This window comes from Polypterus senegalus, chromosome 17 (assembly GCF_016835505.1).
Source record: "Polypterus senegalus isolate Bchr_013 chromosome 17, ASM1683550v1, whole genome shotgun sequence".
Classification (NCBI taxonomy): Eukaryota; Metazoa; Chordata; class Cladistia; order Polypteriformes; family Polypteridae; genus Polypterus; species Polypterus senegalus.
In genome coordinates, this window is record NC_053170.1 from 58,000,303 (window position 1) to 58,144,481 (window position 144,179).

The 144,179-nt window shown below is 38.1% G+C and overlaps 1 protein-coding gene across 1 annotated transcript; it reads right to left on the bottom strand.

The window, feature by feature from the left end:
- Positions 1-13,734: 13,734 nt before the first annotated feature.
- On the bottom strand, positions 13,735-108,909 carry angpt2b (angiopoietin 2b). Its single transcript, XM_039739929.1, has 9 exons — positions 108,157-108,909; positions 68,085-68,240; positions 58,866-58,987; positions 52,218-52,450; positions 51,699-51,817; positions 35,181-35,282; positions 21,129-21,295; positions 17,964-18,094; positions 13,735-14,872 (listed from the first exon to the last, which is right to left on the bottom strand). Exons 1-9 carry the CDS (start codon positions 108,442-108,444, stop codon positions 14,712-14,714), a joined length of 1,479 nt encoding a protein of 492 aa, XP_039595863.1. The 5' UTR covers positions 108,445-108,909; the 3' UTR covers positions 13,735-14,711.
- Positions 108,910-144,179: the final 35,270 nt, after the last annotated feature.

Below are 144,179 nucleotides of genomic sequence, written 5' to 3' on the forward strand. Positions count from 1 at the left end.
CTTTGTTGAATAGTCTATGCTGCTTAATTATGAGAACAGCATGAAACATAGTGGGAATGGTGATTAATTCAGATGTCTGTCATGTAGCGTATTAATATTTTGCTACTCTAAGAGTAGTTAGCTGACTAACATGGAGATCACGCTATTAACATTAACAGCTATTGATGGAGGAAAGAAAGGCTTTGTGAAGATTGATAGCATTCTCAGATTAAAAGCATCACAGACACTATGCCTCAATTCAAAAAGCCAAGTCTTAAATTCTTGGAAAGAAGAATTTACTTTCACATTTGCTGAGTCAATGGAGGAGGTAAAAGTGAAAGTCTCATGACTGTATCGACAACACAAGTAGCGAGCTATGTGAAACCCTTTTGCCTTCGGCAACAGCATAGTGAACAATAAGCTTGCTCATGAAAGCATTTAATGAGTGTTGTAGCTCTAAACTAAATAAAAAAGTAGAGAGTGTCAAACATGTGCGAGTAGGAGTCAACTAAATGGCCTGAATAATGGCAATTTAATGCCCGACCATGGGGCGACGGGGTGCACTAACTGTCCATCTCAATCCCTTGCAGACCATTCTTGAGAAATCCCACAGGGTTCTGGTGCCTCCCATGACATCACTTCCTTTTCTGCCGCCTTCGATGATGTCACTTCTTGTCCCTGGAGCTGATGATGTCACTTCCGGTCCCGCCTCTAATGATGTCACTTCCCCTTCCGGCCCCAATTTCCTACCCTGGACTTTAAAGCCGCCATCTTGACTTCATATAATCAGTTCTGTTTTGGACTCTGTCTTGTAAACATCTCTTGAAAAATTCCTTTTTGCAGCCAGGATATATTATACAGGTGGCTGTCTGAAACCTTTATAATGTCTTTTTGTCATTCTTGTGACAAGAGGTACTTTTGTTTGTTGCTGGAGCCCTGTGTAACCCAAATGGAAGGACACAATACTGCCATTGTCTGCTAGGGGTGCTAAACGTGGTCTTAACCTTCGCAGAGTCTGTTAAAGGAACCTGCCAGTACCCCTTTGTTATGTCCAGTGTGGTCAAATATTGAGCCTGTCCAAGCCTCTCGAGGAGATGCTCAATCAGAGAGGTCCTTCCAGGGTTTTCACTCACTACCTTCAGGACAGACAGGATTACTGTTTCCAGCTCGCGTCGTTGTCTGGGACTTAAATCCGCACCGAAGTTAAGGTTAGCCGTGTGAGCAAAGAGTGAGTGGGGCTGACTGGAGCGGGGATTGGGATCTCTGTCCTTCCATGGTTTCAGCAGATTTACATGATAAACCTGCTCTCTCAGCCGACGATTGGGTTGACTCACCAAAGTCCTTTCCTCTCCTTAACTTTGTAGGGACCTTTCCAATGGGCAAGCAACTTAGAGTGGGAGGTAGGTACTAGGACCATGACCCGATCTCCTGGGTGGAACTCCCGAAGAGACGTGCCACGGGCGTAATATCAGACCTGTGCTGCTTGTGCCTCTTACATGTGACTTTTAAGAAGCGGGCCAAATCTTACCAAATCTATCGCATTATTACGCGATATACTCCAGTATGTTTGTAGAGGAAAGAGCCTCTTTTTCCCATCCTTCTTTTAGGATATGTAATATGCCATATATACAATAGTTCAAAAGAAGAGAATCCCGTGGAGGCTTGTGGGGCTTCCCGGTAGGCAAAAAGGATGAGGGGGAGGAGCTGATCCCAGTTCCTTCCATCCTCGTTGACCACCTTACAAAACATTTGTTTGAAAGTCTGATTGAACCTCTCCACCAAACCGTTGGTTTGAGGATGATATACCGCAGTCTTTAGATGCTTTATTTTAAGTAACTTGGCAGTCTCCTTGAACGTCTCCAAGGTAAAGGGTGTCCCTTGGTATGTCAAAACTTCCTTAGGGATGCCAAAACACGCAAAGACCCCTACCAATTCCTGTGCGATGGCTTTAGAAGTAGCTGAGTGCAATGGAACATCTTCAGGGTATTTGGTAGCATAATCCACAAGGACTAAAATGTACTTGTGTCCTCAGGCTGAGGGCTCTAGACGTCCGACTAAATCGACCCCAATTCTGTGGAAGGGATCATCAATCAGGGGAATAGGAATGAGAGGAGCACAATCCTTCCTAGGAATTTGTCGCAATTAACACTCTGGGCAGAAAGTGCAAAAGCGACGCACCTCCTCATTGATTCCCGGCCAATAGAAGCGGAGCTTGATCCGCTTCAGGGTTTTCTCGGTGCCCAAATGGCCACCTAGGAGGTGGGCATGTGCTAACTCACAGACCTGCCGCCGGAAGGTCCGCGGGATTAGTAGTAGCCTTCTCTCTGCCCATCATGCTCTGCTATGTGATACAGAAGGTCGTTTTCTAACACAAAGTGAGGACCCTGTGGCATCGACTGGTTAGTGTGCTGGCCATTGACCAGGACCACTGCATTTTTGCCAAACATCAGGAAATCGTCATTCCACTGCTCCCTTTTAAAAGAAGCCAGCGTTTCTCTAAATTGAAACTGCAACTGGGAGAGAGGGTCCGTGCCAACCTCAAGGGGAGTGGCTTCCTCCCATTCCGTCTCGGCGCTGGTAGATGACGTTTTGGCCCACAACGGTCCAGGAATTGCCACGTCACTCAGGGAGGCCGCTTCGTCTCTCTCTGCCAGCTGGTTACACGGTGAGGAAGCAGCTTGAGACGGCTCATCTCTGTCTATAACTAGGTCTAAGTTCAACCCGGGAGTGGTATGTGTCTCACCGCTTTTAATTTTAGACTAGTCCTGCCCCAGTATCACTGGGTGTGGTGGATTCGGAAGGACAGCCATGGTTAGTTTCTGTACCGATCCTCTATAACTGATGATGCAAGTGGCAGACCTGTACCAGTGGATTTCCCTGTGGACACATGCTATACTGGTCTTAATCCTTAACCACTGTCATGGCAGCACAAACTGGTGGGCATCAATGGTAATTTTGCTAACGGAATTGAATAAGGCTGTGGTCTTGTACCCATTTACAATCACCATGCCTGTGTGTGGGACCGCCAACGAGTTAGTCAGAGCACATCAACCCCTCCTCCCCCTCCACCTGCATCCCTCCTCGCTTCCAAGCAGTTTGCACGGCCGCAACTCCGGGGACGTCGGCACAAGTTTTACAGGGGGGAGGGGCTAGGTTTTGGGACTTACTCTGGCTGAGTTTGACAAAGGGGCGGTTCTGCTCCCTCAGTTTGTGAGGCCATCCTTTGTGTCTCCAGAAGCTCATGTTCTTAAACTGCTTACCCCAGACTGGCTGGGTGAAGCCACGGGGAAGCACTTTCAGGTGTAGATAGCAGGCTACCTGCTCTATTATTTGGTAGGGCTTGTTCTCATGTGGCCGTAACTACTGCCCTACCATTGCCCAGAAGAACCAGGGTCTTATTTTATTCATCTGCCAGTCTGGGGCACCCCTAGGTGGTATTCGGGGCTCTGGTTTCACAGGGAGTTGGGTACTCTCCTCCGAGAGAGCATAATAAGCCCCTTTTGCCTCCCCCCTCCAGAGCAGCCCAACTCTGTGAGCCCCTCCCACACATTTCCTGGCCTCTCTAGGTTGCCTAGTTAAGCGTGCCGGGAATGAGCCCGTACCAGGTCTCTCCGAACCACGGGACACCCTCCCCTCCTGAAAACTCGGCCCTGGTGCGCTCCCACCTGGGTACATTGCAGGTCCTGTCCTCTTCTCTTCTGGGACTTTTCCATCCTGCCGACTACGCCACTGTCACAAAAGCCACAAAAAGCCATAGCAAGGTTTGGGGCAGCCACCCGTATATTTAGTTTCCTGGCTGCAAATTGAAGTTTTAAATGATAGCACTGCTATACACAAAACTGAATCCAAAGCAGAACTGAGGGAATAGGGAAAAGGTGGAGGCTTTTAAAGGGGAGGACAGGAAGTGAGATCAAAGGGGTCGGGCTCATAAAGATCTTCAGCCATAGGTTCAAGCCTGGACGTGACATTACAGGGGCTGGAGCCGGCAAGATCTCCTTCCATAGGCTCGATTCCGGAAGTGACGTCAAGAGGGCCAGGTGGAATCTCCCGTGAATGGTCTGCAGGAAAGGGAGAAAAAGAGTCAGTGCACTCTGCCACATCCTGGTATGACTCGGAACTGCCCTTACTCAAGCTCTTTAGCTGCCTCCCATGTGCACGTATGTGACAACAGGCATGTGTGTTTAATTTTCTTGAATAATGTTCTTATATTATTTAATAATATCCATGCTGCTTGATGAGGAGAACAGCATAGAACACTATCCATATCTGTTGCTACTCAACATTAATTAGGCAACATTCATCTGATGAGCGAGACAAGTGAAGTTTAAAAGGGAGCTAGACGGACATGCTTTGCTGTAGCATGACAGCATCTGTGATGCTATTCCTTGTCTTGTGTTTTGATTATTATGCTTTCTGACCTTCTACCTGCTTTCTGGATTTTGTTTTTAATTTCTGTTTCTGACACTTTTGCTTGTTCCTGTTCTGTTGTTCTGTTTTTGACTACCCTTCTGCCTAGTTTGATTGTTTGGATGACAAACCTCCTTTATAAATAAAAATTATGATTTATTGCTTCATCCCTCATTATTTTGGCTTACCCTGATCTGCACAACAGTTTCAATACAGTATGTGTGCTGCTTGCCACTCTTTGCTACACTGTTGTAGAACAGCTCAGGTTTTCCTGCAGGAAGAGTATATTCTGTGTGCTCAAGCTCCCATGAGCGTATTTGATTAGCAAGTGAATAGTATGCAACTGTAAGTTCACACCTGAGTGGGGCAAAGTAAATGGAGCCCCAAAACTGGTGGTGCTATGGAGGCCTGCAACCCTGGTGTTATTGCAACAGTGTGAGTTCCGCATACCTGTATCAAAATAAATCACCACTAAGTGTCCAAAAGTTCTTGATTTTAATTTCAAAGGTACTCCACTGGGAATAAAAATTGTGTGTAAACACAACCAAAAATACATGCTGCATACATTCCATTGTACTTGTCTTGTCATTTTCTATCCTGCTCAATCCATACCAGGGTCGTGGGAGGTGCTGGAGCCCATCCCATCTAGTCTAGGGCGGAAGGCAGGAACAAACCCTGCACAGGGTGTCAGTCCATCACAGGGCAAACACACATACAGCCAATTTAGCATTTCCAATTCACCGAACCTTTATGTATTTGGACCTTGGGAGGAAACAAGAGCAACTGGAGGAAACCCACACACTCCAAACTCCACATAGAGAGGACCTGGGATGTGAACCCTGGTCTCCTTACTGTGAGGTAGCAGCACAACCATTATGTCACCCTTTCACTGTACTTATTTTTTAAAATGTATTGCTGATAAGATTCTTACAATATTTATTTATTTACTTATTTGGTGACACCTTTATCTATGGTGACTAACAAGATTTGAGATGCAATTGGTTACATTTCATTTGATTTTTCCAATTGGAACACAGGCAGGTGAAGTGACCTGCTCATGGTCATTATGGTTGAAATGTAACATCTTATTAAAGAAAGAAACGTCATCTAACAGGACAATTTAGTTATCAGGCAGGAGAAAAGCTGTTCATTGTCTCTTTTAATTACTCCTCAGCAAAACGTCTTGAAGGAAGCATTCTTGAAAAGCAGTCCGTTACAACATGGTCAGAATGGTCAGAGAAACAAAGAATAGAGGTTCATTTTATAAACTGTTGAATTTACAAATGGTGTCAATCAATGCAAAAATTTACTCTGGTTGGTTCATTGGTTTACACCCAAATGACTTATGTAAAATAAAAGTCTGTTATATTATATTCTGGTTCTTCTTATACCTTTGAGTTACGCCACCTCCCTTGAAATTTCTGTACATATAACAATTGTCCATTCTTGTTTATAGGACATCTGCTGATTTCTTAGTCATCTCTTAGTCATCCTTTAGTACATTTTGTATACTACATCAGCCTTTCTTCTGGTACATTCTTTATTTACTTGACCATCTCAGTATTTTTCCTAAACCACTTCTCGTATTTTGTTGTTCCCTTAATCACAAGAGACAGAGAAACGCTGATCCAGGTCGTCACATACCTATCCAGAGCTTGCTGCTCTCAGTGCCAGACCTGTAACGATCTCGCCGTTGTCACAAAACCCCGGGGTTCAGTAGTATCAGGACATGCCGAGGACCTTTTGGTGAGAACGTTTCTTTTTTTTATTTTGGGAGAGGAGCGAACAATCAAGTGCCCACATATTGCAGTTACCGCTGGACAGTTTCTAAATGGTTCAAAGTCATTTCCATTAATCGTTAACTGGACAATTTCCTGGACTTTACGTGTGATATGTGTTTCTTGTGTGTCATATCTGTTTTATGTTCAGTGAAGGGTCAATGGAGGGTTTGTACTGTATTTTTGTATTGCTACACCATTCTTTATAATATTCCACCAATTCACTTGTGAGGTTGGAGGTGTTAGGGGAGGGGAGAGGTGAGATATTTACACCATTTGGCATTTTGTTTTACTTATTTTTCATTAATATATACAGTGAGACCACAAATCCGAACTTTATTTAAAAACCAAGCATAAGCAACCAAGAAATAGCCTTATGACCCAATCGCTGTAAACACATTTTTTAATGAGTTTTAAGCACAGGGGGGGAAAAAAAGGAACATTTGAACAAATCCGAAATTTATTTAAAAACCAACCACAAGCAATCAAGAAAGTAACATTGCAGGAGTTCACGCTAATAGCCTTACAACCTGATTGCCGTAAGCACTTTTTTTAAAAATAAGTTTTAAGCACAGGGAAAAAAAATGAACATTTGAAAAATCCGTAAGTTAATAAACAACCAAGAAAAGTAACATTACAACAATTCACGCTACGGCCCAAAAAATGAACATTTGAAAAATCCGTAATACAAAAACTAATCATAAACCACCAAGAAAACTAACCTTCCATGAGTCGAGTTCTGGCATGAAGTGAGGAGGAACTGGGTGGAGAGGAGGTTATAGTGCTTAGAAGCCATGGTTAATTGCAAAAATATACGAAATACTATAAAGCACAAAGAGATCACAGGTAAAGCACGCATGTCTGACTGAGAACAATGAACAGGGAGCGGCTCAACACGTGCTTAAATACATTAATAGGCGCGTATGAACCAGAAGGGAAATGGAATAGAGCACAAAGAGTTCACAGCGAAAGCACGCACGCACGTGCAGGCACGCACGTCTGACCGAGAACAATGCAACACGTGCGGAAATCATCGACGCACACAAACCGAAAGGGAAACTGGCTTGTTTGTATACCGAGTGTGTGGTCATGAACCGAGGCTAAAGTTTGGCAAACTTTTTGGTTGTAAACCGAGTTGTACGTGTACTGAGACGTTCGTGAACTGAGGTTCCACTGTATATTCACTTTATTATTTTACATACTGTTTGTCCTTTTGCTTATTTTTGATCGCCAATTGGGGAGGTTATTGGAAGAGGTACAGTTTGTCTAAGTCTGATGCTTCTCAGGTTGCCAGGCCAAAGGTCTTGGCAGTGTAGTTGCCGGTCCAGACAGATGTTTTATTATTAGGCAGATATGGAGGATTCCTACATAACCATATCCATTTGCACTTCCATTTTTAATCATACATTAGATCATTAATTATTATCTACAAAGCATAATAAATATGTTCCAACTAACTAAAGTCTTACCTCAAAGGCTAACTACATTGTTCATGCTCTTCTTAGGGAAACAGCTTCCACCCCACACATTCTGGAAGCCAAATAATCGGCAAGCTAGGTCTTAGTGCATCAATAAAAATGGACCACGAGCATCAAGAGGATAGTATGAAGAAGCAAAGAACAGAAGAGATAGGCTCTGGTCTTGAGAGGAAATAAAAGAGTTTAAGATTGGGAGCTGGAGAACGAGAGAGACTTTAATTTATTTGTGTAAGCATTATAAGTAAGATAACCCACAGTACTATGCCTTCGTCATTTCAAGGAATCATTTAATATACTGGCAAATGGATGATTCTTCTTTTCATTCTGTATTTATGGAAAATAAAGTCATGTATTAGCATAAATAGACATAAAACTAATTAAGAACTTCTGTAAGCATTAATACTTAGTATGAATTAGATATGTCAAGCAAATAGTTAAATAAATGCCATATTTCTTTTTTTTTTTTAAGCTCAGAGCAAAGCCACCAATATTGAGTAACTTGGAACGACAGAGCAGTAAGAAAATGACATACAGAAACTACCCAAGGATAGCGAAGGAGGAACAGGGGGAACACCTGTTTTTTGAAGGTCGACTAAGAAATAAGGGAAACAGAAAATAGTATTGAATGACGAGATGCAGAAATATTGATGGACAAGAAAGGCCCGTGAGAAGTCAGCTGGAGTAGTGAGTCAGAATAGACAGCAAAGGCATTGTTTGAAACGAGGTCAAGATGATAAGAAATGATTATAGAAACTGTGATTTTTGGCCTGTTCAGGCTCAGCTCAGTTTGGCTTAATTGGGCTGAGTCTGTGTTATTGTTTATTGCAATACATTTAATTACTCTGTTTGCCTATCCTTCGACTCCTTGAGTCTTCTTTTAAAGTGAGAATCTTCGGCGTATTTTTCACTTCGACACTTGTCATTGGAATATCCTAATACAAAGCCATACAACATCTTAAAAGTATAAAATGGGTATCAGTAATGAACACTGGATTCAAGCATTTGAATCATCATATGAGCAACAGTATAGTCTATGCTTGATATTTATCAACTAACTCCTTGTTCTGCACACCAATTTAAATAACAGATAAAACAAATAAATGTTTGCTGTTTGCAAATGTAGGCTAGCAGTTCACTTTCTTTTACCCGGCTTCTGTTTCACTTAGGGGTCGCTTCCGGCAAGGTGAACTGTACTGTAGCTCAGCATTTTTCTTCTTGTGGTCTGGATGGGCTTGGGTATTGCAAGCCTTGAATCCTGGTGGAGACTATTGGTAGACTGAATTGGTGATGAGCATTAAATGAGATAACACAATATATAAAGCTTTTTATCTGTAATTCTTTATTAACTGAATCTGAAGTTAAAACAGAGTAGAAAAATCATATATAATAAAAATTATTAGGTATTATTCTATTTACACATGATGAGTTTGAAAATGTAACAAGTTTTGTATTACATCATACTACCTGTACTTGCTATACACAGATAATGAATACATCCTTCTCTCTTCATTTTTATATGTGTTAATTAACAAATGCACTATAATAAAAGGTTCCACTTGCTCACACATTGCTTTTAATCCCAATACTGTATCATTTTATTCTTGTCACCAGGATACCAGTATTAATAATTGATTAGACGTATGAAATAAAAAAAATTAATGTATCTACATTCACAAAACAGCTGAAAAACCTACAGCTCAGCTTTATTTGGCTCAAGGAAAAAGACTTACCAAAAGGCACAGTAAATAATTATTCCATAGTTTCAGAACATTTGCAATATAAATATTATGACCATTGAGTTTTTCACAGAGGGAGGGCAGGGGTGGTACAGTTATGGCACATAACTCTGTCTCTAAAGGGCTATATTATTTCAAAACTAATTTTTGCAGAGATGATTTGAAAGTTTCCTTACCTGACAACTGCAATATTGGAAAGAAAATAAAATTCTCTGCACAGCAACATTTCACTTTTCTACATGTTCAAGTGATCTACTATTTAATAATCCATAAGCCCAGATGGAGCTTGTAGCTAAAGCTGTTTTATGCTTGCTTTCTGTTACAGTGTTATATAACTACTGTGCCATCTGACCCAGCTAAAACAATGGAAATTGTAATATTACTATCTTAGAATCTATGTTTATGTTTTCAATTAATATCATTTCCCATTGTGTGGAAAGTAGTTTACTTTTATAATGGAGTGCTCTAAAGTGCTGCCTGTAGCTATTCAAATGAAGATATACTGTATATATATATTTCACAAACTTTAGGTTTGTCTTTTCAGCATCATTCTATATCTGGGAGATCACCCTCAAGCATGGGAATTACTTTAGGTATTCTGAATTCCTAACGATACAAAGATAAATGTCTTTATTACGCTTTTATATGCCATCAATCTGTCAGGCAGACCACAGTTTGTGAGACTCAAGGACTGTGTTTCTGATACTGATGTGAGCAACACGGGAGTACCACAAGGAACAGTCCTGTCTCCTTTTCTCTTCACTCTGCACTTCTCAGACTACAAATATAACACCAGGTCATATCACCTGCAGAAATTCTCAGATGATTCTGCAGTTATGGGGTGTATTGATAGGGGGGATGAGACTGAGTATAGGAGTCAGGTGGAGAGCTTTGGTTTTTGGTGCAAAGAGAAGTGTCTGCACCTTAGCATCAGAAAAACCAAGGACCTGGTTATTGACTTTCTCCAAACCAAAGAGCCTCAATGCCTAGTCACTCTTCAGGGAGTGGATGTAGAGGTGGTCCAGTAGTACAAGAATATGGGGGTCCACATGAATGACAGGTTGGACAGGTCTCGGAACACAAAGACTCTGTAAGAAAGGACAGAGCAGGCTTTTCTTTATTAGGAGACTGTGTTCCTTTAATGTAGGAAGTGACATCCTTCACATCTTCTATAACTCTGTGATTGGCAGTGCAATTTTCTACAGTGTGGTATGCTGGGATGGTAACATCACTTCAAGAGAGGCCCACCAAATCAACAAGCTAATTAAAAGGGCAAGCTCAGTTACAGGATACACACTGGATGCCCTGGAGGTCGTAGCAAAGGAGAGAGTTAAAGCAAAACCAAGTGCCATTATGAACAATTCTGCACATCCTGTCTCTGACATACTAACACTGAGGACTTTCTACCAATGAATTATGCAGCAAAAGTGTGTGAAGAAACCCTACGGGTGCTCCTTCTTACTAACATCAATTTGTCTGCATAACACCTCACTGTGACTGTGACTACCAAGTCGGAAGGGTTTTTTTTTTCTTTCTGATACTAGCTTTGGCATTTCAGTACCAATACCAGAACAATCCTGAAGTATAGAAATGGATACTTTGGAATTTTTACAAAATAAAATGCAAAGATAGTGTTTTTCCACCAAAAAAGTACTTACAACACTGAATGTTGGCTGCAGTAACATAATAGTTGTGCAATTAAATTATTTTAAATATGTTTAGTGCTTGAACTATTCTAACATAAGTGTAATTCAAAGAAATAAACAACATGCAGTGAGAAAATCTTTCCTGGTGTCCTTTGAATGATTTAAACTTAAATCTGAGATAAAACACAATTCAAATGTCCTTTAAACATTTATTTCTGAGCTCACAGAGCCCTTGTAATTTCTGAGACTACTTTTCTGGGTATCAGTGTTGTCCTCTGACAGTCTAAATTGTTATGTATTCGCCAAATGTGCACTATGCAGAATGCATAGACTACATTAGACATTAATGCTATTTAGTATGGTACAGAATCATAATGATTAGGCATGAACTAGTTTGTGTTTGTGTCATCAAACAAGCTTTGGGAAAGCTTTCTTTGTGAACCTGTGCTGTGTGAAAATGCTGAACTTTCAAAACCATCAAAATACGCTAATCTTAACCTTTCTTGTTTTTATTGTTAATATCCTTTCAAGTTCTGAACTCCTGGAAGACACTACAATGATCAAGGGACAAATGCTTGGCAAGACAATCCTGACAGGCACTGTAACGTCTTCATAAGCAAATAAGCAAAGTGTCATCGTATCTCACTTCGACATGTCCTGTTTTTCATCAAATTATGGATGACTAGTATTATCAACCGTTCCCATCTGTATTTTTGTAGACTGAATTGATGAGTTTGTAACAAAGCTCAGCCAGCAAGTTGTGGTTCTCTGCAAGTTACACATATGCAGCGCCATACATGAACTATCTGTACTTCTACTTCATGCCGCTCATGCCTTTCCTAATAACACAGAGCTTACTTTTCAATAAAAGCACATTTTCATGTATTAACATTACAATATTTTTCCTAATAGTACAATTGTAAAAACGTTGTAGCTTCTTCTTTTTTATTATTGATATACTGCACAGCATTAGCCAGAAGATGTATCAGTTGTGAGAAGCAGGGTACCACAATTGACTAGTGTAAAGGTTCTGGGAGTGGACTCATGGATTACACTACACATTATGGGAAAAAAGTTAACGCAAATGAAGGACAACCATGCTTATCTGGTAAGTCATAATGCATACTAACAGAGGGTTATTAGGTTCTGAAACCCGTTTACCTTAGACTGTGTTTTTCTTCATTTTGAGAATTTCCAGGGATGGCTTGAAATGGTGTACTAGGTGTTGCATTTTGCCTCCTTACATATTTTCTATGACTCAAAAACCAGGATTGAGCCACACAGTATGGCAAGAAAAGACAAACAGAGACAGAAAAGAACATCTCTGAAATGTGTAAAAAAAAGATCATCAAGGTCATTGGCCCCCCATTAAAGCAGATGGATCCCAATATCCTTCTATATAAAAGCGGTCGGGATTGTCCTTCCGTCCCGTGAGTGCTACACAGGCGCGGAGTTTCACACATGCCCTGTCCATTTTGCAATGCACGATGGGATTTGTAGTTTTGTTTTCCAGGTAAAAGATGATTTTCTACTCCAGACTGTGCGATATCTTCTTCTTCTTTCTTACTATATAAAAGCAGTCGGGATTGTCCTTCCGTCCCGTGAGTGGAAAGCGTAGCGGTATTCCGCTTATCACAGACGTACTACTTGCAACTTGTGGTACGAAGCGACATGATGTGAGCAGAGTTCTGGTGCTCCCATCGTTCCCTTGCTTTTGTGCGCGATGCGCTGGAAAAATAGACAAAATTATGTCTCTGGAAATAATTAATGTTGATGGAGTAAAAATGCCTCACCGCGTAGTAAAAATCAGGGGGGTTCAAAAGGGCGACCTCAATAGAGAAAAAAAGTTTAAATTTCATCACAAAATAACAGAAACTATGAGTATTAAAGTAATACCGCTCAAATGCAATATAACCAAATTAACGAGTCTGTATAAAATATCAAATTGATCTACATATTGAATTGCCTTAAGAAGTGGTCAACTTAAAAGTCGGTCGCCTTCAAAGGCGGGTCAGCCTAGTAGGTAAATAAGATCGGCAATTTTTCTTAAGCTTTTTGTTTTGCCTATTTCATATCATAGCCCTCCCCTGTGAAAAAGGAAAAAAAAATATTGAATATTGTGGATGCACAACATTTTTATCACTACCTTGCCTTTCATTTGAAAAGCAGGTCATGAAAAAGTGAAGTAAAATGTCACTACAGAGCAGAGCATGTAACTGAAGTTTAATTATGTTTTTATGACCTGTTCCACTTGGGCAGTGACCAGCGATGATTTTGCTGACTCCTCACTTGCCAAGTTACTGTACTCACATACTTACTGTGTCCATCTGCCAAACCTTGTTGTCATGTTCACCTGTGCTAAGTGACATGAACAGTTTGCAGGAAGGATTTATGTGCCTGTCTGCCTAATGTAGATGACTGTGTGTCCTTTGCATAGGATTTGTTCAGCAAAATAAATCTCAGCCTGTAAGTTAACCTTGCTTAAGAGATTGAAAAGTAACTTGTTGCTAGGAAGCTGGACTACCCAAGTCCGTCAAAATGCCATAGGAAGATGAAACTTAAGTGCCATGTATCTGGCATTTTCAGGCTCTTTTGTATTCAGCAGATCACACATTTAAATCAGAAGGGCATTTACCTGACCCTGACATTTAATATTTTACATTAAAATTATTAATGTTTCTTGCTTAAGATGTATGAGAAAACAAATGTGTCAGAAAATAAGCTTTATTACACAGACAGTTTGAAACAGCAGAAATAACTACTTAGTGACACTGGTTAAAGAAACTGAAATCTGAAGCTGTAAGCTTAAAATTAATCAACATTTTGTATGAGGTCTCTAATTGGGCTTATAATTGGAGAAAGCAGACAGACCAACATTTATATGAGGGCCTAGAGGTATAATATGCAAAAAAAACCTCACACAGTTCCAGTGTCACCCGCTGCATTCGGGTACCAATCCAGGGGGTCTGTTATGTGGTGGGAGCAGCAATGCACTGTAATCAGCACATGCTCTCAACCTCTCTCTTATAGCTAGAATTCTACTGCATGATCACAGTGGACCGTTAGATTTGTATGAATCTGATCTGTGTTGACAAAACTTCATTACACAGATCTAATACTTTACTTATGAATATCAAAAGTCTCTGAATATTCATGTTGGGGAAAGAGATGAAGAAAGAAAACTATTTTGTGACATGCCTCTGCAACATGAAATGTTTGTGTTGCCTTATAATGTTTCTGTCCCCTGAGGAATTGTGGCTTGTATTATTTTTATTTTAGTGAAAAGGATGAGATTTTTTATTCCAGTAAGGCTTTGCAGCGGTTAGTGGTTATACTCAACAGTCCCATAAAGCACCAATAACAGATAACTAAAATCCCTTTGGGTTTGTTTTAACCATTTTAAATTGCACTAAGCACAAATGACATGGGAATGGAGTAAAGCCTGTAGCGTCCTACAGAACTCTATTTCCAGACACTGCTAAGCTTAATGGTGTCATACAGAGAGCTATCTGTTGCTGATATAATGTTTGTACAAATCTTCCTGTGTTCAATGCATACTTGAAAAGTCCCCACATGTGTGCAAAAGAGAAATTCAAGTCCATACACTCTCATAGCCCTTTTAAGAATCCAGTGAGAGCCATGCTTAACCACTTATTCTCCACAACATCAAGGGGATCCTCAAACACCTCAAAAGTCAACTGGTCGAATCATCATGATGGCCTCTTTAAGGCTCAGGCTTGGCCCTTTCCAGTAATACCATTTGATTCCATTATAACGGGCTCTGCTTGTTTTCTCGTTGTAGTAAATCCCATTCAGATTGGAGGGCCCACATGCATCGAACCACCAGCCTGCATTTAAACGAGAAAAGAAAACTTTTACAATTCAAAGAAAAAAATATTTCTCTGTCTTCAGAAGTGTGTTATTGCTTGAGAAGGGAGTCTAGACAATGCAAAAAAAGGAGTTACAGTATGTACTGTATGGCTCATTGAAACAGGCCCAAGCTCAAAGCGCATTTGTTCTTCCTAGAAGAAATTTCAACCATCTTTTTAGATGTTTTTGCTGCTGCACTGTTAGCAGAGAAGGCATGAATGAGTGTTGTCAGTTCTCATTATCTACTGTCATTGTTTGCCTCACCAGTCACTTACTGTGACTTTACTCTACAGTTCATTTTTGACCATTGAGCATCAATTCATTGCTTAAGGCTCTTGATGTTTCAACCTGTATATCCATATTACATGTATTAAGTTGACTCTAAAATCTTGTTATAATAATGACATTGCAGTATTTTGAACCTTATGAAATATAGCAATTCAATCATATAAACTAAAAAAGTGGAAAATTGTACAAGTACCGGACGGCTGGTTAGTGTATTAGCTGTCACTACTGCTCCTTCATGGCTCCAATATTCTGGTCTTGCATTTTGCCATATATTGTTGTCTGCAAGGAGATTTCATGCCTGTTATGTGTGCCGCTTTCCTTCTGGATTTTCCTCCCACACTCCATGTGACATGCATGTTGAGTTAATTGTTGATTTTAAATTAGCCCAGTGTGATGGATTGCTGATAATTGGGATATTGATAATAATATGTGATATCATCTACTGTTAAATTCTGCTCTGTACTTGTAATATTTTTATTTTACTGTTATACTGTATTGAGGATTACTTGTGTTTTGTTTTGTGTATTGTATTGACCTCCTTCTCTTTGAAACCTGTTCCACGCCCAGCCTACCTGGAAAGGGGTCTTCCTTTGAACTGCCTTTCCCAAGGTTTCTTCCATTTTTTTCCCTACTAAGATTTTTGTTTGGGGAGTGTTTTCCTTGTCTTTTTGGAGTGCCAAAGCTGGGGGGCTGTCAAGAGGCAGGGTTCTGTTAAAGCCCATTGTGGCACTTGTGTGAGATTTTTTTACTATGCAAAAATAAATTGTATTGTATTGTCATGTATTGGTATGTGTACAAGTGGACCATCGCATAGACTGGTTCTCTGTTAAGGTTACTTTTCTATGTTGAATCCCAGGTGCCAGGTTATCAACCCTGAACTGGACGAAATGGGTTTGAAACTTTAAGTATGCACTGTATGCCAAGGTACTGCACTGTAAGTTTTTAAAGTACAAGCAATATTTTGGCCTAATTCAACTATCCATGATTGAACTTTCATAATGCACTTGAGTGACACATGGCCAGAACTGATATTGGCATTATTCTGACAAATGAAGGAAAAGACATTATTAACTTTGAGCAACCAAAAGAATATGTATAAACCAAAAGACTGTCTAGATTCAGAGTTGGGATATTCAAACTGATGCTGAGCCAAACAACACAATTCAAACTCAAATATGTAGCACTAAGTTCAATAACACAGAAAGACCTAACCAGCTTCATTTGTTTTATCCACTATTTCGGATGGCAGGAAATGTGTGTTGTCAAACCTTTAAACAGTTTTCGCAATGGTGTCATTCGCCATGCACCTCTTGGCTTCCTCGTAGCAATGTGGTAGCAACCATTCCACAAAAGAGCAGCACCCATGGAAATTAAAAAGGCATTAGGAAAAGACACAATAAATAAGCAACTATTGTCACACACAAAAGCAGAAATAGTTTAGTGGGAGCCCTGGTCCGTTAAATGAAATGTGGACAGGTTATGTATGGGCACACACACTCTCCTTCTGTTGCAGTCCGAGAATGGAAGAGGAGACCTGTGAGGAGCCCTGAAATCAGTTCCAGTGTGACCAGGAGCACTGCCCCTTCTGGCCCCATTGGACACATAGCAGACACTCCCACTGGAAGAAAGCGAGCAATCAGAACCCATCAACTGAAGGAGCCTAACTAGCTCTTAGTGGTGTTACTGTAAAAAGCTCCCGAAATACAAGGTACTGCTTTTCTTTTAATATTCCTGTGTTGTGTAGTTGTTACACACACCCTACCCCAAACATTTACCGTTGTTTTGCACTTTTTTTTTTCTTACAGAGTCACACTATATTAAATAATTGTTTAATACAAAACAAAAAATTTGAAAATTGGAATCACCATACTCAAACACTTATGTTGAATGCAAGAAAGGGCCAAATAATGCACTGGAAAAAATGAAAGCAGAGATACAGTATATCACAGTTAGCTTTGATTACAAAGAACCAGTCCTGGATGGGTGCTCATCTACCGAAGGCACATTTACACAGGCACACACGCTCGTGCAATTGCCAGTTAATCTAACACACTTATTTTTAAGAGGCAAATGAAGAGAGAAACACAGATATAGGGATAATGTGTAATCTGAACACAGATAGCACCTAGGTGGGTAGTCTAAAGCAGGACTCAGTAACGCTTACTATTCTATCCTTTCTGACATTATATGAGTGTACAAACTATCCAGTAATGACTTGCACAGTATGCTATCAAAAGAATGAAAGACCTTACCTTACATTTATTATCCCCTGAACAGATGAGAATGCATTACAGAAAAGAAGAGGATGCATTATATGCAGTCAATTAAGCAAACAATCTAGTGTTATCTAAAGCAGAAATTGCATGATACTTAATTTCACATGCAAATCACCCATATTTATATTATGTAACAGAAGGACTACATAGCACATAGAAGCAAACAAGGAGGGCATTATCTTCGATTGACTTGTTCAGAATAAATGATCTTTTTTTCTTAGGCGTACGTTTCTCACATGTATCTACTAAATTGCTAAACCAACCCCAGCAAAACAGAACAGATTTAAATCACATACATTCAGAACTTTTTACTAAAGAATAATATTTAGTAAAATGTATAACGTCATTTGTTCAATTTAGGAGACTGAAGGTAAGTAATTTTAAAAGAAAAAGCTGAGTCACCTAATGCAGTATCTGCTTCAGTCACTCTGTAATTTAAAATTAAATTAGACAAAAACTTATTACAGTGCAGAGTGTATGCAGTGACTTATCAATGTATTCTTACCTCCTGTTGCCATCTGGGCACACGTGCAACTGCATTTATCGTTGTCTCTGTCTTTGGTGCTGAACTCTGTACCCGAATGGCTGAAGCTGCTTGTACGGCCAGCATTTCCAGTGTAGCCTTTAATGGTCAACCTGAAAGAAAATGTCAGATTTGATTATTTCTTTTTTCCTTTAGTTTAGCACCACATGTCTATGGTGAAACGCCTTAACCGGGAGCAGTACAGGTTGAAAACATGTTACAAGCATACATTTTTAGATGTGAAATACAGGGAGCTCAGGTATTTGGTCTAAGTCGCACAGTGAGCAGTAGGTTTTGATTGATTATTCTCAATTCCCTAGACCTATTCAGTCATTAGATGTGAGCTGAGTTAGGGGAAAGCCTCATCTTGTAAAAATGGGGGACAAGTCAATAACCATTTTTAAATTTAAATTAACCATTCAAAAAGAAGGGCCTCCCCTTATTTCTGACAGTGGTATTTTAGAAACAAAGATAAAAGCACAGTTTGATCATTGAGCTTAAGAAAAGTCCAGTGTATTTAGGATTCAACTTAATATGTAAGATTCTACGTGGTGGAAACAGGGCAACTGAAAGTCTATATTAGTGTGAGGCATCAGTATATTTTCTGTCCCCTTCAGTTAACACTGAATCAGAAATACAAGCTGAAAAAAGTATCCTTTTGGCATGATAATATTATTATAGTTAAACAAAAACAGCCATATTTTTTTAAATACAGCCCTTTGCCTGCTCCATGCCAGTCCTCATCTGGTAGGCAGGCAGGTTGTTACCATATAAAGTATGTAAAACACTAGGATATACAGTACATAAAGAGAGAGGGAATAGCTAGATCTGTCCTAGAAAAATGGAACTGTACTGTTTATCCATATGTTTCTCTCACATTGTTACTTCTCTAAATGCGTATTTTGAACAAAATGGAAACAAAATTGACAAACTGAGACAAATGTGCCATTTTGTAACTGTCTGTAAATACCTTATTCTTCCCAGTAGTATGTTTATGTTGGTGTGTGTTCATAATGGATTTTCACTTACCTCATTTTCAACCATTAGTTTCAGGTTGTTGTTAGAATAAAATGGCCATGTATTATCAGGAAAGCAGCAGAGAGAGAGCTGGCATTCAGCTGGGACGCTGTAGCTAGGCAACATTGCATTTGTACATTTATGAATTCATGCCAATGGCCCATCTCATGATGAGATTAGAGAATAGATTTGTGATGCTCACAGTCACTTTGATTTACATTGCATAACACTGCTTTTTAATTTACGAGTCAGCATATGCATTTTTTTGCTTTCTTTTTTATGACAAAACAGGCAAAAAAACTTCATTAATATAAACCATGACATCCGAAATGTTGATATGAGATTGGCATAGGAATAATAAAAAGAGAGGAATGAACAAAACTGATAACATAAGAGACATTACAAAGGTGATTTTCCACAACAATAAAAAAATATGGAACATAAAGTGCCGTGTGCCAGGAAAAACTGATATTTTGCCTGGCTGTCACCAGTGATAAGGCAGAACTAGCAGCTCCGAGAAGGAATAACAGACAACAGGACATTGTTCCATAAAAACACATCTGAATAAACTATGGAAGCTGAGAAATAATATGTTGATAGTAGTCAACCTTATAACTAACCACAGTGAACTGTCCCGAAGCACTTATTTAACTAAAGAGGCTTCTAGATTAAGAATGTGATCCCCACCATTGAAAATCCCTTCCTCAAATTATATACTGTTTCAGAATAAAGACATTCAAAAGTTTAAATTAGTGACAGCTACCCCAGGTATTCTACACCTACTTTATGTACTCGTCTTAAACTAAGAGCATAATAAAAGTTGTTTTTCATTTTTTCTTTTTTTTCATTAGCTGGTTCCAGCTCTTGATTTGTATAATAACTAAATGTACTTATGCATGCTGCTTTAGTTTACTCTTCAAGCATCTGCTCTTCTGAAAATGACCACTTGTTCTGTATCCATCCTTTTCACTATTGTAATGTAACAATTCCTTTTAGTGAGGGTTAGTTATCATTACATTGTAAAGCCCCATTAATCAATAGTATATCAGATTCTTCTTCTTCTTCCTCTTCATCTTTTCCCATCTTTTGATATACTTGGTCAACCTTCTCCAGTCAAGCCCTTTTCTTTCAGATCTTCATTTACTTTATCCATCCAATTTGGCCTCCGACTCTCTTTTTCTTCTCCTGTACTTCCATTCCCGTCACCTTTTTGCCCAGATATTCATCGTATCTCCTCATGACATGTCCATACTACTCCTCAAACTACTATCCTTTACTTCCTTTGACACAGTATCTTTCCTACTTTTGTTGTGTCTCTATTTGTTCCATTTCTTTTTTTGTCCTGTTTTGTAACTGCACACATCCTCATTTCTACCACATCTACTTCTTTGCTGCCCACATCTCAATTCCATACATAACTGCTGGTCTTACCACTATCTTAAAAAAAACTTACCTTTAACCTTCTCCTTAATTCTTCATTCAGTCAATACACTTTATACCTTCTTGCAATTTTTCCATCCACCTTGCACCCACCAGTCTACCAGACAAGGTTCTAAATTCAAAATCAGCTTGGAGATCTCAACTAACTTCAATAATAGATAATCTTAAATTGTGCAATAATCCTTCACTTTGTCTCTTTTCCTACATATCCATTATATTTGTTGTGCAGAGGTATTATGTTGCTGCTTGTCTTCCACAATATAATATTACAAAATGAATAACCTTAAGTCTTTTAGGTAAATTTTAGTGAGCAGTCAAGCAAAATGACACTTTTTATTGGCTACCTAAAAAGATTACAATATGCAAGCTTTCGAGTCAACTCAGGCCCCTTCTATCTTGCCTGAAGATGGGTCCTAAGTTGCAACGAAAGCTTGCATATTGTAATCTTTTTAGTTAGCCAATAAAAGGTGTCATTTTGCTTAACTTCTCACTACATTCATAATGGCTAATATGGTACAACACCCTAGTAATGCAGGTACATTTTATAAAGCTAGGAATCTTCAAAAAAAATAATTTTAATTATTATTTATTAATTTACAATATACAGTGTGCAATCATTAAGATAAGACTGAAGATGACAACAGTTATCATTATGAATGCTCATATTTCTTATAGTTTGCCCTACTGTACCTGTAATTTTGCTCCTCACTTCCAATGCTGAACTGCTCATAGAGTGAGAAAGCCTCATTCCCATCCCAGTCCTTGAGCTGGACTCGCAGGGTGTACGTATTACTGCTTGTCAGTTGATGGAGGAACTCATTGCCCAGCCAGTATTCTCCTGATGGATCACCAAAGCCCTGTGCAACAGAAAGACCGGAGATAGAGTCAGGGTTACCACTCTGTGCTGAAGGAAGGCAATGTTGCAGATCATTTTCTTCTTGTTGTCTTTCACTTTAAATGTGGGTGTGGGTGTGTAGGATTGGCAGTGCTGAAAGACACTGATCATCATCCTTAATTATTGCTTATATTATTACAGATATAATCATACAAAAGAACAGGAATAAAAACTGTGAAGACAGAGCTGCATAAACTACAACTTCAGTACAAATACTTCTCTGTAGCCCCCAGCTCAGTTCAGATTACCTACTCTTCACAAAATAGCATTACTTTACATTAGTGGGATAGCGTACTGCTGCCTTAAGAATCCTGTGTCCTAGGTTCAAATCTTATGCCCAGTTGTTGTCAGCATCGAGACTGTATGTTGTGTTTTGTGTTTCTGAGGTTTTTCCTTTTGGAGTAATCTGTTTTTTTCTTCCATGTCTCCAAAGACGAGCAGGTTTGACTAGTTGGTGATTCCACCTGTATCACTTCTAAAATGGCCTTGTCAAGGACTGCTTCCTGAGTTGTGCCTAGTGCTGCCACACTAGCCCCCTATGTCTCTGAATTTGAATAAAATAGTTTAAGAATGTTATATTATATTATTGTTCATTTGGCAGGCACCTTATAAGATAAGGGATGGCACGGTGGTGCAGTGGTAGCGCTGCTGCCTCACAGTAAGGAAACCTGGGTTCGCTTCCCGGGTCCTGCCTGCGTGGAGTTTGTATGTTCTCCTCGTGTCTGCGTGAGATTCCTCTGGGTGCTCTGGTTTCCTCCCAAAGACATGCATCTTAGGTGCTTTGGCAATCCTAAATTGTCCTAGGTGTGTGTGGGCTTGCGCCCTGCCCGGGGTTTGTTCCTGTATTGGCTGAGATTGGCTCCAGCAAACCCCCATGACCATGTCGTAGGATATAGCGGGTTGGAAAATGACTGACTTATAAGATAAAGATGAGTTATAAGTTATGTTGTCAAATACACTAGTTTCTTCACAACTGACGCATAATTGGCTTAAATAATTTGGTGAAGAGTTAAAAATGAGGACTGAACTGACATAGTCATGGATATGGATATAAATCTAATGTCTTAGCCTGTGGCTCCTCTAATTGTTTACTACACTAACTATATAATATTTTAACAATGTATTACAGGTAGTAATACCTGCTGTAAAGGGTTAATGACAATTTAAGCCGTGTACTTTGTGACGACCGGCCTCAACCACAAACAGACACCAAGACAGCTATGTCCAAAACACACTCTTTTATTGTGTTTTCTCCTTCCAGTACAGCACAAATCACTCACAGTTCTTATTATTTTTTTCTCCTGCCACCTCCACTCCTCTCTTGTCAAGCTCATTCACGCTACCTCCCAACTCCAGCTCCTGGAATGGAGTGAGGCGGCCCCTTTTATCTAGTACCCGGATGTGCTCCAGATGCTTCCTGACAAGATCCTGCAACACTCCCAGGTGTGGCGGAAGTGCTACAGTCCTTGTTACCTGGAACGTTTGGGCGCCCCCTGGTGGTGGCCACGTGCCCCAACAGGGTGGAGCCTCCCTGCTCCGATCTTGTGGCTCTCTTGCAGCCCAGGAGCAGTAGCCCTCTAGTGTGCCTGGGGAGGTGTTGGCACTCTCCCGGTCCTACCACATCCCAGGCATCCCAAATGTGCAGCCGTCTATCACAACTTATCATTATTTATACTAATAAAAGGCAAAGCCCTCACTGACTGACTCACTTACTCACTGACTCATCACTAATTCTCTAACTTCTCGTGTGGGTGGAAGGCTGAAATTTGGCAGACTCATTCCTTACAGCTTACTTACAAAAGTTGGGCAGGTTTCATTTCGAAATTCTACGCATAATGGTCATAAATGGAAGCTATTTTTCTCCATATAATGTAATGGAGTTGAGCTTGATGGCCGTGGGGGGGCGGAGTTTCGTGTGACTTCCCACGTAATCACGTGAACTGACTGTCAAAGCATTACGTAGAAAACCAGGAAGAGCTCCAAAAAGTACTGAAGAAAACATGCATTATACAATTGAGAAGGCAGTGAAACAATAAGAAGCGAGCGAGTGACACATACTGTACAAGCATATTCATGCCTGCAGCTACTTCGGAAACAAAGCACGGTGTAAACCTAAAGTTTAAATTAAGTTCATAGACAGGCAGCCGCTGGCGTTTGTCATGCCCACGGCTAATGCGGGATACAAGTTTAATGAGAGGACGCAGGGTATAAACGACAGTTTTGATCACTTTCTAACTAAGTTCAAATTGTTGGTCAAAGGCTGTGCTTAAGCAAATTCCGAGAGACTGTGTTTGTGGGGGGATTGACAGTTAAGGCGGGTGGAGGAGTGACGTCATCATCTGCCCTACCATTCACCTCATTTCGCTCTGAACTGAGCTCCGTGGCTAACGCCGTCTTCCGAAGCAACTTCGTCACACTGCCACTAAATACTCAAAGAAAAATCCACAAGTTAATACACATGCTGTCTCTAGAGTTTCTCCACACTGAATCCTCCAGGCACTACTTACAAAAGGTTACATTGACAATCGTGTTACGTTATTTTTAAAATGTTTCCTTTTCTTGGCACAAGCACAGCTGAGAAGCTTCGATGCATGTGCTCCATAACGCATTAAAAAATAATGCATTTAATGCACACACACACCTATCTACATTGTATATATATATATACACACACACACCTATCTACATTGTATATATATATATATACACACACACAAATACATACATACATACATACACACACACACACATATATATAATTTGTGTGTGTGTATATATGTATGTATGTGTGTGTATATATGATGTAGATAGGTATGTATATATATGTGTATATATAGATATGTAGATATATATATAGATATGTATGTGTATATATATATGTATATATGTATATATGTATGTATATATATATATATATATATATATATATATGTAGTCTCAAACACATTATGACAGCAGCAATCCAAGCTGTGAGAAAACAGTAAAAAGGAGGCGTGTCAGATGTCGTGGTACATTTTATGGTGCAGCTAGACGGAAACAACGTTGTGACGCTGCTGCCAAATACACAAAACAATTACTTTGACAATCATGTTACGTTTTTTTAAAAATGTTTCCTTTTCTTTTTCATACCTTCTTTAACACACTACTTCTCCGCTGCGAAGCGCAGGTATTTTGCTAGTAATACTTATAATTGAGCAAGAGAGTGTTAATTCATCCAACTATCCACCAATTTTATCAATCTACTTATTTGCATACATAGAATGTTCATATTTTCTGAAATATTTACCAACATTCAGATCAATTGGTCATGTTACATTAGCTAATTTTCTTTAATTTATTCAGTATTGATCAACATTTTTTCATGGGGGTTTTGAAATCTGTAGTATTAAGTTTCACTTTCATATTAATTTTCATTTTTATTTGACATTTCTTATTCATTTTACACTCAGATTTTGCATTTACTGTAATGCCAACTTGTCTTTGATATGGGTGCTGCCATTTTGAGCACACATTATATGACATGGGTGCCAACACTGTTTAAGACAGTGCCATGTTAGACTCCCTATCTAAGTTTCTAGATAACTCCTAAAACCTTTTACCATTTTGGTTCTTTCTAGTTTGAGAAATTCTTCATTAGGTTCCTAAGACTTTGATTTTGGTTGGCATAATGGGCTTTGTTGCATGATAGTCTGATTCTTGGTTTTGATCCCTGCTTGTCTTAAGGTAAAGATGTTATCTTTTGGTCTTTTATCTACTTCTGACTTTGTGGTCTGCCAGCTTATACCCGTGGTAGAACAGGCCTCTGATATGAAGTATAAAACGGTGGTCCAACTTTATTCAGTGATTCTTCAAACCGATCTGATCTGGTTATTTATATTGGGTAGAACTTTGTGTACACCTCAGTTAGGTTTAATGTCTTATTAATTTAACCTTGACTCACCCACTGAACAGAATTCATTTAAATGAGGATCATCAACACCAATAAGCATGAGAGTAATTCAGTGGTCACATTATTATGGTCTTGATTTTTTCATTGATAGATATTTTAACAAAACATTTGTACTTTTGTTACAAAATCTGTAGCACCCCCTGTCCTCAATCTTGTATAAAATGTACTCAGTAATTGTCTTAAGTGGTTTTGAGAATGTTACCTAATAAGAGCTATTTTTTTCTCTGCATCCTGAAATGAATATGAAAAGTGTGGTAAATCCACAAGGTGGAGCCATTTCCAGGCATTGCTTTTCATGGAAAAGTAGAAATACAGTACAAATATAGTAAGAAAACTAATCACAAGTGTCTCTGCTGCTTTGCTGAGCAACATTCCAACAAGACTTGTTTTCACACCAAACATCTATTAGTGGTGGGACTTTTGTCTAGACATTTTTCATTTTTGGACAATGCTTTAAATTACTTTAACTTGAATTCACTGTTTAAAGCCACTAAATACTATATTCTTCTCTCTTTTACTCCCATATTTAACCCAAACAGTATGGGTATGGTCAGTATGGGCCAAACAGACTCCTTTCTTTTAAATGTGTAACATTTTAGAACATTTTAATAAAAGTAAAATAAAGCACTGCATTAATATAGAAAATAAAACAATAAATACACACATTCGTAAGACGCACTATAAACAGAACAGGATTGAAAGAGCCAATAAAGAATAGTAGATGGATGGACATCACTGCCAAACCAATCATTTAAGTAATATGAGGTCAGGGTGCAAGGCAGGACTCTAATATGGCCTGGTACTGTATATTCACACACACCCTCTGACACTTACGTTAGGCCAGTTAAGAGATGACAAGCACCTAACACACTTATCTTTGAAACATTACAAAAACTCCTGGTGAAAAACACATGTAAGGCAGAAAGAACATTCACTTTCCAAATAGACAATGCCCAGCTGGGGATTCACAGCCACCATGCTGCTGCTAATGGCAATAGAAAAACAACAATAACTTGCTCCATGTGAGTGAGTGAGTGCGGATCTGTGCATTAGCATGTCCTGCGATGGATCGAAGAACTGAGCAGTGCTGGTTCTTGCTTTGCCACTGGGTGAGGTCTTGATCTGATGTTCGTATGAATGGAGGAGAAAGCCATCTCAAAACTTATTTTACACAATGAATGCCTTATCAGCATTTTAGAAGTCAACTTCTCACAGTCACAAAATGATTTCATGCTGGAATCTTCCTAAATAATACTAAACAGCTTAAGAAATCTATTTATTCAAGCAACATTTTAAAAGGTTGGCTGTAGAAAATAAACTATTTCTTCTTGCATGGATGCTGGAAACAATGGTTCTATGTTAATGTTAATGAATTTATTTTTTTATTTTCTAGTAATTGAAATTTACATTAGATAGATAGATAGATAGATAAAAGAGTAATTAAATATGTATTCAAATGTACATTGTGGCCTCCTTTCTTGTCTTGGCCCAGATCTAGAAGGATAAGTTTCCTGTCTTTCTTTACTGAATAATAAATGTATAGATGAGCACCCATTATTTTATTGCTAAACCTGCTTTTATTGATATTATGAAGATTAAACACATCTTATACATTTGGATGAGGATTACTTCAAATGTCAACGCCATCTATATAATACCATTAGCTTCTTGTACATTTCTCTAAAGACTAACAAATACAAATTGGCCTGTTATGAAAGAGTGAGGGTGGTATACAAGTGTTCCCTGAAATAGCCTGGTATTTGGTTCGGAAGTTGGTCCCTGCCCTTTTCCCAGTGCTGCAAGGATAGGCCGTGAGTCCCCATGACTCTGTACCGAACAAACACTTTCCATAAGCAAAGCTAATTTGGGGAAATTAAATGAAAATCAAAGGTTAATGAGTTAAAATGATATTCTAAACACTAAGCAAAAATAGCTTTGAGTTATTCAAAGAAGTTCAATTGTGCGGCTTGGCAATAATTTTATTTATTTAATGTAGTTTCTTTGCAATTCATAGTTTCAAAAACTTTTAATAATCCACATGGAAGTAATGATCCACAGATTAAATTGTGCTTTTGTGCTTTTTTTCTTCTGTTTTTTTTCCTCCTTCCTAGTTTCTTATAGTCAAGCATTGGAATGCCATTTTTTTGATATACACGTTTAAATACAATTATGTATTCTTCAACAAATGCACATGGATAACAATCAAATTTCATTTTCAGCCAACCTTAGTGAATTCAAAATGAACTGTTCAAAGGAAGATGATTTAGGAGTAAAAACACACAAAAATCTAGGAATCTTTGATAAATGAGACGCAAGAAATGCATGAACTAAGCAAGATAACAGGCTCCCTCTGGTGCAGTTATAAGCAATACTGTAGCTGTACATTTCATTGCAGGTGGTAACACTTTGATGAATTTTGAAAGGCTTAAAGAACAATATTTGAGATTTCTGGCTTGCTGCAAATTCCCTCATGTGATTTATCTTTCACACGGATATGAAAAAGTCTGCTATTAAAACATTACAAACACTTTCGAGGTTCATAGACCTTTGGCATTACTTGTTTTTATTGCAAATGATCTAAATGCATCCAGCCATGTAGCTTCTGAATCTGCTTAGCACATTTCAGGGTTGTGGAGACTGGAGCCTTCCAGACAGCATACAGCACAGGAAACAAACCTGAATGGGACGCCAATCTAACGCAGAGCACATTCACTCATGTCAGTCCAATTTAGGTTATTGACAAAACCTAACAGGCAAATAAACTGGAGTATCCAGAGAAAGCACCGCACAGGTACAAGTAGAGTATATTAACAACACACGAACTGTGATAAGGGCAAGATTTGAACCCATTCTGCAGGAGGTGTAAGGTCGTACCACTAACTTCTCTGATATTTACATGACATAAATGACTTCCTGAATTAAAATTCACATTCAGTTGAACTTTATCACGCACATATGTTTAATTACTCAATCTTTATTTAATACTGAGTCTCACACATAAAGCAGAATCACAAAGCAAGAAAAGCTGAGAAAGAAAGGTAGTACTATGAAGCAAACTTTTCAGAGGATATTAAATTCATTTTGAAAAGTGGATTCAATAAAAGTGTAACCTGCATTTTTTTTTTAATTGTGTGGTTTGACTATAAAATATATATTTATGTGTTACTATATTTGTGGCTAAATAACCTGTCCTATTATGGTACACTATTGAAATAACGTTAAGACTCTAATCTATTCATTACATTTCAAATTAGTGCAGTCTCCTGGAGGATTGTGGTGGACCAAAGCCTATAACAAGAGCACTCTCCCTTAATCCCCTCCCAATAAATTTACCAGTTAACCTATCATGAAAATGTTTAGGATGTGGGATTAAAAGAGTATCCAGAGAAAATGTGCATAAACATGGAGAATGTACAACTTCCCAGGGCAGATATTTGACAGACTCACATTCAAAGTCAGTCTTCAGGAACGGGCTATGCTAGCCACTACGACATTGTGCCTTCATGCTTAGCAGTGGTAAAACTGCAAAGGCAATTCATAAAAGTGATTAAAAGTTTATTGAGAGTTAAGTCAAACATTTTACAGAAAGAGGAATGCCACTTCATCATCACCTTGTCCAGATCCATCAAAATCAATAACTACACTCATTTCAAATGCTTGGATCTAGTAAGGACTTTCTCAGCAAGACATTTAAAAGATATCACAGTCACAAGAACGCTTAAACATTTATTTCAATATCTGAGTCTATGTTAATATAAGAAGCATATATGACTGGCACAGAGGCAAAACTGTTACTGCTGCTGTGTCATTGCTCCATGGATGTGAATACTAGACTTGGGCACTCTCTGTGTAGTCCTACATTATGCCTTTTTCCTCAGGGTATTTAAGTTTCTCAAAATACATGCATGTCTCCTTCATGTGTCTGCTGTTCCATCAAAATTTCTGACATGAACACACTGTTGCACAACGTCTGGGTTGTCTTTTGACTTTTGCAAGAGAGGACAGAGCCAACTATACTTCCATAGAAATCTGGTGTGTTTCAACAACTGCAATAAGATGCTGCAGATGTTCTATCAGACAGTTGTGGCGAGCACCCTATTCTACGGTGTGCTGGGGAGGCAGCATAAAGAAGAGGGACGCCTCACGCGTGGACAAACTGGTGAGGAAGGCAGGCTCTATTGTAGGCATGAAGCCAGACAGTTTGACATCTGTGGCAGAGCGACGGGTGCTGAGCAGGCTCTTCCAAATCATGGAGAATCCACTGCATCCACAAAAAAGTATCATCTCCAGGCAGAGGAGCAGCTTCAGCGACAGACTGCTGTCACTGTTCTGCTCCACTGACAGACTGAGGAGATCGTTCCTCCCCCACACTATGCGACTCTTCAATTTCACCTGAGGGGGTAAAAGTTAACATTATTCAAAGTTATAGTCTTTTATACCTGCATTTCTATCACTCTTTAATTTATTATTGTTTTTTATCAGTATGCTGCTGCTGGAATATGTGAATTTCCCCTTGGGATTAATAAAGTATCTATCTATCTATCTATCTATCTATCTATCTATCTATCTATCTATCTATCTATCTATCTATCTATCTATCTATCTATCTATCTATCTATCTATCTATCTTCCTGTTCCTGTCTTCAGACAATGCACAATAAGATTCATTGAAAGTACAACTCTTCTGAAGATAGGCACCTCACAATGCACTGTTCATTGCAGATCAATAAGCATTTCACAATTCACAGCATTGTAGCAACATACTTTTTGGTTCGTTTTTCATTGAAATGATGATTCTCTACATTAACTTTTCTCTTAAGACATGATGACAGGGACATTCTGATGTCTTATTTGCAGAGTGGATTTTGAGTACTGGGTAATCAGTAAAAGTTACTATAACCAACATGGATTTTCATGAGACAAAATATGGTTTCACATGATTTAGCTTGCTCATTTGGAATAATAAGAACACCAGAATTAATTTAGGGCAGCATATATTTGATGATTCCTTATTTTGCATAGATATAGATTTGATAGGTTTGAACTGACTTTAATGTTTCTTTGATATCAATGGATGGATAAATTAAGGATGTGAGGCCTGGTCCAATGAGCATTTGTGCTGCAAGAATTTGACTCCATTGCGTGTCAGTTTTGCACCTTTTAAGAGTAATTTGGTGTATAATTATACATTTGGAGGTTTGAAATTAGAAAGAATGCCTTATTAAAAGAAAGGTTCTGGTGGAAAATCCCTCTTCTTGAATTATCAGCTGACAGTTGAATAACAATTGACCTCTTTTGATCTCTGAGATTGGAATATCTCAAGAGTAAACAGCAAACACTAAACAGGTGTCATGGAGAGATATTTTGCATTAGTCTGGCCTATGTAATTAATCGATGAATTTCACAATGAATATCAATAGATGGTAAATCAAAATCTACTATTAGATCAAAGGGTGAAATTGTTACGTTTTTATCTGAAAAAGTTAACATTTGCCAGATGGGAAGGAGTACTTGTCCGCATGTACTGTTAACTGTTTATGCAATTGATTTAATTACAAAGGTCCTGTAATTGTTGATCATTTTCCTAAACCTCTCTAAAACTCTGTATTATTTTTTCCTTGACCAATCTAACGTAGACTTCCATGTGTGTTTACATCACTCTTACTCTCCAGAAGACCTCTTTATAAACAGAGCAGAGTCCCATATTTCTTCAGTGATGACAAGTCATTCAAAAATGCTTTCCTTTGTTTCTTTACTTTCTTTCTATACACCAATTTTTGTTGACTTTTCTCTGAACATTGGAGTGTCCTTTTCCCTTTTTTATACAGTAAACCCACATATTTTGTTTTGCTTCTTTCTTTCTATATTGGTTAAAAGCTTTATGTCCAGCCAATACCCATCCCTAAAAGCTGGAGGACTCCAAATCTTAAAATCTTTTTTTTTCTGGGTGTCTATAACCACCAGAAATAAAAATGCCCTTTGGTTGGTAGATTCCTATCAAAAGGAAAAGATGCTATATCTAAAATATCACCTGTTACATCATTATTTGCCATGTAAGCATTAATATATGTTTATGATGTACTTAATACATTTAATTTCAATGCCCTAAGTACCAATTCTTAAACATAGACGAGAAGTCAAACAAATACAAAAAGCAATATTAAAATGATATAATAGACTGAAAAAAGCTTAGAAAAGTATGCAAACAGCTACAGATTTTGTCATCATTTACAGTGCCATAAAAAGAATGGTAGTTTTCACATTTTTTTGTTGTACAGCATTGCATCAATGTGAATTTATTTTGGTATTTTGTGAAACTGTGTAGCACTGCCACATAAATAGAAATAATATATTTTTCTGCTGTTGATCAGGTTTCGTGGGGATTGTACTTACAGACTGAGATTGACAGTGGTGCTCCAGAGGTGGGACATCTGGTTTCCTTTTTTTCATTTTCGGGGAACAGTTTGCATAAAGTGTGCCATTTAAAGGGAGAGAGGACAGCCAAGAAGAAGCTGGTGAAAATCGAATGAAGCAGATCAGCATCTGGCTGGGCCATGAGACGATGTCCTCGAGCTTCTAAAGTCCTGACGGTTAGGTGGAAGTCGGTAATTCTTTTTTGACTGGTGAACTGGGCGTTCCGCTATTTTCCACGGACTTGGGTGAGCTTCTCAAAGACCTTAGTGTTCTTTATCATGACGCAGTCTGACTGTATAGCTTCTACTGTGAAGATTTTACGCTGCTAGGAGTCTATCCATCCATCAATCCATTATCCAGCCCGCTATATCCTTACTACAGGGTCTGCTGGAGCCAATCCCAGCTAACACAGAGCACAAGGCAGGAAACAAACCCCGGGCAGGGTGCCAGCCCACCGCAGCTGCTAGGAGTCAGCACCTATTACTACTCTTCATTTCCAGGGGCTGGAACTGTGGACTTACTTATAAGCTCTGGAAGGGGAACTGGGGAAGGGATATTCTTATTGTATATAGATATCAATCCCTTATGTGGTGATGCAAAAAATATGTTTTTATTTTCTTTGATGTAATATATTCCTCATGTGTTTATGGATATTGACCACTAGTCTTTTTTTGTCTCAGAATATAAATGCTCCGGCATCAGGTTTGACTAAACATTTTAAAATAATGTGTTTACAGAGGGTGTGATATTGGCCTAACCTTTTTATCATCTGCCGCAAATTAGGACAACTGATCAATAGAAACATGTCCGTTAATTAATATGATGCACTGAATCATCACTGGTGCAGCCAATTGGCTTTAGAAGTCACAAGATTAGTTCAATGCAGATCATCTGTCTTGGGTTTCAGTTGATTGCAGTATAAATGCTCCTTATCTAGAAATGTGTGGTGAATCAGTCTTGTGGTATAACTTACATAATGAAGACAAAAGAACGCTGCGAGCAACTCTGTGAAAGGATGATTAAAATGTTGAGGGATTGAGACTGGAAAACTTCAATGATGCTGAATATCCCTAGGAGTCGAGTTAAATCAATCATTAAGAAATGGAACGAGTATAGCACATGGAAAGAGTGTTGTCCATGCAAAATGAAGACTTGTGAGGAAGGCCACTAAAGGACCTATGATAGCTCACAGGCAGTTGCAAACTATGGTATATAAGACTGCCTACAACATCTGTTGCCAGGTGCTTCTACAGTCACAGCTTTATGGAAGAATGGTAAAAAAAAAAAGCCACTTGTTATAATAAAACACACACACACGACATATTGGCTTTTTTGTCAAAAGCCAAACACTACAAATTATTAAAAACACACCATCCCCATTGTGAAGCATGGTGGTGGCAGCATCATGCTGTGGGGATGCATCTCTGCTGCAGGACCTTGCAAGCTTGTAAGGATGGAGGATAAAATGAATGCAACAAAACAGAGGGAAATCCTGGAGGAAAACCTGATGCAGTGTGTAAGAAATCTGCACCATGGGAGAAGACTTGTTGTCCAGCAAGACAAAATCCTCAGAATAAAGCCAAAAGTACACGTGAATGGCTTAAAAACAATGTTAATGTCCAGGAGTGGCTGAGTCAGTTGGAGAAATTGTGGCTGGACTTGAAAAAATGCTTTTGACTCACAATCCCATACAACCTGATAGAGCTTGAGGAGGTTTTGCAAAAACGAATAGAGAAATGGCGGTGTCCAAGTATGCGGACCTGACAGAGACCTGTGCATACAGACTCAAGACTGTCATGGCTGCAAAAGCACATCTACTAAATACTGACTTCTAAGGGGGTGAATACCAAACTCAGTCAATTATTTAGCCTCTTTGCAGAGATCTGTTTTCACTTTGACATTAAAAAGTCTTTTACTGTTGATCATTTTAAAAAAATAGACAAAAAATCAACTGCGATTTAATGTTGTATAATAATTAAATATGAAAGCTTGTATGCGGTGGGCTGGCGCCCCAGCCGGGGTTTGTTTCCTGCCTTGTGCCCTGTGTTGGCTGGCATTGGCTCCAGCAGACCCCCGTGACCCTGTAGTTAGGATATAGCAGGTTGGATAATGGATAGATGGATGGAAAGCTTGCAAGGGGGTGAAAACTTTTTGACAAACTTGAGATAAGAATTCATGTTCTTATTTGGTAATCAGCTTAAAAAGATTTTTCTCATTTGTGCATGCTCCTCATCTGCTCATGAGATGATTTTCCAGAAGGTGTTTATTTAAGAATATTTTAACCAAAACAATGTACTTGCTTGAGATGTTAGGAGTGTATGACATATGGATTATCCATCCATCTTGTAACCCGCTGAATCCAAACACAGGGGTCTGCTGGAGCCAATCCCAGCCAACACAGGGCACAAGGCAGGAACCAATCCCGGGCAGGGTGCCAACCCACTGCAGGACACACACAAACACACCCACACACTAGGGCCAATTTAGAATCGCCAATCCACCTAACCTGCATGTCTTTGGATTGTGGAAGTAAACCGGAGCGCCCGGAGGAAACCCACGCAGACACGGGGAGAACTTGCAAACTTCATGCAGGAAGGACCCGGGAAGCGAACCTGGGTCTCCTAACTGCAAGGCAGCAGCACTACCACTGCGCCACCGTGCCACCCATATGGATTATGGATTTCATAAATGTTTTGATATTATTTGATGTTTGTTCAGCTTTGGTCCCCACAGAAGTCCATTGCTTTAGGACTTTGTTATCTCTGGTCTCCAAAAAAAAACAAGAGATCCAAAAGTTTTCTCAGCCATTACTAATAAAAACAAGAAGTAAGCACTAGATAGAAAAATGAAAACATGACCATTTTTGAGTAGCGTATTCTTATAATTAAGCCTGTATTTTATTTAAAGGCTAGAATTGGCACATGTTTAATGAGCTGGTTAGCTAAAAACACAAGCTGTCCCTGGGATGGCCAGAAATGAATATTGCAACCCCTGTGCTGCAGTTTTTTTTGATCTGCATGTGTGTAATCTGCTTCAGGGAAATCCCAGGTGCAGTCACTCTCCTGACTGAGAACACTTCTTCATAGCAAATAAAGAGCTTCTTAAGGAAGGGTCAAAAGCCAGACAGTAATTAAACTAAATAGAGCAAGGACTCCTGTGGGGATGACGAACATTCATACAGCTTTGGTAGTTTACATGAGACATTGTTGGCTGTGTTGAAATGTTCCAGGGTATGCTAAGGTCATACATCTGTATGTGAGTATTGTGTTCTTTCTCTATTTCCTAAATGGGAAAAACTGACCTTGTTTTGATAGTTTGGTTTCTAGCAGAAGGCTCCTTGGAGAAAGATTAAGAGATTCTGGTATCTTGGGGGTACATTACATTCCTTTGGCTGAGCAGACATTGCTGGTTCCAACAAAGAAGGCTTATGAGAGGGCTGAGTGCTAAAAGGCAGTGCTGTATAGTAGAGGCCTTGTTTCCTTACCACTTTGTAGTCCTTCCACGTCCGATGGAAATCCTGTGTCCCATCTCTTCTATGCTGCAAAACAGTCCAGCCTCCTTTGTTTGTTTCCATGTCACAGAATACCTACAGGAAAGAAGAAATGGTTCAGTTGCGAAGACAACAAAAAAAAAAAATTGAAAAGGATTAAAAGAAATAGACAACATTTGAATCTGGGATGAATGTTTAAGATAGGGTCTCATTCAGAAAGTGGCAAGACAGTGTCGCCTAGTGGTTATGGAGATGAGTTTAGAATGGTCTGGGGATCAAATTCTAATGTTAATTTCCAAGCTTAACTGCCCCTCAGATTCTGAGGGTGCATGATTCTCTTTTTTAACTATATGTACTGTTTTTGCAAGTTTCAATGAGAAAATAAGAGCTGATGTGTGTAGGATGTCTTTAACTGGAAGAAATGTGTTTTTATTCCAGGGAAAGGATGTATTACCTTCTTCAGAATTTGTTTATACACATTGTTTTACAGAGAAATGGTGGAGAGGGCACAGATAGTATTCTGATTGTGAAATTGTTGTCTTCTACAGAAATCACATTCTTGGCATTCTCTTGTAATCCACTCATCTAATATCTAATATTGAAGTCTTTCTCAAGAAAAGCTACTTACTAGAACTAGCATAAGCACATATAATCTCGCTACATTTACATTTTTATTTTGGTGATTTGGCTGTAATATAAATTGTTATTATACATAGGGTTAGCACTGAAGGAAGTTTCTAAGCTTTTATGTGAAATTCTTGGCGCTGTGCTGTTGCCACCTGGCTGATGTTTTAGTGAGGACAGTGAACGAGCCGACGAATGCTTTGGCACTTACTCTAAAAACTGTCAACAGGCTTAACGAATACACTTCCCTGCTGACGGACTACAAACTCACAGGTGTCTGGGAAAGAAAAAGCATTTTCCCAGCAACACATAAGCAGTGTAATTTCAGTACTTCCTAATAAACAGACCTGTTTGCTTAAAAGCCCCTTCAGGAAGTATAATGACATAGATGTTCATTGTTGTTTTGGCATCTCAGGGTAAGAAGGTAAAAGGGTGTATTTGCATTGTAAAAGTAAAAAAAATAAAATTGAAAAATCTTTTTGTTGATCTTTCCATCAAATCTCTATAGCAGTTTTCATGTGAACAGAAAGGATGGGCTTTTAAAATCTCTCTCTTTCATTAAAAATTACAATAGACGGACCTGTAAATGTAAGTAAGACTCTCTTTGGTGTGCCAACAAACGTTTCATTATTATGTGTTGTCTTAAAACAAAATTGTTTTGATAAAACAGGAAGAATTAGTATATATATATATATATATATATATATATATATATATATATATATATATATATATATATATATAGTACAGGCCAAAGTTTGGACACACCTCCTCATTCAATGTGTTTTCTTTATTTTCATGACCATTTACAGCACTCCATCACTCTCCTTCTTGGTCAAATAGCCCTTACACAGCCTGGAGGTGTGTTTGGGGTCATTGTCCTGTTGAAAAATAAATGATCATCCAACTAACCTGACTTCTGCACAACACAACTGCTGGTCCCAACCCCATTGATAAAGCAAGAAATTCCACTAAATAACCCTGATAAGCCACACCTGTGAAGTGAAAACCATTTCAGGTGACTACCTGTTGAAGCTCATCGAGAGAATGCCAAGAGTGTGCAAAGCAGTAATCAGAGCAAAGGGTGGCTATTTTGAAGAAACTAGAATATAAAACATGTTTTCAGTTATTTCACCTTTTTTTGTGAAGTACATAACTCCACATGTGTTCATTCATAGTTTTGATGCCTTCAGTGAGAATCTACCAATGTAAATGGTCATGAAAATAAAGAAAACACATTGAGGTGTATCCAAACTTTTGGCCTGTACTGTATATATATATACTGCTCAAAAGAATTAAAGGAACACTTTTTAATCAGAGTATAGCATAAAGTCAATGAAACTTATGGGATATTAATCTGGTCAGTTAAGTAGCAGAGGGGGTTGTTAATCAGTTTCAGCTGCTGTGTTGTTAATGAAATTAACAACAGATGCACTAGAGGGGCAACAATGAGATGACCCCCAAAACAGGAATGGTTTAACAGGTGGAGGCCACTGACATTTTCCCTCCTCATCTTTTCTGACTGTTTCTTCACTAGTTTTGCATTTGGCTACAGTCAGTGTCACTACTGGTAGCATGAGGCGATACCTGGACCCTACAGAGGTTGCACAGGTAGTCCAACTTCTCCAGGATGGCACATCAATACGTGTCATTGCCAGAAGGTTTGCTGTGTCTCCCTGCACAGTCTCAAGGGCATGGAGGAGATTCTAGGAGACAAGCAGTTACTCTAGGAGAGCTGGAGAGGGCCATAGAAGGTCCATAACCCATCAGCAGGACCAGTATCTGCTCCTTTGGGCAAGGAGGAACAGGATGAGCACTGCCAGAGCCCTACAAAATGACCTCCAGCAGGCCACTGGTGTGAATGTCTCTGACCAAACAACCAGAAAGACTTCATGAGGGTGACCCAAGGGCCCCATGTCCTCTAATGGGCCCTGAGCTCACTGCCCAGCAGCATGCAGCTCGATTGGCATTCGCCATAGAATACCAGAATTGGCAGATGCACCACTGGTGCCCTGTGCTTTTTACAGATGAGAGCAGGTTCACCCTGAGCACGTGACAGAAGTGAAAGGGTCTGGAGAAGCCATGGAGAACATTATGCTGCCTGTAACATCATTCAGCATGAGCAGTTTGGTGGTGGGTTAATGATTGTCTGGGGAGGCATATCCATGCAGGGTCACACAGACCGCTACAGGCTTGACAAAGGCACCTTGGCTGCCATTAGGTATCAGGATGAAATCCTTGGACCCTTTGTCAGACCCTATGCTGGTACAGTGGCTCCTGGTGCACGACAATTCCTGGCCTCATGTGGTGAGAGTATGCAGGCAGTTCCTGGAGGATGAAGGAATTGATACCATTGACTGGCCACCACACTTTCCTGACCTAAATCCAATAGAACACCTCTGGGACATTATGTTTTGGTCCATCCAATGCCACCAGGTTGCACCTCAGACTGTCCAGGAGCTCAGTGATGCCCTGGTCCAGATCTGGAAGGAGATCCCCACAACACCATCTGTCACCTCATTAGAAGCATGCACCGATGTTGTCAGGCATGTATACAAGAACACAGGGGCCATACAAAGTGCTGCGTACGATTTTGAGTTGCTGCAATTCCTCCTGACCACGAGTTGGCGACCGCCCTGGTTTTGTTGGTGGCCTCGGGTAGGGGGCTTGGAAGCCCAACCCTGTAGGGGCCCGTGGCCACCACCAGGTGGCGCCCCGGTGCCTGAAGAACCCTGGAGCCCAGCACTTCCGCCACACCCGAAAGTGCTGGAAGGAAGAAGAAGGAGGACACCCGGAGGGAAGCAGCTGGAGCACATCCGGGGTGCTATAAAAGAGGCCGCCTCCCAACAGTCAAGAGCGGAAGTCGGGTGAAAGAGGACGGAGCTGGAGAGAGGACTGGAGGCGGCCAGAAGAAAGGTACTTGGGACTGTGTAAAGGGCCCGGACCTTTGGGGGATCGGTGCTGGAGGCACTGGGTTTGTGCACTGGACACTGTAAATATTGTAAATAGTTTTGTGTAAATAAACGTGTGTTAGGTGAACGAACGATGTCCGTCTGCGTGTGTCCAGGGCCAGTTCCACAATATATATGTGTGTGTGTTTAAATGAAAAAGTAAAGGAAAACTGAAAATTATGCTGTAACTTCAATGGATAGAAGCTGACACAAAATAATAAAACATTCTCTGTGACTTATGGGCAATTTGGATACATACAGCACAACGCTCTGTCATTAGTCTTGTTCAAGCCAAGTCAAATGACATGGACACTCCACTGCCACCATAGGAATGCACTATTGTTAAATAATGTGTCATAGTGAGATTTCTTTGGGCAGAGGGCGTGAACCTCACTGAAATTCACCAGAGGATGTTGGCTTAGTACAGAAGTGAAAACAGCATGACTCAAGGAAATATTTATGAATGGGTAGAAAGGTTTAAAGTGCGCCCGATGGTGCTTGATCTGGTCGACCAACAACATCATGCTCATAATCCTACACTGACATGGTGAATGCCTTCATCACAGAAGACCAACAGATTACATTGTTTGTTGTTGCTGCACATTTGGATATAAGCTATGGATCTGCACATGCCATAGTGGATGATGACCTGGGGTACTGTAAAGTTTGCCCATGAAAGGGTATCCAAACAGCTTACTGATCTGCATCAACAACAGTACAAGGAGGTTTTGACTCAATTCCCGAAACATTATGAAGAAGATATGAGTGTTTTGGAGTGTATTGTCACTGGAGATGAGACATGGGTCCATCACTGTGAGCTGAAAAGCAAGAAATAAAGCATGCAGTGGGAACACTCATCTTCTTCAGAAGAAAAGATGAAATTCAAGCAATATCATTTTGTCAAGAAAGTCATGATGGCCTTATTCTGGGACATGAAGGATCTGATTCTGGCACTGTGAATCATACTTTGCTATTCTTGGTGAGAAACTGAAACCTGCAATTTGCAGAAAAAGAAGAGGAATGCTGTACAAAACCTGTCTTGCTGCTCTATGACAATGCACGTAACCATGCAGCAGCCACAACAGTAAAGGCAATAAAACAGCTGCAGTTCCAGCGTGTTGAACATACCCCATTACATCACTGAACAGCACCAAGTGACCATTACATCTTTGGTCCACTTAAAGAGGCACTATATGGTCACAGATTTACCTCCGATGATGAGGTTAAAGAAGTGGTACAGACCTGCATTAGGAGCAGCCAAAGCTCTTCATCTTCCAAAGAATGAAGAAGGTTAGTGGAGCGATAATAAGAAGTGCATCAACGTGCATGGAGACTATGTAGGGAAGCGCAACAACTGTTGAGTTCATCTGTTCACAGTTACTGGCGTTAAAGGGTAAGTTGCCTTTACCTTTTGATTCTTCCACATATATGTCAGCAATTGTAATGAATTTCAATCCTGTTTGGTCCATTTGTCAAAGGTATCTGCCAGATATTCTCATTTTTATTGTATCATCCATTTTCATGCTCTGACTAACAGTCAGACAATAGAATTCCATATGTGGTGTTTTCTTTGAAAATGGCAACAGCTGCTTATATTTTGCTTTTTAGATTATATCAATCAACAGTGCTTTCTCACCTTAAAAGTGTTTGCAAAAATATAAAAATAATGCAATTGATCCTAAATATGTATTTGAACAATTGTTTGCACTAAACAAGTAAACTCATATTATTATAACAGTCTACATACATAGAATTGCAAGACTGTTATTGGCAAACAAAGGCATTATTGCAATCTGCCCTATTTTCTTGGCACTTTTCATGTTTCTTGCTAATAGCATTCTTACTAACCTTGAAAGACACTTATTTATCATTATTGAAAATACAGAAATTCATAGTGAATGAACTAACTGGCTTCAGAAATAATGACTTTAAATGTTTTGACGCACCACACAGAAATTACCTTAGGTGTACTTAGGAATGAATGTTTCAGGCAATTATCTCATTTTATTTATTTATGCTTTTGTAAACTAAATATGTTTGTATGACCTATATGAACATGTATATCTAGTTTAAATGTAGGTAAGAATAAGTTAAGTATCATCATCATCATCATCATTTTCTTACCAGCTTAGTTCTGAACAGGGTTGGGTGCTTCAGCCTATCCCAGTTAGCTTAGGGCACAAGGAGGCAGGAACAAACCCTGATCAGGATGCCAGTCCATCACAGGGCAAACACACATACACATACAAATACACATACAACCCCAACCACACACTAGGGCCAATTTAGTATTGCCAATCCACCTAACCTCCATGTCTTTGGACTGTGGGAGGAAACCCACGCAGGGAGGATCTGGGATGCAGTCCCTGGACTCTTTACTGTATGGCTTCAGTGATACCACTGTGCAATCGTCCTCAGCTTAACATGCATGATCTAAATGTAATGTCCTATTTGTGCAATAATTAGTTTTATGCTTAAGTATATATCATAATCAAATGAGCTACTGGAAAGTCTACAGAATGGAAGTGCAGACAGTTCTAGGGACTCAGATTAGCTCTTTTGCTTGGGCTCTGTCTGTTTAACATTGCCATGTTCTGTCTCAATCTTTAATTTTTGCCAGAGATTAAAGTTTCCTCTACATTACATCCCAAAGATGTGTGTATTAAGTTAAATGGCAGCACTAAATTTGCTTGTGCATCAAGTGGACTTTGAAAAAAGTAAGGTTCTTGGCACCTCATTTATAAAGCCTACATACACACAAAAAGAGGTTTGAAATGTGAGTCCACAACTTCCCACACAAATGCTGGAATTTATAAAAGAAAACTTGACAGGTTTAACTTGTCTATTCTCTATTTATGGCAACACTGACCTATGTATGTGCAACATTTCTGGCGACACCCAGTAAAAAGTAGGGAAATGAAGGCAAATGGGGTAAATGATGACTCACACTCATAATAATTCATATTACTGAGAAGTTATTGTAATGATGACTATGATGTATAAGTTGTATTTTAGTTCCCTTTTAAGTGGGCCAGTGCTGGGTAGCTGCACTGAATAACTCTTTTCGGCAGTTTATGTTGGCTACTTTTCAGTTCTCAGTGAACTGGCCAACAGAGCAACAGTATCTCAGCCAAGCTTCACTCCATCGTGCCTGCAGTACTGGAAGCCATTAACTGACCGGTGAGTCACTGCATCCAGTTTATGTATGGTGTTAGTGCAAATACGTAAAACATAACAGGTTTTTCCAACATAAAAAGGCAAATTGCACCAGTGTCTGACTCTTCTAATGTCCTTGACTGTCCTTATGTTGCAGTAATGACACCTAACGAGAATTAATACACAAGGTATCTGTGCTAAGATGTGATTGACAAGCGTTATGTCTCAGTGGCCTGGGTCAACTTGTGATTCATTTATTTTGAGGCAAAGTAGCTTTGGTAGACATGGTGGTACTGTACGTGGTGAATGGTTTGTTGGTAAAGTAACTTGCTGAATTCTCTTACTCACTGTAACAGCACTAATTTCATTACAATTGCTAGATGATAGTGGCTACCTATTCAGATGCTGGCACCTTACACATTTCCCTGACAACCAGGATGCAGAGGACAGGAGCTATAATGCCACACGTGATCGTGTACTCTCAGTTGTGGAGCACAGCCTGAATGCCAGTGGTGGGGGTCTCGACATATCAGGCGGAAGGCTTCTCTAACAGCCAATGAAGTTCTGCAGGATCGTCGCTGAATATGTATGAGGTTGAGTAGTATGCTCCATACTGTATATGGATGTTTCAGGGTGGCATTCGAGGCGCATTCACGTTTGCATATTTAAAGGGGTAATTGTGATTTATAATTTAATTTAAATATAAAAAGTTCATGTTGTTTTTCTATTGACGTCTTCTTTCTGGAAGAAATGTAAGTGAAGAAAATATGACATTTTTTTGAGAGCAACAGTTTGTTAAGAAATGTTGACATAAAGCAAGTTATTCTTTTCTCTGGTTCCAATTTAACTTTCCATGTGTGAATTATGCAATGTGCAACAGCATCCAAAATGCTTTTAAAGATCTCAAGGGTTCCAAATTACTCTTGTGAACTATGAAGCATTTTTATAACTTCTGCCATTAAACTTGTAATATCCAGTTTTTAAAATAATTATTGTTATCATTAGAGAGTCCAAAAATAATTTGAAGTTTAAGGCATGTTTTTATATATCTCTTTGTTAGGTGGAATTTTAAATGAAGTAAATTAATTTAACCACAAATAGCTAATTGCATCTAATACAAACAGAATTTCTACACTCTGCACTGGCTGTTGACTGCAGTTTTGAAAACAGTAAGATCTCCTATCAACCTATAAAGGAAAACAAAAACTTTCAAATGAATGAATTGCAGGATATCGGCATTCCAAGTAGTTTTTTAACATGCAAGAATATTTTCTGCAAGACACTTTTTTTGGAAGACAATAGCAATGCAACACAGTGCTTTCTCTGTCCTGTTTTTATTTTCTTTTTAATGTTCAAATTTGTGACAGTGGCTCTCATTCATCAGATGTGAGCAGAATAAATTTGTTCCTAAAGCCTTTGTAGAGGGAAAATGTGGTGTTTATCAATGGTTAAAAATAAATACTTTATAAATATGCAAATTATAGATTACAAGATATGACATTGTTCAATGAAATCTCAACCTAGCTACGAGTTTGATGATTATTCAAAAACTCGGGTGTCATGTTTTGTTTCTCAGAAAACACATCATACAGGTTTGCACCTGTCCATCCATCCATTATCCAACGCGCTAAATCCTAATTACAGGGTCACGGGGGTCTCCTGGAGCCAAACCCAGCCCACCACAGGGCACACACACAGCAACACATCCAAGCACACACTAGGGACAATTTAAGACAGTTGAGCGCATTTTCTTATAAAAAGGCATTGATTTGAACCTGATTTAATATAACATAACAATGGCTGATCTCACACTACTGCATGATTTGGCACAGGGCACAGAGAAGAGAGATCACAGGTTCTGGGATCGCACTGACATTATTGGCAGAGAGAGGTCAATGGTTAATTAGTGGTTTTAGACTTCCGGGACACATTCTGGCACATTTATGTACTATTATGGATCCTGTTCTGAACAGAGCAACAACAAGAAGTCATGCGGTACCTGTACATCAGCAAGTCCTGTCGACAGGCTCTTTAGCTACAGGGACATTTCAGCAGGAGACTGCAGGCAGGTCTGGGATTTTGAAGCCATCTGTGAGCTGCATACTACCTGGAGTACTTAACGGCATATTAACACTAATGTGGGATTAAATCCAGTTCTCATATGGTGGGGAAAGGCAGATGGAAGTTAGACAAAGATTTTACGAGCAGGCCAACTTATCCAGGGTCATTGGTGCAATAGACTGCACACATGTATGCATCAAAGCTCTATCCAATGATGAGTTTGAATTTATGAATAGAAAGCACTTCCATTCTATTAATGTGCAGCTTATACGTGATGCAAAGTGTGTGCTGCTCAATGTCGTTGCTTGATTGCCCAGTTTTATGCATGATAGTTTCATTCTGCAGGACAGTTCTGTTAGCACGCGTCTGGAATAAGGAGCTGTACAAGAATGCAGGCTTCTCGATAAGAGTAAAATTTTCTACCATAGATTGAATTGTATTTATTTGAGAGGTATAAATAGGTTACCTGTTTATATCCATAGGGGATAGGAGTCATCCATTGAAGACATGGCTTATAACACTTCTAAACAACCCATAGACGCCACAGGAATGGGCTTATAATAATGCACACGCAACAACATGGGCTGTTATCAAGCACACCAATGGGATTTTGAAGGCACAATGTCTGTGCTAGGATACAAGGAGGGGCCCTCTTTTATATTCACCTGAAAAGGTTTTACGCAACATAGCAATGGAGGAGGGATGTACTGAATGAACCACAACCAATGCTTGAGCCAGATTAATTATGACCAACTAATGCAATGACTCTGAGATAAAGATGTCTTATTATATTAAAAATGCTGAAAGCAAAAATTAACCAAGTATTTGGTAAATTACTTAGCATTTGGCACCATTTTGTAACACTTTGCATAATTCACTCATACTATTGCTTATTTCGTTCAAACTGGTTTGTATGTTTTTCAGAGCAGAGTACTTTCCTTTGAACAGCTTGGTTAAGTTGCTTTTGATTTGCCTGATACTCTGGAAAGCAGGTTCCTGATAATGTGGAATGCTCTGTGCCGCACGTGAAGTCTACGCATGGCAAGCGTAATCTCCCTGTCCATCTTAATAATAAATTAAAGAATGAATAAATTAATGTTTCAGCTCATCATTATGAAACAAGTCACTTACAAATCACATTTGATGACTGTAGTTAGACACATGTGCTTGTCTCCTCCCGGAATAATACCCACTAAAGATGCCTCTCCAATAATAGATGTGCTTATCTGAAACACAGAGTTGCGAAAAACCAGGACCTCCTCCCGTTGCGGAGTTACTTTTTCGGGGAGCACCTATGCATTTATTTGCATCTAATTTCAAATTAAACCATTTCTATTTTATTTCTCAAATGGTTTGCTCTATAGAAGACAATGAATTAATTTCATTCCTCACCTCTTTCCAAGCAGTTCCATCACCTGACCAAGTGGCACCACTTCTCTCACTAGAGAATAATTCTTTTCTATTCTTAACTTCTGTTAAAAGTACCTCAATCTCCACTTCTTTGAAGTTTTTTTTTTCTTTTGTTTTTTTGCACTTGGCATTTTTGCAGATTCCGGGAATGTGTGGCAGCACATTCTTATATAGTAAGATTTGGGGCTTTGATGGGTGTGGATTGTGGTAATGAATGGACAACATACACACAGCTGACAATTTACGATAGATTGGTATTAATTAACCTACGCAGGGTTCTAAGAAAAAAAACAAGGTTTTACTCATGGGCATGAGATTTTAGTAAAATCACCTTTTACATAAAAATGTGTTCGTTAATTTCTGAACGCTTTATGAATGACACCCAGTGTGTGTGCAGTGTACACTTAACCTTTTCAACTGTCTCTAATTAATGTACTTTACAACCTTCTAATGGAGCTCAACATCAGGGAAGAAGCTATACATCAATGGTAAGCATAAGTCATCAGTCTTCTAGTGGAGTATTACAGTATCAGACACTCAAAATTAGGACTAAACTCTTTATTTCCCTACAAAAAAACTTTCATTTATTGCCGCCTGCAGTCTATTTAAGACATTTATTCTGTCAATTCCTTCACTTGTTTTCAGTTTATAGTTTGTGTAGTTGGGAGGTCCATCTGCCTTAGGTGAGGCTTTTTCTAGGAAAGCTAGGGTGGATCCTAGCCTTTTTTGTCTCTTTTAGAAAGCCTCACACTATTTTTATTTTGTGAGCTGGAGAATTCCTCCAGGGATGTCCTGAACTGACCATTTATTTTTGTGGTGAGCTGACTCAGGAGGACAGTGTCTGTTGCAGGATCTGCTGCAGGATATATTTATTTTGGATCTTTTTGGATATTTTGCCCGGTTCACCGACAAAAGCGCGATGGACAAACTCACGCCGACAAACTCGCTACCTGGTTTTTCGACAAATGCGTGCCGACAAAATCGCCACAACAAAATCGCGAGAGAGGCCAAGAGAGTGGGATGCATACGTGCGCATTATGTACACATTATGTGCTAGGTTATAACTGTTATAACTGCTGATGGCATGCCACAAACAAATAACTCAGTCGAGGGTTGGCATAACGCGTCATATACAAAGCAGAATTACCAGCAGTCAGGCAGCCAGCAAGTCTAAATATGCTCAACTATCAAGACGTCTTGCTGCAATTCTTCCTACATATGCAGGGCGTGATCTTAAGGACTATCTGCGTGCTGTGTCTCATAATATTGACTTCGAAAATAAACATTATTATATATGCTTTAAACTAGTAATTTTGTCGGTGCGATTTTGTCTGCGCAATTTTGTCGGCGCGATTTTGATGCCGCGTTTTAATGGGTGCTATTTTGTCGGCACTCATATGTCTATTGCGCAAATGTCGAGTCACTATTTTGACTATGTTTTTACCCTGAATTGTAATGTTATTTATTTTTTGGTTCTTTATTATGATACTGCTGATGATATCATTTTGTATTTCTAGTCATGTTTGTGTCTAAGGTTAGGTTTCCATGGCAGTATTGTTTTTACTCATGGGTCAATGGGAGACATATTCACCTACATCATATTTAAGGGCAACTCTGTGTCTGAATTTTACTTAAAATTATGCAATGATTCTCCTAGAAAAACATTTTCAGGTTAGGAACAATGTCTGTTTTTCCTGAATTGCGAAAGTCAGCCTGAATAGTTCTTTTAAGGTTACATTTTCAAGTTTTGTGTTGTAACCCTTGTCCTAGAAAATATTACAAATGATACACTCTATTAAATGAATTACCTTATTGATTATTACAGTCCGTGTGACAGACGTGGAAGGCCCAAATGCATGATGAGAATGTTCTGAAATTGGCTGGGCTGAATATTTTGTTTTGAATAACTTTAACATTGTTAGGAGAGGCTGGGTACTTGTGTATACGTGTGCCTGTATGTCTATGTCTTTGTGTCAGGTCAGATCTTAGACTCCACCTCACTCAAAACATCGCAAGCTCCCTCAGGGGAGGGGGCCTAACTCTCCCCCCCCCCCACTCCCTGCCGGTGGATGATCCCCCCTACCGCTGTTGTGTTGGCGGTTCTCGATGTCCTGGGCTGGATACTCGGGTGGGTGCTGGCTCACTTCCGGCGATTGCTTGGCGGGACCTGGACCTCACAGCTGTGTCAGGCCCTTGCTGGTGGGCGGGGGGCTCTTGGATCCCGGGCACAGGGCCCGGTCCTCCCTGGTGCGGCCGACTGCCGACGGGGCCCGCGGGCTCGCCACCATGGCCCCCCAGGGCTTTGGCACAGTGGCTGCTGGATGACCTTCCTCCGGGGCTCTCCTCTGCTCTTTTCTGAGTGGGGGCTGCAGTCATCCCTGCGTGGATCCACCTAGGACTCCTGTGTCCGGGAGTTTCTCTGGATGTCTGGGGCACGGGTCTCCTACATATCTGCTTGGGTCCTGGGGAGCGGGCTGCTGTTCCCCACACACACTATTACACTACTAGACATTTACATGGAAGAACCTTATGAATACAAGTGCGCTCACATATACGGGTGTGCACACAGGTGAACACGTGTGTATAATCAGGTAATCACAGACACACACTGTCTTGCCTAGTGGCTCCCTCTAATCCTATCCTGTAATATTAGTACTATGTGCTGTTCAATAACATTTAATATTTATTAATCACTGTGATTGATACAGATGTTGGTTGCTGTGTTTTTGCCTGTTTTTTTGGTTTTTTTTCTCCTCTCAACAGGTATTGAAGCAGATTGTCGGTGTTTTGTTTTGTCTCCCCCTCTCTCTCTATCCTCCTTTTTATCTTTTCTTCCATTGTCCACCATCTGACTCTTTCCCCACTTTCTTCCTTTTTCTTTTGTTTTTGTTTTCCCCCGGTCCTGTCTGTGACTATAACAAACCTATTTAAAAGAAAAATAAATATATATATATTTAAAAAAAAAAAATGAATGATGACAGCACAACTACACATACATTACATATGCATGTGTCATCTGTGTTACTGACAGGCTGGTAAAAAAAAAAAAAAAAAAGGAGAGGCTGGGTACATAGAGTGAAGATCTCTAAGAAACCATGGCTAAAACGTGACAGAAACCTTATGAAACAATGGCAGGCACATAATGTATAAAAACTGTCAAATGAAAGTATGGCAATTTCCATGCAATTTTAGAAGCATTGTATCCACATCAGAGTAAGAGGTACTAGTGAACAAGAAGGGAGCAGATGGAGTATTGGCAAAATAAAAGGGTGATATTTGGTGATGTCATGGGGAATGACTTTCAGGCATCCTCAAAGAGCTTCTGGAAGACTTTAAAAATGACTCGCGAAAGGTAAGCATGATGTTTACCAGACTGTCCTCAGGAAAAATGGTGAAGTATTGACCTCTCTATGAGATATTAAAAAGGTGAAACAAGCACCTTTAGGAAATCTTAAATTTGTCACTTATGCATACACTATACAGGAGGTGGTTAGGCTGGTGCTATTTCATGGATTTGATTTGCCAATCAGTCTTTATTCTCAGATCACATGCTCTTGAATCACAAATACTAGTATGACTCTACATATAAAGACTGTTTTTTTTCACTTGTATTATTCTTGGTATTTACTTATTCTTATTTGTATCTATTTTTAATTGTTACTCTTTGTGTTATTTTCTATGTATAAAAAATGAGCTGTAGAAATGAATGTTGTTGTTGTAGCTGAAATGAGTTTCATGTGCTTGGCTATTGGGCTGTCTCTCTGTGGTACAGTGTAGATTTCAACAATAAGTGAGAAACTCAGATTGGAAATGGAAACCTTTGCAGACTTGAAGAAACAAGATGAGTTGGTATCTATTAAAATTGTCCCTTACCAGTCACAGCCCACCAGAGGAAGACACAAGAACAGATCCAGAACATGCTGAAGGGATTACATTTCATTACTAGCCTGGGAGTTCCTGGGAATTTTCCACAGGGAGCTGAGGACTGTTCCTGGCAATAGGATGGCCAAGTCTGTCCATCATGACATGACGATTCAATGACCCTCATCAGAGAAACTGTATGGAATCCATGTGAGTCCAAAAGATATACTGTAAGTGAAATGACAACACCAAATAACCCAAATATGCATGAATGTGCCTTGTGATTGACTGGCACCTTATCAATGGTAGTTTCATGCCCCATTGATGGTAGGATAAACTCTGACTCAATGTAAGCCTTGTACTGGAGAAAGATGGCTCTGAAAATGAATCAATCCATGGAATTCCCAAATCTGCTTTTGACTTGGCTTACCAGGACAGTGAGCCTTCGATAATACAATACATATTAACAGGCCACATAAGGAAGCAGCTGTAACCCAGTTCAGTAGTTTGTGTATACAAAATGGAAAAACACAAGTATCTCTGTGGTAACAATCCCATTATCTATAGGCACCTATAAACCCTACTTATGATTAGATTCATTCAGAAAAGTAAATGCTCCGTATGCAATAATATTGATTTCGTCTATTAGTATTCTTATTCCCCTTTCATTGGATTTTTATAATCTGATTTGCCAATTCCAAAGTCATTAAAACTGGTTGACATGATGGTGCAGTGGTTATTGCTGCTCCCTTACAACTTAGGGGCCTCAGTTTAATTCCTGATGAATGGAGCTTGAAACATCACCCAGTGTCTGCATGCAGTTCCCTTCTACCTTCTAAAAATATGCATGTAAAGTTAATGGTGACTTTAAATTGATCTTATATGAGTAAGCAAAGAGGCGTGCATGAGCTTACCATAAAATGGACTGGCATTTCAGCCAGCATTTGTCTCTGCTTTATATCACTATTGCAAATGTTACTCTGTAGTTCCATTTGAAAAAAGCAACCTGAATCTGGACAATACTGAGATGTCTTCCAGGGTGCATTATTTTTCCAACATCTGGTACAACCCCAAACATGCAGACACATCACACAGATGTTTCAGCACCATTCACCCCAATAACTTGATCCAGTCAAACACACTAAGCTACTTAGACATCCTTGATAATTTTGTTTTTTTAATTATACTGGCCCTTGCAATGTTTGACCACAACTGTTAATTCTTATGAGATCCTTCATCTTTCAGAAAATTAAAATTTAACTAAACTTTAAAATTTCTATCTGATCTGTGTTTTATATTTAAATATTTATTCTCATCCTGGAAAGAGACAAAAAAGTAATACATATCCATCAAACAAACAATGCACATTGTAAGAAGCCACTTCAATTACGCAGTATATTATTCAGAATGCACATCGGAAAGCAGCTTTCCAATATTATGGAAAATAAGCTATTGTATACCCAGAGAAGATGACTTGAGTCAAAATAAAAAGTCATTTCCTGAAAACGACAGAACAAATAAGCAAAAAATAAAGATATCATTCAAAATTAAATCAATCACTTCATAAAAATGCATTACATGTATTTATTGTTTCATTTATTTTTATGGGTTTCTCTTCATTTAGCACTTTTTTGTTTATACATACATTTATTTGAGCTTTTTGAAATAACATTTTTCTATTTGTTTCTATCTCTAAGGATCTATAAATAAAATCATCCATTTCTTTTATCCAATTTTCCTGCAGAATCTAATGTTCCATTTCCCAAATATTATATCTCATAATCTGAGTAATGTTAATTGAAGTCAAGGGGACTGAGTGCCTGAAAGTACTTATTAAAAGTGTAAATCATTTTTATTTATTCAATATTGAAATTTTCTTCCAGTATAAAGGAATCCTCTAAATAATGTTACTGTCTTTATTGCAGTTTTCCTCTAGACTCAGTATGTCAAATAGTTATTCCAGCAGCATTGCACCTAAATGGCCAAGATTAGGAATTTTATAAAAAAAAGTGTGTGTATAAATTGAAAGGATATGGACCTACAGTGCATGCACTAGAGGTTTAAGGTATTTTTTTTTCTTTAATACATTTTGAAATGTAAGTTAATATTTATGAGGGGTAACTCAGCCTCACAGTAAGGAGGTTAGGGTTGCAAACCAACAAACTGAAACAGAGGAGAGACTGTACTACCTGAAATGAAATGGAGCCATCAGAATCTTATGACAATTAAATGTTGTTTGCCTATTGTGTCACGTCTTCAGAAATCCCATTAATAAGGCATTCATAATTTCTATTTGTATACTTTAAGAGTTTTAAAATTTGTGGATGCCTATTTCTCTTTTTATATTCATCATTCTTATCTGGAAATCATTTAAATAATGTGAATATGCAGCTTAGAATCAATGTGAGCAGTGTCTTTTTGAATATCAGCTGTCACATATTTATCATACCTTAACAGTTTCATTTGAGTTGCTTAATGTGTAGATCCCGCTGGTTGTGAGCCCAGATTTGTAAATTTCTGCACAGTCCTTAAACTTTACATCCTCCTCCTTGGGAGGCACTGAAATCTCTGTGAGGGAAAGAAAAACACACACATTTGGATTTTGTTTTCAAGCACTTTCCTAACACAATAATGTATTTATTAAATCCAAGTCTCTGTGTAGTGGACTGTAAACTGAATCTCCTTACTCGGGCTAATTTTCCATGTGGCATTAATTAAGAAAAACCCACAGAGGATTTTTGTAACAGGATATAGTAATTAATGTTTTTAAATTCTTCTTTATGCCACCATGATCAATGTGATTTCAGATTTTCTTTACAAGGTTACAAAAAGCATGCAAATTGTAAATATTTGAAAAGAAACAGACAGTCATAAGGAAACAGAGCTTTCTCTTGAAAGCCTCCAGTTTTCATTTCCCACCTTCTCACACAAAAATCTGTTTTATACATTTAACAACAATTGCACTAACCGTTGCACTGAGTCACCATGTTAAGGAGTTGATGGACAGTTTCCATGAGCGATGATTGCTGACGTTGAAGTAGGGTGCTGTTTAAAGTGGCAGCCACCAGCTCTTTATCCAGCTCCTCTATTAGCCCACTTTGTCTCATTAAAAGCTCCTGTAACTGGAGTTTCTCTGCCTTGAGGATCTGCAGCTCTTGGGCTCGCAGCTTCTCCATGTCTTGAAAACGTTGTTCTAGCAAGCTAAGGGAGAAAAAAATACAAATTTAAAATTTTGCATCTAGAGCTGGGGGTGGGTTAATTAGGATGTATTTATTTTTATACTTTTTAAATCGTTGTGGCCGACAGAATAGTTGTTTAAATTTTACATATTTTTAAAATTTATAATATCATTCATTTCTGTTAGAAGGAATAATCCGAACTTAAACATTGGTTTGCCAGAAAGGCCTTTAAGTAAATGACAACCCAGCAAACATGCTGACATTGGGCCAGTGGAGGTCCATGGTGGGCAAATATATTGGCCCTACGTGGGCAGTTAACAATGACCCAAATGGGATTTGGGCAAACAGACAGGAAACCCAAATTTGATCATGAACCAGAAAAAAGTGAATCTATCCATTTTCTATACCTGCTTATCCAGAGTAGGGTTGTTGGACACGTGGAGCATATCCCAGTAAGCAATGGGCACAGACGCTAAACACAGGCACACAGAGCAGAGGGCCAATTTAGCCCCACCAGTCCACCTAATCCTTATGATTTTGGACAGTGAGAAGAAACAAAAATGGACACAGGGAAAACATGCAAACTCCAATGCAGGGTGGGCCCAGGATATGAACCCTAACCTCCTTATTGTGAGGCTGTGTTATTTACTCAGTGACAACATTTTAAAAAGTGGGTGACTTTGGGGTGGTGATTGCATTGGACTGCATTACCAAATCATGTCTGGGCCAATGAGGGGCTTACTGAATATGTACTACCAGCTATTAGCCCATTTTGGATAACTAGGGGAACTTTGGTATTTTATTGGGTTTTACAAAGCCCAAAACTTTGTAAAACTTTTGTGTATTCAGTCAGTTCAAACAGTACGTAGTCTCCTTTGTTAAATGCGTTTTATTGAAGGACTCATCCTCAACTAACAAAAACGGTCCTCATTTCCCCGTTTCTCTTCATCCCCATCTCCACCTTCCTTCCATGCAAACTGCTGTCTACTGAACACAGCAGGAACACCACACAAACTGCTCATGCCCTGCCCACAGGGTTTTACTATGTACATGTTTGTTGGAAAATTCCAGCTTTACCAGTAAAGATGCCAGTAAACACATCTCAGAAACAGCTATCAAGATGGAGATGGGAAAATTAAAAGCACAAACAAATAAGAGGCCATGATGGCTTGGACGCCAGCGCGATGGAGATGGCCGAGGCCTCCCGTCACAAGGCAATATTTAGTCAGAACTTGAACACCCTCTGAAAATGAGATATAAACCTATGATGCTGCTCAATTTCTGAAAAACCCTTGCAGACAAAAGATTAGATAGTAAGAAAGTCTACTATTACCTACATGGTGTGCAATTTCTCTAAGTGGACTGTGGTAAGTGTGGGGTCTTGTGGCAAGTCCTATCACCATTAAAAATACCCAGTGTGGAACAAGGTAAATACAAATTTCACTTTCATTAGCAAAAAGAACATAAAATAATGGTGTACAAATAAACAGAAGTAAAACAATATAATTGCAGCCTTTCCAGAAAAATTTATTTCAGGGGAATTGCTTGCCCATTTGCCAGCCATACAATAATGCACAGAAGTAGTCCGTATCTGGTGCTCTGTCTTTCTCTCTTAGTTTATGGACTTATTTTCCGGGCCTGTATTGCTCCCACCAATTAAGTCTTCACTGCCATGTTTCCACCTTCGGATCCAACTAACTACTGGCAATAAGTCAGCCTTTGCTCAAAGGACATCAGGCTATAAGGTTCTGTAGCAACTCCCATTATTCATGCACCCCTGAGCCTTTACTTGCTATTAAAGGAGGGCAGTTCCCCAGCTGCTTACTCTGTTAGAGGAATATCATGGAGACATACTGAATGCTGCCTTCTAGACAGTTTGTCCTCTAGTGGCCAGAAGGTGTTCCCACTTCTAGTGTTTTCTCTCTGGTTTCACATTCTCTTTAGATAGGGATCATCAGGAATCCCTTCCTACTGCTGGATTAGCTTCTCTCTGTTATCCCAGGAAGGACAGAATGCCCTCGATCCACTCTTTTGATATGAACTGCTCCAAGGGTTCCTTTACTCATACACTAGTATAGGACCACTGCTAATACCAATGTGGCTTTTTGTGGAACATTCTTCTGCCTTGTAACAACAGTAAAGAGACTGAAAATAAAAAAAGGTATTCCAACTGTGGGTAATAAAGAAAATCAAGCAGTATAATTGCTGTGAATCCCTTTGGGCTAAACTGTAATAAAATCTATCATATGCCTAGCAGTGGACTGGCATCTTGTCAGGTTTGTTTTGTGCCTTCTGCTCAATAGTGCCAGCAGAGACTCCATCTACCAGTGCCCCTGATTTGAAATAAATGGATTAAAGAAATGAATGAATGATTAATGTCAGTATTTGATAAAATAAGGTTGAGGCAGAGTTGTACCAATCACTGGATGTGTACCATAATCATTTAGAGATATTTGCCTTTTTTCTAAATTTCAGACAACCTGTTTTAAAACTCATAAATGCAGAACTCAATAATCAGACACCTTTGTTACTGTTGAAGAAAAAATTAGGCATACATAATCTGCATCCTTTTTATCTTTGAATAGCAACCAAAAATGCAGCTAGACCCAGAAGCTCTAATTGCCATCTGCTTTTAAAAGCAATTACTCTATTAAACCTGAATTTAACTTAAATTAACCAAGTTATTTTTCAAACCGTAACAAGAAAAAGCTCAGATAATCAATCAATTCATATAAACAGCTCATTTTCCAATTGGAATCAGCTGTGAAATATTCAGGTATGTACAGTAGGAAGGCTGGCCACAAACATTAGCAGCACTCTGTTCTTTAACTAGAATTAACAGGAAATGACTGCAACTTATTTCTTGGTTAATTTGAAATATCCATCTTTCTACTACTGTAGCCTTGTGGAACAATCTCTGGTCTAGCACTTATGCAACTGGCACTCAAAATGGCACTGGGCACTGATTTGTGTTTTTTACGCGCAAAGCAATCACAAAACTCAGGTGGACTGCTCTTTCCCCTCCACATTGCTTCCCAGATCTTTCAGCCTGACTTTTCCAATTCTTTGTAACTTGCAAAAATGCCATCCATGAGAAACAGGGTGGAAGGAATGATGAAGTAACTGAAAATGTGAAGAAGTGTCTACGAGTGCCGGATTTAGACTGCCTTATGCTCTTGATTCTCACTGACACAAGACTATTAACAGTCACATGAAATATGTAGTGTGGTCTGCAGGGGGGCACTCCAGTTACCCAAACCCGATACAGACAAATGCAGACACAAGTTCACAAGCACAACACTGCCATTATTCACAGGGAAATGCTTTTCAACTGTTTTCCACAGCACAGAACAACAACCACTAGTTATAAAAGCAGCACACAGCAAGTCTCTTCTCTCTCTCTGTGTCTTTGTCTCCTCCTTCCACTCATTAGCGTGGTCCAGAAGCACTTCTGGGTGAGGTGGAAGATCGACAAAGTAGGGCTCCGCAGTCCCTGCAGCACCCCTTGTGACACCCACAGAACCCAACAGGGCTATGCTGAACTCCAGCTCCAATGAAACCCTATTTAAAAAATGCCTAAAATCACTTTCTTTGTAAAACGTATTAGTCCCACTGCTTGACAAAGAGTCAGGACCCAACTTAAAACAAAAATTTGTTTTTGTTCTGTAAAAAAGAAAGTGTAAAGTTGTAATTTCAAAATTACTCTTCATCCGTAGCTGCCTGCCATGAAATACCTGACAGCTTGAAACACCTGACAGCAAGATTCTTAAATGTCTTTGTGACATAAAACTGACAGCAGATGTTGTGTCTTGTAATGCAGAATGGTTTCCATTAAATTCTATGGCTGGTTATGCTGTTAAACGTCTTAATTCAATGAAAGAACAAATTAATTAATGTTTAGCTTCAGTTTATTAATCCAATACTGCCTAGCAACATTAGCTACCTTTGCACCAGTCATTGAGTGCTCTTCATTATAACAATGGTCCCATCCACAGCACATTTTGAGCATGTTATAATATGTATTACACCCCCCGTTGCAATGTAAAATTAATTCTTGTCCTGTGCACTAAATTCAAGTTATTGGCTTTTAGTACTGCTGCTGCCATGTTATCTAAGTCTCTACCTCTTCATATTCGACATTCTTCAACAGTCTTCTGCAATTCCTGTTTTTATAACTAATTTAAAGTCATATCTTTTTAAACTCGGTTGTCTTTTATTGTAATTTGACTGTCCATTTTTCTGCTTTTGATTTTGATTGTCTTTGACCTATTTTATTTTAACTAATGTACTATGTCTTTGAGTGAATGAGAGAAACATATAAATGAAATGTATTATTATTACCATATAATAATAATTATTATTATGATGAATATCTCTTATTTTTAAAGTGTGAAACATATGATGTATCACAGAATCCCAGTAAGATGAAACACCAATGACCTTCACAAATTGCAATAAATTCTTCTTTGAGGCCAAGCTCTTTGGAGCATCCTCTTAATGAACTCATCCTCCAAGTGCTGGATTTCACAAAACTGGGGGCCAACATCTTACAATGGGCAATGCAGAAAGAGCAACACACGGAAGCCCTTCTTCTTAAATATTTTTGCCTAAAAGTGCATTTAATTTTAACTAAATAGCATAACATAATTTAACATACTGAAATCTTCTTAATCAAATTCAGCATTACAGAAGGCTGTAGTCTATGGATAGTCTTTTTTTATTATCACAATTATTATATATTTTTTTGGATGCACCCTGTCCAACTGACCTTATCATTGGGCAGTTGTTTAGAAACTTAAAAAAAAAAAACTCCCATATTCATTATATATGTTCACACATGCGCGTCTCAGGACCTCCTTACAGGCTCTGTGAAAATAGGTAATAACAGGCCTGGTTGAGAAGGTGCACTATTGCTAACAGTGTCATTTCCTTCTTTCCAAAAGGTGTAGCGAAAGTGACCACTGAGGGCAACTGACTCCACCCCTTCTGCTTTAGCCTCCATAAAAGCCTGTGCTTCCTAGAAGTAGCTGTCATTTCTGGCAAGAGCAATCGGCCAGATGGAGCTCCACTGCCAAAGTGAAATTACTACTGGCTAACCAGCCTACACACCTTCTTTTTGAGTTGATTTCCAGGTTTGCAGGACAAACATGCCAAAGAACATTTGATTTTTTGTTTTGTCTTAGATAATAAACAGGACAACCCAGTTGGCACACCAAATTTTTCCAATTCATGCAGCTGTCATTCCTGCACCCAGCCACAATATCTATCTTATGCAAGTGTGCAATATTAATTTTTGCATACTATTTATGCATTATTATTCTTATCTAATTTTAAGCTTTTGCACGTAACTGTTTCTTTGATATCTGGTAAAGCACTTTGAGCTATAATGTTGGTATGAATGTGTGCTATAGAAATAAATGTTTCTGTTATTGTTGAATCAGCCGTGGACAAAGCACCAGTCTGTCAAGGGGCCCACTTACACATTTACCCACACTCACACTGATTAGGGACAATTTTTGAAACTGACAATAAACCTAAAATGTACATTTTTGGGAATGTGGGTATATACCAATAGAGAATGTACAAAATCCGAACAATTAGCAACAAGGATGTGGAAATTCAACCCAGCATACAGGTTCCATGATGCAACAAAGCTTACCACTATACTGCCCATTCAACTTAATAGAGATATTAAAACACATAAAAATGCATAATCAAGTTGTTATAAAGATTATATTGTTTGAGGCAAATAGTTGCCTGTTCAGTCCTCCACTGTCCCACTGTGACCTCCTTTCATTTATTCAACCTGAATGTTCTCTATAAAAGTAATTTAGAAATTAGGAACATAAGAAGTCTTAAGAAAAAACAAAATTCATTTAAGACTATGCACATGACATTACCCATGGTGCGCATAATATTAAGACTTGGCAAGTAAGCACTGACTAATCATATAGACCATAGGCAAGTTTCAGCTGTCTGAATAACATATGGCCAATAGTAAAACAGGTATTTAAAAATAATGATAAAGTCTGCCTAAACAATTTAAAAATCATTAATGCTCCAAATTCCTCATGTAAACACTACGGCAGAATTCCTGAGATCACATAGTAAGTAAAATAATTGGATCAGAGGTTCTATTGGATTATCATGCCAAAAACAAAATCCTATAAAAAGTAACAGGAATCAAATCAAAACAAGTGGTAGGTCATGCAGTGTAAACTCTAGTAAGGGATATTAACAAAAATTACTGGAGTCCTCTGGACTTGTACAAATTGCAGGTTTTAACTGATGTTTATGAAAAATTTTCTTTTAAGAAAAGCTTCAATTCATAGCCATTCCGGTTATGTTTGATGCATGGAACTATCAGATTTTCTCAACTTGAAAATTAGTTTTGTTTCAAGCAAGTTTTAGAAAGGAATTTTATTTTTTTTTCTTACCTGTTTCTCTCATTCAACTGAGATATTTCCTGGGTTTGAATAAGAATCTGTTTCTCTAGCTTGTGAGTAGACAGAGAGTTCTCCAACAGCTGAATCTCTAGACGAGATGTTTGATTCAGTACCTGTAGTTTTCCAAAACAGTGCATTAGCTTAATAACCAACAAAGTCAGCATCATTTCCAAGGCAAACATTTGACATTTTGATCATTCATTCTGTATTTGACTTGTAAGTCTGATTTTTGTGAAAGACAAAACACTTGTACTGGTCCTTAAATGTTTATATAATAAAGGTACTTATTTTTAACAACACTCTTTTGACCAAAACATCTAAAACAGTAGAGGTGCTGTTTAGAAAAAAAACATGCTGTGGTTTCAAAGGTTTTATAAGAAGCAATGAAGCATTATTTTCCATAAACCAAACTTGCCCATCTTTGGGATTTTAGGAAGGAAAGTGAAGGATCTGAAGAAAAACTACTCCAATATGAGTATGTGAGTGGGGTGTCCTATGAAAATTTTGTCATTATCATTGTCATAGTTTGTCCCAGGAAGGTATCATTTCAGATTTAGAAACAAGTGGTAGTCACATAGGACCAGGTCTGGAAATGACAGTGGGTGTGCTCTTCTCTAAATCCACATAAAACAGATTGAGGAAGGTTGGAGAAGAGCCCAGTTAAAGACCTCTGTAGCTCCATGATTCAGCAGCTCTGTTGGGCAGTCAGTTGGACAGCATGTTTTTGTCACTTGGTTTACTTGACTTCAGTCGCATAATCCCCCCAAAACCCTAATCTTATCTATAGTGTAACAAGGCGTATCACATAACATCATTTACATATAATGCAAAGGGACAACCTCCTCAACGGAGCAGAGCTCTGGAGGTCTACACCTAGACTCTGTTGGCAGGTTGAGTGCATTCTGTGATGATTCTCCTTATTGCTTCTGTCAAATCAAAGCAGTGGAAAACGGCTCAGTTTTGTGGGCCATTTGTAATCAATAAGAACTGTGTCATTGGACTTTGAATTTCTTTAGTGTTGGAGAATTGACGTGCTTCAATTTCTTTTATTGTTTTTTGGCCTCTCAGTCAGAGTAATTTATCAAAGTTTCAACCCCATTTCCAAAATTTATTCCAGTTCAAATTCATTAGCTAGAGTTTCTTCTTGAAATTGATATAATCCATTACAATTCTTCTGTAATTGATGTTAGGCAATCTTCAGTTTTCTGCCATGATAATATATGTCATCTCTTGACTATGGGATATGATGAAGGTCTGAAGCAAGGAACATCCACTATACACCACTAATGCTAGAAGCTGTAATACACATATTTTAGCAATCTCTGACCTCTCACAAAACAGAAATATAGAACATCCTTTTCAGCAACCTAGGACTACTCTCACTGTTGAATTCTTGTCTTCTGAAGATAAACGTAAGTATTATGAGGTCTGCTATGAGAAGGTAATGAGATACAAACACACAAATTGGTCCAAATTCATGTTTATTTCTACTAAAGGGTAGCTTTTGGCATGACAAATCAGCGTCACTTCACAGCATTTTGGTTATGCAGTGGTGTTTATATGCTGTATATGATGCACATTACAAAATTGGAAAATAATTACTTGCTAGGCAGATCTGTATCAAAGAGGTCTATAAGATATCATAAGCATTGTCCTTCATTCTGGGCCTAGCAGCTGCTTACAAGTATGTGTCAACGGTTCCTCTCCCACTCACCCTAGCAGCGTTTCTCCTTCAGTTAGCCAGGGTAATAATAATCATCATATCAGGTATAGTAGCTGATCAAATGTTCTTTTCTATAATGAAATACTTTAAGTGAAATGTAAATATTAATATCTTCTTTTGATGCCTTTTCAACTTCTAGGAAGCCATAAAATGCAAATTAAGATCATTCCAAGACCAATAAAAAGTACATTTTCTGTTTTCCTACACTGAACCACTCACTTGTACCTTTTTCCTAATAATGTAATTTCAATTTTCATTAATTGATTATCCCTTCATTGTGAGCCACATGCTGGCCTTGATTCTTCAGTTTTCCTCCAACACACCAGAGACATACAGCTTTGGCTGGCTGAAAATTATAAACTGGCCTAATGAATGTAAGGGTTCAGTAGACTGAAATGGTTGCTGATTTGCTTCTGATTTAACTAGGATGTTTTCTGGCTGATGCACCTCTAAATTGAAATAGGTTAGTTTGATTATTGATGCATTTTATACTTTTTGCTTGTGTTTTACAGTTTGCGTTCACCCCAAAAACTAAATGTACAGCTAATCTCCAACACTGGATGTTACTAAACATAATTGTGCAATATATACTGTCCAAAATGTCTGCATATTTAATGTGGCTAAATCACATCAGAACAGCAGTGTATATGGCAACTTGTAGCACTCTGAGTTGTGTGCATAATCCAAAGCTCTTTGAGCAGCTTGCATCATTCCCTCATTCCAGAGAAAAATTGACTCCAACACATGAAACCTCCCATGAGACAGCGAAAAATCTCAAATATATTTCTGCAGATTCCTGACAGTTGCTGTCAGCAAAGTTTTCAATAGTCCCTTCCATCAACCATCTTTCGCCTCTTTCATTCAAGTTAAATGTTTCGAATGAAAGAGGACTTTCAACACAACACAATCCCAGAGAAAGTCAGTCACCTGCTGACGCGTAAGCCAGCTGCAGACTTCTGCTACCATAACATTAGAGTTAATAAAAAAAAATAAAAACACAGTCTACCATGTACAGAATTGCCTGGCCACAAGCATGATACAAGTTTGTTTGCTTAGTCTGAAGTTAGTGAGGAATGCTTTTATCCTCTGACCATTTCTCTTTTTCAAAAAACCAATGTGATGTACTGTAAATAGTTAACATTTAATGAGGACAACACAAGTATGGATTAACAACCCGCAATGGTTTTATCCCCTGTGGATATTAGAATGATTAAGAAATATGTAGCATGCACAGTGTCTTGATTTTTTTTTATCGAATCGTTTAAGACTGAAAAAAAATAACATAAACAAATATTGTTGTATTAATAAGTGCTATTGCACTCATTTATTTAATTAGGATGAGTTAACAAAAGCTGGTGCTTCCTCATTTTTCCACAGCAGCTGTAATAGTAAGAACACTAATACTTAATATGAGGAAAAACTACCTGCTGTGTGTGAAAAACATTAACAAACGGGAGCTGAAATCAGCTATCCTGTCCGTCTCAGAGATGGTGAGTGAAAAACCCGGAAGGACCTCTCTGATTGCGCATGACATAGTCCGGGAGTGCCCCTATAAACTTCCTGAGACAAAGAAAGCAGAAGTGAAGCTGGAAATCAAGCGGATGCTGGAACTAGGAGTGACTGAGGAAAGTTATAGTCCCTGGTCCAGCCCAATTGTCTTGGTTAGTAAGCCTGACGGCAGTTGGAGGTTTTGCAATGACTTCCGTCGGCTTAACCAGGTCTCCCTTTTTGATGCTTATCCCATGCCTCGCGTGGATGACCTCCTCGAGAGGCTTGGACAAGCAGAATTTTTGACCACGCTTGACATGACAAAGGGGTACTGGCAGATTCCTTTAACAGGCTCCGCGAAGGTTAAGACCACGTTTAGCACTCCTAGCAGACACTGGCAGTATCGTGTTCTTCCATTCGGGTTACACTGGGCTGCTATGACTTTCCAGCGTCTGGTGGACTAAGTGCTCCAAACCCATAATGCGTATAGTTCTGCCTATCTGGATGACGTCATTATCTATTCCAGCACATGGAAGGAATATGTACAGCAGGTCACTGCGGAATAGCAGACACTAGGAGAAGCTGTGCTTCGTAATAATCTCAAGAAATGTTTTTTTGGATTGAAAGAGGCTAAATATTTGGGCTACCTGGTGGGTCGGGGTACAGTGAAACCACAGTGTTCAAAAATAGATGCCATTGTAAAATAGTCCTGTCCGTGAACCAAGAGGCAAGTCCAAGCCTTTCTCGGGTTGGCCAGGTACTACTGCCGGTTTGTACCTCGGTTTTCAGAGAGATCGGCGCCCTTGACTGATCTTACAAAGAAGAGGGCTCCTAATCATGTGGTATGGACTGACAAGGAGGACGCTGCATTTAGTGACTTAAAGCAGGCTCTTACTTCAGCACTAATATTAAAAGCTCCTAATTTCTCTCTCTCTCTTTTATTCTCCAGATGGACGCTTCGGACAGAGGCCTGGGTGCTGTGCTGAGCCAGAGTGTCGATGGTGTTAAACACCCTATCATGTACCTGAGCCAGAAACTGTTGGATCGGGAGACTAGGTATGCAGCAGTGGAAAGTGAAGCCCTTGCGAACAAATAGCCAATTACGCAGTTGAGGTACTACCTCTTGGGCCAAGAGTTCACTCTGGTGATGGATCATGCACCTTTACAGTGGATGGCCCTTTACAAGGAGTCGAATCCACAGGTCACTAGGTGGTTTCTTGACCTTCAACCTTACAAGTTTTTGCTGATTCATCCTAAGGGTTCTCTCCATGCCAACGCTGATGCTCTCTCTCGTGCCCATGACCTCTCGGTGCAGGACACCCGACCCGATGGGTCTGGGCTGAGGGGGAGCCTTGTCACACACGTGCGAGTAGGAGGCAGCTAAAGGGTCTGAGCAAGTGTAATAAAACATCTGACCGGGGGGGCGGCGGAGAGCACTGACTGTCTTTCTCAGTTCCCTACAGACCTTTCCCGAGAAATCCTGCAAGGTTCCGGCGCCTCAGAAGACGTCACTTCCGAAGCGGCCCCTTTGCTGATGTCACTTCCGAAGCCGGCCCCTTTGCTGACATCACTTCCGAAGCCGGCCCCTTTGCTGACATCACTTCTGGTTCCGGCCATTCTGAAAACATCATTTCCTCTCCAGACCTTTAAAGCCTCCATCTTGGGCTACTATAGTCAGTTCTGTTTTGGATTCAGTGATATGCACATCGTGCTTATGATACAAAAAACCCTTTTGCAGCTGGGAAAAACCATATACGGGTGGTTGCCCCAAACCTTTATAATGTCTTGGACTCTTAATTATCACAGCAGATAATATTTAATAAAGTTTGTCCAGAAGAGTTCAGCGATTACTTGACTATGTCCCCACCTTCTTTTCACTATAGACTGTGTAGCCGATTATATCACTTGTGAAAGCAAATTATCTAGCCACCCCATAAGCAATACATTTGGTGGAACTAGGTCAATATCCATAACATTGGAGGACACATATCCTTATGGTTTACTATTCAAAATTCCCTCTACCTTAATAAGTACAGTTTGGAGTATCTCCTCCTTCAATGTCTGTCAACCTATTACAGTACGGTGTGCTTGTTTGATTGATCTTATTTCCCTTTCCTATGCCCCACCGAAATGAGGTGCATTCGGTGGGTTAAATCAAAACATAATTTGTTGTTTAGCTAAGTGATGCTGCAACTCAGGACTTAAATTTGCAAAGGACTCTCTTAACTCTCACTCCCCACCATGAAAATGTGTACCCTGATCAGACAATAGTTCATATGGGATACCTCCTTGTGCAACAAACCTTCTTAATGCCATCAAAAATGAATTAGTATCAACAACCTACAACAAGGTCTAAATTAACACCTTTTGTGGTAAGGCACTTAAAAATTATATCCCACCTGTTTTCAGAATGTCTTCCTATTTTGATGTGAAAGGGTCCAAAACAGTCCATACCAGTACTATAGAAGGCAAGTTTAAATAGTCTAAGCTGGGCAAGTGGGGGGTCTGCAATTTAAGGAATGGCAGGTTTTGCCTTCCACTTTCTGCAGTCATGACACATACGTTCAGGCCCTGGATGGCATAACTTACTGTTACAGTCTTGAATGATCAATCTGATGAAAGGATGATTAGGTTCTAAAGCTATAACATGAATAGAGGCAAACTCCATTTCCGTGGTACGGTGCAGTTGACCTCCTACTCGAATATGCTGGCTAGACTCGTTGAAGTTTGGTGACAAATTATACAGTAACTGGCCCTTCAGCCTTCACCTGTTTGTACTCTTGAAGGAAAATTATTTTGTTGTACTCTCTGAAAAATCAACAGCTCTGCAGCTTGATACTCTGCTGCACTTGGTGGGCATCTATTGCAAAGCATCTGACCCTCTTCTTTGGACTGCTAAATCACTCCAGCTTTTATAATCATTGGTATAAGGGGAGTAGTTGTGATAGTGACACCACAGAAGTTGTCTTTACATTATTCTAACTTGTCTTCAAGGGGTGATATAGGTGGTGCATCACCTTGGCTCCATCTGTTAAGCACAGACAAGTCAGCCAACCTCTTGTCAAGTCATCTGCTGGATTAAGGTCAGAGGGTATGTATCCCCAGATATGGCTCTCTGTGAGTTACTAGATCTCTGATATTCTAGTCCCAAAAAACGGTTTAAATGTACATGACTCTGACTGTATCCATAACAGTACAGTAGTGGAATTAATACCTCAAAATTACATGGTTGACCTCCAACATAAATTCAGATTGGAGCAGTTTTCTAGCTGTGCTCCATTAAGGGCTGGATACAGTTCTAGTCTGGGTATAATATACTGGGCATTTAGGGGTGACCTTGAACCTGGCCATAAAATAAGCTTATCTTCTCTGCACAGGTATGAAACAAATCCATAGACCTTTTCTGAAGCAATGCAAAATATATGAACCTATCTAGTTTGAGGCATATCCGTCAACACTGGATAGATAGATAGATAGATAGATAGATAGATAGATAGATAGATAGATAGATAGATAGATAGATAGATAGATAGATAGATAGATAGATAGGGCATAACACCTTGGAATTGTTACACTTGTTAAGGCAGGGAGCCACCTTCCACGTATTGCCAAGCTTACAACAGATCCACTGGCAACTTTGGGTCAACCCTTTCCCACTGCTTATCCCACAGCCGCTAGATTACCACCTTTGCTCTTGTGGTGTAAGGAAGTATACAGTATATCTATGTGGTGCATTGTAGGCATGGCTCACTTCACAGGATAATATGCATATTCTAGTGTACAGTATCTGTCAGACAGTGCCATTTCAGCTTTAAAGTTGATTCTTGTACATATGAACAATTCTGATGCAATCAAAGCTCAGTGATATCAGAACAGGCATCTCTGGGTAGGTGTTCAACTATGCTAGGCACATTACTAGTCCATTAGAGAATCTCAAATCCACCATCAGATAAACATTCTCAATTTATCTACCAATTGCTTGGCCAAAACAGCCGAAGGTAAACTCTGCAGGTAATTGTCTGTATGAAATCTCCTATCTATTTTATAGTGGATGTCATCACCTGGCTCTGTAGTCTTTAATGTGCTGCTGGAGGGCATATATGGCACAACAGGGGTTGCACTTGACATTTATAGACCTGAGGTGTAAAAGCAGTCTCTAAATCACACCACGAGAAACAAAGAAGACACCTGTCTTCTGGTAAAAGACAGACCTGGTGAAACGTTGCCTTAATGTCACCACTTACAGCTACTCATGCTCATGGAAACGTAACAGTACGCCCAGAAGTAAGGGGTTTAAGGCAGTTATTAAAACCGATGCCTTTATAAAGTATTTAAAGGAGCAATTAAACATTACCCTGGTTTTTTCCAATCCGCTGTACCAAATGATGTGGAATAAACAAGGACTCACTATTAGACATGTTGGTCTCTGGTGAGAGCTTAAGGACATAACCAACTTGCTCCAGCTTCTTAATCTCCTCTGTATAAGCTGTGGCCTTAACTGGATCCTTTAGCAGGCACTTCTCAACATTTCTCAGATTGGGAATAACAGCATTGTTGAGGGGCCTGTAGGTATGGCATATCCTTCTTACGCAGTGAAGGTGTAGCAAAGCGATTGCCTTCTACCATAACTCTTACAGTCTTAGTGTATAAGGAGGGTGTGGGCCTCCTTGTCCTGCCTAGATCTTGAAATTTGCTTCTCATTTTTGTTAAGAAATTGTATCAGCTTGCCAAAGTGTTTGAACATCTCTGATTAGATCAGACACTGTTGAGGTTCAAGCTGTTCCTGCAATAACTGTGCAGGGCCTTATAATGTCTACTCCAAAGATGATTGCTATTTAAAAGACAGAGCCATGTTGGCACCAGAGGACATAATGATTCTGTTGTTGTGGGAAGAAAGGGGCCTGTATGGTCATTGTGCCTTGTACATGTCCTGTATGCCACAGAAGGCCATTAATCTTTGGTTAGAAGCAATGCCACATGATTACAAAACAACACAGAAAGTCCTGCCATGCAGTTAAAGTGCATGTTGCCAGCAGTTGACAGAGATGCCCTATCCTATGGCTAAAAAGATAGTCAAAGGAAAAAGGCAACACCTGAGATGACAGCACCTCCTTTAAGAGAAACCATGCTGTCCTTCTGAAATAGATGGGAGACCTGATCTAATCAATAGTGATTTTGGTGTTAAGCTGGAAGTTACCCAAGATGCCATTTAAAGTTAACTTTGCAGTCAGAGTATAACTGATCAAAAGCTCTGAAAAGAGTTTATGGTGAAGGATGAAATGGTGGGAAGAATGAGAAGAAAAAGTGAGGGAGAAAGAAGTAGAAGGTATGATGGGGGTCTGCTTTTGTGAGAAAAATGTGGTGGCTAACAGCATAAATCACACTTCCAAACAGGCAAGGTATGAAGAAATATAATAAAGCCAAGTTCTGGAGGGGATGAAATTGTATTGTTTTACTTGGGATTATTTTGAACTTTATTTGATGTCTTTTTCCATGTGCAATTTCTGCTTAGTAAAGTCACAAATTTTATTTTTTTTTCTACTTCCTGTTTAACTGTTGCCTGGAAAGCATCCTGTTTCATAGTTTAAGGTCACATAAATATGAATTAAACTGAACAGGAATAAAAAGACACAGTTCAATGCATTATTGTCTTCTCTCTCTCTAGTTTCATGAATTGCTTTGCAGATTTAGGATCTTGGGTTCTGCTCAATCTGGACCTTTCACATTATTAGACTTTACTGGTTGAAACCCAGTTTTCGTGGCAGATCTGAGTTGGTCAAGTATGAGTGAACATTGCTTTGACAGACTGGTGCTGGGATTGGTTGCTGCCTTATTCATAATGCTGAAATGATCCAGAAATAGGTTAATAATTGTTGGATAGATGGATGTAAAAGACACTGAAAAACTTAGCAAGATATCACTGTACGACAATATTGGCCTACTTTGTTTTTCTTATTTTAGCTATATGTAGTCCCCCAATGGCCCTTGCCAAGTTTTACCTGTGTTTCCACATCTGTGAGCTTCCGAGTTTGCTCAGCTGACTGGCTCAAGAGATTGGTGCCGATTTCCAGCATCGCCACAGTTTGGTTATGGGCAGCAGAATGTTGCATGCGTGTCATTTCCATCTTGACGTCTTCTTGGATGTAGCTCTCAAGCTGCCAAGAGAAACATGGAATGAGTACAGTATAAATGACAACACCAAAGATAAATAAAGACACGCTGATTCCCAATGTGTACCTCCTTTCTAGCTGAAATTCAGTCTGGCCTTCCAGTTAACATCCACCTGTTTAAATAATTAAATGTTGGTTTTTCGCACTATGCCATTTCCTTAAAAAGGTGGAAGAAAATTTGTATAAAACCAAGAACATGTGTCAGAATCATTTGTGTTGCTTCTTCTGTGTGAAGGATTACAAAGAATGTAAATCCAAACCACAAGAGGAGTAAGTCACTACTGCTATTTCATTTTATTTCCATATGTCCTGGAAACAACACCTAAAAATCTGTTTAATTTATGGTTTTATATTTTCTTTTCTGATCCAGAGGCATGGCTCAGTATAATGAGTCTCTCCTCTACAAATCACTAGCACATTTTGTTTACCCCTGAATTGAATTTCTCTTGTTAAATGTGTCTCATGAAGTCAGCCCTATGACAGCTTAGTGCCAGAAAATTATCTATGGGATATTTGCAAAATGCATCTCTCTCTCTCTCTCTGTCTCTCTCTCTCTCTCTCTATCTCTCTCTATCTTTCTCTCTCTTTTTGTAAACTTTTTTCTTCTGAAAATGCTGTGATGATTTTTCCCATCATTCCAATGCTTTGTATATCTTTTCTGTAGTATTTTACACAGGACACTCCAGGGTGATACCAGGGGTGACCTTATGCCTTGTGTCTTTGAAGCACAACATTTTATATTCAATGTTTAAAAAAGTAGGAAGGCAAAGATCACACAGCATGTCAACAGGTTATTTTTTTCTTCTCTTATCTGTGAGACTGTGGATTGATGTTGTCTTAGGTGTGTGAGGCACACTTGATGGTTGATGTATTTGTGTTGGGGTCAGAAGATGACAGATGGACAATGTTCCCTTGCAGCATTCTTCATCATCTGCTTTGTATTGCAATGGAGCTCTTAGGACCTAAGAAACTGCTTAACATAAAGTAGTAATTGTCCTGAGTTGAACCTTTGAATTATTTTCATAATGATTCTTACACATGACAGTGATTAAAATAAAATATCTATCTAGCTAATTAAAAGAACCAAAATCACAATGTTCACATCAGTTGAATATGCAGCAAAACAGCAAAAGTAATTCTTAAAATGAAAATTAGCCGCAGATCAGAGCAATGCTAAAAGAGAGACACACGTGGAAATGTAATCAAGCACCCCTGAACTTCCCATTTTCTATTACAGAAGCCAATGCCCTGTATTTCCTCTCAGTTCTTTAGGCCATCATATGCTGTAAAGACTACAGTGCCCTCTAGGGGAAGTAAATGTACATTGTCCAAAAAAATAAAGAAAAAAAAAGAACAAACATTCAACTGATCAAGGGGTTCACAGGGTCAGTCCAAGCACACCACTGCAGCTGCAGGCGTTCATTCCAACCAAATTCACAATTCAGTCAAATGTTTTTTAATCAAACATTTTTTCTCTTATTTTAGATTCAGAAAAATATTTCTAGTATGATATTTACATATAAAAAATCGGAGTAATTTTTATATGTTTTACTATAGCTTTAAATGCTTAACTTTCTTTTACTATATTCTTTTTCTTTACTTTATCCAAATACTGAGAAGTATTGATGAGTGGTTCTGGTCTAAATGACACTGAATGCTAATAGAGATCAGCCATGTCAGTGTCGTATTCACTTTACCGCTTGTGTTGTCCTCTCTTTAACACTACCCCTGTAAAAATATGTAAAAAAGTACAGTGGTACCTCGTTATACGTTCTTAATCTGTTCCAGACCCTTTGACTTTGACAGGACGTATACCAAATGAATTTTTTCCATAAGAAATAAAGGGAAAATGATTAATCCGCTCCCATGAAAAAAATCCTATTGTTATTGGCATATTATACATTGATGGGGTTGTATAAAATAATTTAAACACTGCTTAACACTAAAATACATAAATACAAAAGCAATTTTACCTCACTTTACTTTTTAACAATGTCTTTGTTTTGTACAATCGTAGATACCGTTGTTCTTGGCATACGGTATGCAGCAGCCATGTCCCATATACGCATGCCACCTTCATACTTTTCAACAATCAATTCAAATTTATGCGAAAAAACACAAAATCATGTGAAAATTCACAGTGAGTTATAGCGCGGGTTGTTCACTGAATGCTAGCAACTGGCGTACTGATGCTCGTGGGCATTCGTGGCTTTGTCTCGAGAGAGGTAAACAAGGGTAGTGTAGTGTTCTCTAGACTGAAGTAGCGACACACTCAGAATAACGTTTTGAATGCTGTTCATTTTGAATCATGTTTAACCAACTCTCCATACAGCGTGCCTTCCACACTACACCCCTCCCTCTGGCAGTCATACGTTTTAAAAGACGCAGACCGTAGCAATCAACACCTGAACATAAAGCAATGGACAAAAGCATCATTGAACAATCATATACAACAGGTAGCATGCGGGTTGTTCACTGAATGCTGGCAACTGCCGTACTGACGCTCGTGGGCAGTCATGGCTTTGTCTCGAGAGAGAGGTAAACAAGGGTAGCACACGAGTCATATTCTAAACAAATTCTAAGCAAATTTTGTCATGTCCAAGCAGGACGTATACCAAGTTGGACTTATTCTAAAGCGGATGTATACCAAGGTGTCACTGTATATAAAAAAGAATGAGTGCCTCAATACTAAGCAGACAATCACCTAGTTTATATTATGGTTAACTCAATGTTTTTTTTTTTCCCCTGGCTCAAGCAATATTTTTTAATTTAACATTTTTGTTATTTTTTAAACATAATTTTGTATATTTTGCTATTGGTAATATGTTTGGTTCCCTTGTGCTTTACGCTTTAAATAGTAGTTTATTAATTCTTTGTTTTGTATGTATTATGTTTATTGTAGTGGTAATAGTGCCCTGTCCCCTTAAAATGGAATACTCAGGGAGGGGCCACCGTGACAATCAGCTGGAGGACTACCTTCTTCCATCTTCTTTGAGGTAGAGAGTCTGATCAGCATTGTGAGTTAGTGGAGCGAATTTCTTCAAATGAGTAGTTTGATAGATTTTCTATTTTTTTAATATATTGTAAGCTGGAAGGGTGATTGCACCCCAAGAGGACACAGACGCCCCTGGGAATACCCCTGAAACACACTCTACCTTCACATTGCTTCTTACCCTTCTCACTTGCACTATAACATGTAATAAAGCCCTCGCACGATACTCCTCTTACTTAAAAGCCTTGTGCAGAGCGAGTCAGTTTTGGAATGGATTGTTCTGCTTTTATCTCTCTCTCTCTCTCTGACATTCTCTGCTCCTAGCGGAACTGTCATCTCTGACTTGCCATGGAGCACGTTTAAGCTTTTGAAAAAGAAACAAATGTTTGTTTGCAGTGCTTGAATAAAATTCCTGTTTTCTACAACCTCCTGTGTCTCTGTGCAAATCTGTGACCCAAGCAGGACACATTTTTGACTAAGGATTGGATTATGGGTTGGACTTCTTTGTTGTCAATTGCTTTTTCTTTATTTGTTGTGTCTTTTCTTGATTTTTTTTTTTTTTTACATAATGTGGGCTAAACCTTGCCTGTTGAGATTGTTGTTTGGCTGCCTGCCTGCACTGAAACCACTTTTTGGGTTCAAAGCCATGAGAGTGCTGGTCTGATTTTGGTTATTTTTAGGCCTGCACTCCTTTTTACTATGTTTTATGGAAAACTCCATAACAATTACCACAAACTAATACCACCCCAGTAGAATAGAATATTGCTTCCTTAATTGCCCAGTAAGTATATCTACTGTATCAATAAAGGCAGAGACTCCTTTATAGTATTTTGTGGAAACAGTGGAATTAGTTGAAATATATTAATCATTAAATAAAACAAACTCGGGGCAAACAGAAGTTAGCCTTGTTTGTAGTGACAGCTGAGAAAAACTTTTAATCTTATTTTTTCATGAAGAATGGAGATTTAGTGGATTTCAATAAGATCTGGCTTGAACATCAGCAAACAATATCAAACCATCCATGAAAAGATCTTCAATTAATTTTGTTGCATAATCCACATATCATATTTGGATGCTCAGGCATCCAGTTTGGCATGCTCAGGATTGGTTCCTGCCTTGTGCCCTGTGTTGGCTGGGATGTCCAGCAGACCCCGTGACCCTTTTGGCAGCGGGTTAAAATATTGGATGGATATTATGAAATAACCACTTCTGTTAAAATGGGATTGAGTTTTGAATTGAAGGTCCACCTCTTTACTCATTCATTGTACCAAAGTGGTAGTTCTCCAGTGAACTGAATCCCAGCTATGCACAATTACAAGGCATATGTTGTACTTGAAATGTCTTCACTCACTTTAATTTTTAACTTCTAGTTATTCACCTCTCTATAACCATGCTTTGCTATGTTAAAATTATGTGAAGCACCATTGCATCCAGTGAATGAGCAACTACTGGGCTGAACTCCTGACCAATGAGTGCAGGGGGAGGGCTATCATGCACCAAAAAGCTTGTCAGATACCACATTTGCTCAAAAGTGTAAAGAAAAATAATGTTTAAGAACACACAAATGGATAAAAATAATATACAGTTTGAACAAAAACAATAGGAAATGAGTCTGGAATTTCCAAAAAAAAAAAATCCCTTCTAATTTCCTTTTACACTTCTGTACTACAATACAAACAGGAAGAGTCAAAATCAGAAATTCAAAATGAAATAACATCAAGGCCAAATAAAAAATCCTAAGAGAAAGTGAAAAGTCGAAGACACACTTCTTGTAACAGGAAATGCTAATAAAAACATTTGTACACTAGGTTTTGAAGGAGTTTATCTATAAGCTCATATTCCAGAATGTGAATATTTAGCAATATTTAAACTATTGCACCAGTGAGTAACACTTTGTGACCTTTAACCCCCTCAATCCCCCCAAGGCAACAGGTCACCATGTCACAGAATTGATTCCACAAAATAGCAATGCCTAATACTGGAAAAGGTGCAAAAATAATTTAGGTACTTTAAATACAATTTTAATCAGAAAAAGCATCTCATAATGGAAAAGAAAGAAACCAGAAAAACAATCAGAAAAATCAAAATTAAAACAGACTGCTCACAGTCCTCAAATCCTGGGATTAAGATGAGAAACATGGGATGAAGAATGAACTCTAAACCCAGTGATACCAATACATATAACAATCTTAAATAGGCCAATGTAACATGGAGCTAGCTTCAGTTGCGTGGAGTAGAGTTATCAAAGGTGACAAGCTAACATGTACTGTACAATTTTGTGGGATGCCAATAGATGGACATGATCAGACAGTTAGCTTAGGGCCATTGGAGTTTACTGAGTCCAAAGCATCATAGACCTGAGATTTATTTCTCTAGTAATGCTCATAAGTGGAATTTCTTTAGTTTTCCATTCCTCCTTTGCTAAATGTCCCTTACTCTTATTTTACTCCATGCTCTCTTATAAAATCTAAATTTTACTTGTTTATAAATATTGCATGGTTTTGTATTTTGTATATTTTCAGAATTGGCCTTCTTTGAGTGTGCATGAGTCATTAGCATTCCATCCAGGGCAGACTCCTGCTATGCATCTGATGCTGCCGGTGTGGGCTTTGTGGCCCTATAATGAAATAAATTGGTTTAAAACTGAATGAATATATGTACTTAGAATGGATTGCATTAGAAGACAATAAAAGTCAGCAAGGTATTAACAATGCAACGCATCTGTTTTTGCCCTTTGCTGTCACACATCTGCAAGGCAAAAGATTACTGTCATTGATTAGGTGCAAAAACTGCTGCAAACCTGTGGGATACATTCTGAAAGCTCTTAAAATGTACTGTGATTTTTTACCATTTAAAAATAAAAGTAAATTTCCTTTGATTCCTTTATAGTACTCTTTAAACATGTAAGTAAAAATACAGCTGTTGGCAGAATGAAAATGTGTATCAATCTTGGATGTTGCTGATGGACCCTCCAGTGAATAACATTCAAAATGTGGAAGGAGAGATTTTGAAACAGGCACTGAAAGGAGAGACTAATGCTGAAAAGCCAAAAAAACTATTCAACATTATGTGAAATGCAGAAACAGGTCATGTGGAAACAATTATGTCCCCTAAAAAGTTTGGTCTCAGTTGGTATTCTTTCCTTGTTTTAATCATGCATGATTAAGTGCAACAGCACTGCAATAAACAGGCTGGCACCAGTGGTTCTCTAACAGATTTCAATTGTTTACTACTATACCGTAATTGCTTTGGCATTGCTGTACCGCCATTGTAGATACCGTGTCTGTTAATAGATTGTTAACATTCACTTTCTTCTAGCAGACTAGCCAAATGATAACCATTTTTAAGTATTCCAAGCAAATTGCTTAGTATAGGCAATGGTAAATATCTGCTGACGCTTATCTGAGAAGAGTTATTATTGGCAGGTATGCAGCCTTTTAGTTCTTTATACTTTCCAGATGGCTTGGCACTCTCTCTGTGTCATCTCCATTGCCTCTCCGATCTGTTTTTAACTGTTCACCATGTGAAAGCTTTTTTCTTTTCATCCAGAACACTGCATCTTTCCACAGATATCGGATTAAGCAGGTTTTCAAGGGCTGCCCCTTATGTCAAATAATTGGTGAACATGCTCCCCACCACTCCCTCTTCACACTTCATTGAGTCCTCATGAAAGGCGGGTTAGGGGCCTGGTGGATGGTAACGAGAGCATCTGGAAATCCTCCAAATTCCTATTAGATTGTGCGGAAGCATGTTGCTACCAGCCGAGAGTACAGCATATTTATTCTATCAGGAAAAAACGAAAAATGTCAAAACTGTAAGCTTAAACAGTTTCAGGTTCACAGTTTATGGAGACTTGAATTAGGCCAACTAAGCTAATTAAATAGCAACATGAATTTTCTGTTACTGTTGCTCAGTAATGCTGTTAGTGGCGGAATTGTGCTTACTCCCAACTGTGGTGAAAAACAACTGACAAAAAACATTAATGAAATAAAATAATACAGCTTTATACAAGAACACACAAACCACCAGAGCTTGGAAGCTTAATTATACACTCTTGCATGTACTACCTTGTAAAAACATCACTTGACTATTATGTATTGACAGTAGATTCAGTAAGTATTCATCATAATGACAAAATGAAAACATGGTTTCGGAAAGTTTTGCAAATGTATTAAAAATTATAATCGCTCATTCTTTAAAGTAATGAGACCCTTAATTCGGTACTTTGTAGAAGCCTCCTTGGCAGCAATTGGAGATTTCAGTCTTCTTGGAAGAGTCTCAAGGTATACAAGCATTGTATGTGGCAGATCCTCTCAGATCCTCTCAAGATCCATTAGATTGATTGGATGGGAAGCTTCAGTAAACTGCCACCGTCAGGTCTCTCCACAGATGTTCTTTGGGGTTTAAGTTTGGCTTTGGATGAGTCACTCAAGGACAGTCAGAGACTTCTGCCAAAACCACTTCAGCATTGCCTTGGCTGTATGCTTCGGGACATTGTCATGCTAAAAGGTAATTTACTACACCAGTCTGAGGTCACATGCACTCTTGAGCAATGTTTCTTCATTGAGCTGTCTGTTTTTGGATGCGTTCATCCTCCCCTCAATTATGACCATCCTCCCTGTCCCTCCCACCGAGAGGCACCCCTATAGGATGATGCTTTAACCACCATGCTTCTCAATTACCTCCTTCTCAATTACTAGTTACTCAGTTTTAGCCAGAAGGCTAAATCTAGGTGGAGTCCTTGTTGTTCCACATTTCTTCCATTTCACACATTTTATTGAGGCCACTTTGCTTCCAGGCTAACTATTTTTGAAATGGTTTTAATACCTTGTAGTGATCTATACCTCACTATCGTTTGATTAGTGAAGTCTACAAAGATTTCCTTGGACTTCATGGCTTGGTTTTTTTCCCTGATATGCAGTGTGACTTGTGGGACCTTATATACACAGGTGTGTGCCTTTCTAAATGATGTCTAGTCGATTCAAATTGCAATAGAGAGAATCAAATCAAGTTCTAGACACATCTCAAGGATAACTAAAGCAAACAGGATGCACCTGAACACAGTCTGAAGTACCAGAGAAAAGGGCCTCAACACTTATTTAAATGAGAGATCTCAGTTTCAGACTATTCAGCTCCTTTGACATATTTCCTGCCACTTTACCTAATGGACAATCTGCTTCAGAGAAATCTACAAAGCCATTAAGAACACCACAACTAAGAAATACTCTAAACCACTGGGTTGGACAAGGAATGCATAGTGAATCAGGCATAATGATTTTAAATTGTTAAAAGAAGGGCTCAAGGGCAAGAAAGTGCAGATTGACCACAACAACATATGTTTAACTGTTAACCAAAGTGTAATGGAACATTCAATAAGGAAGCTGAGGAGGTCATAAAATATCTAGATTTTTCACAATCTGGAAATTGTAATTTAATTTAATATTAAGAGATGCTACTGTAGAAGTGATCCTCAGAACTATTCACAGATCACAAGTATCAAGGGGTGAATGTAATCAGAGCTGTAAAAGAACTAATTGATACTGTGATTTGTGAGCCTAATGACATTTAGTATACTGTCACACATGTGCGATTAGGAGGCAGTCAAAGAGCCTAAAGGTGAGTGAAACATCGCGAGATAGAGGGTTATCATGTGGTACTTACCCAGATCTCTTTTGGTCAACAGAACACCTGAAGAAAAATATTTCCTCCACTTCCAGGTTCCAAAATGGCTGCGACGACGTCACTTCCGGCCAACCATGATGACGTCACTTCCGGCTCCATCAATCCACCTCACTTCCGTCCAATCATGATGACGTTGTTTCCGGTTCCTGTTTCCAACGTCACTTCCTGCCAACCATTTCCTGTACCATAATCCTGTTCTGTATAAAGCCGCCATTTTTGTCAAAGAAAGTTGTTCACTGTTTTACTTTTGGAAACTCTGAATCATTTACATTCTTTATTGTCTGGACGACAATATATGGGGACGGTCCCCAAAACTTTGTTTTTGTTTGTGCTGTCTTCTTTGGGGAAGAATAAACACCACAATACATACTTTTTTTCTAGCTGAATTAAAAACAATTCTTTCAGGCAGGGGCCTTAAATGATTTAAGCAGATGTTCTGTTCACAGATAATGAAAGAATGTGTTCTATTGGGGTCTAAGAGAGCCTAATCCATACATAGAACATGCAAATATTTAACTGAATGTGCTGAATTGGTAGTAATTCATATATATTATTGGTCAGTGAAGAGTGAGCATATAAAACAGAGATGGTCAACTCCAATCCTGAAGAGACACAGTGGCTTCATTCTAACTATTTTCTTAATTAGTTACTAGAGGGCTTTGCCCCCTGTTTGCTTCGCTCGCCAACCCCCGTGTTTGGTTTTCCAAATACACACTTTTAAGATTTTTTCTTTGAAATTCTGTAAAAACAATATTTGTAATCCTGCGAGTCCCAATATGCTGAATCTTTTTAGTGAGGTCAGTGAGATATGTGTTTAATGACTTTGTACCATAATTCAGGATAGGTTTGGAATTTCATCACAGACAAAACGATCTACATCATCAGGAGTTAATATTTTTTTTTTACAAAGTAACCAATAAATGCATGTGCGCTACACTCCGTTTTTGAAATTCTCAAGATTCTTTATTTGTCACATGCATAGTTATACAGGACAACACGCAGTGAAATGCATCCTGATCTGCTTATCAAAAACTGTGCAAAGTTACAAGAATATCAATTAGATTAACAAAAAGTCATAGATTGAAAGATAACAGTATAGTAGAACATAATAAATAAGTACAATTATGTGAATCAAGTAGAATGAAGTGTTAAGGTGCAATAGTGTAGTGATTATTGTGCAAAACCAAAGTTAGACTGGTGCATAGTTAAATGAGGCAGTTTGTTTGTTTGCGCTACTACAATCTTTACTTTCTTTTTTTATATTTTCAAATTTTTCTACTTTTATATCCGTTAACTTTCTCCACATGTGTAAAGCGTCGGTTTTTTTTTTTGAGCCTTTCTAATTTTACTGCTTTCATAATCTCTAACCTGCTCTGCATGTGTTTAGTGTCAACGTTTGTAAACATCTTTATGAAGTTCTATTTTGTCTTTTACACTTTGTCTTTAAATTCTGAGCCGGATAGGACGTGCTTTGTTTTCCAATTCCACATGTTCCTGGCTGATAATTACTTTCCTTATTTTCTGAATTTGCACCTCGATTATTCTTTTTTGCTCTTTTTTCTCTAGAACACTTTTGAGTCTTTTTTCTCCGCACTGCTTTCTTCTTCGCTTAGATGTCGACATTTAATTTATAACGTACTGTCCTTATACGCTTATACTGTATGCGCTGAGAGCCCTGAATCTGTGCATACTCAAATCCTTTAGACGACTGAATGTTTTGCTGCCTCTTGGCTTATTTGATATTGATTGTAAGTAGGGTGTGTCTTGCAAGAATCTCATGTTCCACGTCATCGTCAGACGGTCCTGGCACAAAATCTCATGTTTAAGGTCCCTGGCGAGATGCTCTGTGGCCATGGATCTCTTTTCTCCGCCCTTTCCTTTCTTCTTCATTTAGTCATCAACGTTTCATTTCTACCCTATTCATTTCATTTCTACCCTATTCATTTTTACCGTATTGACCTTATACACTTTATATGCACTGAGAGCCCTGGAGCTGTGTGTGCTGCGTGACTGCCTTTACACTACTGATTTGTTTTTTCTACCCGGGGTCTTATTTGTTGATATTGCTTGTAAGTAGGGCGTGTCTTGCAAGAATCTTGTTCTATGTTACCGTGAGACACACCGTGGCAAGTCTCTTTAATCTCACGGGCCTTTTAAATGTCTTCTGAGAAGATCATGTATCGTAACCTTGCTTTTGCTTTCCAGGATAGGATTTCTTTTTATAATAGAGAGACAAGTTTTTGCTACTAATTAACTTTAATTAATCGATTTGCTATTTAAGTAAAAAAATAAATAGGGCCTGAGCAACGATGGTCCTGAAGGCCCACAGCTCGCTTGTTAAGATTTTGAACCCTTATAAAAAAAAACTATGCCATTAAAGTGAAAATTTCAAGATTAAAGTTGACATTTCAAGCTTTTTTCTCACTGTGTCCCTATTTTTTTTTCTTTTCTCTGTATTCTAATGAGCTTTCATATGACACTCAGACGGTGGGCTACGACTTGCCTTTTCACAGCAACTTTGATATCTGACAACTTCTTGTTTATTTCGGGCACTGTGCGACTTGAGCATTCAAGTTTCTCCGACACTCTGTGTCACTTGATCTACTTCCTTTTGTTGTTCATACCACTGTTTAAGCCAACAAATATTAAGTTTTTCCTTGACTCCACTTGGTATTCACTAAAATTCTTCTATTTTCCCCCGTGCTTTTGCCATTGCCTTTTCACAGAACGCTGAGCTTAAGGGCTATTTATATTGATTTGCATATTCAAAGAGGCGTAATTTTGGGAGGAGTTTGGGGAGTGGCAGCAGGCACGTGCACGTGCGTTACTTTTCATGCTGATCGGGATTTATGGAACGCAAGAACATGGAAGTTGCCGAATGCACAGATTTATGCATCTGGATTTTTTTGTGTGTACAAACATTTCCGCTTTTGTCCTCATGCCATGTTTTAGTGTGAATTCTACGCACCATTTCTACATGAGGCCCCAGGATTGGAGTTGGCCACCCCGGAATTAAGTAAGGCCTCTAAGCATGTGTTAAAGCCTGAAGCCCCATTGGCACAGAAGTGAAGTCAACTCTATGCCAAGAAGAATGCCTCCATTCCACTAAAAGATGGAACAGCAATTGTCCAGGATCCCACTAAAGAACTCAAAGACAATTGTGCTGCACTGCACTGCAGCGTATACTAGGTGTGAAAGCTGTATTTAAAGCAAGTTAAATATATCTCTTCTTTTATACCATATTTCTCTTGCCTTAAAACTTCCACTGTGGTTACTGAAGTGATATAAATTGAGTACATAGTTTCAAATTATGAACTGCATTTCCTAAAGAACATAATCCCAGGGACCATGTATCCCTATTGGACACAACTGGCATAGTTGGCAGGATGCATACTGAATCACTTGCTTTAATGTTAGCCAGGGAGTATTGAAGCTAGGTCTGTCATGTCAGGAGAAGAATGAAGCAAGCTGCAGGAGAAATACTGGTGTGATCCTGCTTGTGGCCACATTTTATGAGAGTTGGATTCAAGGGTCCACAGGATAAGAAAAAAGTGGGGAATTAAAATAAATGCTAGCAATTGGTAAAATATAATTAACATTTGAGAAAATTAGCATTTTGTTTTAGAGATTTGGTTAAAGGTAAAATGTAACATTTATGTAACATCCATCATAATACAGATCTGAGTACAGCAGCACTTCTGAGACAGTCAGCTGAAGTGGGATACCCACCAAAAAAAGGATATAATAAAATAAATAAAGGCACGAAAAAAAACAAAGTGTTTTTATGAAACATTTTGATTTACTTAAGATAAGGGTAGCTTTTCAATACAATATATAAATAACTAGCCGTCCCCTGTGGCTTAGCCAACGTAGAAGTGAAACAGGACAGTGAGAAAGGCCCTGCCCGGCTCCCCACTCCTGACATCACATTTCCCCCTCCCCTTGGCCCACAGCCTCTGTCTCGGATTAGCACGAATATATCGCTCTTTTAAGCAAAGTATGATTCTTAGCACGATGAGAGAAGTCACAAAAATCAACAGGAATGTTCAAGCAAATTCTAGAAAAAAGCTAGATCTAAATCCATTAAGTACTTCTCTCATTCACTAGATTGACTGTTGATTAACTGTACAGACTGCATCTCTGTTGTTAGTCATTAGCACTAAAACATAAGTAACATGATAGTTATAATTGGATGCTAACCCTCACCTATTCTGTTACTCTTCTTGGTACTCAAATGTGGCACTTGGCCCACCTGCCAAGTTGTTCTGCCTGCCTAAGGTAAAGTCATCCCTGATGGAGGATCACAGGAATTGTCCTTTCATCGGATTGGCTGGCCTAGCGCTGTTTCAGCCGTGGATTGGCCAAATGGGGGAGGCAGCTTGATGGATGAGGTCTCCAGGACTCTAAACATATCCAAATCATATTATGTGATATCATCTACTGTTAAATTCTGCTAAAACTTCTAAATTTTTTATTTTTATACTGTATTAAGAATTAGTTCTGTTCTGTGTATTGTATTGTATTGTATTGACCCCCTTCTTTTTGACACCCACTGCACGCCCAGCCTACCTGGAAAGGGTCTCTCTTTGAACTGCCTTTCCCAAGGTTTCTTCCATTTTTTTCCCTACAAGGTTTTTTTTTGGGAGTTTTTCCTTGTCTTCTTAGAGAGTCAAGGCTGGGGGGCTGTCAAGAGGCAGGGTCTGTTAAAGCCCATTGCAGCACTTCTTGTGTGATTTTGGGCTTTACAAAAATAAATTGTATTGTATTGTATTAGCTAAGCGGATGTAAGATATGCACCAAGGCTGGCGAGTGAGTGAGGAGGACCCCGCCCCTGGGCCCTCTGCGTCTCTCTTAGATTTGTGCAAATAAATTGGTACCGCAAGCGAACTAGGATACTTAGCACGATGAGAGAGTTGAAAATCAACTGGAATGTTCAAGCAAATTATAGAAGAAAACCCAATTTAAATCCACTAAGTAGTTCGCTCGTGAAAAGCGGACAGACAAACAGACAGACAGAAGTTGGGTTTTATATATAGAGAGATAATACTTTTTTTACAATACAAAATATGTAAAGAAATTACAGAAAGAAGAAAATGTAAGCCACTGAAAAGAGAGTTGTTAAGCTTTTATTAAGCCATTCATGTTGGGAACAGAAAAAAGAAAAAAAAACAAAATGATATTGTCTTGTAGTACCACTGACACTGTTAAAGCAACTGTCCAAAAAGGAAAAAAATGGTGTACATAAAATAAGAGAAATCAGATGTTTACATTGAAAGAGATATAAATTAAACTGAAAAAATGAATAATAAAAATCATGTTTCACAATTTAATAGTATGTGTAATGGGAAAATGTTTCTAAGTTTGGCCTAAAATGCAAATAATACTTTCTGATGAGTATTGGCTCTACTTTTAGGATGATATCCTTTTGATAATTATAAAAGACAAAAAAAAATCTCAAAAAGAAGGAAAAAGAAGAAATTATAAAATCTGTGCATTAATTTGAGGGTTGATGGTGTAACAATATCAACAAATAAAAATTGCTGTCACGGAAGGCAAGGTTGAGCTGATATCCTGGCAGGGATTTTGGGTATGTCCTTACTTGGCCAGGAGACCATTATAAAAGATGAACAGTGAGAGAGTGTCGCTTGTTTTCCCCAGTATATTGGGTGTTACTTGTCCTTTTTTTGGTTAAAACTGAAATACTTCCTGAAGGCAATACTGCTGCAGTAAATGTATTCTCTTGTCTGGTTTGAATACAAGTTCTTCTGTTTGAACCAAATAAGTTGGGAGAGGAGCTTATCTGGAGACAAATTGAAGGCATAAGTTGTATTTGGGTTGAGAAGAAGATAAGAAAAGAGTTGTGTTGTAAATAGGAATGCTGTAAAGGTATGTGAAAAAGATCAAAGGATCTTTTTGGAAGTTGTGTTCAGGGTTTTGGATCCAGAATGCTTTCTACAGGTCTATGTATATGTATATGATCATTCACCCTGGCCAATACCCCCAGGCCACCAGATGGAGCCCTCCCTACAACATGGAGATGCCCCGAATTCCAACAGGGCCTCATGGACATTGGAGTTTTAATGCACAGCTGCTGGATACCATGGGGGCCGCCAGGGGTCACTGCAGGGAGGCCACTGCTGGGAGGCCCAGGGACTGCTATCTGCACAATAACCCGGAAGTACGTCTTAGTCACAGCAACAGAGGAAATGACGTACTTCCGGGATGAAGAAAAGGAGTTTTCACCTGACCCAGAAGTGTTAAGAATCACATGCATTGAGGGATCAGAAACATTTCCGGGTCAAGGACTATAAAAAGGACTGTGGGAGATCCCAGGGTTGAGCTGAGTCGGGGTGGCAGAGGGACAATGCGTCTGGGAGAGTGGAGGATTGATTATTGTGTATTTGATTATTATTGGTTTATGAATATAGTGAAGTGGAGGGTGCTTTGTGCACTTTATTGTTCAAATAAATTTAAGATTTGGACTTTTATCTGGTGTGTGGCATCTGATCTGAGGGTTCAAGGGGAGGACAGTGCCCCCTATCTGTCACAGTGTATATGTATAATATGTCTATATGCATATTTTGATAGAGAGGGGGGTGAATGAGAAGGAAAGAGAGAGAAAATATTTGGAACCATCATTAATGTATGACTAATTAGTAATTTTAAGCACCTCTGAAAAATAGGGGACACCCTAAACAGCAGCAGGGGATCATATCCAAATTTTACACATACTGCCTAGAGACGAGTAATAATAAATTTTAGTTTTTTGCCAAGAATTGCTGGATTAAGCAAAATCAGTAAGTAAAATATGTAAAAAGTATGTAATATTTTCTGTTTTCCAAAAAGATAAAACATGAAACTGCACATTCAATTTGGTAAAGTTTTAAACAGGTGCAGATTTTAATAAGGCAATGACCTTTATAGCCCAGCTGATTCCTGGGTGTGAAGTGAATGCTCATAGGACAGCAAACGGCTGACTAAGCTCAAGAATGAAGTAGGGAGCTTTTTATAAAGAGCCTGTGCAAGCAGAGGTTAGGGAGAATAATATTTGAATTTTAATAAAATTAAAAGTATTGTATACAAAAAGAATATATTAAACTCCCAAACCATAGATTGTGCTTTTTCCCCAGATTCAGCAAACACTCTATGGCCAGATGTGTGGAACACACTGGATATCTGAAATACAATTTGTATGAAATTTGCCTAAACAAAGTTTGGGTAAAGAAATCAAAATTTTGTCAGACCAATGGGTGGTGAATGTTTGCTTACTAAACATGCGTTGGTGAGCATTGATTATCTGGATTATCTTTCTTGCAGACTGGCTGGTTGTGCAAGTGTAAGTGGTCTGAAGGTTTCAAGGTTTCATTGGCAACAGGGATCAGCGTCTTGAATTGTCTGAAATTCCCCAAAGGTTTGGAACATGCAAACAGGCTCTGAATGTTGCTACATTATGATAAACTGATTTATTTTTCCACCTTTCGTGTACAATATGTTAAGAATAAGGTTTACATTTTTTTATGTAAAAAAGTGAACTTAAAAAATAGATTAATAGCACACGTCAGTGATAATGAAATGTAATGTAGAAACGAATAATTGCACATTACTATATGTATTCATTTAAAATATTAAAAGGTCAATTTTATGTAAAAGAATTTAAGATTTCTGTCAATATATCAATGTAGTAAAATTATTGCTTAGTGGTAATGGACTTATATGGGTACATTCAGTTGTCAATGATCAGGTGAAGAGGGATCACATCAACGACTACAATGCACTATGTGAGGATAATTCTGATGTTAGATACAATGGGTATAAAGTGTAAGAGAAACTGTTACATCTTGTTGTATTTTAAGAGATATTTTTCTGGGAGAAATAAACTACAGTTTAGCATAATTTAAGAGTTTTTATTTGGGAGGAATACAATGAATGCACTTATACAGGTAGATTCGTTAAAAATATTACCTGAGAGAAGAATGAAACATATCCGTATAACACCCTTCTTTAATTTAAGAGAGATTTGTTGACAAATGTGTGTACTAAATGTATTCTGCTCAATATATTGTAAAACAGCAGAAGATTTTTCATTCATCTGTTTAGAATGCCACCCCATGGCCATCCATGGTATATATGATATGAAACTGGAAATGAAGGTGTTGAATTTTAGTCAATAATGTTGTATATTATATTAAATACATATGTCTTATTAGATAAAATGTGAAGCATTGTTTTATGTATTTGCTCTACTCTTTGACCCATCTCAATTTATTAGCTTAATAATCATTTCAGGTTTTGCCACTCAATTTCATGGTACTTCAAGACTCTCCAGCCCAGTGGTATTTTATCAGCCAAGAAAATCAGGTGTTCTATGGTGGTTTTAAAAGCCAAATAAATGACAGGGACTTTGTCAATGGCATTTGGTTTGCTGCACATACATAATGATATAGCTAGAGAAGAAAAGTTAGCTGACCCCAGGTGGGAGAAGTGCAGTATAATGAAGCTTCTACAAGAAATTGCAAGCTCAGTTGATAGCAGTCAAAATAAACCCCACAGCACATGCAATAGCTAAGCAGACACCAGTGGAAGGATGTAAAGTGTTTGTAGAGTCTTAATTGGCCATTGAAGAGGAAAATGTGATGACAACTATTGGGTGCAAGGACTCTCATGGTAGACTGTTGTTAAGTTGCAAATTGTGAAGTGTTCTTTGCCTGGTTTAAAAAGCCACAGTGTGTATTTATCTTTAGTACATTTCATTTGACTGTACTGCTATCAGATTATTCAGCTCATGTGGCACATTTCCTGCCATTTCACCTAATACACAATGTGCTTCAGAGAAATCTACAAAGCCATGAAGAACGTCACAACTAAGAAAGATACTGTCTATAAACCACTGGGTTGGATAAGGAATGCAAAGAGAATTAGACATAATGATTTTAAATTGTTTAAAAGAGGGCTTAAGGGTAAGAGAGTGCTGATTGCCCACAACAAATTGTTTAACTGAAAACCAAAGCATAGTGGAACATCCTATAGGGAAACTGAGGAGGTCAGAAAATATCTTGTTTTTCACAAACTGTAAATGACGTAACTAAACTAATGTAAAGAGATGGGGAGAAAGTATCATCTGCTTTATAGATCCTCAAAGCTCCTCACAAATCATGAGAATCAAGGGGGCGAAATGTAACCAGAATTGAAAGTGACTATTTGAAGCTGTGCTTTGTGAGTCTAATTATGGTTAGCAAAGACCTTATGTGATTAGAGCAGTGTTTGCAGACTATGAAAGAATGTGCTATATTGGGGTCTTAGAGCAATTAATCCACATATAGCACATGCAAAGAGCTGACTGAATGTGCTAAATTGGTAGTAATCCAAACATGTTATCGGTCATTGGAAAGTTACCATATATATGGCCTCTCTGAAAGCCACAAACCCAGAAGCCCTGTTGGCACAGATTTCAGACTGATTCCATGCCAAGAACAATGCCACTGTTCCAACAGAAAAGGAATGGAACTGAAATCGGCAAAGACCCCAATGAAGAACTAAAAGACAATCACACTGTTCCAGTAACTTTTCTTCTGCAGTATATGTATTTATAAAAAATAATTATACTTAAAAGTATGTTAGGTGAAAAGGCTGCATTTTAAAGAAAATTCAATATATCCCTTCTTTTGTACCATATTTGTCTTGTCTAAATAGTTCCACCATGGTTCCTGAAGGGATATATACAGTATACAATGTCACACACATGTGCATGGGAGGCAGCTAGAAGGACCAAAAGCAGGTAATTCCATGCCAGGCCAGGTGGTGGGGGGTGTAGTAAACCTTTCTTTTTTATCCCTGTAGACCAGACAAGGGAAATTCTGCCTGATTCCGAAAAAGTCACTTCTGGTTCCGACCCTGAAGACATCACTTCTGGGACCAAAGACATTACTTTTGGTTCTGGCCCCCATGACATCACTTGTGCCAACCTGCCTTTAAAACCAGATCACTTCCTGCATTAACTCATTTCTGTTTTGGACTCAACTCTGTATACAACTGTGCTTCATATTTACCTTTTGCAGCCAGGATTTAGGTATATGGGTGGCTGCCACAAACCTTTTTCATGTGTCAAGGCTATTCATTTCACAACAAGTTCATACTTTGAGCTGCGTTTCTAAAAAAGCATAATCTCATTGAACATGTGCCTCTAGTTGAACACAACAACACAATAAAGTGTACAGAAAGCGAAGTGGTCTGAATGCTTTCTGAATCCACTGTATGACTTAATAAACTACTATAGGCCTGATTTATTGGGTCCAGGTGGAAATGAAAAGTCACAAAAAATATAAAGTAAGAATACAATAACAGTATATTGCTGTATTTGGTAACATGTTGTTTTTCTCCCTTTTCTCTGACAGTACAGTGGTCCCGGATTATCCCGGAGGAGTTTCACCAGCATTATCTTATCCACGATGAGGCATCTAATCTCGGATGATTTAAGCAACGTACGGAAAATACACCCTTTACGTTCTACTGTATATTAAAGTGTTAACTTTGGCATTTTTATAATTAAACTATAGACCACAGCTATTTCTTGTTTATTTTTACTAACAAAATGCAATGTATTGTTCAGTGAGCATTAAAATACTAAAATAAATACAATTAACTTAAAATGAATACTTTTTTTAACTAATGCAGAAGAGAAAATAATCCATAATACATACAGCATTAAAGAAAACAAAATGTTTTCTCATATTTATAAACTGTCAAATTCTTTAATTTCTTCTTTAATGCACTTGTCTGAAAGAAAGTTTAATTTTAAAATAGTAGTTTTCAACATTTCCTTAACAAGACATCCATCCATTATAATAATACATTTTATTTATATAGCACCTTTCCAATGCTCAAGGCATTTTATCCAACCCACTATATCCTAACTACAGAGTCATGAGGGTCTGCTGGAGCCAAACCCAGGGCACAAGGCAGGAAACAAACCCCAGGCATGGCGCCAGCCCACTGCAGGGCACACACACCCACACCAAGGACAATTTAGGATCACCAATGCACCCAACCTGCATGTCTTAGGACTGTGGGAGGAAACTGGAGCACCCTGAGGAAACCCACGAAGACACGGGGAGAACATGCAAACTCCACACAGGGAGGACCCACCGCGCCACTGTGCTGCCCAACAACATGCCAGATATTGTCAATTAAAAACCACATAAATATAAATATACATGTACTTATAGGTTTTAATCCTTTGTAATCATTAATTACACTACAGATTTTTTTGCTATTGAAATATACATTTACTATATTTATAGTTATTTTTTTCCTGTATACTAGCTAGACAATTCTTGAGATATAATTATAAATATGGATTACCATTTTAATTATGCAGTATTTGTTTCTTAACAAAACCTACACTGTATGACACACACAAATACTAAACACAGTACAAAACTTAAAAAAAAATGCAAATCTATCAAATGTTCATAAGGTGTTTATCAAGAAGGCATAGGGTTAACATACTTAACAAGTTTATAATCGGAACAGACAAATTTTGTTGTTAAGCTAACCTATTATATAGTAAGAAGCAGTTTTAAATACCTCTTTATTTCTTCTTTTTCTAATTGAAACTGTGAGCCGCTGTACTTCACACAAGCTTGCTCATTGTCCAAACTCAGACAAGCAGTGTTCATTTTAATTAAAGGACAAAATAAAAAGGTCTGAATTCATTAAAGTAGCTTTTCTTGCTGTTAGTCTAATTGCACAGGACAGATCCTCCGATTCCTTTTTTCTCAGATAATTACTCCACTTTCTTTAATGTAAAGGCTAATATTCTGGTCTTCTCTCTCTCTGGTAAAGTATGTCTTTCTGCTCTCAGCTTAGAGGAATTTCATATAAAATACCATAAAAGCGCAGAAAAGCAGGTACTGAAAAATACCAATTTTGTCATCAGACAATTTACAGATCAACAATCAAGTGTTTTGTAGTGAAAATTGGCTTATTTAGCATTGGTGGCCGACAGATAGGAGCGTCACTAATTCATAAATTGAATAAGGAGTTATGTTAAGGAGTTGATGCATATAATTGATTATGTGAGGTAAGAATAGCTGTGTTTTACAATGTGCAATATCATACAGCAGAAGGAGAATGGTGACGTATAACTACAAACCCAAGGTTTGATTAAAGAAAATGTATTCCTCTAACTATTAGTTTATACGCACTTGCTGGTGTGTAATGTATGTGCCATATAGTAAAGAGGTAGAGGAACTGTCTGAAGTCTTCTTCAGATATACAATACAATAACTGCAGCAAAAATGACCTCCAGCTGTCCTACATGCTAGAGCTCAAGCTGAATGGTTACAGAGGATAATACGAGGCGAAAGCAGGCTAAATTGATTAAGGAAGTCTATGTCTTGGCTAGTTGCAATGTCAAATAAAAAAATAGGCTTTTATCACTGTCCAGAAAAGCAATCATCCTGGTTATAGTAGGAGAATGGCCATGGAAACCTTTCAGGTCAAGATTCAGGCAGATAAAACAGATCCATGTGATTCATAATGAAAATGTTCCGATTTAGGAATGCATAGGAGGAAAGAAAGAGGGGGAAGACAGTTTGATCCTTAGTTATTATAGACCAGTGTATACATTTCATTCATAAAGTAGCAATATGAGCATTATGCACAATGAACCTGAAGCCTGTGACAGACAGAGTTCAAAAGTAAGTTTTGAGAAGTCAAGCAAAACGACACCTTTTATTGGCTAACCAAACATGCTTGACTTCTCAATTGCATTCATTATGGCTAACATGGTATAACACCCTACTATTAAAAATAAGTTTTAAAATTTAACAGTAAATTCTAGATTGGTCAATATCAAATAACACAGCATTTTCCAATCGTATGGTATTGATGTGTGAACCAGTAACGGTGCACACCGTTTTCTTTCGGCGGCATCTTTTCGTGTTAAAACTGATTAACTCAATATTTGTGTTGCAATTACTTAGTATGTTTTCCTTAATTTTTCACTTAAGCTAGCACTTAACTCTTCAATCTGCCTCAAGAATGACTTAAGATACGAAGTGGTAGGGGAAGTGACGGGGAAGGTGGTAGGGAATGTGAACGGCAGCTGTGCGCATGCTGGCCGCTGTCAAGAGTTGATTCTACAATAAAATAAAATAAAAATAAAAAGAGGAATAACCTTGGAGGTCAATCATCACACCATAGAGGTCACGTAGTATACAGTATGTGTACCAAATTTCAGGTCAATAGGTCAAATGGTTTGCGAGCTACCGGTAATTTAAAATGCTGGACAGAAAAACAGACAGCCACAGTAGCATATTATATAAGAAGATAGAAAATCAGTTACTTGAGTGTTTCACTACAACTGTCTACTTTAAATACCAATCTATACTAATAAAAGGCAAAGCCCTCACTGACTGACTGACTGACTCACTCACTCACTGACTCATCACTAATTCTCCAAGTTCCCGTGTGGGTAGAAGACTGAAATTTGGCAGGCTGATTCCTTACAGCTTACTTACAAAAGTTGGGCAGGTTTCATTTCGAAATTCTACACGTAACAGTCATAACGGTCGATTACGGTCGACAATATCCGCCATGTTGAACTTTCTTATTTATGGCCCCATCTTCACGAAATTTGGTAGGCGGCTTCCCTGCGCTAACCGAAACCGATGTACTTACTTATTTCGATGTACCCGTGTAGGTAGTTCAAGGTTTATATTGAACTTTCTTATTAATGGCCCCATCTTCACGAAATTTGGTAGGCAGCTTCCCTGCGCTAACTGAAACCGATGTACATACTTATTTCGGGGGTATGACGCCACTGTCAGCCGCCATATTGAACTTTCCAACGTCACTAATTCTCCAACTTCCCGTGTAGGTAGAAGGCTGAAATTTGGTACTTATTTCGGTGGTATGATGCCACTGTTGGCCGCCATACTAAACTTTTAATGGAAACCGATGTACGTACTTATTTCGTTGGTATGACACCACTGTCGGCCGCCATATTGAACTTTCCAACGTCACTAATTCTCCAACTTGCCGTGTAGGTAGAAGGCTGAAATTTGGCAGGCTCATTCCTTACAGCTTACTTACAAAAGTTAAGCAGGTTTCATTTCGAATTTCTACTCGTAACGGTCATAACGGTCAACAACGTCCGCCATGTTGAACTTTCTTATTCATGGCCCGATCTTCTCGAAATTTGATAGGCGGCTTCCCTGCACTAACCGAAACCAATGTACATACTTATTTTGGTGGTTTGATGCCACTGTCGGCCGCCATATTGAACTTTTCAACAGTCTTTGTTACTTATGGGCCCATCTTCAAGAAATGTGGTACACGGGTTCCCAACGCTAAATGAATCCTACCTACGTACATATATATACGTCCATAGCCTGCAGCTCGGTCACCGTGTGAGGTGGCGTTGGGTCCCCCATTCCAACGCCTCCCATGTTGTTGGCTTCCTGCCTATATGAGACCATCTGTTGCTCCGGTCTCTACATTCCCTTCCTTGCTTCGCCACGGGATTCACGTCTCCCTACTGATAACTACAGCCTTTTTGTTTAATCCACGGCTTCTCCGCTGTTTTATTGTTTGTTTATTACAATTATAGTTATTGTATAGGTATTTTATACTTACTTTACATTGCTCAGGTACCCATTTCCTTTATCATTCCAACCCCCATTACCATGTTTATCGAGGTGATCACTATCGATCAAAGAACTGTCATTTACCAAGTGGTTTCCATGCCCGGAGATGGCACCTACCTTTTCCATTCTTTTTGTTACATATTGCACGGCCATATCAGTTTCACTCTTGATATCCGGAGGAACATTGTGTCTTATGTATTGAATGACTGGGACAGGTTCAAGGTGTGGACTGATGACGGTACAGGAGATAATTATACTACACAGGAGCACTATAAGAGTGAAATGCTTAAGCCCTTCACCTATGCATCTGCATGTGAGTTGATGGCTGCCGGTGAATTGTTCGGTTGTCGCTTTCAAGTGTACCGAAATGGCCAAATATGACAACAACCAATGCCTCTTAAACATCTTAGATTGACAGGTGACAATTTCAGTAGTGGACACTTTGATGTTTATGAATGTTTAAACTCTCAAAAGCTGGATGTAAATTTATGAATGAAACTGGTTGTATATGTACAATGCTTGACAGATGCCGAATGTCTCTTCAACACAAGTCCTACAAATACTGTCGTAATTGAAACAAACCATGAAACTCAAACCGATTATGACAGCAGCAATCCAAGCTGTGAGATTTAAAACAAGATTACTGTTCACATGGCCAACTGTACGTTGCATGCTCAACAGTAAGCTCAGCGCACAGCTTGGTCATATTACAACTGGAGGGCCGAACTCACAATGTGGTATACAAAGAGATCCTTAACAAATAATTATTGGTATATTTTCCCTCAGTTTAAAAATGTTTCATTTCCTTCTTAATAAAAATTTTAAGGCAGTACTTCGCCACTGCGAAGTGCGGGTATTTTGCTAGTATATATATATATATATATGACAGCAACACTCATCACTCACAACAGTGACAAAACAATTACATTGACAATCATGTTACGTTATTTTCAAAATGGTTCCTTTTCTTTTTCATTACTTCTTTAACACACTACTTCTCCTCTGCAAAGCACGGGTATTTTTCTAGTGAATAATAAAACATAGTAAAAAATAAAAGTTAAAAAGTAGAAGTAAAATGTATCAAAATCTAATAAAAAGTAAATAATAATTAAATTACATTAATGCATTGGCTAAAACAATATTATGAATGACTTTATCCTCTAACTTACATTCTATAAAACATTGCTTTTTTGCATTTCTTTTCACATATTGCTGAGGAAATTTTTTTCTTTTCCATTTATTGTTCTTGATTTTTATTATATGCTGGTTTTTTGTTCATTTTCTTTTCTTTGACATTCATTACCAGCTCTTGCCATTCTTTTTCTAACATAATCTAAAATTCGACATTCTTGAACAGATAATTTGCCTTTCTGCCTTGCCTTTATAACCGACTGCATTGAAAGGTGAGTTAGCAGCACTGAGAGTGTCACGGGGCGGTATGTTGAGAGAGTGTGCGCAGTAGAACTAATGATCGGGTGAGCGGTGTGGAGGGGAGTGCTTAAGGCTGTATAATGTACACACGGCGGAAAACGTTTTTAATATAATAGAGAGATAATATGTAAGAGGAAATATTGTTTACCTTCTGGTATGGGTATTAAGACAAAGACACCAGGCTCCATTCCAGCAAGTCCCATTCCCATATAGCTAGGGAGCATATTTGTAATGTTTAATAAGTGCATACAAAAAAAACTGATAGGAGAATAAAAGTTCACTTAAGTTTTAGAAAATCTTCTTGGAGGCCAACAACTAATATCACCTGGAACATCTTGTCCCTCTTTACAACAATCCAGTCTGAGAAAGAGACAAAGAGATGTCAAAGCAGTCTTTCACTGTGATGACATGTCAGCACGTTGACGGACTAAAGTGTGGCCTCCCACAACAGTGTTATTGTTTTTAAAAAAATACATTTTTTCAATGAGATACTGGATAGTTCCTAAGGTTTTTAAATTCTGGGAAAAAATAAAACTTTTTTTTCAGTGAGGTTTTTGTTAGTGTTTTTTTCCCTCTGCTGTTCATGTAAGTGGAGCAATATTTTCTTACTCTAAGAATGAGAAAACATTAAATCATGGTTTAAGTCTGAGATACTGTAAAAACATATGAAATAAATTCAAAATTAGCTTTCCATAATGTAGCTTATAGTAGCTTGGCTTTTAAGTTCAAACTATGTTCTAATGTATAAAAGTATAACAATAGTTAAGGTCAGTGTGGAAATTTCCCAACACAGATAAATATAAAAACACACAGAAACAAAAGTTCTTAGTTGAAAATACTTTAAAACAACGGAAGTCTGTAGACTCAGACCAATTAGAAAATCCTTCTATTCGCTAAATCCGTTTACTGAAAAGTTGCAAATATAACTGTTGAAGCATTGATAATATGGATCCTTATATTAGCCATCATTAACATAGTTAAACTAGCCAAATATCATAGATACTGTATAAGTATGCAGGAAAAGCTTTTGTTGCAAATTAGTGGGTCAGAAAGCTAAGTCAAATCAAAACGAAACATAGGCCATTAATGATGAAAACCCGCTAGAATCTGTTTTAGGACTACCCACTCATTGAACTATTTTTAAAACCACCCATCAACCCATTACTATGTTCTGAAAAGAGTTGTAGGAACCCCAGCATATACTGTAGCCCACTTAGTAGTAGAGAAATAGCTTACATTTCAATTCAAAGTACATGTCTGGAAATCATACGGTGCAATCGGAGGTGACCGTAGATTGATGTCCCGAGAGGGACGGATGATATTCTTTTTCCTGGATGGGGACTATAATATGGATGGACAGGACTGTGTGCTTCCTCAATACACTACATGGCCGCACTCCTGGGAAGGTGCACACATGCACACACCCACAGGGCATACTGGGAGCTGTAGTCCCACGGTGCAGCCCTACTGGATTAATTGGGTTCCACCAGGGGAAGCCACAGAAAATGGTTATTCCTACTTTTAGGGGCTTCCTCATGACCTGGAATTGCTTCCTTCATGTGATGTTATGGCATCTGAAGTACTCCTGTATCCAGCATGAAAGGGACAAAGTGCACATGTTAAGATGCTTGCAAATTTTAATTTTGAATTTGAAAATGTTTTTTCTATTAAAACATTGCAATTGTTCATCCTACTTTTCTGATTTAAAACACTGAATTTGTTGCAGAGTTGTGCAGGAATTGAAAGCAACATAACGGAAAAGGCAAAGTGAGGTCAAAAGACATAGGCTGAAGGTCTATAACCATTAAGGTTAAACAAAATGAAGATGCCAAACCTTGAGTGCTAATAAGGAAGGATGATTATTAACAAAGATGATCTTCGCCAAGGATCTAAATTGAGTAATCTACTGCAAGGCGTTTTAATAATGTCCAAAACTAGGGTACTGACTGCTGTGCCCTGTCATCTCACATAGCTATAGTATGAGACATAGTGTGCCACATAGTCATTGTGTCATGTATTTGGCAACAGGCCTAGCAACCAGTAACATGGATGCAGCCATGCAATAATACTACAAAAGCATGCTGCTAATAGCTAAGAACATTCCAGGTGGCTCCATGATGGCATCACGGTCATCGCATTATAAAATTATAAACAACATGAAATATAACAATATACATTTTAAAAATGTAATTAAATTGTTCTAGGTAAGCTATCATGTGGGCTTATTATAGAAAGTGTTCCACTAACCTTTGAGTAACATTTCTCAAACAATAAGGGCAGAGGGTGGCTTTGAGGCTAGGGATGTGCTCCGGCAATCGAAAAGTTATCGGTTTGAATCCTGTAAACTGACTTTATTCTGTTGGACCCTTCAGCAATGCCCATAACCTGCTATTGCTTCATCCTGGTATGACATTAATCTGCATCCAGCCCTGCAGTCCTCCAACAGCAGGGAAAACCTGGGGGCTGCTGGAAGGATTGGCATTCCAGACACCAAAAAAAAAAAAATAACCTCACACTGTTCCAGTGTGGTGCTGAGGTGTCAACTGTTGCATGGGTGCACTCGGGTCCCAATCCGGATGCTTCATCGTGGGGTGGGTGTAAAATCACCTCATAACTTCTCTCACTCAAACAAGACTATAATAGGCCACAAGATCTCATGTAGCAATGGGTCTGTTCACCATGACACATTTGCTGTGGACTAATACAACAGATAATATGGATTTGTATTTGAAGCACCACATGTGCAATTATTACATACATATTTAACCACACATGACATATCAGAAATTGTCCTATGAGCAAACAACCCCTCTTAAACATCAAGAGGTGAAGATTACTGAAGATGAATAAGAATATACTCATTCTACAAACATAATGAGGGTCTTACATTTAGCGATGTGCAGACTGCAAAACTAGGCAAAACTTATTTTAGTCTTACAGAATGCATCAATGTCACCAGCTCACAATTTCATGTTTTCAGTGGTCAATGTGCCATTGTCTGAAGTCAGCTTTTCCAAAGAACAGTGGTCGAAAGTAATGAAGTACAACTACATACAGTAGTTACTGTACTTTGTTACATTTTTCATATATCTGTACTTACCTTAAATAGATTTCACTTTGGATACTTTTGAATTTTACTGTACTACATCTTATAGCAAATATTTTGAGTTTCTACTCTGCCACACTGCTGTTTTTTAACTGAATGATGTCAGAGAGAGGAGCCATAATGCACCCCTTCATTTTTTGACAATGGCCAATAAACATTAACCAGAAGGAAGACAACTGGTCCACTAAAGCAATCAGGGAAGGCAGGTAGTTCCTTTATTGGAGGTGGAGTGCCTGCAACAGCAGCTCATCAGTGATGTTTGACCTAAAATGGATTCATGAGAACCCAACACCAAGCCATGTGCCACCCATGGCTTATGTACAACTGTTTTTTGAAGCAACGGGTTCCAAAAATGGTGACTCTACCATTTATGTTATCTACGTTAGCTGTTAGATTAGTGAACTCCTTGTGATTTTCGACAGTTTTTTTTGCCATCACTACTTAATGGCATATTAATTAACTGAGTGCTGTTCCATACAGTTTAGTTAAGGTCCACATTTTCAAATTAATGTTCTGTGATAATGGTACTAGATAGTAGTGGTATATTGTTTGTTAGACATGTAAGTAAGAATTTCACTGTGCTCTGTGTATGTGACTGTAAGCTTGGATCATAGTTAATCTTTTGTTGAAATGCAAACACCAGCAAAAGGTTAACACAACTAAGCTATTATAATCTACTCCTAACTGGCAAGCAAAGCAGGAAGCTTAGTTTGCTATGCACATGTTGCTAATGCAATGGAGTCTCAGAGTCGGTGATCTGAAATAACTGTGATTATTTTGTCAGTGTATCTGGTTAGGGGATCTTAAAGTCCTGTGCTCCTTCAGCAAAGTTAAGGTTTGTGATATAAAGAATGATAGACTGAGGATTAACATTGCAATTAAAGGCTCGGTCTTTCTGCATTGATAATTTTAAGGTGTAGTGTATAAATCTGTAATGTATAGCTGCAAAAAAAGGATTATTTTCATTGTAGATTAACCTGTCGAGTATTTTCTTAATTGATCAATTAGCTGTTTTTCCATAAAATGTCAGAAAAAGATGAACAATGTCAATCACTGTTTCCCAAGGTGACGTCTTCAATTCTCATTTTGTTTCTCCAACCATACAGTTCATAACCGGAAGAGAGGGCTAAAACAATCGGAAAATATTCACATTTGAGAAGCCTTATTTAGAGAATGTGTACATTTTCTTCTTAAAGTGCCTCTAAAACAATTATTTAATTAGTAAACTACTTACCACTTAATTTATAGTGGTTGGCAACTATTCGATTAATCAAATATTCATTGCAGCTCCACTTTAAAGTAGGATTATTGTACTAAAATTGTTGGTTAGTCTAAAAAAGAGCAAAGTAAGTTTCTTTATTAATCTTATGTAAGAATTAAAAAACGTAAGATTAATTAAGAGCATGTTTTTCTGATTTTTACTTTTTCACACAAGGCACAACTCTCATCATAAGTGATACCTTACACTGAAGGCAACTGTCCGCCAAAGGAAAAAGTTTCATTCCAGTAATGGTGCTTCAACCAGCAAGCAATAAACATTAGGGGAAACCACTAAAGTTTCTCAGAAGAGTATTAAGCATGCAGGGATAAAACTTTATTAGCCAGAGTCTGCACTGTTTGGAAAGTGGACAAGATGAGATTTAAACCCCTGGTGCAACAGCCTCTGCCTAATTCTACTGTGATGTCTCGTAAAACAGTATGAAGCAAGATTGAAGAAAAAAAAAAAACTGAAATGAGGGCAGATGTAAGCAAATCAGTGCAAAATATCTTATACCTAGCTACAATAACAGATTGCTGGACTGCACATCAGCAGAGTTTTATTAGATTGAGTGTTCATTGGATACACCCTGACAGTCCTGAGATGCTGGGTTGTTCTTGCATGCAAGTGGCTTAAAGGATAACATGCATTTGTTGTACTGGCTGGTGTCCTTGATGAAATACATCCTGAGTAAAACATCCATGAGGAAATTATAAGATCCATCACTGGCAATCAAGGCCTTCAGGGTTTACGTTATTGATGAAAACAACAATACACACACAACTTGAGAAGAAAGTTCACCTGAAGAGGAAAAGTTAGAAGAACTCAATGACAATGAGAAAGTTGAGTTCTGGGAGTTGAGGCAGAGGCCGTTGAGGTAGCATCTCTCATGGAGGATGAAGATGATTGCTCAGAATATCAGTTTCCAAAGCATCATTGTTGTGCCTGTTGTCTCCTCAAACTGGTCTCAACAGTGGATGCCACAAAAGCAAACTGAAATTAAACCTACAAAAATGGGTTAATGTGCAGCAGGTTCTAAGTGCTCGGTAATGCCGCAACTGTACTGGAGTACATTTTTACTTTCTTATTTGTACTTTTACTTGAGTAATTTATTTGTGTAGTTCCTCAACGACTGCCAAACAAGAACTCATAGCTTCAACCATAGTTTATTAGACTGAAGACACTATATACAGAAACCTAAATGCAAATCTGAAAGGACTGTATCAAAGTTCATCTAAAAGACTATTAGAATGAGTTCTGGAAAACAGCGAATAATGTTACTTGCGCATTTAAGAATAGCAGGTATAACACATAAAAAAATATGTCTATGTACTGGAGCAGGTTTCTCTTCTGAATGATGATATTTAACATTCACTGGGATGGAACAGGTTGTTTCTATAGGGTATAATTTTAGACCACTTTACTTATTCACATTTAATTTTATGATAGCAGAATTGGAAAATTAGCACATTTTACATCTAGTGAACTAAAGCTAGAATCTACACACTGCACACTAAATGTTTCTGAATGGCCAAAGTAAGGCATGGCTAGAACCATAACAAGGATTTATTACCATTGAGTTAAAAAAATCTTAATGCATGATATGAGGTGAACAACTAGCGCATTTGGTTTCCAGTAATGAACAAAATAGCTAAGTTTTGCTTTACATATAGGTTTCTCTAAAGTTCTCTCTAAAATTGGTTGTGGCTTTGCTATTGCTCTTATTAATGGATTAAACATCAAAAATGCCTGCAAAAGATCAAGCTGTCCCATCTTTTAACACAGACATTAAGAACATTATTGCCTTGTTTCAGTTTGCTGAAAGAGTAGGATCACGTTATGATTTAACAGCATGAAATTACTTTGCAAGTAAACTGAGCTTGTCTTTTGTAGAAACACATGGGTCTGCAAATTCATTCCTGAGCTTGGGCAGATTTTAAAATTAGTAATTTAGCTGCTAATAAAGTTTTTGATGGCAACATGGCCTTTAGAAATATGAAAACCTGTATTTCCCTTAATAATAAGAAAATGAAGATTGCAGGGATACTCTCTGAATATGTTACACATTGGCGATGTGGCTTTTGTGAGAAGGAGGTTTGTGGAAAATAATGCAAGACTGTGTCCAATCCTATTTTAATGAAAAGTGAAATTTTAACATGGTGGTTTGTGAGAAAGGTCTCTCATAGTGATAAAATAAAAACCAATGATTTCTTCATTAGGAATACGTACATAACATGGGTTAATGTTCATTGCTTCTTTTTGAACGGTAAGCTTTGCATATCCTTGCTATAAGAAAAGTTCCTTTTATGTTGAGCATGTAAGCGACTACTCATACATTTTAGGAGCGTTGCTCACAGATTTTACATGGTCACTTACAAAAAGACTATCAAGTAAAATTAGGTTATCAAAAATTAAATAAAAATTATTCAAACTGAATCAAATACCGAACCAATTTAAGAACCTAAGAAATTTGACAAACGAGAGGAGGCCATTCAGTCCATCAAGCCTCTTTGTTTAGCTAATAGCTAAGTTATCCCAATATCTCACCCAGATTCTTTTTTAAGGTTGTCAAGGTTTCTGTTTCAACTGCATGTCTTGGTAGTTTGTTCCAGAGTCCCATAACTTTTTGCATAAATAAGTGCATCCTGACTTCAGTCTTAAATGCTCTTCCCTTTAATTTCCACTAATGTCCTCGAGTATGTGATTCACCCTTAAGCTAAAAGAACGTCACTGGATCTGCTTTATCAATTCCTTTGAGGATTTTAAATTCCTTAATTAAGTCCCCACACAGTCTCTTCTGCTCGAGACTAATCAGGTTTAATTTTTTTGAGTCTGCCAGAGTAGGACATGGCCTTAAGTCCTGGGATGCACTTGGTTGCTCTCTTCTGCACAGCTTCAGATGCTGCTCTTGTACCATGTACTATGTCTTTCTTGTACCTTGGTGACCAGAACTGCACACAGTAATTCAGATGCAGTCTTACTAGTGCATTATATGGTTTGAGCATAATGTCCCTTGACTGAAATTAAACATTTTATGGTATAACCTAACATTTTATTTGCCATTTTAACTGCTTTTGTACATTACTTAGTTGATGAAAATATTTTTTGTATTTGTATATGTTTTGTCAACATATACCCTGTGGAAGACAGCCCGGACACAGACAGGCGGAAAGCGATGGTTCAACCCGCACACGTTTATTATACATAATTTATATTTACAAAGGTGCACACAACCCCTAAAGTTCAGGCCTCACAATGCCTCGTTCACTCTTCAGGCCGCCTCCACTCCTCTCCACCAAGACCTTGTCCTCTGCACTCCCGACTCCAGCCATCGAATGGATGGAGGCGGCCCCTTTTATCCCTACCCGGATATGGTCCAGGTGCCTCCAAATAATATCCCGCTGGCACTCCCCAGTGTGGTGGAAGTACCGGCTGCGCACCCAGTAGCATTCCGGGTGTCCCTGGTCTTCTTCCTCCCAGCACTTCCGGGTGTGGCAGAATCGCTGAGGGCCAGGGCTACATAGGCATTGGGGCACCCCCTGGCGGTGACCACGAGCCCCTATAGGGTTGAGCTTCTAAGCTCTGTTCCCGTGGTCCCCAAGGCCACCAGGGCGGTCGCCAACTCATGGTCTGCAAACAAATGACACCTGATAAGGTAAATATTTTAATAGATAATATTTTGCCAACTATGAAAATAAATTCTTTTGTGTTGGCATTCCAGGATATTCATGATCAGGTTGCCAAATACATGATAATACTGGATTGTTGGTGAAGTAAGAATTACAGTTAGGTCCATAAATATTTGGACTGAGACAACTTTTTTCTAATTTTGGTTCTGTACATTACCACAATAAATTTTAAATGAAACAACTCAGATGCAGTTGAAGTGCAGACTTTCAGCTTTAATTCAGTGGACTTAATTCCTGACTTAACATTGTACAGTATAGCCATCAGGAGGAAATGCTTAAAGATGACACTTGGAAAGACATTCCCACGGTGAGAGATATTGAGACTTTTAAAGACTCTTTACAAAATTTTCTGTAGGTCATCTGTTAAGAAGGCAAAATATGAAGAACTTGTCAAAGCTGCAGAGGCAGATATTATTGTGTTTAAACCACTAAGTGAGGTCTGAGATACCAAATAAGGAAAAATTAAAAAACGGAATTTTCATTTTTGGACATTTGTGGTACATTCCAGACCTGGAGTGCTGAATATAAAAGAGGATTTTGTTTAATGAACAATATAAAAACAAAATCTAGATTTTTTAAAATGCCAATCATCATTTTAAATTCTGGAGGATATTAATGTTGATAGAGTCTATAACTTAAGGAAGACAGAACAGTTCAGAAGAAAAACATTTTGAATATTCAGTAAAATTCTGAGTAGAAATAATCTTCTAAAAAACTTTGTTATATCACTTCAGTTTATTTTTTGACATTTAACATTAAATATGCAATACTGTAAATAATCATGTGTATGATGGTTTTTGTGCTATGTACAGAAATTCATTGCTAAGACTGCCACTCAAAAATTTTTGGTTTTTAGAATTTGCTACTCACTCAAAAAAAAAACAAAAAAAAAACAAATTGCATACAGCAGGCACTCCTTAGAGGGAACATTTGGTGCACACACTAGATATTTGGTCAAGGGTACTGAAAATGTTGATGTCTGTGTTTATAGTTAAAGAAATGGAGATGACAGATATGTTTCAGTTTATCTTGTGAACTTTTCAACAATTTTATACAATCACATGGGGAATGAAATGTAAAAAACCTACACACCTTACTTTGTTAATAAATGTGTCAACATTAGGAAGAAAACCACAGTTTTTAAGTTGATACATCAAACATGTAAGTAAGCTCAGCGTTTCATGGAAAACTGTTTCTGCCACGTTTACAAATACTACTTAACAGAGCATAAATGAAATAATTTTTAATTATTGTACCTGCACTGCATTCCTGCTCCTCCCCTCCAAAAAAGCACACCTTAGTGTTTCAAAAAGAGCAATCAGCATCAGTGCTTTAATTTTCAAAGAGAACACCTCAATGTGACAGGCTAATGCAACATGATTGCTTCATTTTGGAAAAGTAGAGATGTTGTGAGCACCAAATCAAAATTTTCATGACACTGACAAAGGTGAGCCATACAATTTAGATACATTCTCTGTATAATAAAACATACACTTGAAAACTTAAATTTAAGAAAAAATTAAGGTAGGACCTGGAAAGGTATTCTTTGCAAAGATTGAACAGAAAGTCTGAAATCCCAAGTTCTTCAGATACTTTCTTATATTCAAAGAGCAAACTACGTACTTTACTGGAAGATTATAGCGATTATGGTATAATCTTTATGACAAACCTTTCGCATGCCCTGATGAGTCTTGTTACAAGAACATTTTTACTTGGTAAAAGAAGTGTGGGGGCACAAGGAAAAGTTTTGCGTTGCCTGTTTCCACTTTTTCATTATACTGCTTGGTGATTCTGCCAAAACCTTAGTCTCTGTCTGAGCTTAATATATTATGAAGAACTTTCCATTATTATGAACAAAAAGATTACAAGCATAAATGGTATGAGCTAACTGTATGCTGGGCACAGTTTATCCTACAGCCTAATATACTAAATGAGTCATTTTTTTTTTTTTTGCATTCTAAGTACTTGCAGAGATTAAATTAGATTTTTAGATTTTAGGACCTGTCTAGGAATTTTTAATTCCAAGATAATCAGTTAAATCCCTCAGGCTATCTTCAGACATATTGGTGCTTTTTCTGAGTTAAAATGAAAACAAAAAGGGTTATAATTTTGAATATCCTGAAAAAAAACATTTGTAAGTGTCCAAAAAGGCAAGTTTAAGTTATTGTACACGTCCAAACATACTGTATACACAGTGCAGTGCTTAAATAAACACACATTTAACATAACAAGACTTCTTGTTCCAATAACATTATTCAAGTGTTTTGGCCAATATTTTAATAAAATGATACATTCCTCTTATTTTTTATAAGAAGGCTTGTTCATTGAACAGTGTTTAGCACTTCTGTCCCACAACTCCAGCAACCTGTATTAAATTTCTGACCCAGTAAATATTTGTGTGGAATCTGCATATTCTATCGATGTTTGACATTCAAGTTATGTTATCTGTAAAAATCCTAAATTGCTCCTGTGTGAGTAAAAATGCCCTGCAGTAGTCAGGCAAATCATCCAGGATTTTCAGATATGGTTACATTTACTAAAAACAGGATCACTTTAAAGGGTTATTTTCACTTTGGGCATTTGTGGTACATTCTAGACCTGGACTGCTGAATGTAAAAGAGGATTTTGTCTAATGAACAATATTAAAAAAAAATCTAGAATTTTATTTAATGCCAAGCATCGTTTTAAATTCTGGAGACTGTTAATGTTGATAGTGTTTATAACTTAAGGAAGACAGAACAGTTCAGAAAAGAAACATTTTGAATATTCAGTAAAATTCTGAGTAGAAATAATCTTTTACTAAAAACCTTTGTTATATCACTTTAGTTCATTTTTTGATATTTAACATTAAATATGCATTACAGTAAATAATCATGTGAATGATGGTTTGTTGTGTTACATGCAGAAATCATTGCTAAGTCTGCCACTCAAAAATTGTTGTTTTTTAGAATTTTAATTCCTGTGTGTTTATGTCTGGAAAATGGATGGACGGAATGTACAGTATATTAGAATTTTAAAACAATTTCAACAAATTCAGGCCATTCTTCCCAATAAAACTAACTAATGCTATTTATCTAATTTCTCAAAAATAACATTAAATTTTAAGGTTCCCAAAGTATGGGTGGCATGGTGGCGCAGTGGTAGCGCTGCTGCCTCGCAGTTTGGAGACCCGGGTTCGCTTCCCGGGTCCTCCCTGCGTGGAGTTTGCATGTTCTCCCCGTGTCTGCGTGGGTTTCCTCCCACAATCCAAAGACATGCAGGTTAGGTGGTTTGTGTGTGTCCTGCGGTGGGTTGGCACCCTGCCCAGGATTGGATCCTGCCTTGTGCCCTGTGTTGGTTGAGATTGGCTCCAGCAGACCCCTGTATTCGGATTCAGCGGGTTAGACAATGGATGGATGGATGGGTTCCCAAAGTCCTGCTGTCTACCACCCTACTTGGTAACTGATTCAATGTGTCTGTGGTCTTGTGTGTAAAGAAAAACTCACTAGTTTTTCAAATCTACCCTTAACAAGCTGCACTCTGTATCCCCATGTTCTTGTTAAACAGCTGGGATTCACTGTATCAGTTCCTTTCATAATAAGGTGTTCATATACGCAAGACCTTTGAAATAAAATGTATATGTCCCATAATACATCTACAGGCCTCAGCAGCCACTACAGAATGCAGAATATAAAGAGGATCTGTTACACTTTAGTATAACTACTGGACTGGAAATGAGCTACACTTGCAAAGTATACTAAATGGTTGAAAAGCTGCAGTCTGATCATGGTGTATGTACCTGCTGTATCCCTTGTCTGTGCATTCAGGTAAAAGAATCTGTTTAATTTGCTGCTCTCTCCCTCCTATGACTTTTGTCCAGAGGTTGAAAATCCAAAAAATTGCAACTGGATTTTGATGAATGTGACTGCTGTCTAGAATGAAAGATGGGAGTGTATTCTATAATGCAGTCCCTGGTTTCTATCAATCTAAAACAATGCTGTGTAACAATATTTTAAAGGATATGCACTATTTGTAGTTAGGTTTCTGTTTTGATTTTTTTTAATTTGGGCAAAAGAGAAACTATGGAATATGACACTGTCACCATTAAGGGGTTTTATGTGGCTTCAGATCATTTGTTGCTTATGTACATCCATTTTATGCCTGATGTGTCATGTAGGGCATGTACATGTTTCTTATAAATTACTCTAAAACTGAGATATGAACAATACTCTTGTAACATGACATCTGTCTCTTTGAGCGATACTGTACACCCCAATTCTTTTTTACAGTACATTTTTCACATAAAGGTTTCATACTGTACAAATTAAGTCATATTATGTTTTCTGACACCAACCTTTGTTCCACATTGACTTCTCTGAATGGTAATGACCAGATATAGTCCAGTATTTGTCTTTAATCTAACACCTTATTTCATCACTCCCTACTTTGTGATGCTTTATTTGAATTTCTGAAAAGCTCATGTCCCGTTCAAATTCTGATTCATCAAAGCTTACTACCTTAGGGGCTATGCCTCACTACCACAACGTTTGCTTCATCACACCAAATTGCTTAACACTGTGTTGGGTAAAACCCTAATCCCTTACTCCCCTCTTTCTTTGTCTGGTCAACATTATATCCTTAATACCACTATTTAACCTAAAGTTCCTACACCTCACGATAAACTATATTCTTTCTGCTCATAACAACTGCCCTCCCACACAAAGCCACCAATATAAAACAAAGTCCTATATCACATACTTGTGATACTGAATAGAATCAGCCACATGTAGTGGCTTCCCCCCGTCAACCACTACTACATCTGGTAACACGAAATAATGTGGACTGGTGAATAACTAAGCGGAACACCCACTGGTGCTCCTAGCAGGTATTCTCGCTTCATTCAGTCCAGTGCAGTGAGACATATTTGAGCATCTTAACAGTTAATCCTGTGAAATGTTAACAATCTACTTCTGGAGTGTCTTAACTGTCTGGGTTTTTAGATTCTCATCTCCCGAAGATAAAACTTCCTATACAAAGTAATCCAAAAATATTCATTTATATTTACTTATTATTTTTACATTATTTTCACAGCTCAGGTTTATCCATTTTTCCTTATTTAGAATTTATTTACTTTCATTTTTCTGTTACCACTTATGTAATTTCACTTGTTTGTAATAACTATAACATTCTCTTTTTAGAAATATTTTTCTACTCTCTTTTTTTATTGTTTTGCTCATTTTCATACAAAGTTATTTGGTAGTAATTCAGCAAGTTTTGATAGTTTGACCTCTCTTTTAGTAAAATGTCTTAATTCTGTACTCACCCGAATCCAGAATTGTGAACACACACACAGACACACACACACACACACACACCCACGCACACACACACACATGCACAGTCACTAGTTGTTTTATATATATTTAGAAATTTGGTGATATGAAGCAGGCTATGTGAAAGCAAGACACCAGCATTATTTTGTTAACCAGAGACAAAGAAGTCAGTTGTGTATTGGAATCTTCATAGTATGTGCAAGTGGAAAGAAGTATTTCTGTGGAAATGGTAGAAAGAACACTAAGGACAGAAAGCTAAAAACTGTTTTTTACCAATGTGTTAAATGTATGCTTACCAATCTTGTCTGTAATAAATATTCTAATTTGTAAGTACCTGTTCTATGAAATTGAGCCTTAGTATTCTCCAGTGAACCAGAATGCAGACAAGGGACAGACAGAATGTACCTCAATTCAATGTCTAAACCAAAGTGCAATGTACCACAGGCCAAATGAACATAAATAAATGTAATGCTGAATTGATTTACTATTTAGTGTTTCAAGTAACTACTAACTATTCAAGTAACTAAAAAAAAATACTCACTATAAATCAGAACCCAATCATGAATGGAGAGTCAGTCTATCATAAGGGCATGTACTCTCACACAACCACACTCTACATGGCAAACTCAAGTCAACACTTTTTGGACCATCTTTGGAACACTGCAGGTTATATCAATCTATGCAGAATATACAAATGTGGAAGGAGCGAGCCTGTAGAAAATAACAGACAATCTACAATACAAAACACCATTTGGTCAAACTAGTAATTCAATTCATAATCAGAATTGGTCCATTTGAATAACCTGACCTGCTTAATTTTGAGATTCATGGGTAGTGTAGACACATATAGAAGTACCTGGATAAACATTTAAATTCCACAAACAGTGAGCCAGTATAAACAAAACAAACAATTTCTTTCTTTCTTTCTTTCTTTCTTTCTTTCTTTCTTTCTTTCTTTCTTTCTTATACATCAGTCTCAAAGTGCCATTCATTTTTCCAAAGCTCATTTTGGAATCATACAATAATTTGTAAGCTGCACCATTTCCATTTAAAGAAGCTTTTTTGATTTTTGCAGTCTTTGGAGGGCTTCTACAATTTCCAGCAGTGTCCCCATTCATGTGGAATCCATTATTTGTATTCTCAACATCTGAGACTGTGATAATGACCAATTAAAACCTATTAGAAATGTCCAACATGGGTCTGCATGTTGCAGTTTACACATCAGTTAAGCAAAATAGTTCTTTTGGAGATTGCAACTTCCTCTAATTTAAAAACTTACTTACCATTATATAAAAATGTAAATGCAGTAAAAGCTTTTTGGCCCTCCTTTGAAAGGGAGTAAAATGAAATGTTAGGAGTCAAAGTGTAATTTCAAAAGCCACACTCATTTCCCTGTTGTTATAATAACAATGGGAGAGAAAGAACTCACTATATTATATTTAAGTCAGAAGTTTACTTATAAAACCAAAGCAGAAACTTTCTCATGAGAATTTTTTCTTGGGATTAATTTGTAACTGCTACACTCATTTTAAAATCTATTAAAGCAAAACTGTTCCCTGGTAACTGGTACAATTCATCAACTCAATATTAATTACATAATCTTGCTGTCCCATGCATAAGAAGGCTACCTTGTCTCAGGTATATAACCAGGTGGCTTCTCTTCTGATTAGGCTGACAGCGCTTGATGAGCTCTAATATGCTGAACCTCTCAGAAGCCAATAACTTTGATTTGTCTTATGTGACATCCTCCTGAAAAAACTCAGCAGAAGAAAACTTCTCATACCTTTTGCAGCCACTGAGTGTTATTCTCCAACACGCTTTCAAGTGCTTCTAGTCGTTTTTTTGGCCATTGCTCTTCTGCTGTTGCAGGTGGAGGTGAGTCTTGCTGCAGTGAGTTGCTTACATGATAGCTGTGACCACTCCGACAGTGGTCCACCTCAGGTAGAAGGAAAGTGAAGCTGCAGGGCCCGTGTTGCAGACGATGGTGGCGTCGCTCGGCTACTGATGCAGTTATCCATGTATTACACATCCCAATTAACCAGCTGACAAAAAGAAATAGCAGTCTCGCCATTGTGCAGGTGATAAAAGGCCTAATTCACAAGAGAAAAATGAAATACAAATGAAAACTGCTCAACTTCTTGACAGAGTTGTCTCACTGAGTCTCTGTGCTCCTGCCCTGGTCTGTTTCTGCTTTCTAAGTTCTTTAAGTCTTGCACTACCACTGTGCTGACATGTGTTTTATGACAGCTTGATGTCGAGTGGCTGCCAAGAATTTAGTCCTGAGCCTGGATTGAGTGGATAATGCACTGGATTGCTTCCTGTGTTTCCCAGAGCTATGCCCTGTGTAGCTCCTGCAGGAAGAAGCCTTGTTTCTTCTTGTTTTCCTTTTCCACTCAAATGCCTGAGAGAAAGAGAGAGAGAGAGAGAGCAAGAGTGAGCGAGAGAGAGAGAGAGAGAGAGAACATCTCTCGTGTTTTCTCTCCTGAGATAACTAAGCTTGAACTCGTATGTTGCAGATGCCTGGACTGTTTCAGTGCTTAGTCAATTCCTCCTGACCCTAATCCACCCTCCAACCCCCCCATTCCCAACCTTCCCTGGGTTGACTGATCGAAGCCACAGAAATGCATTGCATGATCTTTTGAATGCCTAAAACATCACAACAGTACATTTCCCAGAAGAACAGCCCCTCTGCTGTTACGAACTGTGTGCCTGTGTCTTAACTTACAAATACTCTGGACTCGCCAGTAATGTAAGATGACGAAGGGCATCTTGTGCTCTGGATTCATACACTGTATAGATTCATAAGTCCCATCACAGCTGTCAGCCATCCAGTCACATACAGGGCATTTCTTGGATTATAAAAATCAGAGGTCTGGCTGAGGTCCAGTACAATACATGAGAGGGAAACAAACATCATAGAACAGATATTGGCATATCAGACTGTAACAGCAGCAGAAAAGATGTTTTAAAAATGGAAAACTTTTAGTTTTAGAAAAGCAAGCTTTTTTTGCATAGTTTGGGCAGTTAAATACATGCTGCAGTTATTTCATCAATAGTACCTCATGCTGTTGCATTCTAATCTAAAACAGGGTTCATTCAGAACTGCATGCTTTCTGGATATAGACTTAATAATTTCAATTGTGTTTACCTACAGTTTAAATTTTCAATAATAGTGTAATGTAAACCTTTTTCTTCCTAAGAATGCTAAATGCTAGTAATAGATTCACACCATGTGAGTTTCCCCCGGGTACTCCGGTTTCCTCCCACAGTCCAAAGACGTGCAGGTTAGGTGCATTGGCGATTCTAAATTGTCCCTATTGTGTGCTTGGTTTGTGTGTGTGCGTCCCCTGCGGTAGGCTGGCGCCCAGCCTGGGGTTTGTTTGCTGCATTGCGCCCTGTGTTGGCTGGGACTGGCTCCAGCAGACCCCCGTAACCCTGTAGTTAGGATATAGCGAGTTGGATAATGGATGGATGGATGGATAGATTCACACCTATTCATTTGGAAACAGTATTGTATTTTGTTACTGTTGCACAGTGTTTGTTGTTGACACCGCACAGATCCAGAATGCTCTACTATATTTGTATTGCCAATGTGGTACATTTTTCTTTGCATTCCAGTTTATCATTAGCTTCCCTAAAATGTAGTTGTTAGGTTAATGGGTGATTGTACTTTGGTCCAGTTTGAGTGTGGATGAATGCAAAGTGAACCCTGTGATTTACTAGTACCGAGTCCATAATTGTTTTTTTGCCTTGCTGAAAAAAAGTTACAGAAACTCATGACTCATGAATTGGTTTTCAGAATCTTATGGTTTATAATTGTATTATGTATTTGTACACAACAGAGTTCACTAGCCTTTACATCATTTTCAATGATATCATTCATCTGTTTGGATTACTTGTGTTCTATTTTGTTTATTGTATTTACCCAATTTTTTTAACACCCACCACACACCCAACCAACCTGGAAGGGGGTCTCTATCTAAATTGCCTTTCCCAAGATTTCTTCCATTTTTTTTCCCTACAAGAGCTCTCCTTTTTGGAGTTTTTTCTAATCTTCTTAGGAAGTTAAGTCTAGGGGGTTGTCAAAAATAGGGTCTGTTAAAGCCCATTGAGGTGTTCCTTGTGTGATTTTGGGCTATACAAGAAATAAATTGTTGTTGTTTCATATATAGCTGAATTAACCATTGAGCAAAATAAGCATATGCTTAGGGCATCAACGGAAGGGGAGCAACACAGAAATTTTCCATTGTCGGATTAACTGTGGACCATATGGTACAAAACTGCAAAAGGTGCAGCTGAATAGGGTTCCACAAAATGGGGCTTCCACACTTAATGAAAAAAATACATATATATAAATATATAAAATAATAAAATAGTAATAACAGAGTAATAATATAATGATATATATTAATCTTGGGAATACAATAAAATCTTGTATCAGCCACATGGTCCACCAAGGCTCATGTAATCGTTCTTGTCTTGGTCATGTCTGCTGTCTCGTTCAGTCATCCACTGAGAGTGAGCACTGCCAGATGTATGATAATTATTTTAAATTATTGTAAATGTACAATAATTTTATGTCATGTACAATAATACATAGCATACCATTATCTTGCATATGTTGTACGATAATTTCATATGGAAACAAAACAAATATTTTTAATGTCATATGTTTTGAATGTACACACACAGATTCCCTTTATTACTGTACATGCATGTGGTGCTTAGCTATATATGGGGGTACCAAAATCTTTTAAGTGCTTAGGGCCTCTAAAGGTCTTAATCCGGCCCTGTTCACAGATTACCACCATCTATTGCTATAGAATTAGTTCTCTTGTACAAATAATTCCATGGCAGTCTTGTTTTGATTTCTGACTTTCCCATATACAAATAAATGTCTCCAAATAAGTTGTCTAGTGGTGTGTGACCCTTCTGAGTGTTTTCAACAAGTTCTAGAATGCCTACAACCTCCTCTGCATCAAAAACAGCAACAATATGATCAAAAGGAATTACAGCAATACTACACTAAACAACATAGATGCATTCTAATATTAATAATATGTTTTATTTATGTCCTGTGGTGGGCTGGTGCCCTGTCTGGGGTTTGTTTCCTGCCTTGCGCCCTGTGTTGGCTGGGATTGGCTCCAGCAGACCTCCGTGACCCTGTAGTTAGGATATAGCAGGTTGGATAATGGATGGATGGATGGATGTTTTATTTAAGGAGCACTTCATGATGCTTTAAGTCACCTCACAGGGTAAGACAGACCAATAGTATACTTCACGGTAATAAAACAACAGTAAACATATTAAAACACATTAATCAACAGCGACAACAGTAGGTAGTAAGTATCAAAAACAATTGGCTCACATTGCAAACACCTGTCAAAATAAGTGAGTTTTTAAAGCCATTTTAAAGTTTGTAATGGAGTCCACATTTCATATGTCGGAGGGTAAATTGTTCCAGAGTTTTGGTGTAGTGGCAGAAAATGCCTCGACACCCATAGTACTGAAGTTTATAGCTAGCTTGTTTCAATTATTAAACCTGCAGATGAGGATCACATGAAACGAACAGTAGTAGAAGGGTAAAGAAGGTCAGTAATGTATCTGGGCCCAGGTTATGTAAATCTTTAAATGTGAGGAGAATAATTTTGAAATTAATTCCGAAATGTGACAGGGACCCAGGGGAGCCGAATAATTTGAAGTGTAAAATGTTCAGCTAGCTTGGTGTGCATGATGATCCTGGCAGCAGAGTTTTCAATAAGTTGTAATCTACAGTATGTAGGAGATTAGGATGCCAGAAGAAATACCACTACAATACAAGTAACTAAGGCATTGACAAATACTTCAGTGCTATGTTGTGTCAAGGCAGCACAAATTCTGGCAATATTCGGAATTTGGTAGAAGGCATTCCAGGAGACATTATATGTGTGATTAGTAATTTCATTTTTTACTGCCATTGTGCTTGAGCAAATTATTTGTCTTCCCATCCTTACGTCCTGGAAGTCAGATGTAGAGTTGATGTAGGTTTGGTGGATAGATGGATATAGAACTGAGTATCATCATCGTACTGATGGAACTGAATACAGTGATGATGGAAAATATTACCAAGGGAGAGAAGATAAATGATGAACAGGTGTGCCCCCAGTATAAAACCCCATGGAATTCTCTGTGTGATTGTAGAACTGTCAGAACAGATGGTTTTGATTTGGAGAAAATGCTATTATTCTTTATGATAGGAAGATAGCCAATGATAAGCAGCACCTTAGACACCAATGTTGGGTAGGTGTTCAATAAATAACTGGTGTGATATGGTGTTGAAGGCTACGCCAAGGTCAAAGAGGACAAGGATGGATAATAATCCAGTGTCACCTAAACGAAGGAGGTCATTATTGACTTTCCCCAGCACATTTTTTATACTGTGTTTTGGATTGGAATGGTTCAAACAGATTATTCTTGGGAAGGGGAGTCTGGACTTGAGATGCAACTGCCCTCTCAAGAACTTTAAAGATGAAAAGGAGACTGTACATAGGCTGGTAGTGACTAGAGGCATCTGCACCCAAACCATTTTACAAAGGAGTAATAGAATGAGTCGTTAGTGATAAGGATAATGTGGCAGTAATGCAAGAGGCCATAATTGTTGTTATCTGGGGGCTAATAAACAATATACAGGCTTTGATCAGACTTGTGGCTATAGGGTACAATTGGCAGTTAGAGAAGTTTGACTTGCTTATAAGTTAAAAGATTTGGTTTTCAGTTGGTGGACTGAATTCTGAGAGAAAAGTCGCTGGTGGACCCACAACATTGGAATGCAGAAGACAGCTGCTGCTGAACTGCTGTAATTTTGAAGCTGAAAAATTAAAAAAATGTAGAACAGCGTTCATTAAAGTGGTAATGATGGTTTGTTGTGTTTAACAATTTACTTAGCTTATTTACTGTAGAGAAAAGTTCTAGACTCTTTTTATCAGAAGTAGATGTACCATAGTAGGAATACAGATATACAATGTAATAACCAAGGGGCCAGTAAAAGACATAGGCATTTTTTATTGTACTGTTGCCCCTTTCTTGGTAACCCCCCAACACCATTGCCGGTTGCAGAGAAGCGCTCTCACAGCTTCTTTCATGCTTTGCACCAGCTTCATTCATAGCTGAGTGGTAATTCCTGTGGAATACAATTATACATTGTTTCTTCAATTTATCTTTTAAAGGTTGACGTTTCCTCCTAATGTCACATATGTATCTATTTACAACTTACAATACTTATTAAAATTTTAAAGTCTTAATCTTAAAATCTTAGTTTTTGTATAGCGTTCTCAGTTAAAATACAAGTACAGATTATACTAATTACTAAATACAGAATTGATGCAAAAATTAATACAGATTTGTTAAGACATATAGAGAACAAGGTAAAAATGGATTAAATATAAATAGAAACCAACAATATTTGTCTATTAATTAAATGATGAACTATGGAGAGTTGACAACAGAGGAGAATAAAATTGTAAAAGCGAATGTCAAAAACAACGTTTCAGCTCTTGAGACCTTCGCCAAATGGCTGCCTACCCCGCCTTATCTATAGTGGAGTCTGTGCTTGATGTCTATTCTAATCAGATAATCTTTCCATCGGATGATTCCAAGACTTCTTTGTGTAAGTTGACTTTTTGACACACAGGAGAGCAGCCTGGCTGTAGAACAGTGGCACCAAGTGCCACATCAAAATACAGAGAAGAGAAACAGAATAGAAGAGTGTAAGTAACAGTTTCAAAATATTGTATTACTTATATTCTGTGCAAATGACTAGCAAACAGAAATACAGAGTGCACAGCTAATCAGCAGCTTTAGTCAGGGTATTCTAGACTAAAGTGGTGAGTCTTCAGCCAGATTTTAAAAGCTAAGAATGAAGGGACACCTCTTATCTTAGCATCCAGATAATTCCACAGCTTCAGGGCCCTGTAAGTAAAAGCTAAACCTCCTGGTGTTATTTTTTATTTGAAATCTTAAGTAGGACAACACCTTGAAATTTCAATGTGCACCCCAGTTGTACATAATGATTCTGAATTCGAAATGTTGATTACACATTAAAGAGAGCTGCATACAGTGAAACACAGAAACCAACCCCAGAGATGATGCTAGTTTATTGCAGGGAAATATATTAAAAAAGCAATCAAAAGATATATTCCCTGTGCTGACTACTTTAATTTCGATGAAGTATTTCCTTGGCCCACTCTGTTCATTAAAGTATGCTAGATTTTAAAATTTATTTTCAAGATAAATTTAATTTAAAAAGCACAAGATTCAAATGAGTCATATGAAGTGAAGAAGAATAATTAAAATATACTTTGACTAAGAATTGGTTCAAAAGGTTAAGCTGTATAGTAGATGATTACAAGGAAACAAACAAAATATACACTATAAAGATCTGCTTGAATGTTTTAAATTAAACTTTTGTATTTTGAATGAATAACCTAAAATTTCCAAATTCAAATATTTAAATGATAGTCAAAAAGCATACATGCAAAATACATACCTTTCCAGTATTTAATGAATAAAACATGTTTATTTAACAAATGCTTAAAGGTCATTGTGTGTAAAAATAATAAAGTGGCACATCCAGCTATGACAACAACCAAACATTTCCTGTACGTCTCTCACATCTGCTTCGAATAATGCTTGCCCATTTTTTCTTAAAAACATTTTTGACTGCTGCAGATTTTTTAGATGTCTTGAATGAAAGATCTTGCAACAAAATTTTAATTTGATTGAGATATGGACTTTGTATTATTCAATTTAGTTGATTCTTGTATAGCAATTGTCACTGAATACTGGTTCAAAGCACAAACACAACTGTAACATAACAGTAGTAAGGGAAAATCTCATTCACAAACATGTAAATAAAGTAAATTAAACAGAAATGAGTGCTTTGTTAAAGATAAATAAAAATATGCAAATATAAAGACCTGTAAGCATAAGAACTGAGATAAGGCTAGTTGACAGTTTTGAAGAGCGTAAAGAAACTGTTGTTAACAGCATTCTGGGACATAAGCTTCTGCAGACGTCGATGGTCATTTATAACAGACACAGTCACAGTTTTGATGACCTAGGCCAGTGGTTCTCAACCTGTGAGGTGGGCCCCCCAAGGGGGGAGCATAGTAACAAAAAGGGGGGCGCAAAGATGTGAAAAAAAGAAAACAATCAAAAATATGAAAACATGTTGAAACCAAAACAAATTAACTTAAACTACATTCTGATACTAGAACAATAAATATAGAGCTAGATAAATGTCGATAAAAGTTAAGTAGGTATAATAAAATATGCATCTACATTTCAAAAAAAATGTTAGGGGGGGGTGCGATTAAAAATGTTATGAAAACTTCGGTTGCAAAAACTTAAAAGTTGAGAAACGCTGACCTAGGCCATCTATCCCCCGCCTCCTTCTGTTTTTTCTACAATATCATGAACATATGTTAAACCCCTTACCTGAATAAACTAAAATCATCTGAATAAACTAAAAAAAGAAGGTCTTGTGTTGTATTAGTAACATTTCAGTCTTACATTTCTGAATCACATTAGCTATTGCAGTACACAGTTTTATTCTTCTCTTTAGTAAATTTACTGTAATGTTTAGGATCACTTGTATGACAAAGATCTCTTTTTTAGACTAATTTCAACTGAAGGACAGAGTATGTGACATTCTTTTGCAGAATAATTTGGTATGACTGGGAATGATGGAGATTCCCATGACTCCTGCAGCACAATGCTTTAAAGTGGAGTAAAGGTTATTTAGGAGGTAGGCATTTTTTGTTTTCAACAAAAGCTGTTTATTTTTTTCATTCTGAGAAAAATGTTAGCTTCAGAGTTACTGGGCTAGAGAGCATTCTTTCACATATGTACAAGATTAAACAGAGAATCTTTAACAAATGTAATGATATCTTTTCAGCTTTTGTCATAATTGGGGAGGTGTGAAATCTGTTAACAAATACAGCTGGGGGGTTCTGAAGAATCTTGGATGAAGTCCTGGAGTTCTTTTGGATGTCCTGTAGAAAGTGTTAGGTTGCTCTGTGGGATAAATTTGAAGGCATCATTGGTAACCAATAACCCTGGCACCTTCTTTCATTATACTTTTTGACACAACTTTCTGTCTCCCTTACCTTTGCTAATTTTTAATCCATTTCTCATGGAACAAGGATGTCAAGGCAACATTGTAGCAGATTAAGACCTACAGTAATGGTTCACAAAATTTAAAGCTGCATTTACTAGCATCGTGACACAAACGAGAGTGTTGTCTCTGCCAAATTATGTTTTTGGCTTTTAGAAATCTGTGCAATGTAAAAATGTCCTTAATGAAATCTCTGTATTTAATAATCTTTAGCCAATGAGAGTTTCTTTAAATGAAGAAAATGTACACCTTTAGAAAATCTAACTACTAAAACATTTATAGCTGTAATCTTTGGAATAAGATCAATAATGAAATCCATTGTCGCAGAGGCTTCTTCCAAGGATGACTAGTAGCTGAAATAGGTTTAAAAAACCCTCATGGACTGTTGTTAGAAGACTTGGAATGGAATACCAGTATTTACATAATTTGTATTCAGTTCACCCTTCACAGATAACCATTTTCTAATGCTGTTGAACTCGTTCTTTGGTTCAAAAGATGCCCTGAAGCAAGTCTATACCACTGCAATACTTAATTTAAAACCTCCCCAGATACAAATATAATTTTCAGGTAAGTTTTCTGATGGTGTGTGACCCCAGCAACCATTTCCAGAATGTCTACAACCTCCTCATCTTTAAATAACAGACACTTATTGGTCAATATGAATTACAGTAATACTTTAGTTAACAAGCTACATGTGTTGTAGACTTTTGTTATTGGAAGTAGATTTTCCATAGGAAAATTATGGATACATATGGTAACCAGACGTCGGGAAAGGAGATGGACATTGATTACCACATGGGTAAAACAGCCATCCCCTCCTTGCTGCCCTGCAAAACCATTGCAGTCTCCTTAATCTACAGCCCCTTCCATGTTGCTCCTCATACTCCACCTCACACTTCACTTGGAGTCAGAGGCAACACCATCTACTTCAATTTCCTTAACTCCAAGAGTCCAACCAAGCCAGGATCCCTAAGCAGTCCTACTGGTGGTCAAGCACTCAGGTCAATGAATTTTAACAGAAAAGAATTGCTTACTAAAAGCTTGCAGAGGAATGCTCTCTAGCTTCTGTAATGATCTGTAGCACCCTTTTTCCTGGCTATATACTAACCTCAATGATTCTGCTATGTAGCATCTCTTTTTTCAGCTACTACTCTCTTTGTAATCTGTATTTTATTTTCAATATACTGTAGATAGTGCTTTACTACTGGGACAATTATAGTTGTAGATGTACTATCTAAGCACTCAAGTATAATAACTGCATGTTGAACAGTATGCATGATATTAATGGTTATTATTTTGTGCAGATAGGTTAAACAACAAAGTCCACAGTGCTCAAGCAAACAGGTACTTAAAGATATCTGCTATTCCACGTTTTATGCCACTCAGAGCATTTGTTAATTGAGGTATTATTGTAATGGCTTCTTGCTCAAAATATGACTCCTTAAATTTATGATAGTGTTGACCCTGACATTTTCATTATACACCCTATTTGAAACAACAATATTAAATCTACTAAAAAATTAATGTCCAGTGGGTTTGTCAAGAATCCAGTCACATTGCTGAATTTTAAATAAGCAAAATAAATAAGAGTTTTGTGATTAATAAAAACGTCAAAGGGATCTTCTGCACCCTTCCAACCAGTCTCTCCATTCTGTTCAAATAGGATATCCAGTTATCAGTCCTCTATTTTCCTCATCATAATTTTGCTCAGCAGGAAGACATTATTTGGAACTCATGGCATTTGCATGAGTCACATATCTGAAAATGTTATTATTGCCATTTTTATTATTTTTTGCATTTTATTGTTTCATCATTGTGCCTCCATTTTGTAATGTGTTTTCTTCCTGGATTTACTATTTTGTTACTTGGTTGCATAGGTGCCATCATATAATGTATAGCAATGACCTGTGCTGGTTTGTGACCTATTATTTAATGACAGTTCTCCTTTAAAAGTTGGAGATGCATTCAGTAGTTTGTTCAATCTTTGGACTGAAGACTAAAAAACTGCTAAAGAAAGGGTAAGATGAATAAGTTTGTTTTGAAGCACTGACATCTGCTTTGTTTCCGAGTTTCAGTTTTGGTTTCATTTTGGTTGTAGTATTCGATTTTCCAGTTTGAGCATTTTCTGACCTCTGCCAGCAAACATATATCCTTCTGTTTAACAGTGGCAACCCCTTTATTTTGTGGTGATTAAAATGATAAATAATTAGTAATTTCTCCTCCCTTTGCTCTTCTTTATTTGCTGAAGGATTAATGGCAAAAAAAAATAAAATTCTTGCAAATAATGCATAAGGATGCAGCTTGCCTGTATCTGGAAACTGTTAGGAAATAATTGCCTCCACCTCCATACCAGAGAGATGTCAACTTCAGGTATGAAAGGCAAGGGACTATCTAGATGATTAAGGACAGAAACAGAAGTTAACATAGTCTCAGGCTTAAGAAACACTGTTCAAACATGTTTTGATGTTTTATTTCAATCAATCAATCAACATTTATTTATATAGCACATATTCATGCAAAAAATGTAGCTCAAAGTACTTTACAAAATGAATAGAAAAATAGAAGACAAAATAAAAAATAAACATAAGTCAACATTAATTAACATAGAATAAGTAAGGTCCGATGGCCAGGGTGGGCAGAAAAAACAAAAAAAAACCTCCAAAAGCTGGAGAAAAAATATAAAATCTGTAGGGGTTTGTTAGATATATGAATGGTGAAGTTACTGAAATAAAATTCTTGACAAATCATCTATGATAATAAGCAAAACAAATAAACTTTATTTCATTAATGTAGATACTGAGCAATTCTGAATAGTCTGTATCTTGTTTGATCCATTCATGACAATTTCTTGAAATATCTCAAAAACAAAATAAACACATGGTTATGACTCAGAATCTTGAGAACAGGATGTCCTCTATGTAAATATTATAATAAATATATAATGTAAATTTCCCCTTGGGATTAATAAAGTATCTATCTATCTATCTATCTATCTATCTATCTATCTATCTATCTAAATGAACAGCTACTGTATATATTCCAAGTATAGTTCCACAAATGTACTTAACAAATGATTGTTCCCCAATGGCTGGGGTTCCAAGGCCAAAAACATAAATGTTTCTTACTCAGTCCTCTTAGTTTTCATGCTTCACATGATGAAGTTGGTCTCATGGGCAGTTCAGATACCCAGCTTCCTTATGTCATCACAGGTGCCTGCATGGCGACCTGATCAGATCAGCCACCATAGAAGAACTGGAAAAGACAACAGAGAATAGTGGGGATTAGGACAGACTGCAGATCCCAGAATAATATCATAGTTTTATGTCCATTTAGTCTGTTAGGAATACAACGAAAATGTAGCTCTGAAAAAGCCATATTAAAATAATGGGTTTTAAATAGTTTTTTAAAATGTTCCACAGTATTAGCCTTGCATATTTCTATAGTTAATTTCATAGTGGCCAATAGCAGTTTTGAATGCTGCCTGCCATTCAACAACCATTTTCTAATCCTTACATAAGTAGAAGGCATTTCCAAAATCTAATTGGTAAAAACTGATGAGTCTGGTATTTATTTTAAATGGATAGAACCAAGAGGAAGCAATAGTTGTGACTCATAAGAATCAATACACAGTTCTAAGGGCTCATTCTTGTTCTAAATAAAGAAAAATCTCATCTAACTAATTTCCTTGATTTTTTGCATATCATATTGTGTATGTATATATATATACACTCACCTAAAGGATTATTAGGAACACCATACTAATACGGTGTTTGACCACCTTTCGCCTTCAGAACTGCCTTAATTCTATGTGGCATTGATTCAACAAGGTGCTGAAAGCATTCTTTAGAAATGTTGGCCCATATTGATAGGATAGCATCTTGCAGTTGATGGAGATTTGTGGGATGCACATCCAGGGCACGAAGCTCCCGTTCCACCACATCCCAAAGATGCTCTATTGGGTTAAGATCTGGTGACTGTGGGCGCCATTTTAGTACAGTGAACTCATTGTCATGTTCAAGAAACCAATTTGAAATGATTCGAGCTTTGTGACATGGTGCATTATCCTGCTGGAAGTAGCCATCAGAGGATGGGTACATGGTGGTCATGAAGGGATGGACATGGTCAGAAACAATGCTCAGGTAGCCTGTGGCATTTAAACGATGCCCAATTGGCACTAAGGGGCCTAAAGTGTGCCAAGAAAACATCCCCCACACCATTACACCACCACCACCAGCCTGCACAGTGGTAACAAGGCATGATGGATCCATGTTCTCATTCTGTTTAAACCAAATTCTGACTCTACCATTTGAATGTCTCAATAGAAATCGAGACTCATCAGACCAGGCAACATTTTTCCAGTCTTCAACTGTCCAATTTTGGTGAGCTCATGCAAATTGTAGCCTCTTTTCCTATTTGTAGTGGAGATGAGTGGTACCCGGTGGGGTCTTCTGCTGTTGTAGCCCATCCGCCTCAAGGTTGTGCGTGTTGTGGCTTCACAAATGCTTTGCTGCATACCTCGGTTATAACGAATGGTTATTTCAGTCAAAGTTGCTCTTCTATCAGCTTGAATCAGTCGGCCCATTCTCCTCTGACCTCTAGCATCAACAAGGCATTTTCGGCCACAGGACTGCCGCATACTGGATGTTTTTCCCTTTTCACACCATTCTTTGTAAACCCTAGAAATGGTTGTGCGTGAAAATCCCAGTAACTGAGCAGATTGTGAAATACTCAGACCGGCACGTCTGGCACCAACAACCATGCCACGCTCAAAATCGCTTAACTCACCTTTCTTTCCCATTCTGACATTCAGTTTGGAGTTCAGGAGATTGTCTTGACCAGGACCACACCCCTAAATGCATTGAAGCAACTGCTATGTGATTGGTTGATTAGATAATTGCATTAATGAGAAATTGAACAGGTGTTCCTAATAATCCTTTAGGTAAGTGTATATATATATATATATATATATATATATATATATATATATATATATATATATGCACAATTTGCAAGTGTATCTGGAATATTATTAGGGCATCAGTTACAAGTACAATCTTAAATTTGCAATGTACGTGCTTCGTTAAAAAGGGCAACTGACTATAAAAATAACACCAGTATGGGAGTCAGGTGGAGAACTGTGTTTCTTGGTGCAAAGAGATTTTTCTGCATCTTAACATCAGCAACAAGAAGTATCTGGTTAATGACCTTTGTTACATAAAAGAGCCTCTGTGTCTATTCAGGAGTGCACTCCTACAGGTACTTGGAGGGGGGGCCATGAATTACAGGCTGGACTGATATTGGAACACAGAGGAACTAGAAAAGGCAGAGCAGGCCCTTCCTCTGTAGGAGATTACATTCCTTTAATGTAGGAGTGACATCCTTCACATCTTCTACAAATTTTGATGGCCAGTGTGATTTTCTGCACTGTGGTATGCTGGGCTGGTAACATCACTTCAAATTAACAAGCTACAGTAATTAAAAGTGCAGGCTCAATTATGAGACACAGTCTGAACCTCCTAGAGGTTGAAACAAAGGTGAGAATTAAAGCAAAACTAAGTGATATTATCAATAAAGCTGCACATCCTCTGAATGACAGTGAGTACTTTCAGCCAACACTTTATTCACCAAAAGTGTGTCAAGAAGTGATACAGAGGCTCATTTATACCAACAGCAATATGTCTGTATAATGCCTCACTCTGACTGTTAGTGCCAAGTCAAAAAAATTTTTTCTTTTTCTTTTTTTTTTCCTTTTTTGATCATTCTGGCATGTGTCAAGACCATAGTATGTGTGTGTATACATATTTATTTATCTATTTTTGCTTTTATTGATTTAAACACCTTCTATAAAAAGCCAAATTTCCCTCTGAGGACAAATAAAGTAATATCATTCTACAGTATCTATTCAAGTTTATGTTTTTAGGTGCAATGACAGTCTTGAGTCTGTGTCCATAGGTCTCTATCAGCTTTGCACATCTAGACACTGAAATCTTTCCCAATTAAACCTTGAAAAACTGCTCAGGCTCTGTCAGGTTGCATGGGGATAGTAAATGAATAGCCATTTCCAAGTCCAGTTACAAAATCTTGATTGGATTAAGATGTGGACTTTGAGTTGGCCTATCCAGGACATTAACAATGTTGATTTTAAGCCATTCCTCTATAGCTTTGGCTTTATCCTTGGGTCTGTTGTCTGGCTGGAAGACACATCATCTTCCAAGGCACATGTTTCTTGCAAACTGCATCAGGATTTTCTCTAGTATTTCTTTGTATTTTGATGCATTCATCCTCTCCCCACTCAAGCCTTCTACTGCCTGTTGCAAAGAAGTAATCCCAAAGCACAATGCATGGAGGGAATGGTGTGTTTTTGATAATTTGGAATTTTTGGTTTATGCCAAACATAGAGTGTAGTCTGATGGCCAAAAGGCTCAATTTTGATCTCATCAGACCATGGAATCTTCTTCTGACTGACTTTAGAGCTTCACATGTCCCTTCAGACAAACTCTAGCTAAGATGTCATGTGTGTTCTTTTTAAAGAACGGCTTTCTCTTTGCCAATCTACCATAAAGCTGTAACTGGTGAAGCACCTGGGAAACAGCTGTTGTTTGCACAGTCTCTCCAGTGTCAGCCAGTGTAGCTGTTAGCTCCTTCAGAAGTTATTAAAGGTCTCTTCATGGTCTCCCTCACTTGTCTTCTTCTGCATTATTGCTTAGTTTCATGCATGGCAATTCCTCTAGCTGTGCCATACTCTTTCCATTCATTCATGATTGATCTAACTGGACACCAAGGGGTATTTATTCACTTGGCTATTTTCTTGTCTCCATGCAAACTTGTTCTTTTCAATCATCTTTTCATGATGTTGCTTATAGTGGTCTTTTGTCTTCATTGTGTAGGTGAGACAATCATACTGACTCAGCACAAATTCACTTCCAGAGCATTTATATTACAATCAACTGAAACCCCGTCATTCCAGACAGATGATCTCCACTGAACGAATTATGTGACATCTAAAACCTACTGGCTGCAGCAGTGATGATCTAGATGTACTGTATCATATCAGGGGGGTGAATATTTATACAATCAATTATTGTTTTCTATTTTGCATTTCTAATTATTTTAAACAACTTGGCAGAGATAGCTTTTATTTTGACATTATACAATCATTTTTCTGTTGAACAACATCAAATAAATCAAATTACATTCACTAGGATTCAATATTGTTTAAATAAAAATAAACATCCAAAGGGGTGAATATGTTTTATAGATACTCTACATGGCTCTGGATGAATGTGGGCATGTAACCTGTGTGTATCATGTCCTGGATTTGCAGGCACCCTACACTAAGTGCTGGTGCAATTGGCAAAGAAAACCCATAACCCAGAACTGGTAAATAAATTAAAATATACAGTGGTATGAAAAACTATTTGCCCCCTTCCTGATTTCTTATTCTTTTGCATGTTTGTCACACAAAATGTTTCTGATCATCAAACACATTTAACCATTAGTCAAATATAACACAAGTAAACACAAAATGCAGTTTTTAAATGATGGTTTTATTATTTAGGGAGAAAAAATCCAAACCTACATGGCCCTGTGTGAAAAAGTAATTGCCCCTTGTTAAAAATAACCTAACTGTGGTGTATCACACCTGAGTTCAATTTCCGTAGCCACCCCCAGGCCTGATTACTGCCACACCTGTTTCAATCAAGAAATCACTTAAATAGGAGCTGCCTGACACAGAGAAGTAGACCAAAAGCACCTCAAAAGCTAGACATCATGCCAAGATCCAAAGAAATTCAGGAACAAATGAGAACAGAAGTAATTGAGATCTATCAGTCTGGTAAAGGTTATAAAGCCATTTCTAAAGCTTTGGGACTCCAGCGAACCACAGTGAGAGCCATTATCCACAAATGGCAAAAACATGGAACAGTGGTGAACCTTCCCAGGAGTGGCCGGCCGACCAAAATTACCCCAAGAGCGCAGAGACGACTCATCCGAGAGGTCAAAAGACCCCAGGACAACGTCTAAAGAACTGCAGGCCTCACTTGCCTCAATTAAGGTCAGTGTTCACGACTCCACCATAAGAAAGAGACTGGGCAAAAACGGCCTGCATGGCAGATTTCCAAGATGCAAACCACTGTTAAGCAAAAGAACATTAGGGCTCGTCTCAATTTTGCTAAGAAACATCTCAATGATTGCCAAGACTTTTGGGAAAATACCTTGTGGACTGATGAGACAAAAGTTGAACTTTTGGAAGGCAAATGTCCCGTTACATCTGGCGTAAAAGGAACACAGCATTTCAGAAAAGAACATCATACCAACAGTAAAATATGGTGGTGGTAGTGTGATGGTCTGGGGTTGTTTTGCTGCTTCAGGACCTGGAAGGCTTGCTGTGATAGATGGAACCATGAATTCTACTGTCTACCAAAAAATCCTGAAGGAGAATGTCCTGCCATCTGTTCGTCAACTCAAGCTGAAGCGATCTTGGGTGCTGCAACAGGACAATGACCCAAAACACACCAGCAAATCCAACTCTGAATGGCTGAAGAAAAACAAAATGAAGACTTTGGAGTGGCCTAGTCAAAGTCCTGACCTGAATTCAATTGAGATGCTATGGCATGACCTTAAAAAGGCGGTTCATGCTAGAAAACCCTCAAATAAAGCTGAATTACAGCAATTCTGCAAAGATGAGTGGGCCAAAATTCCTCCAGAGCTGTAAAGACTCATTGCAAGTTATCGCAAACGCTTGATTGCAGTTATTGCTGCTAAGGGTGGCCCAACCAGTTATTAGGTTCAGGGGGCAATTACTTTTCCACACAGGGCCATGTAGGTTTGGATTTTTTTTTTCTCCCTAAATAATAAAAACCATCATTTAAAAACTGCATTTTGTGTTTACTTGTGTTATATTTGACTAATGGTTAAATGTGTTTGATGATCAGAAACATTTTGTGTGACAAACATGCAAAAGAATAAGAAATCAGGAAGGGGGCAAATAGTTTTTCACACCACTGTAGATGGATGGGACTTTAATCCTGCATGAGCCCTTACCTTTAGGTGAACAAAACTGTGATGACATTTTAGAATTTAAATTTACAGTAGTCATTGCTGAAGTACGATGAAATGTGGTTAGAACATGGTAAGTTAAATATTTTAACAGAAGATGGACCAAAAAGAATAGGTGAGAATGTTCTGGTATTTCAAATCAGGCAAAAGGTCAAGGAATATAAGTGGTAAAACTCAAACAAAGACACAACAAAAACGTCATCATGTAGGCATTACAGTCAAAGGGTCAATGCCATGAGAAAACTAAACAAGAAGAGATAACTAGAGACAAGGAAGTTGGGAATATGGAAGACCCCTACTGCAGTGCTAAGAGGATACTTAAATATTAGAGCTGAAATGTTTCAAGATTTTAATTAACTATGGATTAACTGTCATTGCTTAGCACCAGTAAAGAAGAGTTTGGTTAAAAGGTGTTCTTGGGAAAATTGCATGAAACCTCAACCTTCAAGAAGATAGGGAGCAAAGGGAGCAGAATTACAGTAATTGCTTCCTTTTATGCCCCATTCTTTATGTTAGTTTTTGCTTTGCTTCAAAGAAAATTAGCTACAAAAAGGCACAGAGCCTCAAGTCAAAGAAAATATTCATACTTTCATTATTTTGTGCGGTTTTCTTATTATCTGAAAAATCATCTTTATTTCACTCCTTTTATTAAATTTAAACTTATTTATCCAAAAAAGGAAGTGTACGATTTTTAATAACATTTTCCAAAAGGGCATGGTGGTTAAGTGCAGTTCATAAAATCCCACAACAGACCACCTGGAAGTAAAGAACTAAAACAGAAAACTCATATTTCAGAAGTGTATACAGTTACAGATGGCTGTCTCCTTCCCATTTTTTATTGTTCTAAGAAAATAATGCACATTGTTTTTTAGAAGTCTGTAACACAGCCAATAAAAACTTTTGGTTGAATTTTGTATATTTATAACTGTGTAGACCACAAGAAAGCTCTTATCATTTGTGCAGTTTTTGAAGGTGGGGGCAGCTTCACCAAGTATAAATTACACATAAGGCAGCAGCAAATATTTTGAAAATGGCTCACATTGACTTATCATGTATTCCAAATAAGAGATTTACACTGTGGGAAAGACGAGGGAGAACTTAGTTTCCTACTGTGTAAAAACTCTCTGCAGTTTATCAAGGAGGGGAAAAGGCTTTCAGCACCTTCTATCATGACACACTAAGTGAGGGAATTCCAGCATGCAAGAATTCTCCTGGGATTCAAAGTTCAGTTATATTTGTGTGGGGATGAATTGCAGTTAATGGAGATCTGTAGATTTTTTGATGTAGTGTAAAATGTACTTTATATAAAAAATTATATCAGTCTAGATTAATGGTGACATTTTTTTTTCTATAAATTAAGAGAAACATCAAGCTTTTTATGTTCTTTAACAGCCCTGGCTCTGTTATGGCCAAAGGAGACTTCACCAAATGGAGGCACTTAACAAACTACACTCCTCTCTCTCGCCCTCTTTACCAACTCCCTGCCTCTGTATACTCCTCAGAACTCCTCTGAATCTTTCTGCAGTCCATAATCCTTCCAGTTCCAAGCTTAGAAGCTGCCACTTTTATTGACTTCCTAGCACATTTGTGTGTACCAGATAGCTGACTCTTACCCACATATTCCTTTTCTCCCCTCATTACATGTCATACAACTTCAGCCTACTTTTCAGTACTTTCTTAGACATTCACACTCCTCTTGTTGTACCTCTGATTGTCTGTTTTCTTTTTCTGTTCTTTTTTGTAACTCCACACATGCATCTCCATATTCTCATTTCTGCCACGTCTAACTTCTCCTGAGCTCCTTTTACTGTCTAATTAGCAGTGCTGTAAAATAATATGACATTTATTAGATTGTTAGTCCTTCTCATATTTGTGGCACCTCAATATTTGATCAGTTAAAACCAAATTTTGAAGACTTTCATTTCCACTATCTAATCATGAGTTTCCCTAAGTTTCACCTTTGTGAGTAGTCAATGCAAAGTATCTAGATGTTTTTGCTAATGTGTTGCCATATATTTAGATGTATGAAATTTTATTTAAGTGTTGCATGAATATGTGTGTTTCAGTGTATCTTTTATATTTGCAAGCACTCTAAGGTACTTTTTCTTTTTAAAAAGTATTTTGTACAGAAGCAAACCTTGTATAAAATTGAGTTTTATATTTGTGCACTGCTACTCGTACATTTTTTTTTCCCATTGGATACTGAGCTCTGATACCAAGTTCATCTTCATTTACAGTACATTCATATTACTAAGGATGCACAAGGTGAAGGCATAAACCAAGGGTGAAAGGACCAAAATGAAAATTGATGGGTGTTATGAAAACCTAGAAGGAGAACATATGCCAAAAAAAGACTGGGAGATGAAAAACCTTTAGCTAACAAACAAGAATAGTAGGCTAAAGTCAGAATGAGAAGAACATCAAACGAATATTTTGTGAAAAAGCAACATAAAGAACAGAAATCAGAATCAAATTAATACCAGCACAAAATTTTCACAATTACAAATTTTGCTGGAACAAGAAACATACCAATATATTTTTTCATTTATATCCAAAGTTTAGATACAGGGCAATGTGCGTGGCTAATTCATATTAATTTAGCAAACAAATAAAATAAATTCATTCTAGATTCATTACAAAGGGTCTTTTTCAATTGAATTGTTTAATTTGTACATATTATATAGAATTCATGTAGGCAGATGTGGCAAAGGTAACTTCTGATCAAGGCATGTAAAAATTTTAAAATAAATGACCTTAGCACTTACTCAACAATCAAACTCAAGTAAAGTGCTAAGCGAAGATGATAAAATCAACCCAAATAGGCATACATACAGGCAGTATCTGATAACTTTTGTCTACTACAGATAAATATTTATCAAGCCATTATAACCAATGAGTAAGGTGACAGGACACAGTCATTGGCTTCAGTTGCATTAATTTTGCTGTCCTCAAAAAATGAAACAAAACCATTTCACTTAAAATAGTAAATATGAAACCAATGCAATGCTGGTCTTACTCGAGGTTTTGCTTTATAGAGTCAAGATGGTAAGTACCTCAAACTGACAGATGGTGAACGTGAAAAGGAGGTCACTAGGCAGCATTAAAGTTGGGAATTGTAGTAACTTATCAAGTTGTTCTTTAAGGACAGGCCCGTCCTTTGGTGGTACGCCAAAGGGTGCTGCACTTCACTCAGTTTTAATGATGGTTATATCTATAACAATATCCCAAGGGCTCTTGTTTTGAAGTACAGTGGAACCTTGATTATCCGGTCTTGAATTAACCATGGATTCGGTTATCCTGGATCGCCTAAAAAAAACTGCTAGACATCACAAGACCGCCAAGAATTCCAACTACAGGAATGTACACTACGTGTGTCACATCTTAAGTTTTCTTTGTCGATGGGTTTCTGAGAATTATTCTAAAAGGATTGAAAGTATAGCATCTGTGCACCAGCCAGGCAATCTCCTGCTTTAAAAAATCATTAGACTTAATCCAATGAAGAGGACTCGTTCCGAATACTCTCCCTCCCCTTTTTCCAAATTCCAAAGTTTTGACGTTTGTCTTCTGCTTCAATGCTTTTCTTGGAAAAGATTGTGCATGGGTCGCACCGTCCTTGTAGGTGACGCCTTGTTCCAAGTTCATTCAGTTGGCGTCCGCACTTCAAGGTTAGAAAGTGGCTTCACGTAAGTTCGTGCCGAAATGTCGGGGTCCAGTGCGGGAGTAAAAAGAAAAAAAGTTGTTTTGTCAATTGCTATGAAACTGCAAATTGTTGAACATGCCGAAAAGGGGGAGTCAATTGCTAAGCTTTCATCAGAATTTAACATCAGAAATCAAACAGTGCGTGATATTGTTCAGAAGAAAGATGATCCCTTCAAGTCATAATGTCATTTGATACATTTAACAGGGCGAGTGCACACAAGACAACAAAGGGTTCAAAATTTGACGATCTGGATAGAGCTGTGTTCGAATGGTTCAAGCAAAAACGCGCCGAGGGGTGTCCTGTATCCGGGCCATTGCTGCTCAAAAAAGCGACATGGTTCCACTGTGAGATAAAGATTCCTGAACCATTTGCTGTGTCTCAAGGATGACTGCAATGTTTCACATCTCGCAATGGAATTAGACAGTTGGATATCCAAGGTGAGAAACTAAGCAGTGATTCTGACACTGCAGCTCTCTACGTAACGGAATTTAAATGATTTGTCGAGGCTCATGATCTTTCACCAGACCAACTTTATAAAGCTGATGAGACTAGTTTGTACTGGAAGGCTTTGCCGTCAAAAATGCTCATATCATAAGAAGAAAAGTCTGCTCCAGGTCACAAGTCCAGTAAGGAACGAATAACAGTGCTAGCATTGAAAGTCTAAGAATCAACCATCATTTAAGGGAACACAAATGTGCAATTTTCCTGTCCTTTACTACAATCAGACCAAAGCATGGATGATCAGAGAGATTTTTAAAGATGGGTTTTTTAAACATTTTCTTCCTGCTGTTCGAGACCATCTACACTCCAAAAATTTGCCACAAAGAGCTGTTGGACAACGCACCTTCCCATCCTAGCTAAAATGTCCTAAAAACAAGCAATGACCAGATTTTTGTTGCATATCTTCCTCCAAACGTGACGTCGCTTAAGCAACCTATGGACCAGGGCGTCTTAGAAGGATTCAGGCATCGTTATAGGAAATCTTTACTCCGTTCCGTCTTGGAAGAAAAGAAGAGAAGAGAGATCTCCATTAGTTTTACAAGAAATGGACAATTAAGGACGCAATTTTCTAATGTTCAGAGTTGGGATAACATGCCAAACTTAACCTTTCGAAAGTCATGATGAAAATTGATCCCTGATGTGATGGATAGTGTTGAAAATGTCAATGACAGTGAAAGCCAAGAAATAACAGCGGCATTGCTTTTGGAGGAAATTCAAAATGTACATGGATTTGAAGACATCGACGGAGAAAACATTGAAGAATGGCTACTCTCTGATAATAATCAGCCTGGATATCAAGTGAAAGACGATGCTGCTATTGCTGTAGAGTCGAAGTCAAGTGCAGAATTGCCGGAAGAAAGCAACGATGACCTGGTTGAATATGAACCTTCAAAAAAGAAACTTTTGCTTGCAGAAGAACTAAATTGTGCCGAAACATTGACATTCTTGAGCAGGAAGCGGATTCAAATTTTAGTGACATCCTAACACTTCACAAACTCTGCACGTCAATAAAATTGAAGTGCTGCAAGAACACAAAGCAGCGTCTCCTGTCTGATTTTTTCAAGAAAACTTCATAAACAACACAAGAAAGGTAAGAATTTCACTGTACAGCACCTATTCTAGCATTTGCGAACTTTTAGAATTATTTTCAATTATCCATGATTTTTGATTATCTGGATGACGGAGGCTGGTCATTAAACCGGATAATTGAAGTTCCACTGTACAAGAGATTTTGTTCTATGTTTTTCATTTTCAGAGCGGTTTTGAAGGTCTTCAAACTATTTTATGTTTTGGCATGCCTCTATTTTGTATTTTTGAGAACACTGCCAATTTTGGGAATTTCATTTACCAATTGCTGTCTCGTTTCTATGGTGTGGAGGATGGTAGTGGATGGTATAAAGGTTAGCGTGCATTTAAAAGTTGTCCAAGATTTTGGATAAATAACAAACTAATTTGTGGTTTGTTTGGTGATTTTGATTTTTAGTTGAGGGCAAAAAAGACATTTTCATGTGTTTATTGACTAAGAGTTTTAGGTAGTATTTGTTTTTGGTAAAGGATTTCTTTCTGATTATGACCCTAGCTAGGTTTCTGGACCCTGATTTTGTCTGTCATCTGGCCCACTTTTCTTTCAGTTCCCTCAGACAGATCTCGCCTTACATAACATTAACTGGTATTTTTGCTGTTCTCTTCTTTGCTGTCAGCTACCCATATCTTTTATTTGCCTAATTTCAGAGGATGCTGAAATTATTGGCATACAGTAATTATTGCTGCTTATTTATATATATTGCACCAGTCTGTGGTAACAAAATATATTTTAAAAGGTATAAACTTTTTTTTTGTCATTAAACTTGATAATAACTGAAAAAATAAAAGTTCCTGTTTTAATTTAATTTGACTTTTGCCTGGTCTAACAGAGAAACATTTGTCACATTCAAAGGAAAACTTGGCCCACTGTCGCATTTCTTGCACTTGGCAGGACAAACTGATTTTAGCAGACACCCTAATTGGTTAAATCACATTGGGCCATTTTTATCTTCTTTAGTCTTAATTTTTTTAAGAACAGCTATGTCTCAAAAGACATTGAATGGATTGGCTTTCATCTCCATTGAAAAGGAACCAGCAGAAAGTTTGGATTACAGGAGTTTAAAGAGATTTCACTGCAGTGAAAGTTAAGAAAGTTAGGAAAATAAACATTTGAAAATAATCTGCCATGATTAAGTGATTGCCAATAAGCCTTATATTTTGCATAAATGACTTATAATATGCATTTAATTGTGGAGTATGTTTCATGACCAAAGAAAGCTACTTTTCTTGCTAAATAATACATTTAAATTGACAATTTTCCAAGTCTATGTGTAAATAAAATGAACACCTATAAACAGGGTTCTGTTCAAATTTGGTATTATATCTACATACAGTAGTGCAATAAATTTCTAATTGCTGTGGTGACATGGTGGGAGTGGCACAGTTACATAGTCCTTGTGGCCATTTTGACATACTATTAGAAAGGATTTAAAAGCATGTTTAGATTATTTGCTCTTTTGATCTTTTTGTACTTAATAGAGTTTATTTCTGTAAATCTAAAATGTTGAAATTCTGAAGGATTTTTTTCATTTTTGACTATTTTTATGCATTGTTTTCTTTCAAACTTTTGAGCACAATTTGTTTTTCGTGCTTCTCTTTGCTTTGTTTACTTAAGAATATTGCTAATTTGGAAGCCTACTTTGACTACTAAGCCACATTTTCCTCCTATTACCAAGCTACATATACGGAAAAATAAACTTGAAAGAAGGTGAATGTATACTTCAGAAAAGGTAATATATAAATAATAGTTTAAATAGTAAGCTAATACAGCAATCTAAAAATAAATAGGAAAAAACAATAGGGTGGCAGAGTGTGAAGATTTAAATTATACTTGTTATGAAACCTGACAAGTAAAAAAATCAGATTGAGGAGGATATTATCTAGAATTAACATTCAATAATAAAGAACTCTAAAAAACAACATACAAAATGCATGCAGAAATGGAAAAATTCTACAAAAACTTAGCAATTAAAGAACAAAAAAGTCTAGCTTGTTCCCAAATATTCCCAAAAGTTGATTATTAGACCAATGTCTAGAAATGTGTACTGTATCTACAATGTACATAGCAAAGTTATTTTGGAATTAAGAGCACATGCCGATAAAAGACTCCGTTGGGCTCTTTTTGCACAAGCCATCTATAGAGTGTTATCTTCTGAATGTTTTAAAAATGCTGTCACTCGCATGACAGCAGTGTCCATCCATTAAGGAAGCAGGCTGTTTACTTTTCCAGCACTGGTCATCTTAGAGCTTGGATTATGTAATTCACAGTACCTTGTAATGGCAGGAGATCATTCAAAAAATAGATAAATAATTAAACTCTCTTGGTTGATTTGCATTTGTTCAGCATGTCAAAGTTTTCAGCCTCTTTATTGACTTCTTTGAAATATTTTTTAAACGGTCCAGTTCGTTCCCTGTAATTGAATTCCACAAACCACACCGCTGTGTCATTGATTACACACTATTACTATCAGTTCCATGCTCAAAGTACCCCCAAATGGTATCATCCCACTTAACAACCAATTTATTGCTGTTTGTCAGGGTTAAAATGTGTTCTGCTTAGGCTGCTAACATCTGCCATGTTCATTAGGCTAGATTGCCATAAAATGAATAGCAATGTAATGAAAAAGGAGGGACAGCCAATCACAATGTCTCCTCAATGTGACAAAAAATGTGTAGCTAAATTAGCCTTTGATCACTACTTACTGTTATATAATTATGTATATGTATGTAATAATCTGAAAACTGTATGCATTACAGATCACACTTGCAGCGTATTTATTAAAGTGACATGCATATTTAAACTGTTCAGGTACATACGGTAAATTCAATCATTTATGTGTTCATCAAGCTGTATGGATATGCTTTATGCTACCTTTGAATGGAAGGTAAAATAATTGCATAGGTATTTTACCATATTTACCAAAAACATTTTAAATAGCATATTACATACAAATAGATTAATAAAAATCATTCAAGTTGATTTGAAATCCCAACTTCATACTTACATCAGGGTATGAAAGCAGAGTCACACTTTTGACTTGACAGATTTGTCAACCATCCAAAATCTTTGTTAATTTTCATCAGATGATGTTTTCCATCTATCCATTCATTCATTATTGACTCCACCTAATCCACCAAAGCCTAACCGAGGAAAAAGATGAAAACAATGCCAATCTAACAACCAATAGCAGGGTTTAGAAAATGTTTTGGCTCACTGTAAACTAAGTCTGACGAGGAGAGACTTGGTGGTAAAGAGTGACTTCATCTCCATCTCATAATCCATCATGCTCCATAGTCCACATTAATTGACCCACTTTACACACAAATGTGCATTTGAACATTTTACAGAAACCAGATTTTTCTGCTATGCTGATCTTCAAACCACTTACACTTTGCATAACATTCTGAATAAAAGCATTGTGCTTTTTTAGACTATTCCACGCGTCATAAGCATTGTCAAATTTGTGGTGGGCCTCTGTCATCTTAACCTGCTGTCTCTGAAGCTTTTCTCTGATTCAACAGCTGAACTCAGATCAGATTTTAGGGTTTTTTTTCTTCAAATCCGGATTATTCAAATAATTGGCCGCACAGTTTTGCTTTACCATGTTTCAAAAACCAGGTACTTCAAAGTAAACAAAAGAGAAACCATGCAAAAATAATACTTATAACTCAAACTACTTGGGTCATTTTAATGTAAAATTTCAAAAGATTCGCCTGAGGACTTTCCATGCCAAATTTTAGTTACTGGGAGGTGGGCCTTTGTATCAGCAATCCTTAGTAAAGCTTCCATTGGGTTAATTTTGTAACTCTCTTCTTTATGCACTACGAGAATATGTGTGCTGAAACTTTAAGCCGAACACACCACCCCCAGGAACAACTACACACACTGCACCTCAGAGGAAACATTAGTCAACATCAAGGTCATTATTGTTTTCCCTTTTTATAATGTTTTTCACTTCTATATTATTTCTGATCATACTTACAATTTGAGAATAGTTTCTCTTGCCTTCATAATTTATTTTTAGATTCAGTTTAGTTTTTATAGATTAGTTTTAGTTAATATGATATGGTTTAAGAGATATTACAGAATTTAGTTGCAATCATATAGAACTGTACATACTGAGTTTGGAAATTATGTTTATTTTTTTTTCCACTTTAATATGAGTAGAAACTGTAATGGTCTGAGTCGGTTCAAAGATCCCTGGTTGCTTCCAGGAGTCTGTTGAACTCAGAACCGTCAATAACATAACTGAGGATGAGCCAGGTAAATGAGGACACACACAGGCAACAAGGGGTTAGTGTAAAGTGTTTAAGTACTTTTATTTAAAACAAAACTATAAAAAGTGTCCAAACTTTCAGTGCAAACAATCTTCGACAAATGAATAAATAATCCATAAAATCTGTGACAGTCCATGAGTTAAAAATTCAATAAATAATCCAAAGATAAAACTGGAATAAAATCATGCACAGTAATCGGGTCCTTACTCTGCTTTCACCCAAGGCCAGCCTGTCTTCCACTCTCCCCAGTTTACCCAACTGATTGTTCAGATGGTGGTGATGCCAGCAGTTTCAGATTCCTGTCTGCTCAGAGTCAGCTGTCCTTCTATCTTCTCTTACTCTTTCCTGGCATCCTATGCATCCCTTAGGAGGATTACACCACCATCGTATCCACTCCTACATTAAATCAATGGGTAATAATCCACACCTGGAGCACCGATCGTTCGCTCCTCCATGAGGCTACCGGTTGCTCTGCCTTTCCTCTCTTCAACTGGCTGAGGCACCTGATATTGTACTTACTCACGGTTCAGTTGTTTTACTTCATTCCTTTTTTATTCCCTCCTTCTCTTTCGCCTTGGTTTCTTGTTTAAAGCTCTGCAGGATGCAGGTGCAGCAATCATGGCTCCAGTCCTAACAAGAGAACATGTCAAACTCACACGTGTCAACATGGATGCAGGATCACCCCTGAGCCACTCTGCCACACTACCTACGTCCCACCCAAAAATGCAAGTGCATTACTGTATCTATTTGTTTAAAATTCATGTGCCACAGACCCAGTAATAGTATATCTCATTAAAAACAAGCAAACACCAAACCAGACACTGAATATGAATAATTTTATAAGATGCTGTGGCAAGTGGCTGGGGGTGGTACCTAGCTGGGACGCCCAGAAGGACCAAAGGAGGGATTACGCTTCCTCTGGACCACGAGGGGGTGACCGCCCTGGTGGCTATGGGGACCACAGGAAAGGAGCATGTAAGCTCAACCCTATAGGGGCCTGTGGTCACCGCCAGGGGTGCCCAGTTGCCTTGAGAGCCCTTGTCTTCACCACTTCCGCCACACCTGGAAGTGCTGGGGGGAAGAAGACCAAGTGCACGGCCGGCACTTCTACCACACCAGGGAGTACTGGCAGAAGCTCATTGGGTTGCACCTGGAGCACATCCAGGTGACGATAAAAGGGGCTGCCTCCCTCCATTCAGGAGCTAGAGTCGGGTGGAAGAAGGACGAAGCCTGGAGGAGAGGAGAGGAGAGGAGGCGGTGAAGCAAAGGCATTGATAAGGAAGGCCTGGACTTCAGGGTGATTGGGTACAGAAGTACTGGGGTTTTGTGTGCACTTGTAAATATCTATCCATCCATTATCCAACCCGCTATATCCTGACTACAGGGTCACAGGGGTCTGCTGGAGCCAATCCCAGCCAACACAGGGCGGAAGGCAGGAAACAAACCCCAGGCAGGGCGCCAGCCCACCACAACTTGTAAATACGGTTACTGTAAATAAACATGTGTTGGTTGTGGAGCCATCGGTGTATGCCTGTCTGTGTCCGGGCTGTTCCCCACAATGCTTATATTTTTTTAACATTTGTGTTAAAATTACCTTTTCATGCAAATAATCAATCCATATTTCAGAAAGCAAATAACAAATGGCTGAATCAATGTCATACTGTAAGAACATGTTGTCAAATGTACTTTTTTACAGTCCTACCTTAACATTTACTTGTGCAACACAAGTGTATTAAATTTGGGGTCAAGAAAAGCAGCACATTTTCTGAATGATATCACGTCACATTGCCTTGTAGATTTACTTTAGGCTTCTTATCATCTTGTGCAATTTTATTTTTCTTTCTTTGCTTGTAACCATTCTTTGACATCTTGTAAAGCACTTTGAGTAATATCCTTCTTATGAAAATCTGCTATAGAAATAAATGTTGTTGTTCTTCATATTTTTCCACTTATCTGAGTTTGTTCCCCAAGCCTTTGCACGCATCTTAACGTTTGCTGTTTTGTACTGCGTGGACTTGGACTTACATATGTGCTCTGATCGCTTGCGCTTTTCAATCTTTTTCAAGTGATCTCTCAGCAGGGCCAGTATGACATGTCAAATGTGAAAAGGAAAGAGTCTGATTGTTCCACTATTGAGAGTTAGTGAAAAGAAAGAAGGAAAGAGTAAAGGGGGGGGAAATATTTCAAAACATTATTTTGACACCCAGTTATTTTCAGCAGTGATGGTAAAACTAAAAAAACTAACAAAAAAGGAAAACAAAAATAAAAATCAATTTAAAAAATAAAATAAAGTAAAAATATCTGCAGATTTAGTTTTTCACCTCTTTGCAAACACTAGGCATTTTTGTAAAGTTATCTTTTGCTCAGTGATGCTGCCAACTCAGTAATGGTTGAAGGTTTTTATCTCTTCATTGCCAAACACCCACCTATAATAAACTGCTTTTGTATGTTAAGAAGTTTCTGTGTCTCTCCATCTTCTCACTCTAGTTGCTTGATTATGCTATGTCAGATATGTGTACAGTGCCATTGCAGGAGGCTTTACACCAGAACACTTCAACTTCAGGCTTTTGAATTTCACCTTTTTATACAGAGAAAGCCAGTAACTTGTCACAACGGACATCGGATCACATATGCACCTGTAACTGAGAATTGCATGTGCTGCAGGATCAGTTTTTGTGTATATCTGTTTGTCCCAATTACAATTACACCTAACATGTTGCCACTTAGGGTGGCAGGGTGGCGCAGTGGGTAGCGCTGCTGCAACGGAAGTTAGGTGAACCGGGTTCGTTTCCCGGGTCTTCCCTGTGTGGAGTTTGTATGTTCTCCCTGTGTCTGCGTGGGTTTCTTCCGGGTACTCTGTTTTCCGTCCACAGACATGCAGGTTAGGTACATTGGCAATTTTAAATTGTGCTTGGTGTGTGGGTGTGTGTGTGTGTGTGTGTCCTGCGGTGGGCTGGCTCCCTGTCCGGGATTTGTTCCCTGCCTTGTGCCCTGTGTTGGCTGGGATTGGCTCCAGCAGACCCCCGTGACCCTGTAGTTAGGATATAGCGGGTTGGATAATGGATGGATGTTGAAGCTTATGAACGGATTCAAAAACTGTAAGTGACCATCTGTATCTGATACATTCTATTCAAGAAAGGAGTCTGTCATATTTAGAAGTCTCATACATAAAGAAATGGGGAATAAGGCCTCCATAATAAGCCACCAAAGTAGACCCAAACATTTACTGACCTTCCCAGAAGAGGCTCAGCCTAAGGCAGTCTGAACTCTCAGTTCCACTGACAAACTTCAGGCCTGTCCAGGCCCCTAAAATGGGCAACAGGCTTTAAAACTTCAAATAATTTTAAATGATCCAAAATCAAAATGAATCTTGAGGGAAAGTAAAATAGTAAAAAGCATGTAGCTTGATAAACAAGTCTACAAAGAAATCTTTAAAAAAGAAGAATTTATTTATATAAACAAGAACAAAAAATGTCAAAAAGGAAGAATAAGGCAAAAGGACTTGCCATAAAAAGAAATCCAATGCAAACAGTTTCAAATACATAATACTAAACCAAAAGCATAAAATAGAAACACACAATCTAAAATCCAAAGTATCAATACTTTCAAAAGAACAGAATTCTCCAAAATTCAATGAACCATTAAAATATTTGCACCCGACTACAGATTATGAAAGTTGATGGTGTTCCTTCAATAGAAGCAAAACACATAGATACTGTAAGAGCCATTTGCTAGTTATTTAAGTTATTGTAAACGTTTGCCTATATATTAAGTGCATAGTCTATGGGAGGTTCTTATAACCCCCACACACTGAATTGAATTGGTATATTCTATTTCTTGTCCCTCTGACCATAGATTAGTCTCAGTTAGTGACCTGCCTTGCCATAGGTGAGGCATGGAAGGCACATGGCATCAAACCGTGTCTTAACGCTCTCAGTTGTATGTGCAGAGCCATATGTTTAGAGCGTACTGAATGTGAAGTAAAGCATAGTGAAATAATTCATCCTTAAGTATAGAAACAATTGAAGTTTTTTTTTGCCTTTTATTCTATGTGTGCAACAACTCTATTCTTGTGTGGATTGTTTGCATGAATTTTCACTAAGCCTTTTTAAAACAAACCTTTTTGGACTGAGAGATTTCTTTTGGCACACATTTGACCCATGTTTGATTCTACCTTACTTACAAGCAGCTACAAATACTAAATAACAAACACAACAGTATTAACTCAAAATATGCAATTACAATAAACAAACAAACAACAATGCTTTAAAATAAAAAAAGAAAAACAAACATACTGTAAGTCATAAGCCAAACTCTGGCTGTATCATAAGCAAAATTACCTTTGTACTCGTGCATTGTGCAACTGTGGCACCGTTACTAGTATCACACGATAAATCAATTTCTTCTTTATATGCCTAATGTTTCAACAACATGCATTCAGCTTGCACCACTGCTACAAACGTGCTTCAGCCTCCACACTCTGCAGCTAGTTGCCCTTTGATGGAGATAAATAAACTTGGGGATAGTGGTCTGCCAGTGAGAAGCAGTAGATGGATGATTGCAGGGATAATGGTAAAGTGGTTGAAGAGGACAACCAGACTAGTGATAGAAATCTTTCTTTGAAAAAATAAAGAACAAAATGTATCCATTCATTTTGACTTCTGGGATGTATCTGTGCATAACCTTGACCGAGACAAAAACTGAAAATATTTTTTGTAATATTTTATTTCAGTTAGCTTTTCTGGGTACTGTAGCAGTTTCATTTAGTTTTAGTTTTTAATCGGTTTTCTTAATTATGTTAATTCAATTTACATTTGTATTAATAGCATTTGATTCAGTTTTCATTTAAAACAATAACCTTGCTCATCAGTTTAGTTTTCAAATATGTAGTATTAATTTTGGCTTAGTTTTCACTTGTCACTTTTAGTTTTGTTTTTATTTTGTTTAATGAAATGCTTTTTAATAATTTATCCATAGTTTTCATTAATAATAATAATTATACCTTTCCTGCAAAGCAGAGTGTGATGATTGTGAAATGTACTTTAAATTGGTAGCACAGGGTCTAGAAAAAGGCAAAATCTCAGAAACTGAGAAGTCACAAATAAAACCCATACAGACAAATCAAAAATGAAATTCAAATGATCGAAGAAGTACAGAAAGCAAATGTGCTAATGTTGAATCCTTCCTTGGCATCCTTCAATGACAACACAACAGTAACATCTGGATCGCGTGACCAGCAATGGTGAACGTTTGCCAACAAAATACAACTGTGGTCATGAACTTGAACAAAACATGATGGACCTAATACAGAAAAACACCACTAAAGATGGAAATGACATCACCATTAAAGTATAAATGTTTTAAACACCTCAAACATAAACAGTATAAATTCACATAGCACACAGATGGGTCCCAGAATGATAAAATCCCAGAGTCACAACAACAATGTGGAGCCATTCTAGATCTTCAGAAACAGTGCGAGGTTGCCAGCAAACAAAGCAAATGAAAATAAGGATCAACATCTGCGCTAAATGGTGTTAGAAACAGTGACAAAGTAATGAAGAACCTGAAATGAATCAAAGACAATTTCAAGTATATAAGCTGTTGTATCAATAGAATATCATGATATACATTGATTTGTTCCAGATTGATTTCCCATGTAAAGAGAAAATATTTATGTAGAGAATATTGAGAAAAAAGATGAATAAGCACTGGTATCTTGCATTTGGAGCCAGTGGGACACAGTGAAAAAATATGAAATAAGCTTAGTGACATAACATTGTTCAGAACTTTTACTGCTTCTTTTTTTCCCAAATTTAACATACATACACTGCACAAGTAAACATTAAGGTAGGACTGTAGAAAAGTAAATTGCCCTTGTTTGTAATCTTGCAATATTAAGATAATTCCACTGTTTATTATTTACTTGATTTGAGTTACATCTGGATTGATAATATATATATATATATATATATATATATATATATATATATATATATATATATATATATATATATATATATATATATATATATATATATATATATATATATATATATATATATATATATATATATATATATATATATATATATAGTCACACACAGGCACATAGGCAGCCGCTTATAGACCTGACAGGCACCGCAACAAATCGTACCAAGGGGTACTAACCTCTCTTTCTTTGTTTCCTCAGAAAGAACGAAGCACCACTACCATGAATTCACCCAGACTTGCTACAGAAATAAGCAACTTCCGGGTTCCTTCCTTCCCTTTGGTCTCCTCCTGATGACGTCATTACTCTCATTTACCAGCACGGTTCCTTCCCAGCATTCCATTTGTCCACTTTCGTCTCCACCCCATAAATTGTCCGCCTGTCATTTCCACAATGTCTGATGTGTTCTGTATGAACTGACTGACCATAATTCTTGCAGTATACAGGGACAGATACTCCAAAACTTTATGCTTGTCTTTTTGTCTTATTACAACAGATACATACAATCTTTGATACAGTTGCCATAATTGTAGCTGAAAATCCACAAAGGGAGAAAAAGAATCACATATCTTTAATTTTTTTTTTTACTCCTAAGGTTTCAACTGCTATCAGAAATCATCATCTAAGGATAATGACTAGAATTACAGGAATCCAAGGCAATATATAGCAAATAAGGGGGGGAGGGTAGATGGATGTGGGGAAAGGGGGGAATTGATGAGTTAGAATTTGAAGAGTGTTGGTAATAAAGTCATATTTATTTATTTATTTATTCATTTTTTATTTATTAAAAGCATATAACATTCCACGGTGGCACAGTGGTAGCGCTGCTGCCTCGCAGTTAGGAGACCTGGGTTCGCTTCCCAGGTCCTCCCTGCGTGGAGTTTGCATGTTCTCCCCGTGTCTGCATGGGTTTCCTTCCACAATCCAAAGACATGTAAGTTAGGTGGATTGGAGATTCTAAATTGGCCCTAGTGTGTGCTTGGTGTGTTTGTGTGTGTCCTGCAGTGGGTTGGCACCCTGCCCAGGATTGGTTCCTGCCCTGTGTTGGCTGGGATTGGCTCCAGCAGACCCCCGTGACCCTGTATTCGGAATTAGTGGGTTAGAAAATGGATGGATATAACATTCCATACAATCAAGTAAAACTTAACAAAACTAAATTCAAATGAGAAAGAGAGGATGGCCAACAGCCAGAGTAAAACTATTGAAAGTAGTAAATAGAGAAAAGGGTCTCTGCCCCCAATATAAATGCTTATTCTAAAATATTATTGATTATGTCCTGCCAGGTTTTAAAAACGTTTTGAACAGATCCTCTGAGTGATATTTTTTTCCAATTTCAAATAGTATATACTATCAGTTACCCACTGACATAAAACAGGTGGGTTAGGATTCCTCCAGTTGAGCAAGATAAGTCAATGTGCTACTAGTGATGTAAAGGCAGTGACAGTTTATCCTTCTCCACTTTGAGCCCATCTGGGAGTCCACCAAACACAGCTGTTAGTGGGTTAGGAGGGATTGTGACACCAATGCTGACTAATAGGCATTTAAAAATTTTTGTCCAGAAAGATCTTAATTTGGTGCACGCACAAAACATGTGACCCAGTGAAGTTGGAGCTCGATTGTAACATTTTTTTTTTGTTCTTTATTTCGCCTTATACAATTTCTCGTATTAGGAATTTGTTAGTTTTTGCTTACCCCTTGTGGTCAGAGTGCAGGGTCAGCCATTGTACAGCGCCCCTGGAGCAATTGAAGGTTAAGGGCCTTGCTCAAGGGCCCAGCAGAGTAGGATCTCTTTTGGCAGTGACAGGGATTCGAAACAGCAACCTTTGGGATACCAGCACAGATCCTTAGCCTCAGAGCCTCCACTCCGCCTATTCATATTTATTATGTGCATTTTCTTGTTTTCATGTCTATTAATGGTGTTTTCATTGGGTAGCCACGATTCTCTTGAACTTTTAGTGCTAGCCTTGTATTTTAGTTGCACTGAGTCCCATTTAAATGTGTGCCCAGTCGAACTTGTATGTGTTGTGAAAGATAGCCCGACAACAGACAGACATGGACTCCAGATGTCCTAAAAACATGCACTAGAACAGTTGCACACATACTATACCACTACAAATTACAAGGCTCAGTTCTGTTCTCTTTTCTCTTCAGCTGCCTCCACTCCAATGTCGCAAGCTCCGCCCTCTTCCACCCAACTCCGGCACCTCGAATGGAGTGAGGTGGCCCTTTTTATCCTGCCCCGGATGTGCTCCAGGTGCTCCGTCTTCCGGCAGCATTTCCTAGTGTGGCGGAAGTGCTGCCCTTGCATTCGGAAGCACTTTGGGCGTATATCGTTCCTGTTCCGGCAGTACTTCCTGGTGTGGCGGAAGTGCTGTTGTCTTTGGCTCAGGGACCATCCAAGCACCCCCTGGTGTGTAAATCAGAGACTGTGGGTCCTTTCATCTGACAGCGTTGCAATGTTCCTTCATATGTGCTACGAGTGTTTAAGATGTTTGTCCCACATATAAAGCTGGGAATAAATTGTTTGGTATGCTGTAAACCATGTTTTGTGTCTCTGCTGTCGATTTCTTGCTCCTAGCATTAAAAAGGATTGTGCACAGAGTGTTTGTAGGATTGTGCCCTATTTAATTTCCCCTTGGGATTAATAAAGTATCTATCTATCTATCTATCTATCTATCTATCTATCTATCTATCTATCTATCTATCTATCTATACATATACAGTATAGCTAGAAATCAACAAAGGGAGAAAATTAATCATGTATCTTAAAACAGACTTTCATTCCTGAACTTTCAACACTTATCAGTTGTCATCATCAGAGGAAAATAATTAGACATGCAGGAATCAAAGGAAATATATAGCAAATGGATTAGTAAGGTGTTGTTTTGGGACGTGTTGGTCTTTTTTATTATTTGGATCTTCTTCTTAAGCTTATATATGCTGGATTCACATCCAAGTGTCTGTTAACAGCATTTTCATTCGATAGCCATGAATCATCAAGCTCTCTGGCACTCTTAGTATTTGCCCTAAATCTTACTGAGC

Bases quoted from the DNA above. Each gene is read 5' to 3' on its own strand.
- angpt2b (XM_039739929.1), bottom strand. From the start codon at position 108,444: ATGGCGAGACTGCTATTTCTTTTTGTCAGCTGGTTAATTGGGATGTGT. The intron at 51,818-52,217 runs GTTAGTGCAATT...TTTCCCTCACAG, and splicing joins CATGGTGACTCAGTGCAACG to AGATTTCAGTGCCTCCCAAG. The intron at 14,873-17,963 runs GTAAGAATACAT...GTTTAAATGCAG, and splicing joins TGCCCAGATGGCAACAGGAG to GCTGGTGGTTCGATGCATGT.